General features: G+C 40.7%; 2 protein-coding genes across 5 annotated transcripts; one reads left to right on the top strand and one right to left on the bottom strand.

Moving 5' to 3' along the window:
- Positions 1-4,634: 4,634 nt before the first annotated feature.
- ZC3H12D (zinc finger CCCH-type containing 12D) lies at positions 4,635-17,594 on the top strand. 2 transcript variants are annotated; one of them, XM_090135576.1, is made up of 7 exons: positions 4,635-4,838; positions 7,098-7,201; positions 7,741-8,178; positions 12,528-12,667; positions 13,619-13,853; positions 14,689-14,795; positions 15,263-17,594. In XM_090135576.1, exons 3-7 carry the CDS (start codon positions 7,799-7,801, stop codon positions 16,237-16,239), a joined length of 1,839 nt encoding a protein of 612 aa, XP_089991702.1. In that variant the 5' UTR covers positions 4,635-4,838; positions 7,098-7,201; positions 7,741-7,798; the 3' UTR covers positions 16,240-17,594. The 2 variants fall into 2 exon arrangements, with proteins under 2 accessions (XP_089991702.1, XP_031467996.2); XM_031612136.2 differs by lacking the exon at positions 7,098-7,201.
- Positions 17,595-29,985: 12,391 nt separating this feature from the next.
- Positions 29,986-92,208, bottom strand: TAB2 (TGF-beta activated kinase 1 (MAP3K7) binding protein 2). Of its 3 annotated transcripts, none has more exons than XM_031612144.2 (7): positions 91,716-92,208; positions 51,073-51,262; positions 43,535-45,044; positions 35,629-35,789; positions 34,914-35,007; positions 33,578-33,658; positions 29,986-32,022 (listed from the first exon to the last, which is right to left on the bottom strand). In XM_031612144.2, exons 2-7 carry the CDS (start codon positions 51,172-51,174, stop codon positions 31,877-31,879), a joined length of 2,094 nt encoding a protein of 697 aa, XP_031468004.1. In that variant the 5' UTR covers positions 51,175-51,262; positions 91,716-92,208; the 3' UTR covers positions 29,986-31,876. The 3 variants fall into 3 exon arrangements, with proteins under 3 accessions (XP_031468004.1, XP_089991700.1, XP_089991701.1); XM_090135574.1 differs by lacking the exon at positions 91,716-92,208 and adding an exon at positions 91,336-91,487; XM_090135575.1 differs by lacking the exons at positions 51,073-51,262; positions 91,716-92,208 and adding an exon at positions 45,223-46,908.
- Between the last annotated feature and the right edge of the window lie 17,601 nt (positions 92,209-109,809).

The raw sequence follows: 109,809 nt of genomic DNA, 5'->3' as shown, positions 1-109,809 counted from the left end.
CACTGTGTGCAGAAAGTAGATTTTGAACCAACAAACTCCAATGGGAAGGCTGCTGCTGAAGGAACAAAAGAAATTTACTCCATGGCAGAAGATTCTGACTAAGCTGGCTAGGCCAGATGCCTACAGCATTCAGACCAAACTGACAAGGATACTGAAGGGTATTGTGTACAGAAACAACTGCGTACCCTTTGGTTTGTAAAGATTAAGTGTATTTGGCTTAAGAGGCTGCCTTTGCTAATTCTCTCCTTTCTAACTTCTGGAGCAAGGAACTAGAAATTCATTTTTCATAACTGTGTCTAAGTTACTGGGGGCTTGCATGGAAGCCTGCTCTTGGGACCGTCTCGGGGTCTGGGGCTGAGTGCTGCACACTGTTCTCATCAAGACTTCTGCCTTCAAAAGAAGGTTTCCATAGAACCCCACAAGACCAAGACGTGATGCATTTGGAGTAGTGCTGCTGAGGCAGTAGATTTTCATATGTTCTTCCTGCTTTGTTAAAGAAATGACGTTTGTGCTGGCATGTTGTCCTCTGTTCTTCTTTTTTGGTGGCACATTATTAACATAGAAAACATTGACCTAGGTTGACAGGGAAGTGGAGGCGCTGAACAGTTAGGTTCTTGCTGTTTTGCGGAACTGACAGTCATAGTAAAGAAAGGTTCCACTCTGAGGAAAAAGCTGGATTCTTGCTGGAACCCCAAGAATCCCTTCACAGAAAAGGTGATAAATACGACTCAATGGCATGAAGAGTTTTGGCCGCCCTTCATATGCCTCAGTAGACCCCCCACACACCTGTGGGGTGTAGGAGCATCTTACGGTATGAAAACAAATACCCAATTCCTGGAAAATGTGCTCTCTTCTCAGCAGCACGAATGGCTTCTTCTCTACCAACAGGCAAAAGCTTAAGATCTAGAAGTTTATACAAATAGTGTATGGAAATAAATGGTTACTTCTGCGTTGGTGACCAAGGAGTCTTCAGAAACAAAGCTTAAAAAAAAAAAAAAAAAAAAAAAAGAAGATAAGCACATTCAAAAATCTCTGCTTTTCAAAATGCCATAGATTTTTTAAAAATGTACCTGGCGTCTTCCCTAAGCCTTTCATGACATCTCTGCATTTGTTCTGCTCTGCCTGTGTGCTCTGTCTGCTGTCTGGCGGACTTCTTGCTGGTGACTTCCTGTTCTTTTTCCAAAGCTCACTGATGTGTTCGTGAAACTCAGTGAGCATAAGCTTGGCTTGAGATTTGTGGAGGGGAGGGAGCTGACAACACATCAGCTTTCTTACCCGAATCCCATTTTGTCACATTGACAGTGTGTCACCTTCCTCTGGGATGCAGTGCAGTGCTGCAGTTGTTGTTCTGCACAGCCCTGTCTGTGGTTGGAATAGCATGCCACGTGCTTGGGGCTACTGAGAACCTCTGCAGGTGTAAACCTGGCCTGCTTTGCTCTTGTCCAAGCAAACCTAAAGAACTTAGTTGTTTGAACAAGCATATTTAATTGCATCATTAAAAAGTTATATTCAGGATCTTCAAGAATCTTGTAAGTATTTATGAATTTGTTGGTCTTGCTTTTGTTCACCTCATTCTCCTGTAGTGTGAATGTGCATATAAAACGCAGGTATTACTGACGAGAGCATTATGGTTTTGGCTTGTAGGCTTACTAGATAGGTGCATAATGTCAATCGCCTGTTACATACATAGGAACACGATACAAAATATAAAAATTGTGAAGTTTACGTATGTGTTATGTAAGTTTATGCTACAGGTTAGTATTTCTGTGTCGCTTTGTGTCTGGCTGCTGTGAAGATATGCTTTTTGTCAGTCATCGAGTCAATGGCCTTGTTCAAGGTGGTGTGGATGTTAAAAGCCTTCAGTGAGCCGTATGAGGGTTTAGGTCTACCAAGCATTTGCTAAATCACTAGAACAGAAAGACTGTTCCAGGAGCTTTCTGAAATTGAAATCTTAAGCTAAAGAGTGGTAGGCTTGAACTTGAAACTTGTTTGGGGGTTTCTGGTTTTAAAAGGTACTTTTTATATAAGCTCAGTGGAAAACACTTGACTAATAGCAGGATTTTTTTTATATAAAAGGGAGACAAAAAATAGTTATTTTAGATGGCAAAAACAAGTCGGGTTCCTGCTGTGTCAGATCTTAAGATGGGATTGTAATTTTCCAAGAAGTAAAAGAAGCTGTCCATCGGCTGTACTGTTTGAATAAATGTCTCTGCTCTGTGGTCAGGTGCAGACCTTGCCACTGCTGCCTATTCTGTTGAGGGGAAGGTTTGGAAAGCATATAAAAATCTCTCTCCTAAAGACAGTGGTTGTTTACCAGCCTGAGCACTGGGTTGCCTGTCAACAGCTTCATGCAGAACTGCAACAGGATCTGTTGAGTGAGTGGTGTAAATTTTGGGGGCAAACACCTGTTTCCAACAAGTCAAAATTCCCAGGGTCTCCAGCAGTGAGAGAATTTCATTGGCAGAAAAATGTCTAGACTTTGCCTAGTAGTGCATAAAACCCTGATTTAAAATTGAGAGCACACCTTGTACTGTGTAACAATGAGTTCTTCTTGGTGAGGGTTGACCAAGAACCATGGTTGTGGTAGCATGGAGTGAAGCAGCAGGGAGAAGTCCCTGCCCCAGGCTGATTGTGGTACTCCTGCCCATAGGATCGTATTTAACTGCACGCTTTATCCTGGCTCTGGTCAGGGACTGGAGAATTCTCACATACGTTTGTTTGATTTTCCCAGCAGGTGAACTTTTCCACATGAGGAAGGTGGTAATAATGCTTTTCTGTGTTTCTGATGCAACAAATGAATGTTTCCTTTAACAAAGCAAATAACTCATTGGTGTGTGTAGACAGAGCACCTGTGGCGTTCCCCACTACAGGTTCAAGAGAATGTTTTTCTGTACTCGGCACGACATCTTATCTATTGCCATCAGGAAGGTGGGGCTGCATCCTACTGAGATGGCAGACCTGGTCTCCAGGAGCTGCTGCAGGAAGGCTGTTCTGCTTGGAGGTTGGTATAATCCTTTCCAGTCGCAATCCAGTTGTTTCACGATGCAGCAAGCTCTCAAACTTCAGCTCAGCATAGGAACATCCATGAGTTTGGATTCTTCCCCGAGAAGACCTTGCCCACTGTATCCATTTCCTTAATTACCACAACACCATGGAGAAACAACAAATTGCACTGGGAGTTACTCGGTGTGCTTGTCAGCACAAGGAAGCAGCAGAAAGAGGAAATGTCTATGAAACCACGGCCCTGGGCTGGCAAATGCTTATCTGTGCTGGTGAACAAAAGGGTTTGAGACCATTTTAAAGTTCTGTACAATCATCTGCTTTGTGTGATCTGCTGCCTCACACCAGCAATTGCCTCGGTGTGTTCTTCCCAGCTTTGGCAAGGAAGGTAAGGGTCCTCCTGGATGGCTGCAATTTGAATAATGTTCAAGTCTCATACTCATATCTTGTTCATTAACTTTAGTCATTTTGTTACAAAGGACTATAGGATGAATGTAAGATTCTTTTATCTGACTTCCTTCTAATTGCTTTTTTTAAGCTCAGCTTTAGAATTATGGACTCATTAAGTTTAGAAAAGACCACTAAGATCACCCAGTCCAACCACTAACCCCATCCCTACCATGCCCACTAGTTGTGACCCTCAGTGCCCCATTCACACGGTTCTTGAACACCTCCAGGGACGGTGACTCTACCACCTCCCTGGGCAGCCTGTTCCAGCACCTGACTGCTCTTTTGGAGAAGATATTTTTCTGAAGTCCAACCTGAACCTCCTCTGGTGCAACTTAAAGCCATTCCCTCTCATTCTATCACTATTACTTGGGAGAATAGGCCAACCCCCACCTTGCCACAACCTCCTTTCAGGTAGTTGCAGAGAGCAACAAGGTCTGAACAATCCCAACTCCCCCAGCTGCTCCTCATAAGACTTGTGCTCCAGTCTCCTCACCGGATTTGTTGCTGTTCTATGGATGCTCTCCACAGCCTTGTTCCCATATTAGCAGAGTGTTTTGCTGAGAAGTGGGAATTAAAATGATACTCTGTGATATCTCATGCTCTACTCTATTGCATTCCTTGGTTGTAAGCAGCTTGGCAGCTTTCTTGTTCCTCTCTAGTAGCACTTTGTAGGGGTGCTCTTGTGAGGATGCCCTTGATGCTCTACCTGGCTCCTTCCTGGGGATGTAGGGTCTCAGGCTCTGGATGTTCTGCTGTATTATGGGTATTCTTGGTAGCAGAAAGCTGGCAAGTTGGTGTAGTTGTGACCTTAGGAACTGTTTCCCATGTGGTTGACCTGCTCAGTAAGTGCCACCCAAGTCCCAGAGAGATCTGTGCTGCATGTAGGTAGGTTGCGTGCTGCCCTTCGTTCTGTGCTTTTTAAATTTTAAGTACCTTTTTTTTTTTTTTTAATGTCCCTGAAAGTCAGGGGTTTGCGGATGCAAGGGGGAAAGAATAACTTGGTGAAGTGTTCCTGGTAGGAAGTTGTCCATTCATCGCTGAATTCCTGTACCCAACTCTGACTGCTGGCTGCTGTGGATCCCTGCCCACAAGCGTTTGACTCATCTTTGCCATGACTCAGAGATGTATTGGGAACCCTTTTTTTTTTTTTTTCCCTTTTGAAAAATGAAGTGAAAGTTTATCAACCTGTACAGTTAAATGAAAGACCAGCGAGCCAAATGAGGAAGTAAACCCTTCCTTTAGAATGAGCTCTAACCTGCTCACAGCACTTGTTTGCTCTCTGCTGACTCCAGCCCTGCCTTAAGGCTCTCCATACCAGGCAGCTTCCTTGTGGCTGCCCTGAGCAGCACCCAGCTGCCCACAGTGATGGCACCATGGGGATTGGACAGGTAACATGGGATGAGTGGGGCTGCTGGTGGGCATGGCTTTTGGGGAATGTCACAAAGCATGGGGGAGGAAAGACGCAGATCGCTCTGTAGTCATCTGGTCTTCTTGTTGGGGTTTATGTGCATCCCCCATTTGGGAATCTAAAACACCCTGATTTATTTGAAAGTGCAGCAGCCTATATTCTTTCTGAGAAGAAAAAGCTCCTGGAAGGGCCCAGGAGTGCTGCCTGGTGCAGGTTGAATGAATTGTGGGGTGGTTCTCAGGAACGGGGGAGGAAGGGGAGGCCAAGACTGGGCAGGGGGAATGCTGCCACACTGTGAAGTTGTTGCTGTGCATGTGTGGCCAAATGCATTTTACTTTCCTTATTTCTAGCTAAAACATGAAGATTATTAAAGCATTTAGAAGTGACACTGAAGCTGTTCCTTATAGTTGTGTGGGTGCACAGAAGGGGGCCACAATACCATGGCTTTGTAGGCTGGGCACATTTGCCTGGGGGAAAGATCAGTCCAGGGGCTGAAGGCTGAGTGCTGGTGGAGTGCTGCAAAGCCAGAGCGGCTGCCCAGTGTGTCTGTGAGGGCAAGGGAAGCGGCACGAGGAAATCCAAGTAGTTTGCATATGAAGGTTGTAAAGTTTATAAGTTGGATTTTACAACCTGCTTGTGTCTGATAGCAGAAGGTGGACTCTGTGGTGCACTGCTTCTTTTGTTGTGTTTTCGCACTGATTGTAGCAACCAGCTGACCTGTTGGACTTGGGTATGCTGCTGATTGTTCATCAAAGTATCAACCGGTGACTTATTCCCTGGGTTGGGTCAGCCCAGAGCAGAGGAGCTGAGGGAGCCCTCATGGCGGCTGCAGCTCTTTGTGAGGGGAGCGGAGGGGCAGCGCTGAGCTCTGCTCTCTGTGACAGCGACAGGGAACAGCATGGAGCTGTGTCAGGGGAGGGCAGCTGGGGGTTAGGGAATGGTTCTGCACCAGAGGGTGGTGGGCATGGAACAGGCTGCCCAGGGCAGGGGGCACAGCCACCAGTGCTGGAGTTCACAGAACATCTGGACAACGCTCTCAGACATAGGGTTTGATTTTGGGTGATGTTGTGTGGAGCCAGAGGTTGGACTCAATGATCCCTGTGGGTCCATTCTAACTTGGGATGTTCTTTGATTCTGTGATCACTCTTCCTTTTAAGAGTCACCTCAGTGCTATCTGTGAGCATGCCTTCCATCTCAGAGTTCTACATGTGCTCTTTCTGTGGTAAAAGCCCTGCAGTTGCTGCATTACCCATTGCTAACGTCTGGCCAAACAATAGCAGAGATCCAGTGGATGACTTTGCAGAAAAACAGACCTGGCCAGCAGCTCTGCCAAAAAGCAGCCTTCGTTCAGCAGTGCTGCTGCCAACAGATGTGGCCTCTGTACCCCACAGCTGGGAACCCTCCTGGCAAGGCTGAGCCTGCTTTCAATGGAGCTGAGGACAAACACAATGCAACAGGGTGCTAGTGTGGGTAATCACCCTGAGACAAACAGCACACATCAGGACACGTGGAAAAATGCAGGTCAATAAAATAACACTGAGGGCTACTAAAATAAACTGATGCTGTTCATAACTTTTACTAGAGTTCCAGATTTCCTCTTGAGAAAAACACACTGTCCAAGCCACCATGAAGTGACCTGCCAATGATTGGGCTGCAGTGGTCCCACAGTCCTCTTCTTCCCAGGGAGCTGTGTGCAAGGTGTCTTTTTTATAAGATCTCAAGTCTTATAGGCAAAGAAGCATTGAGATTTAGGTCCGAATGCGTCATTCTAGCAGAGCTCCAGAGTTTGCAGCATCTTCCCTGAGCAGTTTGCATTGTACTCAGGAGTGACCTGCACTTGGTCTCCCATCAGTGAGAGTGATGTAAGATCTACAGGGAAGGGAAGACAGCCAGACTTGTTTCTTACACATGAGTAGGTGATGCAGCCATAGCTCTGATACTGGTGGTATCAATAACTGCAGAGATCTAGTGAGATAAGTGTCTGTGCAAGCATGCCTGAAAAAATGTGGCTTTATTGTTGAGTAGTCACCACATACGTCCTTCTGCTGTCGTGCTTGGTACAGTGAAGCAGTTCTGAAGCTTACACTGCCCATCGTGGTCAGTTACTAGTAGACCAGAAATGTGAATAGTCATGTTATAGAGAAGCTTGAGGTAGCATCCTGCTGCTTCAGCACAGTCATTTCTGAGTTACAGGTGTCTTTTAACAATGAATCTAAGTGAAACTGAAACCGATTTTCAGATTGTTTGCTTCCAACCACTACCCATGACGGCCTTCAAAAAACAAGCTGCTTCTCCGAATACAAAAACAACAGGAAAATATTAACTCAGGCATCACTGGAACAGGTGAGTGGTAGAATTTCATAAGATATGTCTGTACGTACACACACAGGCACGTACTAGGAAGCGCAGTTCTATTAAGAAGAGTTCAGAGTTCACAGCTAAATAACATTTCCCTAAATCACTTGGTGAGATTCGTCGTACATGTTAAGTTGCTATGGCATCTGAGATCATCCAACAGCATTCAACAGATAATCATCTGCGCCTCATTAACCACACTGAGCAAATTGAAAATCCCCGGTTACAACGCCTTTTATATCATTTCCTGTGAGATAAGTCCAAAGAACAAACTTACGCATACAGTGAACCTGGGTAAAGACAGGCTTGCATAGCTCGTGAGGTAGGATGACACCTGTCTGACATAACGCCTGGAGAATGACAAACATCGCCTGGACCAATTGACTGCTTTTAGAAATAAGAGAGGATCAGGAAAACACTTGATTGTTGAGAGAAGACTGGGATAGTGCACGAGGCGACTAACTGAGCTTGCACATTCTGCCTTAACACTTGCATTTTGTTATTTCTAATCTTTCCCCCACCTAAAGCTGATGTCTGCTGGACAAGGACAGGAAGACAGAAGCACCGCATTAGGAAGGAAGGCAGATGCCTGCTAGGATGGCCCTAACCGGTTCATTTTCCAGCAAGCCGGTACCGCCAGGCTCCGAAGGAGTTTCAACAGGGAGAGAAGTTCACCAGAGCAAGCTGGACTTTTTCTGCAAGCTAGGTTATGGTAAGCAGGACATTTGCAAAGTGCTGGAGAACCTGGGCCAGGAGGCCCTGGAGGATGACGTGCTCAAAGAGCTGATTCGGATGGGGAGAAAACCTCAAGCTCTGGAGAGCCAGGCTCAGCCTCCCCCACTAAAACTTGTCGCCCGTGGGTCGAGCGGCACCTCACCAGTGCCGAAGTGGCTCGGAGAAGAGGAAGGTGATTCCTCCAGTCACTTGAGAGCCATTGTGATTGACGGCAGCAATGTAGCAATGAGGTAAGCTTTGCTTTTTAAGACATCTCTCTTTCTCAGTAGTTTTTGAATTTTAAAGATGATGGGTTGAAGTGGGTTTTTCTCCAGGTGAGATGTCTATTTGATGTATGGTAGATGAATCACTGCCGATTCCTGTTATTTGGCTGGGGACCTTTTGTGTCTATGCCCATAAATACACACGCCAAATACAGTCACTGCCTTGCTCTGCATTTGACCTTTTACAAGCTCACAGCAGCTAATGTGCACTGTTTACGGTGGGATGATTCAGCAGCCCTTTCTCTTGTGCTCACCACTGATGTCTCCCTGCCTTTTCACGCAGTTACCTAGGGATCCCAAGTGATCAGGAAAGCCCCGCTGACATAAGAAGGAGAGGGAAAATAAAGACGGGTGGCTGTGGTTCCTAACAAAATCACAGCTGTATTGTCTTGACTTGCAACTAAATTCCACCGAGGTTCTTGGCTTGCATGTTGGTGTTGTTTTTTTTTTTTTTTAGTTTATCTTATATAAACATCAGGAAAATTGGTTGTTGGCTTTTATCTTAAATGTTCTCATTTCTTTATTTATTAATTCTGTTTCTGGGAAACGTTATAGCAACTCATCTTGGCCAATTATACCTCCTAAGTAGTGTCCTGACATTGTAAAAGCACTCTGTGATGTACAGCCTGGCATTCTCATGTGGGTGAGAAATCCAAGAACAGCAGCAGCAGCTTGGCCTCCATTCCTCTGAGCAATGAGAACTGTCAGAGGCCTCGCCAGAGTGCAGGATGCCCTTTGTATCTACCATTTCTCTCTATGACTCCTGCGTTCTTATGCAGGGCCAGGCCCATCCTTGCACTTTGGAATAGAGTGGAAAAGGGTTTCCTCTCTTGGTGTGAGGTGAGGTAAGACTACATCCCCTCTGGTTAGAGGGCGAAAGAGAGTAGTGCATCCAGAGCAGATGATCTTGGAGACTAAGCAAGTTGTGCCATCTTCTGGAAGAAGGAAGAAATTCCACCCAAAAGCAAGGAGATCCTCAGGGAAGCTCACAGCTAGTGAGAAATACACAACAGAGCAGAGCTCTTTAGCCTTAGCCAAGGCATCAGTTGGGTAGCTGGCTGCTAGAGTCTCCTGCACTTCCACCCTAAGCCATCCTCAGGTTGTTCTTCTACTTCTCTGTATGCCTTGCATACAGAGGTTCTTGAGATTCATGTAGATTCTTGAACGGTAGTGTTTTGCTGTGGATTCCTTGTTTTCACCTAAACAGAATTAGAGGAATGTGAAGCAGTTTCCAGCTTCAGAAAGGCAAACGTTTTATAGCTCCACTCAGACATCCCCATCTGCCTTGGTAAGTTAAGGAGTGTTTGGCACAATGACTAGTGATCCTGTCAGGGTATATAGACCCAATGCAGCCTGGAAGGAGCTGCTTTTCTGTCCAGGATGTGTAGCCTAAGTGGTATTGGCTGACATTTGCCCTCTGGATAATGGGATGGAATCCTCATTTTAATTTTTCTGATTTATTTCTGTGAGGTGGAAAAGGGCTCTTTGCAGCATAATCAGGGAATAGAGTTGTTTGTTGGGTTTTATTGCTGGAAAAAAAAAAAAAGTTTAGGAGAAGCAACAATTTAGGGGTAGAACTGTCAAAATTTTGAAGCTTAGAGAGACACTTGTGTGGGGTAAAAACATTTCAAGCATTTGTATTTCTGTCTTGGGACTGGTGTTCTGGAACACTTCACAGTTAGCATCGATGGCTTATTGCATAGTGCAAGGTTTTGAAAAAGATGTATACACCCCAAGTTCATCCAACAAGACTGAATGGCAAATACCCTTGCCTTCAGCCAGTTTCACTAACAAGACACCTCAGTATGCTTTGCATTTCCATTAGATGTAATTAGAAACTTAGCCATCTGCCAGCCTATGGGAGGTACACACAATGGTTTAGCTAGGCCAGTGGGGGAAATCAATCAAGTTTTGGTACTGTGAAAGAGGAACAAGTGTAACCCTGTAACACTGAAGGGACTATCTACTCTAGAGCTTGCACTTTTACATCCAGTTTTTAAGCTGTGACATATACAGAGGCCTTTTCCTGGGCCAGCTGAGCCCTGCTTTGTGTTCTTAAGAATCACAGAATGGCTTGGGTTGGAAGGGACTTCAATGATCATGAAGCTCAAACCCCCTGCCAAAGGCAGGGCCACCACCCTCCAAAAGTAAGTTTCCTTACTTTGGCAATATGCGATTATCATAGGGAATTAGTGTTGGAACTTGATGTTTCCTAGCCAACAAGCCTAAGACATCTATGAAGGTGGAACAATACAACTACAGATAGAGGAAGAAATAATGTAATTACTTATTTTAACAAAATTTGGATATAGCCCAAGTGTCCTCTTAGGCCAGTGTCCTGTAAAGCATTTCTGTTCATGAATAAATGCTCTTGAAGGAGCTGTTTTAACTAAAGTTCATTTCAAAGAGTTTGGAATTGCACAACTGAAAGAGGAACCACTTCCTGCTAATTGTGGAGTAATTGGTGGAACGGTTGCCTTTTCTCTGTGCACTGGTCAGAGGATTCTGTTGGGTTCTGGTTACCTGTAACCAAATGATGCACTGCACTGCTGGCAGGAAGGAGAGAGCAGATACAGAATTGTGACAGATCAGTTAAGGTCCATGGGCATGGGGTGGCTTTAAAAAGTTCTGTTGGTCAAGATTAATTCAATATACAGGACATGAGACATTTTAAAGACCCTGTGGTATTGCATAGCAGGTGTTGGTGTTCAATGACGCTTGACATGGCAGTGCAACATGTGTATATCTACTACTGTGGCTATGCATTCCCCAACTTTGGCTGTAGTGATATGCCAGATAGATTCAGTGATAACACCGAGTATCAATGCCAGGTGCCTATTGCTTGTTCTGTCTGTCCTTTTGATCAAATTGTTTGTGCTTGAAGTGAGTGTCTTACTTCTCACACTGGGCGTATATATACAGAAGTACTTTCCTAAGGCTGTCAGGGCTGTATACGTATAGATTAATAGTCATTGTCAAAGAAAGTGTTTGTTGTAGTGAACTTGATTTGAGAGCCAACATTAAAGAATGGCCTAGCAAATTATACTAGTTTTCATTTGTAGTCAACATTTCAGCTCTACAAATTTTATTAGGTGTAAACTGCGCCTTTTTGGTTTTATGATCAATATAAACATAATCTGGACATGAATTTCTTGGGGTCAGGGATATTTAGGACTGCAGCATTTTCCTCAGCTTGTCAGTCACTGCAAGTAGGTGTAGTAACTGAGAGAGACATTTACATCCCTGTTCTGTGGAATGTGAGTAAAGTTGTGGTGAAATTACCCAACCTCAAAGTACAAGGATGAGGTTTCTGCAGTCACTGTGAGGGTGTTTATCATCTGTTCAGGATCTGTGTGAGGAGTTTTTTTCCTTGTGCAGAGGCAATTAACAAACTACCTTCCTTTGTATATGTGCTGTGCTCTAGTCAAATTTTAGAGAAGAGGAGGGCTAGCAGTAAGAATTTTCAACGGAGAAAAGAAACTTAGAAAGGAGGTTGACTCTGATTGTTTCCTTTGGGGATGTTTTCTGTGTTTTGTTCTAAATACTGATAATTATCCAGAATCCACCTTGCATGCATCTGCTGCAGTGCACATCTTGGGGTTTTCCTATCTCTCTGTGCAGCAAAGACAAAATCCAGCAACCTGGGCAAGACAACGATGAGCCTGGAGCATCTGTGGCTCTCTCCACAGAGGTCTTGTCCCTTTTCTGGGGACCTGGGTTAGATTCTCCATAATTCCCTTCCTTACTCTTGCAGTCTTTTTTCCCCTTTAATTTGACTGCTACATCCAGAAGAGGTCAGCACCAAACTGACCTGCAATTGCACTAACAGTCTTTTCAGACATGAAAATCCACGTCACTGTTAGCACAGAAGAAAATCCCCACATTTTATTTCATACAGGAGAGCCTCATGGGTTTCTGCATGTACTGGAAGAAACTCTCCATCCTCAAATCGTTATCAGAAGGCAAAGGATCTGACACAGCCTAGGGTTTTGCTGGCACTTTAGGATCTGTGTCCAATTAGATATAGATGGAAACAGCACGCTTGGGTAGCAGGCAGATCATGGAAATTGGAGGCAGAATACTTCTGACTTCAGGTATCCAAACTTCTTCAAACAACAGGTGCCTGGTTCTGCCGGAGGAGGTATTTGAATCTATTCAACCAGAGCACCTTGCTCAGGAATGGAGCGTTGTTTTCTTGGAAAGTGATAAATGGCACACAAGTGCTATGTTCTGCCTTTCCATTATGATTCAGTTAGAGACCTCTATATGCTTCCCGAAAACTTTGTCTCAGCTTCCTCTTCTTATTTCTTTCATAGCCATGGAAACAAAGAGGTCTTCTCCTGCTGGGGGATCCGCCTAGCTGTGGACTGGTTCCGAGAAAGGGGGCACACCTACATCAAGGTTTTTGTCCCCCTCTGGAGGAAGGAGCCCCCTCGACAAGACAGTCCCATTGCAGGTACGTCACCGTCCTGGGCATAATTCGGCAGCCATTGGATGCAGATTGCAGGCAGGGGTTTGAAGTGTACAGTACGGTTTTGCCCTGTAAGGTGCAAACTGTATAAGGTCTCTGTTGCTTAAATTGGTCATAAATTCATTGCCACATGCAGGCTAGCAATGAAAACTGCAAACAGGGCTTTATTACCGTGCTTAGAAGTTTCAAAAGCACTAGTTTCTGCCATAATTAAAGAACAACAACTTCGTTAGCTCACTACAGCCTGCAGAGCATTTAAGGCCAGACAGTAAACAGCACTGTTTCTGAGTAGATGTAATGTTTCACACATTTTTTCAAAAGTGTGGGTATCTTTGTGAATAAAGTTTTCACTATTGCACGACTGACATCATTTAGCCTGGTACGTGATGCAGGGGCTATGCAGCTTCCTCTGCCAGGAGAAGGTAGTGTGCTGGCTGAAGTCTGTGGAGGGTGGTGAGATTTGAGTTGTATGGAATGCAGCTGCAGGTAAGAAGGCAATGGATCTGCCCCTCTGTGTGGCAGGAATGGCAAGAAGTCAGAGCCTCCTCGGAGGTGGAGAAATGAATTTATTTATTTTATCTGGCCCATTTCAACTTGCAGTAACACTCATGCCAGGACTGGTCAGAAGCTTTCTAGCATCTACTGCCATAAAAAGGCAACTACATGGTTTTGTCTACCTCTGGTGTAGACCTTTAATGGTTAAGACTTAAAAATCAGAAAAAGGTACCTCCAATTTTATGAGTAGATGAAAAGACCAGTAGAATAAAAGACCATTTTTTTTTTAAATTGTCAAACAATCGCTAGTTGTCAATACATCCAAAAATCATGCCACTTTAAGTTGCCTGAAGTTTCTAGCATAGTGGAGATCAGGTCATCATTAACTGATTCTTTCTTTGCATATTTTTTCCCCTCTATTTCTGCTAACCACCTCTCCAGATCAGCATATTCTTGAAGAGCTTGAAAAGCAATCAATCCTTGTGTATACCCCGTCTCGGAAGGTGAAAGGCAAGAGGGTAGTTTGCTACGATGATCGCTATATTGTGAAGGTTGCTTATGAAAAAGATGGTGTCATTGTTTCCAATGATCATTACCGGGATCTCCAGAATGAAAATCCTGAGTGGAAATGGTTTATAGAGCAGCGACTACTCATGTACTCTTTTGTCAGCAATAGGTAAGAGAACTTGGCTGGTGAACAATGTGTAACTTGAAGTGTATGGGTCAAGACAGCTCAGACATGAGCATACCTCTGGCCACCACAATTATCCCATTTCTATAGTTCCTTCTTATTCAGCTTTGGTCTTAAAACCCCATGCCGTTCCTCAATGAACTTCTCTGTTTGCATGGCAACAGTAGTGACCAGCTTTCCTTCTTACCAGTCCAAACTGGGATGTTTACCCAATACCTAGTACGTATTCTGCAGTGGTGTAACTGAATTAAATCAGTGAGGGGACGGTGGCTGAGTTAATTTTTAATTCCCCTACAAGGCAGAACAGCGCTTTCCCCTGTGCTTTTATTATTGTGACCTTTTAGAAGAAGAGAAAGGAGATGTTGGTCTCTCTGGCCCATTGACTATCCCCTTGAAAAGGCTGGGCCACTTCATTGCACCAGATGCACGATCAGCTGTAGCTCTGAAATAAGCGGTGACTTTAGACCTCATTCCCCTAAAAACAAGAGGAAAGTGAGTTTGGTGTGAAAGGGAGCTGATGAGTGCAGGGCCCACAGAGGTATTTCTTGCTGCTTTGGGGGAAAAAGGAAATGATACTGTGGTAACTGGGGTGCTGGAAGACCAGCCTTAGCCTCTTTCCAGTTGGTTGAAGTTTTTAGAAAAGGAGAAGGACAGCTACGTGATCGTGAAGCACAGTTGGCTTGGTGAGCAGGAGGGATAACGCAGCTTCCAGAGGCCAGGCTGTGAGGGCATCACACACCTGCCCTGCTCTAAGCCTGTGCAGCAAGCTGTGGCAATGCTCAGAGCACTTCTGCTACTCCTGCCACTTCTCCTTTTTCAGGTTTATGCCTCCTGATGATCCACTAGGCCGGCATGGACCCACTCTTAATAATTTCCTCAGCAAAAAGCCAGCACCTCCTGAATCAACATGGCAGCCTTGCCCCTACGGTGGGTTCCTTTCTGTCCCCCCTGAGCCTTGCTGCACAGTCCTCAGCAGCGGGACAGCCCTGGTCCTGCCTGTGCTCCTTCTTCACATTTTGTGTGGTAGAGGATGGGGCCAGGGCTGCTGAACTGTGTGGTGCTCCCACCCCAAAACAGCTTTAATGTAATTTGAACATCTGCCCAGTGTTTGAAAGCTACCCTTTTCAGCAGCAGATTTCCCGGTTCATTGAGCGCTGTAACCACAAGACATGTGAACTTCAGACACTGCCAAAATAGACCTACATCTTTACGCAGAAATTTCCCTCCTCTGTGGCTGCACCCTGCTATTTCAGTCAGCAACATGTAAATGTGGGGTCAAAAATGGTAGGGGGGAAAGCAGTGCTTCCTCTCTGTGCTGTTTGTGCTCACCAGAAGCTCTTGGCTGCATGGTCCTGGGGGATGACATCCTGTTTGATATTTTTTTATTCTTTCAGGTAAAAAATGCACTTATGGTAACAAATGCAAGTTTTACCACCCGGAGAGGCTGCATCAAGCTCAGCTGTCAGTTGCTGATGAGCTCAGGGCCAGAACAAAAGTGCCCATGAACCTGGGGAAGGAGGAGAAGATGTGCAACTGCTCTCCATATCAGACTGGCAGAGAGCCTATGCCTCACAACCCTGTCACAGAAATGCCACAGGCCAGCAGGGGCATGAGGGCCTCTTGCTATGCAGCATGGTCCCCAGGCAGCTACCATACACAGCCAGCTGATGCCTGGGCCATCGGCTCTAACTCTGGCCTGGAACTGGACCGGAAACCACCAGAAGCCCTCAGAGGCCAATCCCTCGTGGGAGACATGGCAGCACTCTCCATCAGTGACAAGGTGTACTCTGGAACGAGACCAGCCTGCACCTCACAGGACAAAGAGGTGTCTGACAGCCCTCATAGCTGTTGTAGCCTGAGGCACAACCCCTTCCTGCTGCACCACCACCACTGCTTGGACTGCACCTGCTTACCAGGGAGCCCCTTCCAGCACTCAGTGATCCCACCTGCTCCAGGCAGGCACCTGGAGCACCGCTGGCCACAGGAGTGCTGGTCTGACGGGGCCCAGCCTGGGCCAGCCCTGGAGGCACAGCAGCAGCAGCACCTCCCTCCATCCTCTGTGATGCCTCTGGCTGAGCCACTGCAAGCGTACAGAGAGCGGCCCCAGTGCTGTTTCCCCAGCCACCTCTTTCTGCTGGATGCCAGCAGCAGGCCTGACTTTTTCCAGAAAGCCTCTGCTCAGCCTAGTGCTGCTTACTGTGATTACTGGCCACCCCACGCTGCAAGACCTCCTGCCCAGCAAACAAGTGTCCACAGGGAGCTGTGCGCTATTTTCCCCTGTGCTGAAGTGAATCGAGTCATGGCACTGTACCCTGAGATCAAGGATATCGCTAGCTTGACATTACTGATTCAAAGACATAGAAACTTGTGACGCCTCCAGGTTAAACCTTTCCCACCAAGTGCAGAGCTGCTATTCTCAGGTTTATCTGAGTGTTATCAAAGGGCTTTATGAGTTCAGTTACAGCTGTTCAAGTAGCATAAATCTGAGCATCAACCAGTTATGATGCATGGGGCATTGAGTCAAAGCAGTTGCTGTGGTTCACAGCAGTAGGATCTTGTCTACTTCACTTGGGAGTGAGTAGGAGGGCTTGGGTTTAATAACTGAGCTGCCAGCTTGTGAACTTCACATGTTTTTAATGTTCTAATCTGCCGTCTAAATACCACCAAGGAGCCATTCTCCATGGGTCCATTAAAGGGATCCTCATAAGACTTATCATGACTAGTCTGCTCAGTTAGCAGAAAAAAAAAAAAAAGTGATTTGGCATATTTCCCCTAACACTGGGCTGTACTTCCTGCTAGAAGATGTCTTTGGGCCCGTGTAATTACCTGATAGCTTTAATTACAAAGCAACCATGTCCTAGACCTTTAAAAGACCCAACTAATGTTTATGAACCAGTGCTGTGAACCCCCAAGATTACTAGTAGAGGTAGCAAAGAAAGATCCCAGAGCACTTGGAAACAACTGCAGGTACGTTTCTCAGGGCTCATGCACAATATAAGTAAAGTGAGCGAAGCCCTCTGTAATATAAGTAAGTCTTATTGCAGACTGAAAGCTCAGGGCTGTTCTTATTTGAGTTAACATAGCAGATAGCAAAGGAAAATAATAATAATAATAATAGTAGCTCTGGACTGCTTCTGTCCTAGTAAACAAGAAAAAACATCGTTGAGTTAACCCTTAATTACCAAACGTGATCCCATAATGCCACTATACAGATTTATGATGACAAATATTCAAACTCTATTCTGCTGGGATACGTTTGATTTTCAGTAAGCTGTAAAGCTATTAATCTTCGTGTTATTCCACTGAATTTTTTTTAAGTTAAAATTCAAGTGTTAAGGTTGATCCTGAATGTTTTTTGGCATTTTACCAAAGTTTAAGTATGTCAGTATGACAGATCTTAAGAATTATTTAGCACGTTATAAAATGAACCCCTAGAACACTCTGCTCTGAATATGTTCTGTTTTTTTTATTCTATTCCTTTTAGCACTGATGGATAATTAGGTCCAACATTCAGGTGGCCTTTACAGAATCTCATATGCATCAGAGAATCTCTAGTGGGTTCTTCTCAGAAGTACAGTCAGGCAATAATTAAACCTAGCTCGCACTGAATGCTCTTGGTTTGGAAAGGAGACCAAGCAAAAGTAATTTACCTTTAGTGTCACTGTCACATGATGCATTTTTGTATTTGTGAGAAGATTCTTCAGGAAATAAACCGAATCAGCTGAATCTCTTTTAGTCATGTGGTGACTGACTGAGAAGGCATTCTAAGAGAATGCGGAAGTGTGACCACAAAAAATGACAGCCTTTTCCATATTTCTTGACTTTCCCACTAATTATAGTCATTGTAAGTTTCTGCATTTTGTTTTTTCATGGATCAAATGTGAATATTGTGCCCACCAAAGGATGGGCTCACTGGATGGACCAACATCTGCACCAGAGTTTCCCCTCGTGCCCGTGCACATCTGCACACTGAAAGTGCCCGATGGAGTGGAAAAGCTCCTTCCCCGTACAAACAGCAAGACAACGTTCAGAAAACACACACAAAGCAGTGGAACAGGCTATAGCCATACACGTCATCATTTAGTAGCTTTATGCCTGGAATGTAGGTTACGTATTTCAATATAGAGAGCATTTAAAACATAGGAAAGTTGGCACAGTGCCCTCTACATAGTGCCCTGGGCTTGCTGACTACATGTGCGTAAGCTTTTTCTCCTTTTTCCTCAAGAACGCACAGGAATTTGGTCCTCATTCAAAACTCTCTCATGTTTAATAACTTTTTTTTGCTTTCATTTCTGCCTTATTTACTGTGAAGTCTCTCAGTAAAACACCCAGAATATGCATTCTGTTAAGAAAGCGTCTGAGAATATAAATCAGACTTTGGTGCTAAACAGAACTTGACTTCTCTTGGCTCATCTGCTCAGAGAGATTTTTCTCATGAAGTTTTTGTTTCAAGGGCAGCACAGCAGCAGCGTTATGTCATTGAGTGCTGTAGAGAAACTCTGCCCTTGGCAAAAGGCCCACGGCAAGCACAAACCATTTTATTATTTCACCACTGAGTAAGCATCTGGGACGAGGGGCCTTCTTCTGCAGCCTTTTATACTCTCCAAGACAGTAGGATTGCTTTCTGGCTTGAGAGTTAAGGGAAGGAACTGCTAACAGGAAGGAATAGGTAGCTCTCACACAGACGTTATGGACAGCTGTTGCCATTTGGTGTCTCTGCTGAGATGCATTCGAGGGCAGCTCTCACTGCCAAGTTGAGAATGAATCCATAAATCCCCAGAGGCTGAGAGCCCCTGAGTCCTTTGCTTTTTGGTTGTCGAGACAAAAAGGAGAGGATTGAAGCAGTGGGAGTGATCCTCCAGGAGATGGGCTGCTTTCCTAAGGAAGATTTACAAAGTTTTAAGACGACTATTAAAAAAAAAACCCAAAACAAGCAAACAAAAAAACTAAACCAACAACATAGAAGGGAAGTCTCTTCCCTTTTTTATGCTCACCCTTTCCCAAAAAGCTGGGAAGCCATAGGCACACTCCTCTGGCCAGAGAAACTGGTTATCAGTGTCCCTCTGAAGAACTGTGGGCATGGCTGCAGTGTGAGATGGGAATGAGGCACCATCCCGCCCAGCACTGCTGCCAGAGCTGCTGTCCCTCCCTCAGCTTCCCCTGTGGACATGTTTTGCTCTCAGTGCACACGGGAGTACTTTAGTGAGTACTATTGGTGACAGGTGGATGGTTGGACTGGATGATCTTGAAGGTCTTTTCCAACCTTGGTGATTCTGTGTGTGATTGTGAGCTTACTAACAAAGTGGTGAGTCAGGTGCCAGAACGATTCCTGCCATAGGAAGGGCTCTGAAGTAGGTAATCTTCTGATATTCTGAAGAGCTTTATAACAATTTTAGCTCCTCAAAAACTGGCACAATTCATAAGCAAACACTGAACAGGTTCATAACACATAAGTAGAAGGTTATATGAGTCATGGCTTCTCTCCTACACTTTATTGCTGGGGAGGAAAGGCCAAGGCCTGAATCTAAGCGAGTGCAACAGATCACCTCTGCAAGCTAGAACAATGAATTCTGGTGAAAGCCTTTGACAAATAGACACCTACCATGGCTGAGCTGTAGAATTAAAAAGGTTGCAAAAGCCCTCTAAGATATCTAGTCCACCTGTCCACCTACCACCACTAGTGCCTGCTAAACCATGTCCCTAAGTGCTACATTACCCTTTTCCTTAAACACCTCTAGAGATGATAACTCTCCCACCTCCCTGGGCAGCCTGTTTCAGTACCTGACCACTCTTTCAGATAATTCTCTTTTCCCCAAAATCCAATCTGAACCTCCCCTGGTTGGAGGTTGTTTCCTCTAGTTCTATCACTAACTATGTGGGGAAACAGGCTGACTCCCACCTCTCCACAACCTCCTTTCAGGCAGCTGCAGAACAATCCCAGCTCCTTCAGCTGCTCTCCTTAACAGTTGTGCTCCATGTGCTTGAGAGCTTCATTGCCCTTCTCTGGACACGTTCCAGGGCCTCAATGTCTTGTAGTGAGGGGCACAAAACTGAGCATAGTACTCAAAGTGCGGCCTCACCAGTGCTGAGTACAGGGCATGATCACCTCCCTGCTCCTGCTGGCAACACTATTTCTGATACAAGCCACGATGCCACTGGCCTTCTTGGCCACCTGGGCACACTGCTGGCTCACGTTCAGCTGATCACTGATCAAGACCCCCAGGTCCTTCTCCTCTGTACAGTCTTCCAGCCACTCTGCTACTCAGTGAGCTGCACCACTGCACTGACTTCTTGGCAAAATCATTCAAAGCCAGAGGGAATGTGCTTAAAAACTGTTCTTTTTGACTGTGAGATGAAGTAGCTTCCTTGTGTGTTTTCTGAGAGGAGAATACACTGCTGACCTACCACAGGTAAAACAAAGCTGTAAACACGGCTGTGCGTGAGAACAGCACATACAGGGCAGGAAGCCACGACCACTCATGCAGGGTCACAGGCTGTTGGACACAACTCGAAGTCAGACAGTGCAGCTCCACCAATGGTACCAGAGTTACTGGTGCCAGATCCCTCTTGCCACACGAAGTCCTTTTCTTCCCAATTTTTCCACATTTTCTACTCCCTTCTTACTGGACTCTGTCAACACCTTCACTGGAAAGTTCCCGAGTCATAAAACAACTCCATGTTCACTCCTGTCCCCCCTGCTGCACAGGTTCCATGCATCCCCCACCTGCTGCCACCTCAGGCCCTGACTTGGTGCTCCTTCCTCCTCCTTCTCCCCCCATTGCAGCCACTCACCATTCCTTACTGCACCACGTGCTCCTCCCTCTCACCTCCTCCTCTCCTTCTCCCCTCCTCCAGGTGTCCTCACCCCTTTTCCTCAGTCTTGGAAATCTCTGCTGTACCTCTTTGCCAAATTCTAATCTTTCTTCTCCTAGCTTATACAGAGTTCAGCAGCGTGGCTTTTTTGTTTTCTTCTTTAAACTTGGCATGGATATCCTCACCCTGGCAGAGGCATGATGTGCTCAAGCTGTTTTCCCATCCTGCCTTAAAACAATCTTATTGGCAAAAACTTTTCGTGCATGGAGACAGAGGTCCCATTCAACCCACATTTGCTTATGCTGACCTTACACAGCTTTCTCTGAGGACAAATGGAGTGGTAGCGAAACCTCAGCCATCCTACATTTAACTACAATAAATTCTAAAACTCACATATCCTTTGCCTGCAGATAGATAAGAATAGCTTAGGAGAACTGAGGACCAACCAACATTTGCTGTATAAGCTTTCAGGAAAAATGCAGGGGAATGCAGAGGCTTTTACCACTTTAAATTGTAAATGGCAAAATACACTTCATAACTAATACCACATTCTGCAACCTCATGGAAACCGAACACATAAATGCCATGATAGCTGGGCAGAAGCTGCAGCCCATCTGACCATTGCTCCAAAAGCAGTGCTAAAGGGATTTTAGCAGGGAAACAAGCTTGAATGTGATTCGTTATTGCCAAAAAATACACAGCCATTGGCAGACAATTATAAATGTTACTCAAAACTATCATTGGAATGAGAAATACTAAGTTCTCCCTACAGGAGGTCCTGTTAGGAAGAGGCTGAAGGGAATACAGAAGCTTGTAAAAATGTTATTTCCAGCAGGGAAACATTCTCGGGTAAGAACTTCAGCATCTGAACATCCCTTTGCTCATCATGACTGGCTCTGTAATACATGACATGTGGTGGGTTTGGAGCCCTGTCTTCATTTAAAAAAGCAGATGGAAGATCTTTAAGCCTTTGGAGCATCTTTCTCAAGTTAGAAGGGGCACGTTTAAGCTTGCTGCGGAGGAAAAAAGTTGTGGTCATCAGTTTAAACTGAAGTCAAAATAATAAAACAGAATAATAATAAAAAAAGGGCAGAGAATCAACATTCTGCATGAGCTCAAATAAAAAAAGGAAGCAGTATGCTGCAGTGATTACGTCTGTTTACCTTTCATGCAACACAGCTGGGGGTGCTATCTGCGAGATGCTATTTAGGGCAGCATCTGCACTTGGATGTTCTGGTGTTCGTATTTGTCCGATGGAACTCATGCAGAACAGAGAGCTGCAACACAAACAGAAGGAGGGTGCATCTAGGAACCGACGTCTGACAGGCATACATCAACCAGCCCGCACTAAAACCGTCTCTGAGAGCACGATGGCCGGCTCCACCACCAGGTGTCGATGTGGAAGCACCAGAAAAGCAGAGGCCGTGATGGAGGGCTGACTGCCAGCAGCTCGCCCCATCCACGCACCCGAATCCCACTGACAGACCCGTTCTTTATCGTCAGCCTCCAATAGGCACGACTGAGTCCAGCGACCCATACTTGCTGCCTTTAGCTCCGGGCAAGCACTAGAAATCGCAGAAGGCTTGCTGCACAAACGTGGAGAGCTAAACTTGGGGTCATTCCAGGAACGGGGCACAGGAATGGGGCACGGCACTCGATCCACCCTTTGCTTTGCTCTGGCGCTGCTGGCTGTCCCGCTGACATCCACCGCGTGGGTTGGGTTTGTCTTGGCGGGCGCCCAGGTGCCGCTGCCAGGCTTCCCTCTTAGGGCAGCGCTGGGAGAGTCACGCCGGGTTAAGTTTAGAGTTCCAGGTTGGCACATTCTTAACGCAAGCCAAAAATAAGTGTGAATGGGGATCAATTTTATGAATTTGCTGAGCTGCCAATTATATTTTAAAGCTGAAATTTGAGACTAGGTTTGCCAATTGGGAAAGTATCACGGCCAACCCCTAGAAATTAATTAGGAAAACACTTTCTATTCGAGTCCAGAGGGCATTACCTTACAAACAGTACCTCCAAATTCTTTCCAGGTGGACATGGGACATTGCTGGTCAGCACGAGCACAGAGAATTTTAACTAATTAGGCTCATCACCTTACATATATGTGAATCAAGAGGTAAGAAGGATTTGACAAGCATTCCAGGTATGCAAATGTAAGGCAGAATTTGAGGGCGTGGGGGGTGGGTAGAGGGGGGTGGACATGGACACACAAAAAACCCTGCTTCTCCAAAGCTGCTCAAAATATCACTATTTTCTATCGCATTCCTTCAATGCGTTCCTTCCATGTATTCAGGAAGCAGGGTTACTCAGCTCCGTGAGTGCACAAGGTAAGCTGGCTGTGCACCCAGGTCTCTGTAAAACTGAAACGTCAGCCCTGGGGCAGCTGGGCTGGGGCACAGTGCAGGCAATATTACAGTTCTGCCTGAACACTGCTGGCCGCATGGGTCTTCAGCTTCTCATATTGGCCACAAGGACTACAGAGGTATTTATTTAATCCTAAACTTCAGATCCAGCAGGGGAGCTTCCACAGCCTCCTGACCGCCCAGGGAGCAAGCAACAAGGGGAAGGAAGGGAAGGAAAAATCTGTTTCCTTTAAACACGAGTGGTAGCTGATGGTTTAGATCTCTCTTTAGAGGATGCTGACTGATGATGGACAGAACAATCAGAACAACGAGCAATCAGATTAACATCACCTACCACTGATTTTTATCTACAGCATCTGCCCTGGTATGTTTTACTTACTGGTTTGCTGTAAGTTTGCAGTTAAATAAATGCCTTTCTTCCATAAAATAAAATAAAATAAAATAAAATAAAATAAAATAAAAACAAGAAAGAAAAAGGATTAGGCTACAGTAGCAACAGCAAAATCCAACTGTGCTGTAAAGTGAACTACATCACTGTTCTGAGATCTGGCTCAACACATACAATCAAAATGCAGAAAATAATATATATGTATTTGTCCTGAATGAATGAAATAGTCAGAAAAATAATTCATGTGATTTTTATGTATTTATGCAACATTTGGCAATAACTTCCTTCTGGTCTCAAAGTTAGAAAGGGGCAGCTGTGACCAAGCAACAGAGCAGCACTAACCTCAGCACTGCTGTGCCATTCCAGTGCCAAAACATAGAATTAATGGCTACAAGGAGAGCAGAAGTATGGTGGAATACAACTCTAAGCTAGTAATAAGGATGCTTCCAGCTGCAGTGATCCAGTCCCTGCTTTGAAACATGAATGGGGCATTGAACCTCTAGGCAGGCGCTGTGGGAGAAAAAACTCACAGTAAGAGCTGAGTAAATCCAAAACCACCCCATGAAGTTGAATGCATACAAGTCTACGGGGTCAGATGAGATGCATCCCAGTGTCCTGAAGGAAGTGGCTGACGTGGTTGCTGAGCCACTCTCAGTTATATATGAAAAACTGTGGCTGTCAAGTGAAGTCCCAGGTGATTGGAGATAGGGAAACATCACTCCCATTTTTAAGAAAGAGAGAAAGGATGACCCAAGGAACTACAGGCCAGTGAACCTTACCTCTGTGCTTGGAAATATCATGGAGCAGATCCTCCTGGAAGAGATGTTATAGCATATGCAAGATGAAGAGGTGATCTGAGACAGCCAGCAGCTTCACCAAGGGCAGATTGTGCCTGACCTATCTGATGGCCTTCTATGATGGAGTGACAACATCAGCAGACAAAGAAAAGGCAACTGATGCCATCTGCCTGTACTGCTGCAAGGCCTTTGATATGGTCCCGACAACAAATCCTCACCTCTAAATTTCAGAGACGAAGATGTGAAGACTGGACACAGAATTGTTGGGACAGTTGCAGTCAGAGGGTTGGGGTCAATGGTTCTATACCCAGGTGGAGTCCAGTCATGAGTGGTGTCCTTCAGGGGTCCATCTTGGGACTGGTGCTCTTCAACGTCTTTATCAATGATGTAGACAGTGGGATTGAATACACCTCAGCAAGTCTGCAGATGACCCCAAGCCGAGCAGGGCAGTTGATACAAGAGAAGGAAGGGAAGCCATCCAGAGGGACCAGGACAGGTTTCAGAAGTGGGCCTACGTGAACCTGATGAGGTTTAACAAGGCCAGTGCTGCACTTGAGTGGGAGCAATCTCAGGTATTTATACAGACTGGGAGAAGAAATCCTCAAGAACATCCCTGTAGAGAAGTACTTGAGGTCCTTGTAGATTAAAAACATGAGCCAGCAGTGTGTGCCTGCAGCCTGGAAAGCCAACGGCCTCCTGGGCTGCATCAACAGAGGGGTGGCAGCAGAGTGAGGGAAATGACTGTCCCCTTCTGCTCTGCCCTTGCAAAGCCCCATATGAAGTAGTCCTATCCAAGCTTGGGACCCCCAGCACAAGAAAGCAGGTCTAGAGGAGGGCCATGAAGATAAGCAGAGGGCTGGAGCACCTCTTCTATGAAGAAAGGTTGATGGAATTGGGCTTGCTTAGCCTGGAGAGGAGAAGCTCCATGGAGGCCTCAGCACAGCATTCCAGTACTTGAGAGAAGTTTACAAATAGGAGGACCAACCTTTTACAGGGATAGACAGTGATAGGACAAGGGGAAATGGCTTTAAACTCTCGGTCCTGGGTAGCTGGCAGCTTTGCTTCACGTAGTCCAAACTCCCATAGCTGAAAGTGGACTTGAAGGGGCAGAACTGGCCATGCCCTGCAGCACTTAGCTTCCTAGGTTCAAACAGCCTAAAGCAATTTGATTTATAAATACCAAGCTCAGTAGGAAAAAAAAAAAAAAAAGTTGGTAATCATTATTAAAGAGGGAAAGCATTTGTCATGTCCTTCATCTCAAAAAAATGCTCAACATGACATCTATGCCAAAGGATTAGGAAATGTTTCTGAAGCCAACTGCTAAGCTGTGGTTTTTATTTTTGTGTTATTAAGCACAGCAGCATCTTAGTTACACTGGCACAGTACAAACCTGGAACACAAAGCCCCATTTCTCACAAACCTTAAAAATTCAGGCACAGGGATGACATCCTTAAAGATCTGATTAACGTGAAGGACAGTGGAAGAGGTATGTGTCCCCAAATGCTTCCCCAGTCACAGGGAAATGACATTTGGAAACTGCAAAAATGAGGAAGGTAATCCTATAGCTGCTGAATGGTCAGACTGAGAGCCGAGGTAGGCAGCTTGGGTAACCTCCCCCAGGCACACTGCTGACTTTGCAGCACAGCCCGGAATTGCATCCAAGCTTCAAGTTCCCACCCCACTCTGTGATAATGGTATCCAACAGCCTCTCTCTACTGTCATGCATAGAGCCTGGCTACCAAAAAATGATTGTTGCAGACAAAGCACTTCACAGGACAATCACTTTGTAATTGTCAAGCATCTGTCAGAAGACAGATTTTCTATCCTCAGGTCTTATTTACTGACTTTTGGCCCCAAAAGATAAAGAGGGAAAACACTCACAGGAGAAAACAGAACATGTATACAAGCTTTAGTTCCAGACTACACTGGGAGCACTGGATAACCACAACAAAACACAGCGTACTTACCGTGGGGTTGTTCGAGTCTCTAATTAAATGGGGAGAAAGGAGAGCTGAGAAGACAGAGGCAAAGATGGGGAAAAGAGAAGAACAAAGCCATCCTGTCAGCAGAGGAGCATCTTCTAGGACCAGTGACTTAACAATATTGCTGAGATAAATGCCTGGCCTCAGATTGCTGTGGTGGCACTGCCACCCCAAGGATCTCCACAATTTTTGTTAAGTATCATCTGTGACTGTTTCACTGTTTCTCCACCTTTTCACTTTGGCAGCAGGTAAAAGCCATTATAACATAAAGACAAATAAGGAAAAAATGAGAAAGCACATTATTTTTAGGATGTCTTCACAGGTTACAGAGGAGGCAGAGACTCTGCAATGGTGTCATAAATCTTTCAGCATGAAGCTCCAGACCTGTTACTGCTTCAGCTGCTCCAAAAGAAGGTTCTTCTCACAGCACTGTTTGCTTCCTCCTCCTTTTCAAGTCCCTTTAGACAAACTGCTTTGGCCAAATGCCTTGTACACAGCTAACAGTGACATCTGCACATCTGTTAGGTAACAGGACAGGAGTTCAGTGTTAAAAAGGTTTTGGGTGCCTCCCAACCAGACCAGGCTTCCCATTGCTTTTCAAGTAAAAATCATAAAAACGCATAGTATTCTGATGCTACTTTTCCTAACCCTACCACTATTCTGCTTATCTTATTCAATACTGCATTGTACGAGTCTGCAAAGAAACAGAAATATTTTATGTTTCTATCAGAAACATATCTGGTCATGCTGCCAAGGAATGTAACACACTGATCAGTTCAATCAACCACCATGGAAACAACAAATTCCCTCTCATGACTGGCTCCAATATGTGATAAAACCACTTACTAATACCAATGGGCTTCTAAGGACACCACTTTCAACCAAGGACACGAAGTCTTCACAATTGCACATATTTTCTGTTATTTACATCCTTTCCAACTCCGAGCTTGTGGATTTATGCTCACCATATCTGCATCTGTGAATTAGCAGGGTGCAACCACCACCTGCTTCTGCATATTAAGAACAAAAGGGATGGCATTTCCCATTACAACTCTTCCACATTGCCACTGCCTCTTTTCTCAACCCTGGATCTGAACAATAAAAGGAACTTGAATTCAAGCAAAGCATATCAGGCACAAGCTGGATGTGCTTACTGAATACTCAATAAGAAAAAAAACCCAACACATTAAAATGCGTCAATTTGTTACCAAGTTGACTACATCACAAATGCACTGGCACTGTACCCCTGTAAACTGTGTGGAAAAATAGCATGACAATTTAAAACCATAACACAATGCACATCCATTAAAAAAATGTAGAATTAGGTTTATACAATCACCCCAAATTGCTCATTTGTGTAGTACAATAAGCATACAAAGTGATACGCTACTTTTCTCCTAAAATTGCACTCGCATTCATTATGACAGTGATTTATTATTTTAAATAAGCTTGCACATGATATGCACTGTGAACAGAACTAGAGATTGGCTGAGGTTGGGGAGAACCTCAGGATCCATCTGGTCCAACCCCTGCTCAAGCAGGGAACCCAGAGCAGGGTGCCCAGGGCTGTGTCCGGGTGGAGTTCGGAGATCTCCAAGAAGACCCCACAGCCTCTCTGGGCAGCATGGCCCAGTGCTCTGTCACCTGCACAGGCATCTGAACTTCCTGTATTCCAGTTTGTGCCCAGTCTCTTGCATTAGCACAGTGCACCACTGAAAAGAGCCTGCCCATGTCTATTAGAATATACACTGCAACAAAATAAAGCTTAGTCCTTAAACTATGTTTACATTAACATTTACATACACAGAAGTATTTCTTAACACCCTTCCTTCCTTCCTTCAAGGTGGTAGTATCCGAGTAACTGCTACAGAAGAAAGCACACCACTGATGCAGAATTACTTGTCACAGAAAGCCAAATAAAAAACATTGAAAATTACATCATTTTTTTTTTTTTTTTTTTTTTAAATCATATCATTCTCCATATTCAGCATCAAGGGTTTCTATACCACCTAAGCTCATCATGGAGTCTCCAGCCCTCAAGCATTTCGTACTAACAACTCCTGTTCTCTCATTCTTTGTAGCTTGCACAAAAATGGACCTCAAGAGATATATTGGACTACAGAAAAATCAAAGACTGTCCCTCAAAACTAGCACTTAAAAATACTCAAGTATGGTCAGGGTTGGAAAAAGGACTGCAATCATTATATTCTAAAAATGAATCAGAACTTTAACACTTGTGCTTTCTGTTCAAGTTACAAGGAAAGGAATTTAAAAAAAAACAATCAACAAAAGATAAAATAAGTCAAACAATTTCCTTGCTATCTGAAGCTAGAACCAAATATTAGTAAGAGTTGCCATGGCACCACAAAAATCACTAAGAATCCAGTTCATTACAGCAAGATTTCTTCTATAATTTTAGCATTTTGGAATTCCAAATCATTTGTATTGAAAAAGATAGATACACACACGTATGCTCCTTCAGTATCTACAATCAACTCCTCCTTTAATTTGTGTCAGGGCTCCAACATACATACAAGGTACAGGAATATGATTCGAGAAATGCAACACTTACAAGGATGCTTCCCTTAACATGGAAAATGAGTTCTCCCTGGGCACCTACAATTTACAGTGAAGGTGTATATTTCAAGATTATAGAACTGGTTTGTAAATTCACATGGATAAAACAGACAGGTGGCAATACTGATCACACAGTTTTAAAACCTCTAGGTGGGACAGAAATTACCAAATCTCACCATTAATCCGAAACATAACCATATTCCTAAGCAACAGGACTCACTGGTGACTGCAGAATCTTCTGACTTACCTAAAAAGCTATAACATGAACTGAAATCCCTTCTGCAGAACTGACACGAGAGCAGCCCAGCTCATCTCAGTTTCACTGCCAGCATTACTGAAGTTATTCCAACATTGAAGTTTGTCCCCAACGATGAATATTTCAGTCATGAAAAATAAATACGAGCATCTCTAGAAGTCAAGAATTGTACTTTTTTCCTTTCCGCTATGAAAGGGCACCCTCTATTTGTATTTAACAATTATAGAGGGCCCTGACAGAGAAATTACAAGAATGTAACATCACCAGTCAGTATCCAAGACAAACTACCGATGCCCAGGAGATGAATTTAACCTTACTGCATTCAGTGTTTTATATTTATCTTCCAAGAAGAAAAGGAGTTCTGCTTCATCTTCAAAAATTTAGTCTTAAAATCCCACCCTTTTATAACATAATAGTGGTACGTTGATATTTTGATATCAATTTGAAGCAAGGCCCAATAGTATACGTGGCACGAAATACAGAAAGAACACAAAAACCCTGAGGTAAAATTCTGTGTCTCAGGAAAGGACAAGTACCATCCAAAGTGTCTCTCTAAACGGAGCAAGTGGAAGAGACGTGTCCAGGAACATTCCATGTCTATTACAATATACACCGCAACAAAATAAAGCTTAGTCTTTAAACTATGTTTACAGTAACAGTGCACAGAAGTATTTCATACATTACCTTGGACAACGTGGTTGCTCATTTTGAATTAGAAAACTATTTTTAAGAGTCATATACCTTTGAAGCGTATTGATGACATCTGCCATTTCCTCTCCTCCCATTACAATGAATGAAGGCAAGGTACAACCCAAAAGTTTATACGAAACCTGTGGTCATAAGAAATCATCTTATTTTTAATACTGTTAATACTTACTGCTCTGCTGAGCATTCTGTTGCTCCACAGCACGGAATAAGTAAACAAATCACAAAAACGAACATTAGAATATAATTTTTTTTTTTAATTTTTATAAATAACTTATCTGTTACAAAGACAGTTTACCCAGCTAAATCACAAAACCATCAACTCAAGATATCCAAATTAGGTTTTATTAATAAACAGGTAAAAACTGATTTGTCAATCTTCACATAGAACTGCAGATGAAGCTGAAAAACAAGGCCTCATTTTATAAACAAAATGCATTGAATGCAAGTGCTTTGGGTCTACTGCCTAATTACCTGGGATTGGCATTTTCTTCCCACATAAAAAAATGCAAAGCCTTCAAAACAAAGGCCTTTGTGTATTCACATAGATCACTTGTAAAATTCCTAATGAAAATGTCCACTGGCAAATGTTTACAGTGGGTGACAGTCTACTTTGTCTCTTGCTACATAGTTAGCACTCCCTCCAGCCTCACTTTAAGTGCTGCTACATAATCGTGTGCTGTCTTTCATACATACTGTAATTCCATTTTCTCAATCAGTTATGTACATTCCCGATCATGTGAATATTTTCCTTAAAAAAATAGATCATCAAAAAAAGAGATGCTTGAGGTTGCTTCAGTGTTCAAGTCTGTTTGATTTCTTTTTTCCAGCCTTTATTTCAGTTGTCCTAAATATTGCTATCCTTGTTTTCTATAAATATGAGACTTCACCACAAGTCAGGTTTAGAAACTGGCTGCCAAAACAGGAAAGCATTTAAAGTTCTTGAACAAAGCTGTATGATGCTGCTGCTGTTGATTTGGCACTGTGTGTACTTCCCCAATGAATCTCTCTTCAGGAGTCTGCAAGATACCCAGCAGATGAAGCAAGCTTAAATCGGAAGCTGATCTGTTGGTGGGTTGAAAGTTTCTTAGTTTATTTCCTCACGCCAGACAAAATGCTACCTTGTGTCACCCACCGTAAAACTCAGTGTACAGAGTGAACTATATGCATAACTCTTCCAACTTTTCCTGCACTTTTACCACGCTGCATCTGCAGGTCTTCACAGATCATCAGCATTTACAAGAGCAATGTACAGAATGAGCAGAGGAAAGCTATTTTGTGCATAGTTTCTTATTAATGCTCTTATTTTAAGGCATTGCTTCTCTCAGATAAAAGCTTAAAAAAAAGGGACATGATCGTGCTTAATCACTTAAAGGGAAAAAAAAAAGAAAGTTAACAAAAGGACTATTACACTATACATACAGAAGTACAAGAAAATAATAAAGGTGAAGAAAAGAAATCACTTAAAGCAGGCTCTAGAGCTATGTACAGTAGGAAAAGCTTTGGGGTATTTCACTGTGTGTATTGTACAGACAACGCATGCAGTTTTTCCTTTTCATCTTTAGATGTGATTGTACTGATTTCTGGCTTCACAGAGATGTTTTCAGGGAAGACAAGGCAAAGAGTACCACTGGTTTGTGAAGTTCCTCCCTTTATCAAAGGCACTATGTGGCAGCAAACAGTTTAAACAGTTAAACCTTGTTCCTTTTAAATTTCCTCTGTGCATGTAGTGTTTCACTGAAAGCTCTGAAAACAAAAATGCGAGCGCTCTATTCCTTTCCCCTGTCAAAATTCAGTAGTGACATCGGGGCAGAGAAGAGGATGGGCAACACCCAAGCACTGAACACGGTGTGTGTTACTGGGATATGGTAATACTGTACATGGTTTAGGCAGCTGGCAACTGAGTCTTTCAGCAGATTACCTTTCAGCCGATGAATTTCAACTGCCTGTGACACAACACTGAGGCATTACTAGCTCTGTGGGCTGACATTTAACATTACAAAACACCACCTCGTCACGCCTTCAATTTTACAAAATCCTACACATAAATGCTTTTTCTGCCCCCAATGACTGGATAGTTCCTTGTACGTTTGCTGTGGTTTTACAGAAGATAACAGGCCTGTTGGCTCAGAAATGCCTGGGCATTTCACACTGTTCACAGCGATTTAAGGCTGGATGATTTAAAAAAGTACAGGCAGTACAACTCCACTGAGCTCCCTCATCTTCATCTGCGTCTGGAACAGTCTTTGGTGTTTTCACAATGGACCTCTGATCTGTGATATGGAAGAGATAAGATAAACAGTTACTGACCAAGAACAGCATGGAAAGAATTTTGAGATGATGATTTCAATAACTGAGAACAATCTTGTTCTTCCAAAAGCTGCAGTTATGACTAGCAACAGAAGCAGCTTTTAATCATCCCCTTGACTACATCATGACTGTAAGTTAGTCAAATGGTACGACGTGAGCTACACAAAGCTTCAAGCAGCCCCCCTTGGGCTCAAAGCTACTGCATGAGATGAAATTTAGAATCACAGGGAACAAAGATCAGCATAGTGAACATGCAAAAGACTAAGTCTGAAGTCTATGGACAATGATCTGAACTAAGTGCTCTGTAGTCTTTTCATGTATTTAATATTCTGCCTCCAGAATGAATGTCAGCAGCTCTTCCCCAAACCAGAAAGGCAGTCAGATACACTAAAGCTCTGCCCAGTTATAAGACACTTATATTTTTGAATTTCAATACAAATGGAAAACTAATTTTCATTTCCTTCTACAGTAGGTTGGTGGGTGGGAAAAAAGCAACAGCATTTAGATTTATTTACTGTAGAGGGAACTACACAGTTGACAGAACTGATATTTTCTGTACTTTCTGACACTCTTCATGGTCCAACTATAAAAACAGCACATCTTAAAGGACTGTGTGTGGATTTATTTTTGCTCCGTTTTTCATCAGCAGCCTAGATAACAGAGCACTAAAAACAAACTTATAAAACACGAAGAGCAGTACCAGTCTGGAAGAGCTGCACACAAAATAAAGGATAAAAGAAAATTAAACTTAACTAGGCTATTCTGAAAGAGAATTCTCTTCAGAAGAGATTCTGTGGTGAAAGTTGCTGTACGCTACAATGACCATTCATACACTCACACACAATATACAGAAAACTTCCTGCACAGAACAACTGCACAGAAACAGTAGTGGATTAATTACTCCATTTGGTGGTCGTTTTAGATCACACTATGATGCTGTTACAAAATTTCATTCTTTGCTTTACGTAACTCATGAGAGCTAGTTATTCTATTTTATGTGATATCCCACTAGGGCAAAAAAAAAAAAAATCACGTGCAAAATTCAAGGGGAAGTATAGTGTCCAAGATTAATAAGTTCCAGAATATTGACAGCGCTATTAGTAACATCCCTCTTTTCTTCATCTACTTAAGACTATTATGTAAATTGTGCAAGCGCAAGGAAATCCTGCAGTCTAAGTAACTGAGTTACTGTAATAAGTAACTTCACCAAGGACAATGACCAAAACCATTCCTCACCAAGGACAATGACAAAGTAATCTGGAGTTTCACTCCTGTATCTTACGTTCATTTCTAAAAGACGGATGTTTCCATTTAACTATCTTGCAACTATTAGCCATCTTTAAGCACATCTCATCTAATACACTTCTCTTTCCTGAATGTATGAATGGCTAAAACTGTATGCTTTTGAAGAAATCATCTATTTCACAGTCAATATTTAATCCAGAATCACAAGAAAAAACTTAGTACTAGATGCAAACCAGACATTAGCATAAAAAACAAATTTTACTAATACAATACCTTTGGGTTTTGGTGGCACCGGACCAAGAAATCCAATATTATCATAAAAATTATGAATAGCACTGGGATTAAAATGTGGTCCTAAAAATAATAAAAAAAGAAGAAAATAATGTGCAACTGTTTTTAAAATACACTTGGGTACAAAAGCAAAATTTCTTTTTTTTTTTTTTCCCAGTAGTTATGATTGAGCTTATCTTTTATATCAAGGTGTCAGTGTGGACCTGCATGAGATATCAGTAGCATCAAGAATACACAAACTTACTAAAATATGCAATATAAGAACGTCAGAAACAAAATTCAGGAGTCCACATTTCTACAGCCTGGTTCTTAGCTAACTGCCCAATCTCTTTAAACTATTACTTTCCCCCATTCTTATAAGATTTTATAACTATTAACTGATAACTATTTAACTGCACTTTATTTGTAAATTTTACCTAATTTTCCTAAATTCTAACCGCACTGAAGAGATGTATGACCTATGTATTATGTCCTGTACAGCTTTTTACTTTCTCCTTATCTGCAGGTACAGGTGTCAAAAGGAGAACTCGCACGGCTCATGACTGAGCTGATCAAACATCCTGCCAGTGCTGAAAGCAGAAAGCACCGGTCCCTTCTCTCTCACTGCCTCATTCCTCCTTTGCAGTCTCCCCCTCACACCAGCTGCAGATGTTTCCAGTAATCCCAATTTCTTTCCTTTCACCCCCCTGGGATAGAGTGCAGTATTAGCTCTGTGAAGGGTCTACAGGTAAAGCACAGTAGTGCTCTACGCACTGACAAGAACGGGGAGCAAGGAGAGACGGAGACATTGTGTTGGCAGCAATTGAACTGTCTCAGTTGTCTCAGTTTCTCCCTCATGACCAAAGGCTGTGTCTCTGTAGACAGAGAAAGTTGAAGGAGGAGAGCACAGTGTTACAAAGGTATTTTGTTTGTTAACTAGAGATGCTGAATACAAGACAGAAATGCAAGACAAAGGACATGTAGGTATGACTACATCATTTAGAAAACTTGTCCCCTTTTCTTTGATATTCAAGTGATCAAAGAGCTTTTTTCCCCCAGTATTTTTTAAACAAATGGCATCACAATTCTCTCTTCGGAGAGAATTAAGAGATAGGAACAACCACAGGATTAGGAAAATCATATAGCTGACAGAACAAAAGGCTTAGAACACAGTTACTTTCATAGTTCCACTTAAATTAACATTATTTTGCAAACAGCGCATATACTGATAACACAGTGCATGTATTTTTAACACAGCCACTTCTGATACATGCAGACAGTGAAAGGAGAAAGTAAAATTAACATTGACACTTGTTGACGTACTAAGAACATACTGTACCTCTTGCTTGAAAAAGATCAATCTCTTTGGTTAGGCAATCTATGTCTATCTGCAGCTGTCTGTTACAACTTCTTAACTGTTGCATTTCTTCCAGCTGAAAAAATAAATCTGCTTGTTAGACTAAGTGCCCCCATCTTATTATCAGTTATCATTCACACATAGGTAGATAGTCATTTTACAAGTGAAGATAAAAGAATTTTCCCTTATTGTTTCATTTGTCCAAGCATAAGCTTTGACAAAGCTTTCAGACCCACTGAACTCTCCTCTCATCAGACTTCAGAGCTGACTGAACAAACTCCAGATTGTGGTTAGAACACAGCCAATGGTCCACCAGATCAATGGCTATCTGGACTGAAAACTGGTGCATTATCAGTTTTCTTTTGAGACTAGTATACACACAAAAATAATACTCTGTGGATAGCCATATGAGCGTTAAGTAATCTAAACCTTTAGGTGACCATTCCTTTAAAAATATCAGGAAGGATCACCAGGTGCAAACCGTTTGTGACTTTGAAAGCAGCAACAACCAGTGAACTGAAAGGTTGATGGCTAAACAATACATGTTTAGTCTCTGCACTACACTGTTCACCTGTTTAATTCTAGGTATGCTACCTACTGCTAGTACATTGTCAATATATGAGCAACTATTCTTTAATTTGCTATAACAGCCCATGCTTGTGGTTTAGGCTCATCGCCTACAGCCGTTTCAACTTACTGATGGAATTTGGGAAACAGAATTCGATCTTTTCAGCCGCCTTCGTGTCAGATTATTCTCCATTTCATTGACCTCTGATTTTAGTTTATCCAACTTTTTCTTTTGAATCTCAAGTTCTCGTTGAAGTCGCTCCATCCTGGCCTTCTGATGTACCAGTAAAGCTGCAATACATAAAGTCCCATTTTATCTACTTTATTATCCCTTCTATGACAACATCAGATAAAGATGAAAGCTAGTATTCCTTTGGGAAAATACAGACAAACATTTCTACAGATTCTTTTTCCATTCTCCTCAAAAGAAAGCCTCTGCCAGAAGAAAAAACACACTGCATTTTGCAAAACACCATAAATCAATCACAGACAAGTAAATACAATGAGAAAGTCATATAACATAACAGAAAATCATGCAAAATGTAGCTGTAATCTGCAAAAGTCTTTTTTTTAATAATCCAGCAAAACTATGAGAATAGCTTTCAGAAGCTAACAAACATTTCCTTGCCTTGTGTTTTGCCTGCTCATGGTAAAAGAGATGGCATGATGTAGACTTCAGAGATAGCTGCATGACAGAGCACTATGGTAGGTAAGAAATGAGATTTTTCATTTTGTTGCTATTTGGATTGGAACACAATCCAGTGTTCTTTTCATAGCAGGAGACATCAAGTGAAACCAAAACAGAAAGTACTACAAGCGATACTGCTGGTAAACATCAGCTATATTTATCATGGAGGCTGGACTGTGAGTTATTTCATCCCTCAACCATTAGCTCAGCTTCTAATTTCTCTTACTGCTTACTATTCATAAATTAAATGGCATACAAAGACTTGATTTAGAGACAACCAAGTTAGCATTTAAACCAAATCTTTTTAAACCCAACGTTGAACAAGCAACTGAATACATACAATTTAAAGAGTTTATTTCATTAAAGATAGGTATACTGCAAAGTATCACCACATGAGCAGACAACGCTGCTCAAAGGAATAGTGCACTTTCAGTACAAGTGAAAGAAGGATTTAATTAAATAAACCTAATCATTTCAACTGCTGCATAGTCATTCATCAAATAAATTATGAAATATAGGTACTTCTATAGCACTTTAGAAATTAATGAGAAATAGCAATAACAAAGTACTAAAAAAGACAGAAATCTTCCTCAGAAACAACCTGTTTAAACAAGACTGGCTGAAATGTGTGGTTTAATGAACCTATATTTCTTAGGTAGCAACAAGGTCAAAGCACTCCTAATTGGTTGGCTAGGTTTCCTGAGCAGTAGCATCATTGAAAAAAAGAGCGTATAAAAAAGATGAAACTTTTCTCATTTTCAGCAGGTAGAACTCCCCTTCACTGCAACTCCTGCCATTTCATTCACACATCATGCTTGGTCTTTCTTCAGAAGGAGGAACTGTGCCAAACTATTTCTGTACAGTTACAGAACCACAAGGCTGCACCCAGACTCAGTCCAGGTTTTTGAGTTACATGTTTAAAAGATAATGAAATGACAGAACTGTAAAGGTTTCTACCTTTTGCTTTTGTTCAATTTAGAATTGTTTATATAAAGACATCTGTTTATTTGTGGTAGCCACTATCCATGCTACAACAGAAGGCGTAGCTATGCTCTTCTGGAGCATAAAAAAACAGTAACCAAAACTCCAAGATGTACATTTTTGTTAAAGACTGGGAATCATCAGGTAAGTCGTCTCAAAAGACAGCCTCCCCAGCTGAACAGCATCTTATGAACAACTGAAGAACTTTTCTTCTATTTATGATCTCCAGGAGCTAGAAAGATAGATGCAATGATAAAGAAAGGAAACTGAAGACTACTTTGCCCCTATTCTTGCAAGGAAACCACAAAGCCTTTTCCAGACTTATTTTTCCACTTTTAGACATCCTCTTCTAATTTCACTGCCTTGATGTTACTGTTGAATCAACTTCTTGAAGGCCAAGTTATTGGTATGTGACCTACAGTAACACAGCTGTGAGCTACCAAGCAGACGTGGAACTCCTCAGATCTATCCAACTACAGATGCAGGCCGTCAGTTAGCAGCAATAATGCTGGATATGGAAGGTGAGAAAGAGCATTATCAGAGTGCCTCCAGGACACACACGCACTCACAAGTATGACCACGAATAAGAGTCACTCTTTGAAGGGCTTTTTTCCCTCTTATAGAGGGAAAGCAAACAACTCATTTCAATATTCTCCAACATCTTTGGTTTAGAAATTCAGCTGTCGTTATGGAATGGCACAGGGTGCAGAAAGAACTGATGGATGCCCACAGCATTTTCATTTTCTCTCCTAGCATCTCTGCAACTATTTTACCATTTTAAGTCCCAATCGACTTTAAACACACTCGTTATAACATTTATATTACTATTAAAGAAAAATAATTATTTGACACTGCAGTGCTAAACATTTTCTATTAAAAATAACTTGGATAAGAAACCGGCAAGACATTGGCTCAAGTGGTGGATGTTATACAGAATTTGGCAATTTTGCATAAATATTAACTTGGCAGCTGTAGAAAAATAATGAGGTGACAAAATCCACCCACCTCCTCAGTACTTACTAATGAAGAGCAGCAAGTAAGCAATCAGCCCCCCCTAGCGTTGATCAGAGAAACTGAAAATGTTAAGAGAAAACTGTAAAGTGTACCTCTGAATTAACTACATAGGGTCATTCCAGCCTAAAGCTTCCTATCAGTAACACTATTTGATAGAGCAAGTTCTCAGCCACAAAACACTTTCTTTCAACAGTAACCACCATTAGCTATGCATTTTAACCAGCAATGAGCAAGAGCTTGCATGCCACGTTTGTAACAATCTGCACACCAGTGGAGGTGACCCACTGCCACTGTCACCAATGTTGAAACCCCACTGTGCTCACACCCACTGTTTGGTTTCCAGAAATGTTCAGGAAGCACTGATGAATGTCAATGGGTGCTATTTTTCCTGTTTGGAGGGATTCAATGAGACATCCTTCGTTTATATATACTTCCATGTCATATGCCAACTTGTCAGACCGCCCCTCTGCTGCCATCCATCACATGGCAACAAAATGCAACGGAATACTGGTGGGAAGGTTCAGTCTCTACTGCCATGCCACCAACATCCACCTCTGGTGTTGTGGGCCAACATAATAGGAGGCATTACTTTCAGAGCAGCCATCACACAGTTCAGGTAATAGCTCTAGTGGAGACGTTTTATGGTCTACTCTTGATAATCCTGTGTTACTTGCAGGAATGAAATTCTACCTGTGCGGACAGCACTGGTACATCACAGTTTACTCTCTATAGGCTAATTGCAATACAAGCCAGAAAGGCTCAGGCTTGCACTTACTTATTCAGACATCGTTAAAAAGAAGCTATTTACTGTAATCACCCTAGTATGAGAAATACAAAGACTTCCTCCTTGTCTCACTGTTAGTGTACCACAATTTGAACAGTTCTGATGACCATTTTTTTCACTGGGTGGAAACAGGATACTTCAGCTTTTTTCAGTTTCTGCATTCTACACTCAGCTGACTGGAAAGAGCAGTTCAGTTCTCTGGCAGATGTGCACTTCAATGTCAAAGGAAACAGTGGCACTTAACCACGAAACAGCTGCAAACCACTGTAATTACAGGAAGCAAGAAACTGTGCAGGACAGGTCACTGCTGAGAGACCAGAGACCCATTCTAACAGGTACCGAATATAACTTGTGTTTGAAGAGGTACATCTGACTGTTTTCTCTAAGCACTTGTGAATTTGAATTTTAAACAAACACCGTTTATGTGTTTCTAACAGAAAAGCTAATCCAGGAACATAGTGATTTCACCCTACTATAGATCTGTGAATTTTCAGACTCAGAATTTCTTGGTCAAATTTGGAGGAAAGTGGAATTCTGGTAATGCAATTACTCTGCATCAATAGATTAGTGAAATTCTTAAGAATGCTGTTTGCGCATATTTTCAAAATCCACATTTGAAACCCTAGGAAATTCCATCATTTACTATGCAATTTCAACAGTTCTGATTTGTTTGTTTCCCCCTTTTCACTTTTTGTTTGTGCTCCACTTAGTGTATATGCCTGATATGCAGAGCCAAATATAAGGCTGTATATTCTCCTATGTCACATGATGCAACTAACTGGAGGCCTTTTGGAGCTGGGGCACAGCTGTATCACTCAAATCTTTTATTTCTGAACATCTGTAAGGCCTGGTTAGGACTTCAAGTTTCTTTCCTGCAGCTTCTGTTTCTTTTGAAAGCTTTAAAAACTTCTAGAAGCAAAAAGGAGAACTGTGCAAAATGTCAAGTTACTAACTAATTTTGCAATCAGTATATTTACATTAAATCACGGTGACAAGATCTGCTAAATAAATGTATATCCACATAAATATCTGTACCTGGTACAAGTCTGTTTACTATGCAACATACCAGCCCCTCTCAAAGTTGAAAGATAAAAATTGCAGAAATGTCAGTCAAAAGCCAAGTAGCAGTGAACTAAGGGACTTAGTTAAAAGGGACTTAAAGTAAACTCACTAGCAGGAAAACATTAAGCTGAAAATTTTATTCCAGGATTAATGTATTTTCTTCATAGCACAGCTGCCTGTCCATTATACAGGCTGGATGCTCTGCAGAGAATAAAGATTTACTAGTAACTGTTTAGCCTCATTATTCAACATAAGACTATGTGCACAGAGAACGTACGTAATACAAAAACACTTCTAAGTACCAAATCTTTAGCGTCTAACCAAATGTCACCTTTTCATCCATAGGGCACTTTACTTAATATATTGAAACGTCAGGTAAGTATATTATTAAAATTATAATTATGCACTAGAATATCTTAACTAATGAGAATTGATACTCCTGTACAGAGAGCTAATATTAAAGTGATTAGCATAAAAATTTGTCTTTGTTTGGCTTTTCAGCATGCTCCTAGTAAGATTTTTTCTAGCATTATTATTACTATAGACTTCACTTGTGGATGGATGCCGTCAGCATTTCCATGAGTAAGTCCACAGGATTTCAAAGTGGAATTCCAAAAAACAAGGAACATACAATTAGCAACTGCTTCTGAAACGTCTGCCGACAGTGACTTTCTTGACATCACCAAGCCAGCTGCAGAGATACAGCTTAGTATTCCAGGCTAACAGAGAATGTCTTAACTACATCAGTTTGATCTGACTATTATCCTACTCCTTTTCACATTGCACAACCTTTAGTTCTGGCAGCAAGTTAAACAAAAATCTGCAGCAGACTTCTACTACCCACAGAGACTTACTGGAGAGAACAGCAGAGGAAACCACAGCAAAAAATCAGAAATGGAATCAAGAAAAAACAGCGGAATGCCTACACACAATATAATTGAAAGAAAGCCCCACAGATAACTTTTGCTCTGAAATGTTTTGATTTCTGGATGTTTGGATTCATGACTTTGTAACTCTGTATGAAAACATAATGATACATCTCGTTTGCATCTTTAAAATCCTCCCTCAACAGAAATCTGGAAAGAAACTTAATCATGGAAAACCAACCTTCCTGTAGGTCATCAATGGGGTTTAGATTTTTCAGATTTACAGAACGAGAACTCGCCACTTTATTCCACGGCGTTAACTGTTACTTACAGATAAACTACCAGGCAGACAAGCCCTGTGCTTCATCAGAGAGCTCCACGGCCAACCACTGCCAGAAGAATAGTACTCTTGACTCCCAATATCTGCCCTCGTTTCTCAATGAGCAGAGAACTCTCTTACAGCTCTATACTGGTTAGACTTGAGCTCTTTATATCCTATGCTACCACTGCCCACCCGAAATCCTTGTCCCAGACTATGCTTCCCTTCTCGAGGATAATTGCTTCATCCTCCCTGTTGACATCAACCTGAAATTCTGATATGTAGGTGTCCTAGTCAAGGACGTATTTTTGTCTGAGAGGAAATCAAAATGATGGAATAATTCTGTCATCATCAAATCCCTCTGCTTTTCAGCAAAGAAGTACAGTGGCAGGCATTACTTGCAGACAGGTCCAACATCTTATGTTCTCTTGTGCTTATGAATCCATTTCACTGGAACAAAGTGAAAGAGATCTCCTTTGACACCAAACCAGCTCTACTTTCCACATTCCTCCTATCCTAAGCCAGGTTCAGTTCTCCCTGCCAAGATACGGAGCATTCTGGGCAGAAATGGAAAAGCTGATGAAAACGCATTTTTTCTCTAATCATAGCCAGAGAAAACGACTCATCCATTTTGGCTAAAATTAAAGTGAGACAAGCACCTAGGTTTCTGCACACTCTTGCTAAGCTAGATGCAGCTCAGAACATGCCCCTCACAATGGAAAGCATCAAGTAATTCAAATCACATTTAGTATGCAAAACAAACAAACAAACAAACAAAAAAACCCCACCCCAAAACACTACCACACCATTAACATAAGAAAAAAACACCTAACCACCTCTAAGTAAAAGATCTAGGTCTAGCAGTACCAAGTAGGTCTTCCAGAAATCAAGGTCACAGCAATAAGTCAAGTCACACACTTCTCAACTTTCAAAAGATTAAATTGTTACCAGAAAATAAAAAATACTGCACGTTGCAGGAGAAATAGAGCAAAATAATGCCAGAATTCCCAAACATTTCTGAATACAGAGAAGTTGGGAAACATGAGTACACTTTATATGAACTACTGAATGAACTACATAAAATGAAGGTATTTCTCCAAAGTCAGCATGGAGACAAAAGCTAAACCAGCCTACATCATGCATCTAATCTAAAAACTATCTGTCTTGGCCTCAGGAACAGCTGGGCTCCACAAAAGCTATGTGCCATCCAAAACTTCTGAATTCTGAGCTTTGCAAGTCTGCCTCAACTTGATAAATTGGATACTGATATCTACCAGCCTGTAGAGACTGTGCAGAAGTCAGGCTCTTACCAACAATACAACTGCATCCAGAAGAAGTGCATAAGCTATAATCACTTTCAATTAACCTTGTTACTAGTGTACCCCAGATGTGCACCATCCTTCCAGTGTCCTAATCAGTGTACTTACACAAAAAGTATAGTCTGAAGAACATTTAGAGTGTTCAAAGAACGAACCAGCTTTTTAATGCTGAATTGTTGCTAAGTCTGAAATGTACCAATAAATGGAAAAGAGAAATAGTTCTTTTTGACAGTCTACCCTGAACACTGCATAAAGATCCTAAGATCCATTCAGCAACTTCATAGAAAAGCCCACAACAGGGTTAATAAGCCATGAGGATGGTAATAAAAGTGAAAAAATATGAAAATGGAAAAAAAAAAAAAGTTTTAAACTGGGTTACCGTATCACATTTAAGTTTTATTCTTCTATTACACTATCGATCCTTTAAAATAACAACCTTTGGTTGTTATTCACATTTTAACAACATAAGAGAAGTATGAAGACTTTCAGCATTTTATTGTCAGGCACCCATTAGGAAACAGAGGCAAACACCTTGTCCCGCTAACTGCTTCAGAAGACTGCTTTTCTTGCTTCTTAAATAACATTCACAAAAAGAAAAAAAATGAAAATTGCATCTAATGGAAACAGTATCTCAACCAATCCAAATGTCTGCCAGTAGACTTTTAACTTTAAATCATTAGGATGAACTCAACAAGCTTAGATGTTTCCTTCAGAACAACATAAAAACGAAGACACTGTGACTCCACTTCATTAAACAGATAACATATCTTCTTAAGACAAATGAGAATTATCTCCAAATATTCAGTGAGATGTCTTTGCCATAAAAAGAAATCTATGACTTGCTTATAAACCTTTTTTTGTTTATTTACGAAATACTCAAGAATGCTAGAGTTGAAGATAACATTAATATCACAAAGGTTTATCAACTGTTTCACGCTCTGTAGTTTACATTCTGAATTGACAATCTGGTTGAAATCTTTACTACTTATATTAAGAATATTACCTTGCGTGTAGGCAGCATCATCAGATCCCATACTCAATTTTCGTGCATCACTGATCCTATCCACATGTGCTAAAACAGGGTCAGTAAGATGCTGGATACCCTCTGGTTCAACATAGTGATCAGGAAGGTTTAGAAGGTTTGTAGGTTCAAAGGTTGGGGAGACTACCCCTGGGGAAACTGCAGGGGGCTTATTTGGAGAAACTGTAATTTTAAAAGTATATTTTGTGTTAGGCTGCGTAACAACCACTCGAGGAGAGGTTGCAGTGGTGCTGTTGCCCACTGCTCGACTCTTGGGTGGATGGTGATGAATAAATGCAGGACCCATGCTTACTTGACCAGACATATTCCTAGAAGTGGCAGATACTCCAGGATTTGTCGATATGAAAAGCGTGGGCTGGTTCCGTACAAGCTGATCATCTCCTGCAGTGGCATTTGCTGAAATGTAGACCTTAGGCTGACCACGTGTGATCACTTCATCAGTATTTGGAGGACTGGCCGATATGTAAACAGTGGGCTGACTTCTACTTAATGTCTGGCTGTTGAGGGAAGAGGGAGTAGTGGAGGTGCGAGGGCCAGTTGAACGCAACTTAGAAGAACTATTTCTCTGTGGTGGTTCAAGTTTGATTTCAATTTGGTTTTTGCGAGGTCCTGTGGATATATTCTGAATGTTGTATTGGCTATGAGCAGAAGATTGTGAGCTACCAGATGAATGAATCATAGGTGCTTGTGGAGTAGTAGGAGAACTGATAGGCATATAGACATGAGAAGTCTGGTGGCCTTGCTGATTTGGCTGCGTTGAGTGTTGCGATGAGGTATGTGGCGTGGTATTGGATGTAGGAAGAGTAGTCCAAGGACTTGGCTGTGAAGGCTGGTAGACTTGCTGAGGATGCATAGGATTAAACTGAGATGCCCAGCCTGCCTGCTGCTGTGTCTGTCGAGCTGTACCACTAGGAGCTGTGATATAAGGCCTAATATAGATAGAATTTCCCTGTGGACTGTTAAGTACAGGAGGAGGTACACCATGTATGTGCAAAGACGTAGGGGTATTGCGGCCAGGCTGAATATTTGGGGCTAAGGTTACCATGATTGGATTGAATCTGGGTGTTTGTTGAGACAAGTTAGATACTCCTTTGCTGCCTAGGTGAAATCCAAGATGTTGCCCTGGATTAGAAGCACTAACTGTATTACCCATTCCAAAGACATTAAATCCTTGCGGAACCTGCGCAGGTGCAGTCTGTGGCTCCTGCTGAAATAGTTCATTGTTGGGCTGCTTGGTTTGAAGGTGTCCATCACTAACGCTGTGAGCTAGAGTCCTACTTCCATTCATTCTTCCATCTCGTCCATGGTGATACACGTTCTGTGACTGCAAATCCAAATTAAGAGATGTCATGTGATTTCGTAGTCCAGGAATCGCAGAATCATCCGAGAAACTTAGGTCTCCTTCACCATAGAGATATTTTGTGCTCTCCTGAGACAGAACTGCACAACAGGCATCCAAATTATTGTTATTCTATAAAAGACAGATGAAAGTTTGACATTACTGATAAAATACTGTTATGGTTAGATAAATACAGGCACAAAACCATCAGTGAAAAGTTAACAACGCAGCATCAAATGGAAAGCTTTAGGTGGTTGGTCAGCATAGCAACTACAAACATACACACAAAGGCCTTGCATGTAAAGCTTACTATTTTGAGAACAGCAACTCAGTCACTGGAATCAAGAACAGAGGTCTGCTGCTGGAGCAATGACAGTGACATCTTGAATCTTGATAAGGCAACTTGGTATAGTATGATACACAGTGATTGAATGCTTTTGCTATTCCCTCTGAATTTAGAACAATCTTCACTAATGACCACATCTCTGCCTCGAGAAGAAAACGACTGAAAGAACAGACTCACAGTACCTTCATGTGTACAGTACTGGTAAACAACTTAAAATCAAATTACTTGTTTACTTAAAAAAAAAAAAACCTTCTGCAAACACTTCAATACCAGCGATGTAGTAATTCCTGCTGAAAATGAAAGCTAAATCGTATGCAGAGAAGAAACATGCAGACCAAAGAAGTTGCACAGGAGCATATGACTTCAGAAGCAATGTAGAAGTTCAGTTTATGCACATACAGCATATGATCACTTTCTTGCAAGTTGAAAATATTAATGCAAACTCAGGGGCCACTTAAACCACTGTTTGAAAAGCTTTTAAATACTTACATTTGTATAAGATTACTTTATAAAACCTGTAATAAAGAAACTTAAAAACCACCACCTAGCTAATTTGCTTTTTTAAGAACATATCAGAAGGAAACTAATTGCTAATCCTAGTTCTATATTTCCACACAATTAATAATACTGTACTCAGATCTCCCTAACTGTTTCCCTACATAAGGGCCTTGCTAAAACAGCCTACATGTGCTGGTGGCATAATTTCAGAACGCTGTGCTCTGCCCGTATTATTTCCTGTACACTCCTCCCTCCAGTCCTCACCTCAATAAATAAGTAAATGCTTTCAGCCAGAAAAGCTCTTGTTAAGGCCCAGATGTTGTAAAAACAAAGTAGGTGTCTAATTCATCCAAACACACCGAACACCAGTTACCAGAAAAAAGAAAAATGATGAAGGAAAATATTGTACATGCCAAGTAGTAATATAGTTAAAGAACATACAAGCAAGAGAAACTGTTCCACGCTACAAGCTTTGCAGCAAGTTATTTTGTTAAACTAGTAGATAGTAGCTCCTTCAGCAAGGTGAGGGCTAAGACAGAGTTGTGCAGACAAAGCAAGACTGTCTCTACCTGAAAAAAATTACTGAAGGAAAAAAAAAGACATAACAGAAGTGGGAGAGGGAGGACAAGCTAAACTCCACCCACAAAACCAAAACTATGTGTTGATACAGGCCAGATGAAGTTCTGAACTCTTAAATAATAACTTAAAAAAAACCAAACAAACAAAAACACACACAAAAACCCCCAAACCAATCCAAACAACAAAAAAGCTTTAAAAAAAATCACAAAATACGGGGTTTCCTAAAGGCCATCTAACTAGCCAGTCACATAAAAGAATTGTTGCAGAAATGTCTTGAGAGAGATGAATGTGGGTCAAATCATTGTACACATAATGGGTGTAGATTGGAATAAGCACAAGAGGACAAAGTAATCAAGTAACGTTAGTAGTGAAGAAAGGAATCAAACTAAGAAAGAACAGTGGGTAAGAAAATACAGTAACAGTAGCCTTGTATTCATTGCAAAGAAGAAAAGGGAGCCAGAAAAGGGACAGGATGCCATAGAAAAACAAGCTAAGAAATCTTAAAGGTTTTGCATGAACTTCAGTGAATGAAAATTATTAACAGAAAGGCCAAAAAATAAAAATAAAAATAAAAAAAATCAAACCAAAAAGGAACAGGCCAGGCTTGCAACGCTCTTACATTCAACTTGAATGCATTTGCTTTGGACATTTTTTTTTTTTTTTTTAAAGACTGCATTCAATCAGTTCCAAAATTACAGTGATGTCAACAAGCAAATTGGAGAATTCAAGGGGGGAAACGGGGGCACATGGAACCCCTGGCATCTTCTGGCTGGCAGAGGCAGAGTTTCAACCGCTTCTAGTTCTTTACAGACCAGAGAACCGGTTGATGGCAGAATTGAGCATATTCCAGCAAAACAATGCCCCTCATCTTAGCTCTGCCCATGTCCCAATTGAGTTTAAAATGTTGGCACCCTGAAAGAGAAAGAAAAAAAAAGAAAGAATAAGAATGTTGGAGGGAAATGAGGAAGCAAGGAGAGGACGCAGACTTGAGGTGCAGGTGGTTATAAAACGCCCCAGACACACAAAAAAAGAACCAAAAGGGACAATGTCCACAGAGAGGGGAAGCTGTGGCAATCCCTTTGAGTGAGAAGGGGAGGCTTGAATGCAGAAAGCTTGCTTTCCAGGAAGAATGGAAGGATGCAAAACTCTTCTGGAATACCCAATGCAGTCAGCCCAAGAAAGCAGTAAGATCGTCAGTGCCCTAGACGATACAGGTTTCCATTTCATGTTAGTTTTTGGTGGTCCTCTGGTTTCAAGATACTAGTATCACTTGGATATTTTAACATTGGGCAAAAGAACAGCACTGGATAGCTTTCCTGCACAATTCATAGTGATCTTAAGAAGCCTAGGTTGTGATAAAAATCTTCTGTCACAATCACTATGAAATGCATAAGTGCTTGAAATCTTTCAGGTTCTCTCCTCTGACATTTTATACTTCCTGTTGTAAAAATAGCTTCACCCTGACATATACTGTGGGGGCAAGGCAAATCACAGCACTTCTTATATAGTACAGTACATTACTACTTATATCTCAGAGCTAAGCTACAGTTATTATATTTACCAGAAATTAATTCCACCATGCTCAGTTGCTACAGGGCACAACTTGGTATGCAGATACTGTTCCAGAAGCACTACAAACACATGTCCAAGTGCTCTCAAATCCCACTGTCCAGTCTTTACCACCAGCTCAAGTACACAATTTCTCAGTTTGAAAAGGTTATATTATTATTATTATTATTTAAAGCATCTTAGAGTAGTGTAGCCAGAAGCTGATTCAGAGAAACCAGAGCTCATGAAATTTCGAACACCAAACTGAGAGGATTTTGTTTTAGAAATCTCAGTTTTGAACAGCCTAGTAACAACACCATCATAAGTAGCTTTAAGGTGTACTGAATTAGTGTAATAATACTGTACATATGGAACATATGCATACATATTTTTTTTTTCTCCTTTAAAAAGGCTTAAAAAAAGCTGACCTAAAAAAAATTCCCTCAAAATCCAACCTCTCATCCCATATCTCTATCAAAGTACAGGATGCACAATATCTTCTCTTCACAGTCTGAAGACTTCTTTTTATGTAAAAAAACAAATCCATTGTATTCAGTAGTATTCAAACACTGCTGAATTTTGAAGAGCCGTGTGCTATCTTTTAAAGAACCAAGAACCAAACATCCGGAAGGTGACAATTCTTGCATTCACTCCTACTTCATCGACCTTACGCAATAAGCAACTCTCTCATTTAAAGAACAAAACTGTATCTCTAGTATAAAAGTTAGATTAGTTCTACAGAGAGCTAATATAAAAAATAGCAGTGAACTATCCTGAGAACAAATACAAGCAGCCTATTGTCTGGTTCAATTTTCCCTACAGCTAAATAATTAAAGAGAAAGGGTTGGGGAAAGCTTGAAATCTCACAAGTCCACTTTCAAATCAAAAACAATTCTCTCAAGAACTGCTGTTTTCACAAATTCTCACTCTATTACAAATGTAGAATTATGATCGAGCCTTGAAAATTCAAACATTAAACTGGCACAATCACACTTCCAAGAGCATAACAGGCATAGCACTACTTGGATGCATGTATGTTGACTATATATATGTCATACGTAAGTATGGACACATGTATTTTACGTATTAAAATACATATAAAAAGAAAACAATCAGCATTCTTTACAGCATAATTCTATCATCAAAGACATGTCATAGCCATAGCCCAGAGGCTACCAGCTTCTGGGAACATACCGTCTATCTTTTCCCCAATCAAATTTTGCATGCTGCTGATCAATGTAAGTATTCACACAATCCTCCATTACCCAGCGTACTCAAAGGCTGAATACTTTAGATAACGATGAAATCCAAACAGCACAGATATTTTGGGATCACAAGAAAATGCAAAGCAAACACACTTAAGCAACACAGTTAAGTAAGCCTAACAGAATTTGTTAGCTGTAGACATTTAGACATTCAGTGCCCTTGCGTCATACTTCCACGAGATTTGGACAGGCAAAATAAACCACCTTCCAAAGTAACTAATGTGATGTTATAGAACAGAAGCAATATAAAATATGGGTGTATGAATGTTCTGACACTGGTAGTAGAGGAAATAGCTGATGCCATGGCAAACTCGTGGAAGGAAGGGATGCCATTCAGAGTGACCTCAACAGACTTGAAAGGTGGGCCCAGGTGAACCTGATGAGGTTCAACACAGCAAAGTGCAAGGTTTTGCACTTGGGCTGGAGGAATCCCAGGCATCCATACAGACTGGAAGGAGCGGTCTTGAAAGCAGCCCTGCAGAGAAGGACCTGGGGGTCTTGATGGATGAAAAGCTTAACATGAGCCAGCAGTGTGCTCTTGCAGCTTGGAAAACAAATGGCATTCTGGGCTCCATCAGAAGAGGGGTGGCCAGCAGGGACAGGGAAGTGATTGTTCCCCTCTACTCTGCTCTTGTGAGACCCTATCTGGAATCCAGGTCTGGAGCCTCCGGTACAAGACAGGGAGCTGTTGGAGAGGGTCCAGAGGAGAGCCACAAAGATGATCAGGGGACTGGAGCACCTCCCCTACGAAGAGAGGCTGAGGGAGCTGGGCTTGTTCAGCCTGGAGAAAAAAAGGCTGTGGGGTGACCTCATTGCAGCCTTTCAGTACCTAAAGGGAGCCTACAAACAGGAGGGAAATCAACTCCTTGAAAGGGTAGACAGCAGGGGGAAATGGTTTTAAGTTGAAGGAGGGAAACTTTAGGTCGGATGTCAGGAGGAAGTTCTTTACAGAGAGAGTGGTGAGGTGCTGGAATAGGCTGCCCCGAAAGGTTGTGGATGCCCCGTCCCTGGAGTGTTTAAGACCAGACTGGATGGGGCCCTGGCCAGCTTGGTCTAGTATTAAATGGGGAGGTTGCATGTGGCAGGGGGGTTGGAGATTCATGATCCTTGTGGTCCCTTCCAACCTGGGCCATTCTGTGATTCTGTGAAACTCCAGACATAGCATTAACAATAGCATCAGACAAATTATTATTTCTGAGATCAAAAGGAATCCACAGATTAGCAGCATGGATTCCAAGGCTACACTAAAACAAACTAAGGCCACCAGGCAGCCAGAGAAGAACTGGGTAGAAACACATCAGCACATCACATCTGTTCAGCTGTCGCACAGCCAACGCCAGGCTGATTGCCTGCTTGATTCTGGTTAATACTAAGAAGACAAAGGACTCAGGTGCATGGGGATTACTACACTCTAAGGCTCCCTGCTGTAGAACATATGTAAGGCCATCAGCACCAGCTCTGCAGGCCAGGTGAGCTGGGACAGAAAAACAGTGGAGCAGGCAAGTGCCCAGTAACGAAATCAAAGTGGAGATCAAGGTGGCAGAATTGCTTCTGTACTTGTGATGCTCGAAGCATACAAAAAAAAATGCGGAGCACTGTCTTAAAAAAGTGCTTGCTGGACTTCGTATCTCTCTTTTGGCCACAATTTATCTTTGGCTCATGAGATGGCCAAAAGGCAACGAATATACTCATTATCAAGACTGCAATCTGCATGCACACTGCTTCACAGGATGGTTTGCTTAGGAGGGGCCAATCCAACACAGCTTCCAATCCAGAATAAACAAATTGGTTGTGTATATTTGTCTCATTCAAAGAAAACAGAAAGAAAAACAACCTGCTTTCAATATAGACACTCACACATGGTTAGTTAACATTTAAAATAAGCATAATCAATTACTCATACAGTTACTAACAGAACACTGACCTGTAACATGCATCTGGATACAACACCTTCAGGTACCTCAGGAAACTTCTGTCGCAGGTCATGTAAAACCTGAATATCAATTTGCTGGCTTCCTTGGGCCATTCGTATATTGCCTGGTCAGGATTGTTTTTCAACAGGCAGTTTTAGGCCTTAGTAAAGGGAGCACTCATCTCTTCTGACCCAGCATTTTCTGAAAGAAGAAGGAAAAATTTATTAAATTTATATTTAAGTTATTTAAATTGATATCTGATTGATTTCTTAAAAAAAAAAAAAAATTAAAAAGATAAATTTATCAAAATATTAAAATTCATTGTTTAGGACCAGCATTTTTATTTCTTTAAAACAAATTCATGCAAAAAAGTTTATAGCATTAGTTCAGCTTTTGAATGTAATTAGCTACATTTTCACAGTTACTGTTTATTACAGAAAATTGGGGCTAGAAGTTCAGTGTTTTGTAAGTTTCAGGATTTAGTAGCAGTAGCCTATTAGTTTCACCTGATGCACTTCAGGAGAAGGGAAGGGAACAACCTTTAACAACTTATTTCCTCAATTAATTTTGTTTCTTTTTTAAAAAAGGAAATTATGAAGAATATACCGTAACCAGTCAGTCACACTTATACAAGATATCTGCCCTGAGCTTACAGCATCCCACATGCTTTTACCAAGAAGAGTTTCCAGCAATTAAGTTTGGAAGAATGAAGAGTTAAGCAAGAGAATGGTATCTCCTGTTTTCTTATAGTCATATTCACTTGTAATATTAGTTTACACATAGCAGTCAACTCCAACATTCATTTAGTTCACAAGTTAACAAACCACCGAAGATGTACATCAATATATTCACTTTTTCCTTCATTTCTCTGCCTGCTTTTCTCTTTTTTTTCCCGTTATGCCTCACATTCAACATGCACCATTTCCCTACTGCTGCCTTAGCCTTCACAGGTGAGCACTACTCCAGTTATCTCCCTACACAACGCGTACGCTGCTACAGGCACCACCTTTTTATGCCTCCATGGGAAATACTCTCACAAATTAAACTGGCTTGGAAACATTTAAATTGTTGCTTCTTCCTTTACACTTTTCGTTAAAAGCATTTCACACAAGGCTAAAGAAATAATTTAAGTCAAATCAAAACAAAGAAGTTCTCACAAAGCAAAGACCATGCTAAAAATCCACAATCCACAAGTAATTTTGCTGTTGATTTCACAAAATTTAGGGTTTGTTTGGTTAGTTTTGGATATATATATATATATTTTTTTTTCAGAATATATAACACTCCTGGGTAATTGACAGACCAGTAACCCCTCCACAGCAGTAGAAGGTCACTTCCAGCCAAAGCCACTTTGTGCTTCTATGATGCTTTCTGCTCACTAACCACTGCCCACAGGTATGTCCTTTCCTGCAGTGCCTCCTTAGTAATTTGCACGACAGATTCTTCTAGGATTTTCTCCCAGTACTACTTTAGACCAATTATTTATCCTGTACTTTGCCCTCATTTGATTCCCACTCTGCTCTTTCTTCACTAGAGAATATTAGGCTAAATTCAAAGACAATGCAAGTTTCTTTTACAGTTAAGATGGGAGCATTTCTTACTTGTCTTTACTTTTAGTCAGTGTCTAGGAACAATAAACGCAATGAGGACCTTCTTCTACTGCAATGCATTCCATGTCTTTATCTTCAGAGACAAAGGCAATTCAATTTGAGATTTAAATACCATAAAATCCACAACAGTCTCCTTATGTATTCACTTATGTCTAGTTTCGTCTACAACAACCTTTGAGCCAAACACTAATATGGGAACTGATTTTTACTAGCTCTTCTGAAGCAGTATCAGAATTTTGAGGTCTTGCTAAGCCCAGAGGAAAAAAAAGCACATTACTTCCAGTTACGAAGAGTAGTAACTATTGAGAAAAATTAAAACATAATACTGTATCCTTAAACATAGCAAACACTCCTTTCTCACTCACATCAGCATTTCCTGTGGAGCTCCCCTTCCTTCTCCCCCTTCATCTGAGCTCATGACTTTCCTCCCTGCCCGCAAGAAACACAAACCCCTATTTAAGCACTCAGAGCACAGCCCTACCAGGCACCTCTACAGGCTCCCTGGATCTTGGCAACGCAAACTCTTGCCAGCAACTCCACCAGCACACTCTCTCTGCAAATGAGTCTACATGCTTGTTTTTCCTGTACCCCTATTCCCTAAAAGGATACTACAGGGGAGTTAGTTAGGAAGCATTAATGCCAGTTCTCTAGTCATTTTTTAGAGCATTAACACTACTTGTGATTCAAGTGTAATCACTGCAGTGCCACAGCTTTTCTTGAGACTGAAAAGATGGGGAAACCTGCAAAGAACTGATGACAAAGCATGAAGCACATGATTCCCAGCATGAATCACAAGACAGGCATAATGCCTTCCAGGACATAAGGCCTGAATCACTCCATTATAGGATTTCTCCAACTCCTGTATTTTTGGTGGTCTGAACTGGTAATATTACCAGTCAATTGGTAATTAGCTCAAACACTTCCAATCGTATCAACAGAATCTAAAATAGCAATGCTTTTCAACAGTCTGCCAGCAATTCAAGATTTTTCTCTGATGAAGAAAAAAATAAAAATCAAAATACATGTTACTTTGATTACTCTGCCCATATATATTATATATACTTATATACGGAATAAAAGCTCATGCTATTATAATAAAATATAAAATAAAAGCTTAGCTAATGAAATAGAGAAGACTAAAGGTCCTAAGAATATTCCATTTAACATCTGCTCATAATTTTAGTCTCATAAATCCCATTCTCTACAGTGGAATTGTAATACATATTTAATTAAAAGTATGGGAAAAAACAGGAATTTTTGTTAGAATGCTTAGAGATGCTTTCATAAAACAAGGACCACAGACCTACCCACAATTTTTAGTGTACATAACGACGTAATATTCTACTATTGAAAACAACATCACAACTTCAAACAGCCTTAGCATACAAGTATCAGCCAGGACTGCTAGAGTTAGAAATTCAGATTATGCAATTCCTCCCCAGAGCACACATTCTGCTTATCTGGCTATTCAAGTTCAGCTTCCCTTCATGCACTTTAATAATGAACACAGAGCAGCTCAGCTCTTTAGGAGCTAGATTTGGTTTCATTCAGATCCATACAACACAAAACCTCATGTGGACAGAGGTGATCAACAAAGATCTGGGAAAAAGTCCCACACATGTAAACCAGAAGCAGCATGCTTCCAATGGCGACAGGCACAGTATGACAAGAGCTCAGCTAAAACAGACATACCTGCACTGATCCAGCAGAAATGTATTCTCTGTACCCCAGGAGTACCATCTCAAAGGGACAGAAATACTTAAGCACACTGCTACAAAAGGTATCCTGTGGCAGATACCCAGCACCCATAACTTAAAGGTAGCATGGATACACCTAAACAAGCTGCTGCCATACCTTAGGCTGTTAGACACATCTAAGGGACCTCAGAAACTAACAACGGGCAATAGAAGATAAAATATTTTGTTTTGAATGACTCCCCCTACACATTCGAAAAGTAACTGTTAAAAAGCAAACTGGGGCAGCAAATTTTGGTTTATACAATTGAGGGAAATCATCCTGGGCAGAAAGAAACATAAATATCTAACCTAAAAATATATATATTTATAATATACATATTTATTTGAATGGCAATAAATGAAGTCAGAAAGCAGTCTTGCTACACTAGTCCAAGTTCTGGAGAGTTCCTTTTCCCTCCCCCTCCTATGTGCAGTGCAGGAAAAGGCACACACAGTGCTCAGTTTGTACACGTGCTGCTAAAATGACACTGAAGCCCATTTGTATTTTGATATGCTTTTCTGCAGCTTTCATCTTATCACATGTGATCTGCATTGAATATTAATTGCTCTAAATAACACTGTGCTGTTTAGCTAACAGTGCTAGAAACATATTTCATCTAATAGTTTATTTTAGGAATGTGTTTGTAAATATTTATTGAGAGTGCTACAAATGCAAGAACAAGAGCACACTTCTTTGAACAAGGGCTGCTCGAAAGCAATGCCTCCTATTCTATTATAATGCCCCAAAATAACATCAGAGGCAGATGCTGGTGTATGACAGCAGAAGTTGAACCTTCCCATCAGTTGTATCTCGCTGCATTTTGTTGCCATGCAACAGATGGCAGCAGAGGGGCAGTCTGACAAAACAGTGCATGACGTGGAAGTGTGTATGAAGCAACAGTGTGCTGTTCAGTGTAGAAAAAGTGGCACCCACTGACATTCATCAACACTTGCTTAACATTTCTGGAGACCAAGCAGTGGACGTGAGCTCAGTGAGGTGATGAGTGGTGCATTTCAGCATCAATGACAGCAACAGTGGGTCACCTCTACTGGTACAATTTTTAATTTTTTTTTTTAACAAGTGTGGCATGCAAGCTCTTGTTCACAGCTGGTGAAAGTGCATAGCTAATGGTGGTGACTGTGTTGAAAGACTGTGCTTTGTGGCTGAGAGTTTTCTCTACCAAATAGTGTCATTGTGCTCTTTGTATCTGTTGCAGTTTCTATGGAAATAAATAGGAAGCATTACTTTCAGAGCAACCATGCAGATTATGTTGCACATAAAATACTGCTCTAACGACAGCAAATGAGATGCAACAAGTCGCAGTTTGAGGCCAGTAGAGGTTGCTAAAGTGCCTGTTGAGACAGCAGCCAAGGGACTCCTGGCATTTCTTTTCATGGATCCAAGAGGTACAAAAAGACTGTAGAAACAAAAGCAGTTACAAAAATGATAATAAAGGAAAAAGAGCCCTCTATACTTCTCTTCAGTTCCTTCACCAATACCAAATAGCACCCCTGAATCCTCCAAACTGGGAGCTGAACAATGAGTATCTCAAAAAAGGAAGTTTTTTTTTCCCCGCCCCCACTATCATGCTTTCTTGAGCTGTACCCATCCCACACATATAACTACTTTTTATCTGAGTGCCAAGTCAAAAACAAATATATTAAAAAAAAACAACAGCTATCCCTTCTTTTCAGCCAGATCCCAAGTCTGACACAATACTCGATGGTTTGACTGCAGGCTAACCAGAGATCATCTTCCAGCAAGGACTTCCTTACACCAAACAGCTTCAATTATCATAGAACAGTTTGGGTTGGAAAGGACCTTTAAGATCACCTGGTTTCAAATCCCCTGCTATAGGCAAAGATGTCTCCCTCTAGACCAGGTTGCTCAAAGCCCCATCCAGTAGCACATGGAGATATCAGTATTATTTCTTTCAGCTTTCTTTCAAGAAAACAGAGATGTCTCTGCTCTACACTTAGAACCAGTAATCACATCAGAAGCGTATCAGTCTCTATCCACAAAACATCCCTAAATGGATTCTCCGGCAGTAATGACCATCACAAGTTAATCACCAGTTTATACTTGCTATGTGTCAGTGCCTCCCCCTAGAAGTAAGCTAGAGGTGTATTTCTGTATTTTCACTGCCTAAAAAAAACCCAAAAAACAAACAACAACAACAAAAAGGAAACAAAAAATTCACAGATAAAGTGCCACATTTGCCTCTTGCAACTTGCCTCTCCAACCTCCTCCATAACAATTCCCACACCTATTTTTCCTTTCTTATTTTTCCTGATCTGCACCTGAAAGTCCTTATCAAATATAAGACTAGAAATTCCTGCTACATATGTTTAGCAAATAGGGGGAAAAAATAACAATTAAAAAAAAAAAAAAGGACATTACTGCACGTAAGGCCAACTCACATTAAAGGAACAGGTTCCCTGCTGTAGCAAAGGCTATACAGTTTTAACTACAAAACTGACAAGTTGCATTGGGATTGATTAGCAAGCAAAAATCTAAATAGAAAAGCACCAAAACTGTACGAATCTTTGAGAAGCTGGAGTACAAAAAAGGTTTAGAAATCTATCTGTATGAAATAGTGAAGTAATGGTCCCCCCCACGTAACCACAATACACTCTTTCTGAATGCCAATACACAGTCCAAAAGTGCAGACATTTTTTTCTTAAACTTAAGAAAAAGTGAGTAGGGAGAAAATTTTGAAACAAAAACATTCCTCCAAAGACTCCATATTCACTCTGCAAAAGGGATTAAGGGAAGCAAAAGAAAACAACAGGAAAACAACAGAGCTTACAATAATATCATTAATACTTTTAAATGTGTATTTTTAAAGAAAGAGTAGAAACCGACTGGTAGAAAACTAGCTTATTCAAGTAAATTTAATTTAAAAAATTAAAAATTTAATTTTTACAACACATTGATCAGCCTTCCTATGGCTATGTTAATGCCATCTCAACAGTGCCTGCAGCATCTCTACTTAAAATAAATAGATAAGTAAATCTTCCTATCAAAAATACAGGTAATCCTCCACTTGTTACCATCCACTTCCTAAATAAAGAACAAAAATATCAGCTTATCTAAAGTACTGTTTATGGCCCTATCCTCTATCTATGAAACAGTGATACTTGTTACTCATTTTTTTTTAAAATCAATCTCTTCAGACAAACAGGAATTAAGAGAAAGGATATAAAAGTGATCTGGTCACATTATGACAAAAAGAAAAATAAGAATTACAAATACAGCATGACTAAGAGCTCATCCCCAAATACAGCACGATTGTATTAGATAAAAAACTTGTACCAAACAATGATAAGCATGGGGAAGATGGAAAAACCTACAACATCTCAAAGAAATAATCTGTTCCTTTAAAAGATCTATTCTCAATGACCGAACTTGGGAGAGTTCTACATTAGAGCATTATTTGTAGTGCAACTGCACTGAGATTTCAGAGATAGAAGCAGAAAACACACTTCTGTGACCAATCTTTACTTTAAAAAATAGTTCAAGAAGACTGAAAGTCTACATGCAAGCAATATTTGTTTAACTAAGCTTGTTTTTCTCTCCAACTTGCTCAACTAGGTTGATTTGATTGATGCAGGAGAAAGAAAAAAATTTAAAAGCTTCCTAAAATGAAGTGATATTTTTAAACAATGAGTTTAAAATGGAACTAGATGCTACAGTCAGTCTCTTAGAGATTCTCTGACCAAAGCACACACTAACACAGTTAGAAATATTCCCATGAGTCAGACAAACGGCCCTTTTAGCCCAGTGCTGTCTCCAACAGCAGCAACAAAAAACAGGAAGGGCACATGAGCCTGAGCCATTCTGTAGTACATTCCTCTCACATTCTTTAAGTATATACAGATGTTTGGTTAAGGAGATTAGAACAGATCCCTGTCTACTGCCCTTACAGACCTGTTGACTTGTATTTATCCAACAGGCTTTTTAACTTGCTGAAATTTCTCTGCCTCCACAATATCTTGTGGCAAAAAATTCCAGATTTTACTACTCGGTGCTTACAAACATTAAAAAACAAACAACAACAACCAAACAAAGGCAAACAAAAGTCTTCTGTCCTACAAGCTTTTAGTGCCAGACTTAGTACTGCATGCAAGGTCTTTGTGAATTTGCAAGCTTCATTCATAAATTCTTTAATGCTCCTTCCCTTCTCCAAACCAGCAAACTGGTCTTTTAAGTCTCCCTTTGCAAGGCAAACGTTGCCTCCTCTTTTTTAAATCTTCTGTCCACCTTCTGCAACACCAGTATATCCTTCCTGAGATTGCCAGATCATAGAACCCAATACTTGAGAGTCTGCAGGCTTTTCTGGCTGCTGCTGAACACTGGGTCTATCATTTCAGATAACCACCATAAATACATGATCTCTATATTGAATTGTAACAGCAGTTCTGAACGTAGTACCTGTGAGCATCACCCAACCTGCTGCATAACACAAGACCACATAATGGAATTAGAGTCACTAATTGATAATCCTCATTCCCATCTACTCTTCCTTCTTCATAACTCTAGGAATAAGAATTGTCAACTTTGTGATGGAAAACCTGTTGTTACTGTGATCATAACCAGCAGGCTACACATAGGGCAACAAGCACCTGAAAATGTTGGTTAGTTTACTTCTATATTCTAGCTTTCATAAATTTTAAATCACTACACATGGAACAACGCTGAAGGGAGCTGGCTCCAGAAGAGTTTGTAACATATTTTTAGTTTTTATGTCTGACTTCAGCCCAAACTAGACCTAAGTCTTCCTTGAACAACTTGTCCCTTAAAACACTGTAGATATTTGGGAAACTTGCCAGTAACCCACTGCTAACAGCTGCAATAAAATGGAAGTGAATGACAAATTCATTCAATAGCTTCAGGAGCCTCTACAATAGTTGACTCTGGGCCAGAAGGCATCACCCTGCAGCCTAAGTACAAAGAAACCCATCTTAAAATCTCACAACTCCAAACACTCTCAATATCACAAAACCACACTCCAGCTGTACCTGGAGCAACACGGTTTACAAGTTTCTGGCTCTATCACCAAAAACTGTAGTCCAGTCCACTGGCTGCATCAAAGCTGTGAACCTCAATGCATCTCGCTAGTCCCAAGTCCCATAGTAGCATCTTACCAGGTCAGATTCAGCTTATACTCACTAAACTCACAATATTTCCTTTAAAATTGTTTTGTTAAATGAAGCAGACATCTGATGAAACAAGACTTGTGCTCTCTAGTAGGCCACAAACCCGGATCTTTCCGAATACTCTTTTTTTCCCCCAGTTTAAAAATGAAACAAGACCAAATACAAACTTAGTTTTGAATCATTTTTTAAGTGACAGAGTCACATGATTACTATCAGGGGAGCCATCAAAGGACATCCCCACGTGGAAGGAAGCACAGAAAACAAGCATAACATTTGTAGCCTTCAATAGCTCTCACACCTGCAAAATCTCAGGCTTCCTCAAAGTAAAGCTCTCTTCAACAGTATACATAAACAGTTTATTTTTAGAAGACATATGATTCATCAGAGAAATAAATATAGATGGAAACAGTTTGAAATCGCTTTTTAAAAAAGCAAAACAATGAGAATCAAATCCACAGTAACATACTCAAATGAAGAATAATTACTGAGTTTCAACTGAGGAGCCAACAGCTTTTGCAAAACTACTTATTTACACCTCAACACATAACCCTTGTAGAGAAAACCCTTGACTACAGCACCACCATAAAGTTTCCCACTAATCGCTTACGTAGTTTGCTCTTAGGATACATCCACTCTCATTCTAAACAAGTACAGCAAGATCTATTATCAATTATGATATACTGTTATTACAGCCTTCTCTCTGCCACAGGCAGAGCTGCCAACCTTCAGATCTGATACTAGACCAGTATCAGTGGTCTAGAGGCCCAGGGCCACATCCTACCCGGCCCTGAACACCTCTCAGGACAGAGCATCCACAGCCTCTCTGAGCAGCCTGTTTCAGCATCTCACCACTCTCTCTGTGAAGAACTTCCCCCTGACATCCAATCTAAACCTACCCTCCTCGAGCTTAAAACCATTCCCCCTTGTCCTATCACTATCTAACTGAGTAAAAAGTTGATTCCCTTCCTGTTTATAATCCCCTTTTTAAATAGTGGAAGGCTGCAACCAGGTCTCTTCATAGCCTTCTCTTCTCCAGGCTGAACAAGCCCAGCTCTCTCAGTCTGTCTTTGTACAGGAGGGGATCCATCCCTCTCATCATCTTCATGGCCTTCCTCTGGACCCTCTCCAACAGCTCCACACGTTTCCTGTATGGGGGGCCCAGGCAATGAAAAAAACTAAAGAACTATCAGTTCTCTTTTCAAAAAACAAAAGAATTAAAAAAACTGAAGTGCTAACATACACGCCTCACTTATAATGCTTTTGCTCTCGTTTGTAGATACCTAGAATTGTTGAATGCAAAATTATCCCACTGTTACATTTCCAGAATTCACTGGGAAGCCTTTGCAAATGAACTTCAACAAGACAAGCACAGCTGTCCTATACTGTCACTGCTTGTGAGGTAATTCAATTTTTTTCTATGTATTTTAGATCATTCAGTTCACAGCCACAATCTCTGGAATGTCTCAGTACCCAGGCAAATATCTAACTGCTGCAATTCAAGACCAAAACCAGCAACACCATCACAGATTGGACAAGCACACTCTTGGCTGGATAAGGAACTGACTGGAAGGCTGGCCCCAGAGTGTACTGAATGGAGCTAAATCCACCTGGTGACCTGTCACGAGTGGTGTTCCCCAGGGGTCGGTGCTGGGGCCTGTCCTCTTCAATATCTTTACTGATGACCTGGATGAGGGCATTGAGTGCACCCTCAGTAAGTTTGCAGATGACACCAAGCTGCCTGGGTGTAGCGAGGCCATACAGAGGGATCTGGACAGGCTTGACAGCTGGGCTGAAGCCAATGGGATGAGTTTCAACAAGGCCAAATGCCAGGTCCTGCACTTTGGCCACAACAATCCCAGGCAATGCTACAGGCTTGGGGCAGAGTGGCTAGAAGACTGTAGAGGAAATGGACCTGGGAGTATTGATTGATGCTCAGCTGAACATGAGCCAGCACTGTGCCCGGGTGGCCAAGAAAGCCAGTGGCATCCTGGCTTGCATCAGGAACGCTGTTGCCAGCACGAACAGGGAAGCGATTGTTCCCTTCTACTCAGCTCTGGTGAGGCTGCACCTCAAGTACTGTGCCCAGCTTTGGGCCCCTCACTGCAAGAAAGACACTGAGGCTCTGGAGCAGGTTCAAAGAAGGACCACAAAGCTGGTGAGGGATCTGGAGCATAGGCCTTATGAGGAGTGGTTGAAGGAGCTGGGATTGTTCATTCTGGAGGAGGCTCAGGGGAGACCTTATTGCTCTCTATAACTATCTGAAGGGAGGCTGTAGAGAGCTGGAGGTTGGCCTCTTCTCTCGTGTAACTGGTGATAGGACTAGAGGAAATGGCTTCAAGCTGCGCCAGGGAAGATTCAGGCTGGATATTAGGAAATACTACTTCTCTGAAAGGGTGGTCAGGCACTGGAATGGGCTGCCCAGGGAGGTGGTGGAATCCCCTTCCTTGGAGGTGTTCAAGGAACGTTTGGATGTTGTGTTGAGGGATATGGTTTGGTGAGAACTATTGGTGATAGGTGGATGGTTGGACATGATCTTGTAGGTCCTTTCCAACCTTGGTGTTTTTGTGATTCCATGATCCCAGACCTCAGAGCTTATGTCTTACAGTGGTTTTGCTTATGACTCAGTTGCTATTTGCAAGGTGTTTGCAAGTTTCACACTACTACTAAAGCAAGCATCCCCAAAAGTGAGGCAAATCAGGTAATCAAGAGACACAACTGCATTTCAGATGCACCATTTCAGAAACAAAGCATGTCTCTCAGTATTTGCCCGCACATAGAGACAAACAAGTTTTATGAATACAAAATGTCAAAATCTTAATGGCTGTATCGTGAGTTTGAAGGAGAGTCTATAGTGTTGGTTTTTTTGTTTTGTTTTTAAGTCTCTCTTCCTAATGAGCAGGCCCAATAAATGCACTGGGTTCCATACTTCATACTTTGAACACTGCTCTTCTTGAAACTAAATGCATTTTTTGTTCTCTCAGTTCTACAAAGTTTTAAGTCATTGAAGGTAAAGAGATAGAAGAGGTAAATGTAGGAGACCAAAAAAAGAGAAAAATGTTTGTAAGAAATATAACAGGTAAGAACTGGCCTCCTAAACAACACTATACACCTACATTAATGTTTTATGCTTGTTTGTACAATCTTACTGAAGGTTTATATTTTGCTAAACGTGTTGGCATTATAAGAAAGTATCAAACAAATACCAGTAACAGTATATCAGTAGCAAAGTAGTTCAGTATGGTGCTTTTAAGAACATTTTCACTGTTTTTACATTTCTACTTACATGACGAATTAAATGATAACTGTATTAAAAAGGATAATCGGACCATAATACTTTTTAGGTGAGCTAGTTCTCAATTAACAATGCAGCCTTTCCTCCAAGACTTAGAGACAAACAAACAAAAACCCACTATGAAAAACAGCAGCAATACCACAGTACTTACATATTCACTGGTCCAAGTTATTTCCCAATTGCACACTGGTGACTTCCAAATCAATTATCTGCAAAACCCTTTTAAACCGCATCAAAAGGCAATACATTGGGTAACAACTTCAGAATTTCTTTTTTCCAACAACTAGACAATACTGCTGCTGAAGTCAGTCTGTATAGCTAGTCATTTGCCTACAGTTATGTTGGGAAAACACTGACAAAGATTCTAGTAGTAACAAGATAGGTCAGCCGTTCTTATTCACAGTAAATGGTGCGTCCTTTCTCACAACATTTTTTTTTTTTTAAATAATCTCTTAAGGAAGATATTTTTCTAAGGACTTGCAAGAAATGACTTGCTTATACATTAATGCCTAAGATGTTGTCATAGAATACAGTCCACTAACAAGATCTTCTGAAACAAAGCTCATTCCAAACATATATATTTTAAATGAAGATGAAGCTTTATTACTGCCTCTTGGAAACCTGAACTCACAGAAGAAAAATCATAAACCATTTGCCTCCGTTAGATACACATCACGTACAGCCTATTTCCAGATTTTATGAGTTTTTCTGACATTTTATTGTTTCTCTGATAAGCCTGGAGAAGATACAAAAAGAGGTCATTAAGTCAGTTTCCCCTTTTCACTTTTTAACTCAAACTTTTTATTTCTACAGTGGTGCAGCTCCAGTCCAGACCATGACTCACTGCAGTACACACTAGTTGCTACAACGTGGCCCAAGCAAGACAGTTGACAAGTACAAGAAACAAAGACCCTAATCAGACAAACTTGTTATCTCTGTTAATATGACTTAGTCTGTGTGAGACTGAGGGGAAGGAGCTACAAAGTCAACACAATATATAAAATGTATTTTCATTGTCCTATAAAATACAGGCTAGGATTTAAACCCTAGTTCCGCATTTTACTGCAGCATGTGCTTTTATTCTTTGAATCCAAATGTTTATATGACAATAAAAAGGAATGAATATGAGAGTTTGTTGTCTAAAGAGAGGCTAAATACTGACAGTTCAATTCTCTAATTGAGGACAAATATAAGGGTACCTATAAAGGTAAAGGGGGAGGTAAAGGATTTAAGGCTAATTCTTGCTGTAAGCAGAAGCTGTAGAAAGCAAAATACTAGCTCTGGAAAACTTATTTGGAGGGAACAACCACCTCTGCTCTATGACTTAGAGGAATCTTTTCTTTGTAATGTTCCCAGAACACAGGAGCCAGATCTCTGCATCCTTCATTTATTTTATTGTTCTAATGGTTGTTCCTCCTACAGCAAAGGTAACACCAACTATCTGTTTTACATTCCAACAAAGGTCAGATTGACAAAATACCTAAATAAGAGGCTTCAAAAAAGCATTTGTAGATCTAAGGGAAATGAAATTTAGCTGCAGGTTTTTTTTGGTATTATTTATAAAAGAAGAATAATAGAATATCTGAAATTGAAGTAAGATTTACTTAAAACAGATGTTACTTTTCAGAGTCTGGCTGTCATGATATGACTGAGCCATCCCTAAACGGGTATCTTAAATTGCTGTGCTGTACTGAACAGCTGATACATCTACTGCAGAACTGTCCATATTCATGGCTACTTAACTCAGTGCAACTCAACACGGTAAAGACTTGAAACAGACACCTGCATAAAATACAAGAGATGCTCCAAAAGTAATGCCACCTTTTTTGTTACGTTGGCCCATAATATCAGAAGGAATGTTGGTGGTCTGACAGTAGAGGCTGAACCCTCCCCACCAATATTGCATTACATGTTGTTGCCATGTGACAGATGGCAGCAGAGGGGCAGTCTGACATGGAAGCACATATGAAGCAAAGGGGTGTCACCGAGTTCCTCCGCGTGGAAAAAAAAATGCACCCACTCGCATGTATCAATGCTTGCTGTATGTTTTTGGAGACCAAACGCTGGATGTAAGCAGCGAGGTGGTGTGTGGTGCATTGCAGAAGCATCAACAGCAATGTGAAAGACAAGGCAAGTTTCAGACAGCCAAGAGATTGTTATGAATGCAGCATGCAGACTCTTGCTCATTGCTGGTGAAAACATACAGCTAACGGTGGTGACCATGCTGAAAAATCGCGTTCTGTAGCTGACAATTTTCTCTATCAAATAGTCTTACTGTGGTCTTAGTAGCTGTTCTAGTTTCTGTGGAAATGAACAGGAGGCATTGCTTTTGAAGCCATCTACACGCAACACTATATTTGCAAATAAATAAATAAATAAATAAATAAATGATAGAAAGGAAAAAAAGAGTAACATTTCAATTTAGCTACATGACCTGTAGTCAGAAACAACTCTTCCAGGTCAGAGATGCATCTCCAGCTCCCCACGTCCTAAGTTGGACAGAGAACAACATTCTGCAAAAAATTAGTAACAACGGCTCTCAAATCTGTTGTGGTCACATCAGTGATGGCACTTTCTAGTTGTGTACAATGTACATAAAAAGACATCCATTCAGCTGCCTCAAGTTACATAGCAACCCACACCTATGTGTTTGGGCTGCCAGTGTATTGCATTAGAAGAGCTAACAAATTAGTTGTTCTAATTCTTCACAACTGTCATCACTGTGTTCTTCCCCAGTATATAAGTGCAGCTTATCCAAAACTTGAGTATTCATAATCAAAAACCCAAATCCTCCCACTCACATCTCAATGCAGATGTAAACAAAGTTTGAACTGCTTGGTTATTATTTGTAACTCAGTACCAGTAATTAACTAGTCAATTAAGAGCACTCTGTAATACAGGAAATGGTAGTATTTCTAGTTTCATTAACAGAGGCTAGTGAACTACATTAAAATCATTTGTGTGTTATTTAAGAACATTTATACCAGACACAGTGGTTGTCATGTTAGGACAAATGCAGTTTAGGACAGCTTAAGGTTCATTTTCTCTCAAGCATTAGATCTTTCCTTCCTATCCTAGACAAGGTAATGCCATTTTGTCCCTTGTGCAAGCACTTGCATGAAGATGTCAAATTGCTTATTCAAAATAATTTTAGTCCACTGAGTTGGTAACCTCATTTTTTTGGGGCTAGGTTAATTTTAATGTGGATCAGTTTCCCAGCCTTGTTCATCACTTTGCTGCTCAAATGCTTATGTCAACAGAAGTAATTGGGACTGGCAGAAGTGGTGCCAGACAAAACAGTTCTCAGAACCATGATGCAAAAATGAAAAAACTATTTCAAAGGATACTAATGCTTGCTTTCTTCCCTGATGTTCCTCTCTAGAGGGGAAAAAAAAAAAAAAAAAAAAAGTACTATTTGACACCAACGAAAAAGCTTTTGGAATAGTTTTTCAAATGTACATCTAGAAAGATAGGTACTTCACAGGTCCAAAACTGCTTCTAAATGACAGAACACAGACATTTCTGTCTCACAGACACCAGACCAAGAGTATTCAAACAGCTACCAAGCACAGCAGCCTATCAGTATCACATCAGATCTTAATGTTTCACTCAAGACCACGTGGTAGACAAAATTTGCAAAATCAAAGCATTTTTTTTCCAAAGGAACTATTTCACCATATTTCAACACAAGTATAGTTTGATAACTTACTGACCAAACAAACACTTCAGCAATTACAGCAAGCACGAATGCTGTCAGTGTCACAAGTAAGACATATTTCTGATTCGGTAGCCCAGAGGAAAAGAATATGTAACCTAATAGAAGAGAAAGCTTTTAGACTTTGGCAGTGTGCTTTTCCCCTATGGACAGAACAAGCTGTCCCCACAAAACTAGTATTTACCAATTGTGGCTCAGCGATCAAATTACACCTTCTCTGGCATTCACCAAGTAGTGAATGCATGTGTCGCAAAAAGCCACAAAGAATCCAAGAAGTTTATAGTAACCCCAAAGTATTTGCTCTACTTTCCACATACTCCTTTCAGAACGCACTCTGAAGTCCTACTGTGCATGCAAAAAGCATGTTGTTTATGCACTCGCATCAAATCTTTTCAATCAGACCAACTAAAATAATCTAAAAATAATCAATGTATATCATCATATAGTAATGTAAATCATCTGCCCAGTATAGTAATGATACTGATTATAACATGTCAAGGAAGGAGGACTACTCTCTTTATTCAGACTGCCAAACAAAGACAATGATTTATGTTAAAAACTAAATGTGTGTAAGTAAAAAAAAAAAACGTTGCTAGAATCAGAATTCTGCTTACTCAGTTTAAAGACTCCATAGGTAACATTATTTTCTAAAGATTCATAGTTTTCTTGTTCTTTGTTAACTGAGTAATGACATTTATCTCAAGGTACTAATGCAAATCAGTATCTCACATTTTACAAAAATAAACTATTAGTAAGGCCTCCCTCCCCAAGAAAATATAAATACAAAATATTTTAGGTAAGATCCGCTGGCACAAATGAAATATGGCTAGTCAAACTCACTTTTCCAATTCTCAGCTCTTGAAAGTAATTTTAGAACGAACAAGTCTAGCCTACTGTGTTTCATGGGAAGAAACACAGAAAATTCTCTGAAGAACATATGCCTCAAATACTCACAAGCCTTTCTAAGCCAAGTACAAAGGACACTCAGGACTGTAGAGACAAACAACAAAGCTCCAATGTTGACATTACTAGGTTTGTCAGCCAACTCCTAAAGAACCACCATCTTGAGGTGATTTTGTTCTTTCCAGCTTCAGCTTGCAGATCACTTACGAGGAATACTTGAGTTCACTATCAGAATTTACTGTGAAGATGAGATCATAAATTGACTTCCCTTATGAGAAGACATGAGATCTCCTATGATATGCAGTATCTGCAGTTATTTATTATTAGTTATTTAATTACCCAGCAGTAATACCCAGCTTTGCATACTCCATTACTAAAGAAGCACTCTGAATCTTAGAGTGAAACTGTATAGAAAAACTGAGAAGACTGAAAGCTTCAGCAAAGAGAACAACTCTTTCTCTATCCATTCTGCTCTGACACTGTGGTTCCACTATCTCTCTTGCTTTCGCCATGATATTTGCTGGCCTTTTCTCTGGACCAACTCACTTACCAATCTGGAACATACACTTCTTTTCCTGGATTATCCCTTATGCATCAGCAGCAATGAACTGTTGCGTGAGCCCAACACATCTTGGGTACATTGCCTTTATTACATCCAGCAGATAGCTGGGCACACTGGAAGATCTGAGCACACAAAATTATGGAAGTGTTAATTGGAAACCAAAAATGTCGCTGCTAACCTGAGAGGAACAGTGAAAAAGGCTGACATAAATCACACCAGCTATCCAAGACTCATTAAGAATTTAAATAAGAGACCTCGTAAGTCTGAATAAACCAAAAGGTAGATCTGAATAGTGAGTTATGAACTGTATAATATATTAACATTGATCCAATTTCAGCTGCTACAACAACATAATGTGAATATTAACTACTTTGGGAATTGCATAATAAACCAATTCTGCAAATAGAACAGATGCGTAAGAGTGAAGATTGACAAAACCAATACTCAACCCCCACAATTCTAAGAAACATATGAAAACATGCGGTAGGAAGCTCCTGACTTGCAGTCTCAAACAGATTATTTGAGACAAAGCAATCTTACATAGTTGCAATCTCCAACAGTACCCCCTGATAATACAGTATTGATCTGAAATATTTTCTAAAAGAAAAAGTTGCATGGAAGGAATTTTTGTCAACTAATCTGAACACCCAGCCAAAGCAAGGTTAATCTAAAAGTTTAAATTAGGTGCTCAGGACTGTGGCTAATCAAATTCTGAAAACTCCCAAAGATGGAGATTTCATTAGCTCTCTGGGAAATCTCCTTTTAGTATCTAATCACTCTCACAGAGGAGTTTATTCCTTGTATGTAACTGGGATTTCCCTTGTTGCTTCTGTACTTATGCTTACCACTTCTGAGAAGGAGATTGCTTCCAATCTCGCCTGTGATTCCCATTAAGTTATCTTAAGACTCTACATAAATCCACCTTGAGCACTTTCTTCAGAAACTGCATTCCCTCAGCCTCTCCTTATATCTCACTAAATGTCTTCACAGCCCTCAACAAAATATGTTCTCGTTTTTTTGGCATCTCTGGCAACTACAGGCTCAAGAGAGTCTTTCAGATGCATCTCACATTGAATAGAGGAGATAATCACATCCTACAACATGCAGGCTCTTTTTATGTACAATCTGTAAAGCACTTTTTGCCTACACTCTGAGAAGACTGACATACTGGGAGGTTCTCTGAAGTCAGTTTAGAATCACAGCTGCTGTTTGAAATATGCCTTTTTATCAGGTTAACTTGAGGCTTTTTTGCATCAGGAACTGTATTCTAGATAAAAGCAGTTACCTAAAAGAACAATAATGATTATAGTAGAGACATACTGTTCTCAACTTTTACATGTGCAATACTTCAACATTTGAACACATTCTGATAATTTTGGGAACACACAAGAAACCTGCAGAATCTGGAGAAGAGCTTTCAGTTTGACAGCTACCTACTTAAGAACTTGGAATAGAAAAAAAACATACAAAGAGAAAAACAAAAGCTGAGGAGCTGAATATGATACGAAAAAACAGGAAAGTTACAGGCCCGGATGCATTTTGTAACACTGTACCAGTTTCCAATCCAAACCTTCATACCAATTATTTATGTACCACTGCTGGATTAAATGTAGAAACTTAATAAGTAACTTATGTGAACCCCAACTATTTTTTTTATTACCAAAGACTTCTAGATGCCTCTCCATTGGCTAGATGGCTTGTTTCACCAGAATTTAGCTCCATTTGAATAGGACCTATTTCTTTCCAGCACAGACAAACGTCCTCTGTAGACACTGGAGAATCCATTTAAATATCTGTAATTCAAATTTAAAAATGCCAAACTTCTTAATGCCAAAAATCAAACCCACTGCTAACAATGTTTTTCAGTGTAGGAAAGTTTTAGATGCCAGTTTAAACAAAATCAACACAACAAAACAGCAACTATCAAGCCCTTTGGTGTGTGACCCACAACGACTCTGATCACAGCAGCTGACTGCTCTTGCCCTGCCTTTGTGAATAAACACATAATAGCCATCTACTGGTTAAGAGATCAGAAAGTCTTGTACACTAAAAAGCATTTAGATACCAAAAGGACTCAGTTGTTATGAAACTAAGAAAAGACAAAACATTTCACACAATTTTTAACCCCTCTTCAAACTGCCCAGAAATGCAGCTTGTTTCCAATAAGGAGTGGAAACTGTTATACTTTTCCCACTAAATAAAAGTTACCACCATGTTGCAAATGAATAGCTACTTATTTTAAATGAGGTGGTACATTAAATTCCTTATGAGGAAAAAAACCCCAACAATTAACCGTTTTAAGCTGCTGTAGTTCCTTTTATCCTACAGACGACTGAAAGCCTGTCAGTTAGTCTTGAAATAGGCAGATAAGCAATCGTTTTTGGTCAGTACATGAAAAATCCTTTGCAAAGGAAAGACAACAGCCAATGAAATCAAGTTGGAAGAGCAGATCTTCTCTGGGCTTTGATAGTTTGCAGCTGAACAGAGCTCTAAGGGTAAGGTAGAAAGTCAGTGATCTATCTACATAAGGAATCAATGGAAATGTCTGCCTGTGTGTGTAATATATCCTAACAGTAACTAATGACTGGGTCCTAGAAGGAATCAAACAGCATCAAACTCCAGGCATCCCTGGAATCTTGCTCAGTTTGCTGATGATCAGAGCTCTCATTATTATGTAATAGCATTAATGACACTGGCCTAGACATCTTAACTATTCCATTGGGAGCCACGTGGGATAGATACAGCAGCACTGGGTTGTTTTTTTGTTTGTTTTTGTAAATCAGCCTGCAATAAGACTCCATAAATAGCAGGAGGCAGAAACTCCTGCACATCAGCTGAGTTAACAGTAAAACAAAATCACATCTGGAGAAATTTCCAAGGCATTGCAGCTGGAATTCTGGCCACACTGCACCTATTTACATTAATGAGAGCTACATAGCTTTTAACACAACTAATTTTACGCCCTAGAAGAGAGGTTAGTGACTGTCTACAGGCAGCATTCAACTAAGAAAATAAAATGCTAAGTAAGTCTCACACAGAATCCACTGAATATATTGTAATGCAACACATTACCACAAATAAAATTAGTAAGCCTGAAGACATGTCATTTCACAATATTAAAATGATCTGAAGTATTTCCACTTGCTTCACTGTTTCAGCTAGAGTGAACTCAACCCTAATTTACCAGCAGAACAAGATTGATTGCTCCAGTCAAGTAAAGAAATAAATACAAATAACATCAACCCAAGAGGCACATCCGCAGACCCACATCTTTCAGAAACAAAACAAATCAGCGCAGTGAAGAACCAGAATCCACCACCTGAACATTTCAATCACATAAATTTTGAATAGAGTTATGAAATGCTTCTAGGTCAGGGTTAATACCAAAACTAATACACAAAACAGTCTGTTTAAATGTATCACATCCACAATGTAATGGTTCCTAGGGAAGACTAATTTAATCATCTATACAGTTAATAATTACTTGAGACCAACTCTGTAACAATAATTGAGACTTGCCTTTTGAGAAACATGCCTTGTTTCTTACTTTATACCAGAAAAGAATCAAAAGCAAGTTCTTCTTCCCATTAACTCTTAAAATTCTATCAAAGATGACACTCTTACACTAGAAGCTAGAAGCATTCTTACAGATTCCAAGGGAAATTACTATTCCAGTGAAAGTAGCTGATCACCCATATGCCTTTTTCCATCTTTTGAAAAAATTACCACTTGAGTTTTCTTTATAGTTTCTGAAATATTGCATAACTTTCTCAAATATCAGTGATTTTAGCAAATTCACTCTTGTGCAGATCAGTAATTTTACCCACATATTAAAATTTTGCTTCAGTGCTTAGGAAAGCTACAAAGAATCAGCAAAAACACTGTCTACAAAGAACAGATTTGTATTTCCTCTCCAAGCCGCAAAATGTAGAAGGTTCAGAGCTGCTTTCTTCCCCATTTTTTTCTTTTTTAAATGAAACCTTAAACTTTGCAGAATTAGAAAAAGCTCCAATAATAAACTCTTAAAGGAATACACACAGATTTCTACTGTAATATCAACTTAAATTTTTCAATTGATTTATAATTGCTCAACTTCAACATGATTATAATCAATGTTTTATAGAACTACTTAGGAAAATATTTTGGTTTAAAACCAAAGATTTCTCACTGTTATTTAAGTAGTACAGAGTCTATTCCAGGCTGATAGTAGGAAGTAAACTTGGGCATAAGGCATTCCAAACACTGCCTACCAACTACGATCAATAAAATTGTGTTTTATAGACATATGAGCTTCAATAGTTAAGGGAATAAATCATAAAATACTCTATTTACAGAACAAAAAATCAATTTTACAATACTAGTCAAATGTGGTTGGAAGAAACCCAAAAATATATAATCTCCTTTGCAAATACACTGACACAAATGTAATTCTTAAGAAAATCCATGTTATCTTCTGCAACCTTAAATGTTTTCAGAAGTTTTAGCTTCTCTTGGCATCTACTCAGGAAGTGACACTTGCATTTCTTGTAAGAATCTCATTTTGTCATCTCGAGGAGTAACAATGTAGTTAAAGATGGAAATCATGAACTCAACATTACACGTACTCCAAGTAGGCAGCAAGTAAGACTGCCTTGGCTTGATACTTCTTTCACCTTCTGAAAATCTACAGTGGTTCAAAATTGTTTATGTAAAGCACGTTGTACAGAATTAACATACACTTTCTGAAGTGATGTATACATATTTTGACAATACCAAAGTGTGCGAGCAACCAGAATACGCTGCACTGATGAAAGCCGCATCTGTACGAGGTGTGTTTTGACAATGCAGTCTAGTCGTACCAGCAAAACACCTACAATACTCAGCCTGAGCCATAGGCTGTAGTTTCACAAGCACTTTTGTTTCACTGCAGCACCAGCTTATGCAGTCCTCATCTCTCAGCTGTGCTGGCACAACTGTTTGTGCAGCTGAGCAGTGAGACCGGTCAGGGAATCGATCCAGGTTAAAAATAATATTTTTCTGATGGTAAATTCCACAATCTGCTTTGCTGCACAGCCACCTGGAACAGTTACACTAGTGCAACTGAGGGGCAAGGCAGGAATAAGCAGTTAAGGTCAGCGTGGCTCATGCCAATGTTGACATGGAAAGAAATGCTCATGAAACTACACCCTTGGTCTTTAAATGTTTTGGTGTTCCCTGAGTAAGTACATTATACAAACAGTGCAGAATAAAAGAGAAGAATACCACCTCACAAACATATTAAAAAAAAAAAAACAGCAGAAGGCTTATACCTATATTTCATAGACTCAGAATCACAGAATGGCCTGGGTTGAAAAGGATCTCAAAGATCATCTAACTTCAACCTCCCTGCTGTGGGCAGGGCTGCCAACCACTGGATCAGGCTGCCCAGGCAATATTTCAGGCGATACTGTGCAAGAGCTATAGGGAATTCTCACAGAATTCTCAGTTTTAAAAAATAGAAGTTCAAAAAAATATAACCAACAAATCACTGTTCCCTGTTACTGTTGAAGAACAAGTGTATTCTATCATTTACTGTCTGTTCACACACAATAATCAGTGCTCAATCTCTGCCCTTCACACAAGCTGGCAACATTCTACTGCATTTGTCCTCTTTAATAAATCTTGAGCAGTGGAAAAAGAGTAGAAAATAAGGTGAAAGCTAAGATCATAACATCTATCTGCAGCACCTTTATATGTGAGAACACTTTTGTGTTATAATAAACTAGATAACTAAGAAAAAACAGCTTATCTAATACTAGGCACCCTGTATATATAAGGGCTGCACATTATCTCCTTGTTAAGGTTTTACCTTCAGCAACAGTAGGACAAGTCTTTCCTTCAGTGATCTTCCTTATTTCTCAGGTTTTACAGTCCAAAGGAGCTCTTGAATAAACAGATTTACAAGGCCACAAAGAAGTATGAATCCTGCATTCTGATGCAGGTGTTTTCAGCTCTGCTGGACAAAAGTTATTGGCATACAACCTCCTAGAGCTCACCATTATATGAAGGAGGCTTCCAGTCAAAAGCAACTAAAGTTGTAACAGCACCTGTGCAAACCACAGAGAGCCCAAGTTAATGTCTATGCTTTGGCCATGATCAAAAGCATCATCTCTGGCACATTATTTTCTTTCTTTTAAAAGGATTGAGGTTAATACTTGAAAGTAAATGCATGTTCTTATTTAGAACAAAAAAAAGTAAAAAATTTTGGGAATTATGCAAGTCAATTAGGTAAGTTCCAATCTTATTTGCACACACATGCTTCATACTTGCCTGAGTTAAAAATTAATAACTCTAGTAGACCTTTTAAACAACATTGATGCATTTTCAATTTAAGCATTTGAACGGCCAAGTCTGACTTTTATCACTTCCTCCGATGAATAATTACTGAGTATTATTAAAATTCTTCAGAATTAATGATTACCAGAAATAGACTGCATTTTTTCTTGTCATTGTTGGGCAGAGGCACTTCCTAGAAATGGATCATGAGCAACGATCTTGTTTGTAATAGATCAGGGAAGAGTCATGAATGTTGACTTCCCCACACACCCAAAGTGAGTATTACCTGCTCATGCACAAAAAACCCAGAACACTGTTTAGAATTGTGTTTCCTCTTGTTTAAATCCTACCACATCATTATGGTTACCTAGATGCACCTACATTTATCTGCCTTCTCAGAAGATCCTACAACAGGTAGTACAGTAAACAACAGCTGACACTCGCAGAGATTTCTTTCTAAATTATTTTACAGAACTGTTTTGGTAAATATCCTCAAATTGAGTGTTGTGCATCTCACAACAGCTTTGACAGGCTGAGTTCTGAGAAAAATCCTTTAACAGGACACTTTTTATTAAAAGCCATGCTGAATGAAATTTCTTAATCTATGTTTATCACATATCTATTCCTACTTTTCCATATCAACCAATTTGACCCTGTACAACAAGTTGGTGCTGCCACCTATAGGAAGATGTCTTGAGGCCTTACTCTTCCTTTTCCTCTACGTTTAACTCTTCTTTGGTTCTCCTGCTTATGGGATTTTCCAACCTTGGTGATTCTATGATTCAGAGAGGCCACTGATTTAACTAGCATAGTAGATACTGGCAGTATTGGGTTGAGAGGTAACGGGGAAAGGTACAGATACTAGCTGCACTGGTGAAAGAGGCTGAATCACTGTGCAGCAAATCTAACTGCCGACAGGAGGGACCTAGGAAGTGCCAATATAAGCATACATGTAAGGGACGAGTACTGGCTGGAAATGCATCTCCTCTGTTAAAAGGAAAGAGTCATTAGATTGGCACTTATTTCCAATTATGTGAACAAGAAGAACGACTGAGCACTAGCAATTACATAATGTGTTGATAGTTATAAACAAGCAATCTTCAAAAAATATCTTACTATATGCAAGATATACATGTTAAAAGAAACTGTGTGGTCCTACTTGAGGAGGGAGATTGGACCACATGACCTCTAGAAGTCCCCTCCAGCCTAAACAATCTTGTGATTCATCATTCCATTAGTATTCCTAAAACCTGAACTAAATCTTCCATAGTAGAACCTAAGATAAAGAGACTAAGATTAAGTTGGCCCAAATGTAAGTTACTCCATGAACACACTCGCAGAACAGGCCTACACCAACATGGAAAAAAATACTATCCAAATAACGAAGCATGAACAAAGCATATCAAGTAACCTGAATTGAAAAGGTTTATGGTACTTTACAAAAAGAAGAGTCTCAAGCATGGTAGCAAAATTCCAATGGTGACACTTTTGCTCAGACTGGTATTTTGCCATTCAGTCATGAAAACACTTCAGAATACTACATTCTCAGCTCGTCTTACTTTACAAGTGTCATTTTACAAAACTTACAGTTAATCCAATGTCATCGCCAGCATGAAACTGACCTGAAGTGTTCACAGTTTCAGTTATGGTGAACCATGAAACTGTTACCAAAAAAACCATCAAGAACAATTACTGTAAAAACCTAAAAATGAGCTCTGAAAAGCTTCAGCTAAGAAAGAGTGAAAAAATTCTTATCAGAGCTATGCTCTTCAATGGAGCAGATAAAACACTAGAGTTTAGTTTGGGAAATTCTGAAATATGAAGCAAGATGCAAGGCTCCACACAACCTCTGTCTGACAATGTAAAAAGACAGTAAAACCACTCAAGAAGCTTAGCACTCTGAGCAGACTTTGTTTCGCATTCAGCAGTAATGTTATTCTACCTGACAATTTTATCAAACAGAAAGGCTTGAAAGGGAATTAACCTCTTTAAGAAAGAAAAGCATTCAACATCTAATGTTTCTTAGGTAAAAGACTGATCTAGGAAACATCCTTTTCATAAACATAAACAAACCAACAAACAACAACTCTCCAAATGTGTAACCCTGAATTATTTCAGCAGACATTATTCTTTAGCCTTGAAGTACATAATCTTCTGCTTTAAGAACATTCCAAAACTGACATGATGATCTGACTTAAGCACTGAGGCTTCAAGAATAGCAAACATCATGGAAATGATTTAAAAAAACACTGGAGTTGGTACTATGTTTTCTTTGCTACTGGCTCCTCTCACTTCTTCACACACATCCTACCGGTAACAAAAAAAAAAAAACCACACTCAGAAATCACAGAATAAATATATTCAGAAACCAGCACTTGAATTACTCTACATCCCTTCTTCCCCCACTCAAGTCATCTGCTAAATAGCAACCACAACCAGAAATTTCACTTTCAGATCATAACAGAATTTCCACTTGCTGCAATCAGCAAAACACCAACAGCAACAGATGTTGTCTGAAACAAAGCTGCCACTATAGGCTAGATGAAAAAGGTTTAAGAACACATATAGAAAGACTAAAATACATATTTTCTTGTGGGATATGCCGGAAAGATCAGAAGAGAGAAGAAAGATCCTCAAGCAGTAAACAGCAAGAGCATTGTAACCTAAAAGTTTTCATAGTGTGTAAGGGGTACACTGTTGCCAGCCCGGGAAAGGTAAAAAATACTAGGTCCCCCACACTGACAGACCAATGTGCCTACACGTCTCACTAATCCAGTTTTTGGAAACTCCTCCGCTTCTGAAAGATAATTTCACTGGCTCCTCTGCTAACACTGCTATCTACTCCAAAACATACGGCTTTAAGACTCAAAGCTCACATTCTCCCCCTTTAACTCCAGCAGTCTGTGACATTTTAAATTTCATTCTCTTGGCCCAGGGAAGTGAGCTGCAAGAAAGAAAAAAAACAGCAAAAAAAAAAAAGTAAACATGATTATAACTCAAAAGCCTCCGAGCCTCAGAACTGACTATCAGAGAAGACTTACCTCAGTTACAAAACCTACGCCCCTACTTGCCACGTGCTTTAATGATGATAAAAGCAAATGTCTGTTCTACTTACACAATGTTAAAAGTACAAACATGTTTGGAACAACCAAACAATTTTATTATGTTACCAACACATCTGTCTAATCATAAAGCAAATAACTGAAAATCATAATCATAATCCCTTAACAGATGCTTAGAGCATCACTATCCCTAACAGCTGGAGGGAAAGTGAAAAAATAAAAAAGAAAAAAATTATTCCTTACAAACACTTCGGGCTTCTTTGAAAAGTAAAACTAAATACTGATGGCAATTAAAGCGTTCCATTACAGACAATAACACTTCTTCACTCCAGAAGAAAAACACCATCAGCCTATTGAAGTGTTTCACATATCTATTAAAATACACCATGCAAAATAATTACATGTTACAGACAGAAGCTGTATCAAACAGAAGAGTGTAAGTCAGAGAAAATTATTTCTTTTTGAAAGGTAAAGGTGGGTTTTTTTGTTTGTTTGTTTGTTTTTTTTGAGAGAGAAAATGCTTGTAAAACTTTAAGAATGACTAGCTAAAGCGATGAGTGTTTCTGAAACAAGCAGTTTCTCTTGTTACAGCAGAGTACAAGCAAAGTACTACTGAGAACAAACATTCTTGGTTATTTTAAGGACTTGGGGGAAATTCTCATGCAAGAGGTTTATTCAAAAACACATTTTGTGAACAGCAAAGATATAATGTAATAATGAAGAGCATGATTAAGAGGCAAATCCAGCAGTCTAAAAACAGAGTGTATCTTCAGTTCTGTGCATTGCTCCTTTACTTTACCCATCCTTTCCTCAGAAAATAACTACAATTACTAAAGGAAAATGCTTGGTTACCTTGCTAGGCTGGCAAGTCTGACTTAGGACTGCTAACCCCTTGTCCTACAGCCTCCAGAGTGGTGCAGTCTCTCTCTGTTAACTCCCTTTCCAGAATAATTTGATCAGCTGAGAGGCGGGGAGGCAGAAAGAGGCTAATGAGCAAGGAACAAAAATCCACCCACTGCTTAGAAGTACATTTTCAAAACACTAGCACCTTTCGCAATCGTCTATTACTACTGAACAGTACAAAGAGTAAAACATATGCCCACTGCAAGACACTTAGGTAGAGAAGAGAGTGTCCTAGGCCCTATTTTCCACAGAAGTAGCTGCAAGCAGAATGAAAGGTCTGAAGTAACTGGATCAGTGGGCATGGAATCAGATAACTAATCAGCTAAGTCTCATCATCTCCAACTTCTCTTCCCTCAGCAACACTTCTCCGACAACACAACTTCTGATTCCTTACCACTGGCTCTGAAGACAAACCTTGAGAATCATCCCAGTTTCTTTCATGAACTTTAAGATTTAATTTCACAGCAACCCTTATTACTTTTCTCTTCTGTTCAAGGACTACAAAGGATTACATAACAGGAGTATTTTTAATTCTGGGATGCTGCAGCTGGTTGAATATTTTCTGTCCCATTTTCTTTTTCCTTCTTTCCCTTTTTACAGAACTCAATTTATGTAGCTGATGAGAAACATTATCACTTGTAAAGCCAGTATGTGGGTAAAAAATTGGGTAAAAAACTGCTAAAAGCCAGACTCTGGCAAATTAATTTCTGCATCTCAGTCAGGGACTCGACCTGTTTACTAATCCTTCATTTACTGGTGACATTTCAATGGTAGCATGGCTAGGTCCTTCAGGCACTTCTTAGAACACAAATTCAATACCGCCACTGTCTTTCCTCCCACTCCCAGTCAGGCACACCCCCTCTCCCTTCTGTGATCTGAGCCAAGGCTGGCATGCATCTGATCCTGCCGCTAGCCTGCTCAGGGAGCAAAACCAGAAACAAAGAAAAAGGAGGGTTAATTTTCTGCTAGATTAGCTTTGAGTCAGACAAATGCCAGTGCCAACACAAGGAAAGGGGCTGAGCCAAGTCAGATTTATAAATCACACTCTTACGTTTTCCTGAGAATAATTTTGGAAGAGGGAAAGAAAGCCCTCTTTTAGCAATGTAGTGTTGTAGAGGAGACTCCTCTAATTTTATGTTTCTTTATCACAAGAATAAGCACTGAGGAAGCAAAACATCTAGTCCAACTACACAAGATAAATTTGGCTGTGTTTTAACAACAGTGTTAAAACTGTCACACAAAGTGAGAGCGAGCTGAGAAGTTTCAGCAAGGTTGGTATGACACCCTTAAGTGGGAAGCTGCAAGTGGTAAGGAAAAAAACTCTTCAGCTATTAAACACAATGCTGTAAAGAAGAATGTGGACTCAGAAGTCCACTTTTCTGTCTCTTCTCCAAGAGAGGAAGCTAGGCCCTTGGATAGGAAGGGTGCTCATTCTAGGAAGCAGCCCGCAGCAATGTTGCAGTAGTTTTAGGTTAACAGAGCTCAGGTTTAATCTTCACCTGGAAAACTGCACTGGCAGAAGGTCCTAGGACAAGAGATGATTTCTTTCACAGAACAGCTGCCAGGGAAAGTGGAAAGAAAGGAAGGAGGCTGGTCATGAAACTTCGCTTTCTCCTCTGTTAGTTCCCAAAGTAACATATACAAAGATAAAACCAGCCTCTGATGCACCACTTGGAAGGAGCCTCATTTCCACTTATTTTTTGTCAATTTCAGAGTAGTTTTTCAAAAATAATAAGAAAACCCACATCGACCTGGGAAAAAACAGCAACAACAAACAATAATGAAAACAACCTTACATGAAGATAAAGTGATAGACAGTAGCAAGGAAGAGTCAAGTAGAAATACATCTGATGTCAACAAAATACCTTATTTTTCCTGCTGTGTTTCTTCAAAAGATACATACATCTCTAAACAGCAGTACCTCTAGCTCCCAGTTATTCTTCCATACTTACCTTCTGTAGAGGAAAAAATACACATTTTCTACCCAGGAATCACGGTATTTTTTTCCCCCCTATACAGTTTCCCACTACAAATTTTCTTCAAAGAAAAGAAAAATGCTAATTTTTCTCTAAGCTTCCATTAAGGAAAGAAAGAAGTGATTATTGTATTTGATGTCATGTAAAGGATTAATACTTTTCTTTTTTTCCTGTACTGCATTCCACATAGGATTTGGGAAGAGGACATTAACATGGGATGGGGAAAACTAGGAAGAACAGAACTGAAGGCTTCTCAATAGGCACTGCTTCCTGCTGTTACAACCTTTAAAAATGGACACCGATCCTTTCACAAATTAAACTATTTGCCACCTTTTTTCATATTTAACAGTATCTCCTTATAAAGGTCTCAACACCAGATACAGACTAACAAGATGACGAGATACTCAAAAGGAAAAAAAAATTAAAAATATCCTGCTCTGAAAAAGGCAGATGAGGAAAGTAATAGTTGGGAGTGAAGAAAGAATAGAGAAGATGCCTCAGTGAAGGGTGAGAAAAAAGCTTCTACCCTTTTAAGGTCCTCCACTTTTTGTCATGCCGCCTGGGAAGAAAATAGACTCCTGCATTAGTGACAAGATTTACATAACACTAAAAAACACCCCCCCTCAAAAAATAACACTCCCTCAAAAAAAAAAAAAAAAAAAAAAAAAAATCAGAGCATTTGCAGCTAAGATTCTGTCCCTGGTTTATTACTATTCCAAGTTCTTTTTGGCAAACTGTGGGCAGAAAAAAAAAAGAAGAAATGACTACTTTAAAAGTAACAAATCAAGTTTACACTACAATCAAGCAGCAAAAATAGAGGAGAGCTGCTTTCTGAAACTGACATACGAAAAAGCTAATAGTTTAACTAATCAGTAAAAGGGCAAACATTAACTTGTAAATAATTCTAAAAATGAATTTCCCACTTTACTATTTATTATTATCCCTTTATTATACCATCCCATGGAGATTGGACATTTATCTGTGTTCTCTAAATATTACATTACCATACAGTCCTTAACTAAGAAATTAGCTCCGTCTCCTTGCAATTGTGGTTAAACACTGAAAATGTCAAAGTACATACAAATAAGAAGAACTGGCACTCTGCTAAGACTCGGTCTTTCAGCTTATTCTTCTAAGCACAAATATAAAAAGTTATCGGGTATTTTCAGGAAGCTAAGCTGAAATCTATTTTATAAAAATATATGAAACAAACACATGTGGAAAAAAAGTAAGGCTGTCAATCTAGATAGCTCTTCAGAATGTACACATATTAATATATTTCTTACATTTGCAATAAAGATATGAGGCCTGGCAATGAAAACAGACTGACTTTTGAAAACTGAGATGAAAAATATACAGATTAAGTGGTAAGGGATTTCTAACTACTACACTTAAATCTGTATTGGAGAAGAATTCAATTTTTCACCCATTCCAATTTTCTGTTTGTCCTGCAAAAACATTAAGCTGTGGTTTACAGGCTGGGATAATTTAAAAACACAGATGTGGACTTTTCATAAGAGCTGGCAAGAACAAAGGTATGAAGAAAACTTCTACTCTTTAATTTTGAGATAAAAGTATGCTTTCCCCATAAATGAATATAAAAATAAGCATTATTTCTCCTAATTACACGTAGCTTCATTCTCACACAAGATTCAGAAACAGTGACGATAAATTCCTAAGTTCAGATGTTGCACTACTGCTAGGCTTCTCTGAAATGTATTTGAAATGTTACCTAGTCAATACATCTACACCAGAAAACAAAACAGCTCAAGACAGAGTTGTTGAACAGCAGTAATAAAATGAGCAATGAGAAAGCACTTTTGGAGTCAGTGAATTTTGACAGCCTGAGAAGTTGTAGGCATTCTGCAACATTCATTGACAGGCCAGCAAAAGGTGATGATTTGCCTTACTGCAGAGGCAGAAGCTTGAAGACACCAGGAAAAAGCTGAAATATTATTTTGTTCTAATATACTCCCCTAAAAGCTCCAAACCAGAAAAAAAAAATAATTAACAAAATCCTATACTAGTACAATGCTGGATATTTTTTTAGCTAAAGTATTTTTTTCAGTATTAACTATATTATGTTGAGTCAAGTTACAGGTCTCAAGATCTCATTTGCGTTGGCAAGAAGCTCCCTGCTCATCGACAGAGAGTGGAAAAAACATTCCGCAGAGTTGCCATTGGCTCTACGTTGCAGAAACACAAGCTACAGTTTGGCCTGGTCTTTTGGCCACTTTCAACAGGAAGGAAGCCTGTAGCTCCATCAACTCTGCTAACACCATTAGGTGGTACTTTGACTTTAGGATACTCTCTGTCACCCGCAATTCACTTGAGACAAAACTCACAAAAAAAAGATTTTATCACAAATAAAATAATAAGACAAAGCTACAACATTTAAAGACTAAAGGCCTCAGAAAAACCTAGCCATTCTTACTGGGAAAGAGGAGAGTGCTAGGGCTCTTACAGATACCATCACTTAAAGTGCGCTAATTAAAATACACGTGTTTAAATGTTTGAGATTCCTAAATTATCTCCAGATAACAACATGACAAAAATCACTGTTAACATCTTTCACTCACACAGATCACTGGTGAAGATCTCATTGCCAGAATCTGTATGTGTGTTCTGTTGGTGAAGTGAGCTCAAGGAGCTCCTGTCCTGCTTCAAGGAATAGCTTCTCACCTCCACCATGTTTCAGTGATTCAGTTGGTAACCCCATGAACAGCTGCACGGCCACAGGCTGGCAGAAGTGGCTTCTTGAACTGGTCTTACTACTTGCTTATTATAACACTACTCTTCGTCTCTCATGAAACTCTAGGTCTTTGATCATCAGCAACACAGGTTTCAAGAACTCTTTATGCCTTTTTATTCCATACGTTGGCTGCGCAGAGAAAAGTATTGGTGGTATTATATTACACACCACATCAGTGAATGAAAGGGAAAGGATGGCAACTGCACATGCTGAAACATCACCTTCAGCATGAAGTTACAGGAGGCTGCTGAACTGATCTAGCAGCTCATTCAATGAGATCACCCAGAAAAGTGAATAGCAATCAGTTTTTCTTTGGTTAGTTTTCTAACTTCCAGTTCACAGACTGACCAGGCTCAAAAACAGGTGAACAATATCAAAGACAAACTGCTTGTGTTGGTGAAATAAATTTCTATCTTTCCATCACAGCAAACTCTCAGACTGGCCCACATGCTCAAAAACATCTGCACTGTCATTTTTTTCTTTAAAGCTGCTAACTCGAGGCTACTTTGTTTTGTACATTCCAGGAGTATTTCCATTTACACAGATATACTGAAAAAGAGGTAAAGCACTTCTCTGGTGGCAGTGAAGGCTAATTTCGCATCAATAAAACTTTCACTTGGGGGAGTAGGTGCCCTTACAGAAAAACCATCATTTTGCACACACAGCTGCATTTACACTGGCAATCCCTGCAGACATACTGCTATATTATGGAAGGATTTCATGCTTTATGCATCAAATACAATGCAAATATGTTGGTACTGTTCACAGCCTTGATAAGACCTATCTTCACCAGAAAAGCAAAGATAATAGATTACAGTATTGGTATTTTTTTCATCTGAAGTGACTATACGAAAGCACTAATGGAAGAACTGATGTTTTCCTTTCAGTGTGGAAACCACAGGGGTTTTCAGCCCTATGCAGAGGAAAAAGGAACAAATAACGGGTCTTTTCTCTGAACCTTGCTGCTCAGCACACTACCTGCTAGTAACATGAGGCTGGAGAAAACAGAAATTTCCCCAATCTGAATAGCAGTTGCTCTCCTGCTGCTTACAATTTATTTTTCTTCTCCTTTACCAGACAGTATGAAAGAGGAATGCCAAAAGTACTGCACTTCTTGAGGGACGGGAAAGAAACACCAAGATGTGCTTCACGTAGAGGATCTGGTATTAATTCTTTACGAACCCCTTTTATGTTAACTCCTAACTCAAATACAAAAATAATGTTTTACTTGTATTCATTTACAAAGAAGTTCTCTCATTCTGACTGAAGCTCTGAGTGTGGCAGCACAAATGTGAGCCACTGCCACAACAGAACTCCCAGCTCTGATACGCCTACCTCTATCCTAAGCAGCTACCAATGAACACAGGCCGGAGAGGTTCTACTTAACTAACTTCATAACTTTTGCATGAATCACTCAGACAGATTTTAAAAGTCATGTGTCAAAACAGCAAAATGAATTACCACTATTAAAGATAATACCGCAGCAAGCAGATTATTTCATTTTTCCCCCCCCCCCTTTAAGATATGCACTGTTTAAACTCACTGAAGAGCTAACAACAGAGTAACAAATGAAAGCTAACACAAATACTTTGCTAAATGTCTTTGTTTAATTCGATATATGTATATTGGTAAACCTATTTAATTTATGGGACTGCAAACTCTTCTGAGGCTGACTTAACAAATGTTTATATAGTGCCTTGTACAATACATCCTAATCCAAGGCAAGCTGTCTAGCCAACACCAAAGCATAAATAAGATATACAATAATCTGGTACTGGCATCTATTTCAGCAGAACAGTTTAAACAACACAGTCCAAGGAAAACAAAAGAAAACAAACCCAACAACAACAAAAGAAACCAAACCCCATACTCTTTTACCAAAATCAGACAAACATACTTTTTTAAGGGAGGAAAAAGACACGAACATTTTAGCTCAAGTAGCTTCTCCATAAGCCAACCAGTACTTATCAAACTAAAATGCCTCTTAAGCACACTTTTGCTGAGTCCATGCAGATTCTCACTGTTATTCACAACTGCTTAAACCTGTTAAAGAAGGCTCTCTAAAAATAAAATAACCTACCATTCCCCTTCAAAAAATGCTTTGTCCAACAAAGGGAAAGTAGCAATTTGAAGCAGATGAATGAATTGAAAGAAATCCAAGTACAGAACTCATGACACTTTATTTTTCTCTCCAGAAAGCCTGACCAGAGCATGGGCAAACCTAGCAACAGATACGCTGAAGAAGAAACAGAACCAAAAAGAAATGACAAGTGCTGAACTATTTTCTTAAGAAGGAAGATGAATTCCCAAAAAGAATGATTGGAACAGGTGAGAAGAAATGCCAAAGAGAAGTACAAACAAGAAGGCACTAATATTTGAATTGTGAAGTATACATCATGTATTTGCTAAGGGAAAGGAAGAGTGAAGAAAGGATACAAACAAACAGATCAACTCTTCTCTAGATCACATACAGTTATGACAGGATGAGAGTAAAATGGTGCTTAGAGGAGGTAAATTCTGCACTCTACAAAATCTGCATAGACAGAGATTTTAAAAAGAAAAAAATAAAGTTGTGAATGCAGTAAAATCAGAGTACTATAAAAAGAGATGCTCAGTACAGCAAGGGTAGAGGAGGTAGAGACTTTCTTAAGGGTTCAAAGACAACATGAATTGACAAAGGATGCAAATAGATGCTGTATTATATAACTTCATTTCTTTGAAGTGTGAGGGGCTTTTTCCCCTGAAGGTGAAACTGTTTATAACTTTTTCCACTTGGGGAAATCACACTTAGGACAAACACGGGAAAAATCTTTCCTGTATTTCTAACCTTCAGTATAAAGTATAAAGCCAATTTTTTTTTTTTTTTTTTTTTTCCTAAATAGCTTCAGGAAAATAGATGATTTCTCTGGATGTACTTGTTACTTGTAGCTTCCGAAGCATCTGATCAAAAACAGGTAGTAATACCTGGAGGAGTGGTTAGGTGCTGAAACCATGCACTGCTGAAAAAGTAAAACATCAACAAACAACAGTGAGTTTTCTTTGTTTTTAAAAAGCAAATACAACTGTAATTTTCCTTTGGGGGGAAAAAAAAAAGAAGCACTAAGTTTGAAAGCCATGAGGAATTTTTCTAATAATCACTTCTTAATCACGTATTTATGCTTGATCTTCACAAAAGCCACCTATGAAAAAGGCAAAGCATCTTCTTACCCAACAGAACACAGGCTGCAGCGAACAGAATTGAAAAGTTTACTGTTAAGTGGGTATTTCATCAGCCTGCCAGTGTGTTCTCACCTATTTCTTCTAGCATTATCTACAAAATACAAGAAAAATACTTGGTTCAAGATTCAATGAGCTATGTAAAATATTCACTTGGAAGTGTAATAAAAAATAGATTACTTTGGGGTTACTAAAATAATTTGATACTACTTCACAGATGCATCTATTACACTTAGGAGTACACTAAATATACCACGGCAGGCAAGAGCCCACACAGGCATGAATGAATGAAACTATTAACATCAAACATCTAAGTCATTTCCACTATAAACTGAGATGTAGCAATGAAACAATGCTTTCAATATAAAGCATGTTGGGAATAACACGTATTCCTTGTGCAGCTTACACAACTACTCCCTCACTGGCACACATTCTTGCCCCATGCTGCTACATGCAGCGTGCCAGGACAGGTGTAAGCGCAGTCAAGCGTTGAGCCAGAGCCATACAAACAGAAAGGCACAGAAGAGGTTTCAAGAGTGGAAGTAACATCACCACCACACACCTAACAGCCACTTCACTCTCAGGGTTTTTTTTTTTTTAAACACTGCAATTAAGAGCGTGCCACTGCTGCAACACAAGATCAGCAGGCCAGCTGTCTGCCTAGCTACCTCACCTATCACTTCCCCCCTCCTTCAGCTTTCATCTTCTTTAGGTATTTAACAAAACACGGTTTTTGTTCAGTAAACCAAAACTGGCAGATGCTGCTATCCCCCTTGTTCAAGGAACTGTCCCACAGACAGCAGGTCACAGCCCCATTTCCCACAGATCTGCAGGCAGCCATGCCGCCATGCTCCCAGTAATCGCATTCCACCTCTATCCCAGATGCCTATTATCTTACCCCCTCTCTTCCATGCACCAGCCACAGTGTACTTAACCTCTCACGTCCTCTAACTAGTGACTGAAAAAAGGAGTACAGTACATCATGTCTAGTTTTTAACCCAAAGACAGCTGTTTGTTGGCCAACTGGCAGGTTAAATATGGGTAAGTGCTAAATCCATGCAAAACTTTCTTCTGAAGAGACCTTCTACTCAATGAAGCCATTAACCTGAACATTCCTGTTAAATATTATTAAAATGTAAAATCCCCAAGACCTTGCCCCATGGTGAAATTAGCTGACAAGCTTAAAATTTACTGAGGCACAGGATTAAAGGAAACATAACTGCTCGAGATTTGTGTCTTTAGAAAAATAAATTAAAGATGGCTTATAATACACTACACAAATATATATTAAGAACATGTCAACAACTTGTCTGGAGCAACACTTCTATTGTTTCTGAGCATTGTCTGAAATTTCTTCCATTCAATTTCTATATAGTCCTCAGCATCACTATACTTCTCCAGTTTATTGCTTCCAATGTAGTCCATGCATCAAAGACAGTGTGAAAACATGTGAAAAATGAAGGTTTGGAGTAAGCGTGCAGAAGCACCTGCACAAAACTCAAGTCCAATCCCGTCAACAGCAACTCCTCTTCTCTGAAAAGTTTTGCAGAAAATAGATGCATCTCAACATCTTCTCAATGTGACATCAGTTGATGCTGAGTTCTCAAGTTGCAAGGATTTTGTTTTCTACTATGTACAACTAAGCAAGTTTTCTTAAAAGAAATTGTTTTTACATGTTCTAGTTGTCCTTTTAATAACAATTTGCATCATTTGACCATTTCAAAGACAATTTAAAGGAGGTGTAAAAATCTCAAAAGATTAAAAAAGGCCTTTACAGGTTTCGTGAGAACTGGAAGCTCTGCAGAGAAAAGAAACTCAAATGAGTGTCTTTGATGAGGGGAGAAAACACGTGGAAATGTGTCTTCCCACTGGCAGCCCCAGCAGCCCAACCAGTAACACGTAACACCACACTGCATTAAATCTGAAAGAAGCTTTAGATAAACATTTGAAGGCAGACTTAAGAACATCATACAAGTACTGAGCATGTATAGCAGCTTTGTTCTTCTTCTTGTCTGTAAATTCTAGCAAACCTAACAATATAATGACTAACGTGTACAGACTTTAATGTTTTAAGAACTACTACATGCAACCTATAACAGAAATGTAAGTTGTTTTTCTCTTGTCTTCAAAATATTGTGTGCATCTAAGTCAACATCTTTCTAAATGCTAAAAGGAATACAAGTTTTACACCCATTCTAAAACACTGATATTTAAATAAAGGAAAAAAACCTAATAGCCACCCATAGTACAAGCAGGATTTGAATGAGCTTTAAACCACTCATCATTAAGCACAGTAAAATTTGATCTTTCTGTTCAGAATAGTAAGGAGTATTTTCCTAATGGCATAATATTTGACTATACACAGCATTTGCTAGAAATATGGTGTTTTGAAAACAATTCTCTTTGCTAAAATTCTACCAGATACTAATTTAAACAGAACTACTTAGCACATTACTATAATGCTCAACTTCTTGTCACCAAAAGATACCTTAAACATTCTAAAAATATTAACTATTTAACTCACCTTAAATGCACCTCTTTAGATCTTTTCATTCTACAACAGACGCGTTCCAAGAATAACCAGATCCCATGTAGACACAACACAGAACTCTCAACTTTAATCAAGTCCAGCTATTTGGATTCATCAGAATCTGACTAATTGAGAAACACCAAAATCCAAAGGCAGCACAACACAAAGCTAAAAGGAACTCTATACATCTGTATACTGTTCAGAAAACTTTGAGCTTGCTGATCAATTCACTAACAATAAGTTAGTCATTCAATCACAACTCTAAAAAAAAGTCTACAAAAATTTTTGTTAGAGACAGCATTAACCTTATCACAGTGATTTTTCTGGTAAGCCTAATTAAGAGAGGGAGAAATTGAAGCAACCATTATAATGAAACCTCCAACTGCAATTATAAGTTTAATCAAAAATTTCATCCAACTGTGAATCCGACAGCTTTCTCACTCACAGTTGAATTTAAGTATGGGGAATCCCATCAGGATTAGTTTGCTAATCAGCATTCAAGATGTTTTGGAGCAGTCACCATTATTTCTCCTGTTTGAACTACAAAGTATATACTTTTCCAGTTGAGATAATCTACTATGCAATTGAAGAGAAAAAAAATGCAAAATCACTGTACACATTAGTGGAAAAAAAGTTAACTTTCGGTTCAATCATTTAAATATTTGAGTTTTGAGTATAGCTTTAAAAAATCCAGTTCTGAATCACTGGAATTTTTGTTCTATTTCCTGTAAAAGCACCAACAGCAACATCATTCAGCATTCCGCCTGCAACAGTTCAGAAAAGATCAGCCTGATCCCTCAAGTCCTAAATTTACAGTCATTTTATAAACTCGAGGTCACATCTGACCAACTTATTTCTTCCAGTGTTTCCAACCAGAGATCACAGTAAGAGGGAGGAACGTGCCATAGGATGAAGAACAATCTAGTTTTATGTTTCAAAGTACTCATTCTCACAAAGAAAGTTTGCCAAAAGCTCTTAAAGCTCCCTAGCAAAAAAAAAAAAAGTATATAAGTTTGCAGAAAATAATCTTTTCAACAGATGACAGGTCTGATTCTACAAGGCTTGAAGAGCGTACTAGTTATTCATGAAACCCTTACGAAACAACACAGCATCTCAGTCTACGAAGCAATGCCATGATAAAAAAAAAAAACCAACACAAAACTACCGCTTTCTTCCATCCTGTCACTGGATGAGAAATTTCTACCAAGACACTACAATAGGAAGAATGTCCATTTTCAAGAAGTCTATTCCTACTAACGTATTTAAGGAAGACAGAAGAACCCATTAACTCCTCTTGGAATGGGAAATGCTTTACATTTCACAAGAGCAAAGGTAGCATATCAAGAAGATGGCACTGCCCACGCAGGTAATGATAGGAAGGATGCTCTATCAAGCATCTCTCAGTCACAACATTGGGATTACGCAAACTCCAAGTACCTCCTCTCCAACAGCTTTTCTCTCCCTCCCCTTCTGCAGGCACTCCCACGAAGCAGCATGAGAAACAATAACCCAGGTCTTCCCAGTTTACGAAAGAAACTGACAACTAGCTCAGCTACAGCACAGGTCAAAGTACTGTCTACCCTGAGTCTCCAAAAGCTTAATATGTGAGTAACTTCAACAGTTACACTGACTAAAGTCTCATTTAAATTGCAGAGCAGAACTTACTGAGGCTGATGACACGTATTTCTCCTAATCTCTCAGTGGAACTCCCCTCTTGCCAAGATCAGAATTTTGAGTTTTGATCGTGCCCAATTACAACAATACAGATAAAGAACAAATTATTGAGATATCGATACAAAATGCAAATGCCTGCTTATTCATTAAATCTTTGGGTAAACTGAAAATTCCCAATTTCACCAAATCATGGCCACGCTGCTGATACAGCAGCTAGCCCTCCCCACTGGATGCACACGCAGCACAACTTCAGCGTCTACAGTTATGATGGAAAACAAGTTCAGAAGTCCCAAAGAACGATTTAGCATTTATCTTTCACATATCTGTACAATGAAATGGTGCAACACCATTTTCAGCTCTCTACAGACGAGCCTCAGCCAGAGCTTTTTTCAACCTTTATCAAACACCCTTAAACTACGGACTGCAAACCAAACCTGAGATCCACCCCTCGCAAGGAAGCGTTTCTGGGGATTATAGGCACGTACTTGCTGTCACCGGCACGGAAACACCTCCGGGCCTCGGGCACGGGGCAGGGTCCGCCGAGCCGCCCAGCACAAAGAACACGAGGCCCTGCCCCGAAGGCCGCCCAGCAGCGAACGGGACGGGGCGCTCAGACCACCGACACAGCCTCTCAATGAATGAGACCGAGCGCTACGCACCTCCCCGCCGCCTTCCTAACTCTCGCGGGGGGACAAAACAAGAGAAAAAGCCAACCGGACTCATCTCTCGTCTTGCAAATCCCTCTTACAAGAATCGTTTCAAGAATTCCTTCCGAACAATTAAACCGAGTTGAATAATGGAAACCGGAGGTGGACTATATAAGGCCTCGGAGCCCGCAGCCCCCGCGGCTCAGCCCCAAATGGCGGAGCGTCGCCCCGCAGCCGCGCACCTGTCACCTGCCGCCCCGCCACGCACGCGGGGCTCCCGCAGACGCGGGGGCGACACGCGGAGCCGATCCCTCCCCACCCGCCAAGGAAGAAGAGTTTCCACCTCCCGCGGCCGCCCCGCGGCTCGCTCGCTCCCTCCCCCCCCTCCGCCGGGAGGCCGTGCTCCCCCCGCCCGCCGGGATGCGGGGTGCCGGCCGCCCCCTCCCCGCACGGAGGCCCGCCCCGGCCTCGCCGCGGGGCACGGGGCCGCCGCGGAGCCTCGGGCCTGCGGGCCGAGCCGCACCGCGCCGCTCCCCGCAGCCCCCGGGGAGGGGAGCGGCCCCGCGGCGGAGCCGGCCCCGGTGAGCCGCCGACAGGCCCGCCTCGGCGGGGTCTGCCTTACCCTTCTGCCGCCTCTCCGCCTCCTCCTCCTCCGCCTCCTCCTCCTCCGCCGCCGCCTCCCCCACCACGGCAGCCGCCGCCACTACCGCCGCCACCGGCGCCGCCGCCTCCCGGCAGGGGGGACCCCGCCGACCCGAGCCGCTCCGCCGCCGCTCCGCAGCCTCCCGCCGCCGCCGTTCCGCCGCGGGGGGGAGGGAGGAGGAGGAGGCGGCCGAGGAGAAGGAGGAGGGGGAAGGGAGGGGGGGTCCGCGCCGTCGCCGCGGGCGGGAGAAGCGGGGAGGCCGGGGGTGGCTGAGTGTCTGCGGCGCCGCTCCCGTCCTCCGCTGGAACCGCTGCGGCTCCGCGTCGCTCCCGGCCCCCCCTCCCCCCGCTCGCTGCGCTCCAAATCAAAATAGTGTCACAATATGGCGGCGGCGGCGACGGGCCAGCATCGCGAGACCGAGCCCCGAGCGCTAACGGGATGCGGCGCGCGCGCGCGAGGGGAGGGGGCGGAACGCGCCGCGCCGATGGGGGCCGGGCCTCCGCCGACACCGCCCCGCCGAGGGGTTGGCCGCGCGGAGCGGACGAGGCTGGGCGGAACGAGCGGCGCGGCGGTTCCCGCCCCGCCCCCCGGCACGCGCGGGGAGCGACGCCCGCCGGCGCCGCCGCCTCAGCGCATCTCGGGGGGCCGCCCGCTGGGAAAGGGGAGCCCAACGTTATGCGAAACGCCGTTTTGAGGGAGCCGAGGGAGGGGAAGAAAGGAATTGGAAAAGGCTGGGTTTGAGAAAAGCCCCCCCTGCGTGCGAAACAGTTGTTCTGAGGGAGGAGAGCCAGGCGCTTTCTATCAGAAATCCTGGTGCCAGCTCTTAAGCGCCTAAATGCTTCGCGCGGAGTACGTGACTCCCGTCGACGCTCTGAGACGCGGCTCAGCGTAACTCTTCCCCGAGTAGCCGGAGCTCGGCAGGACTGCACGCCGGGCGGCCGGGCCTTCTGTCCCGCTCCGCGCCCGCGGGTGGGATCACACCCCTCCCTACGTGCCAAACTCACATCCCTCCTCCAGGGAAACGGCGGCCATCCCTGGGCTCAGTAGGACGCTCGCGTCGTTCCTTGTATTTCATCTTAAGTGAAAAGACAGCTTTCAGATGAGTTTATAACATCATTACAGTTCTCAGGTGTTTTTTTTTTTTTTTTAATTAGAGTGTGATAAGTTACACCATTGACTCCCACTCTTCTCCACTTCCTTTCTTCCCACATCTCTCATTTCCTTTCTCCTTGCCGCCCTTGGCAGGTGCTGACCCGTGGTGTTTAGCAATGGACTGCCTATACATTGATTTTAGGTAATCCTCGTCTGCAAAGTTACAAGTGCTTTAAAAAAAAAATTAAAAAAAGTCAACCTTTATAATTGGTAGCACGGTAGAACTGTCCCTCTGTACCTAGAAGAGAGCCTGGCAGGGAAAAGAACTTTCAGATTTCCCATTACAACAGTAGTACTGTGCAGAAATCAGTACAGTTTTGTTCTAATTCCCAGGGGAGCCAGTGATTTCCAGTGCCTTCCAACATATGAAAGGAACTGTGAAACTGCTTGACTGCCACCATTCTAAACACTTAAAAGTTGCAATAGCCTCTGTAGTGGTGCAATGAGAAAGGGCTCCGATTTCTTCACAGGGCATCAGTTGAGCGATTGGCCAATTGACACTTGTGAAATAAAATGACAGACTAATAGTAATAATAAAAAAATAGGCAGGAACCAGCTTACTTCTGACATGATTTGGTCTGCATCCAGTTCCAAGAAATGAAACTGACTTTGATGTTACAACAATGAATATTTTCCAAATGAAAGCACTAACGTAAAAAACACCCATCTCAACTGCGTTTAGTTAAAATTGCCAGAGAACCCCAGGATAAGAAATAGCAGAGACTATTTTACTTTGATGTAGCAGACAGGGACAGAGAAAACACAACACCAATGCATCCAATAGTGAGATGTTATGTTAGGACGGAAAAAAAAAAAAGAAAAAAAAAAGGAAGACAGTAGTCTCCCCCCCCCCTCTAAAATATAGAAGTACATATACATTTCAGTAAGAATTAATCATTTTCATATGCTGCAACAGAGAATTCTGTACATCAGCAGTATGGCACATGAAACGCATCCAGAGGTGATTACCCATCCTGCCTTGAGTCAAGGTTATACAGGGCTGGGAGTCTGATGGAATATGTTAATGGTAAATAAAAAAAAAATATCTTCCCCAAACCAACCAGAACTGAATGTAGTCTCAATAATGGGCATTGGGGTATCTAGAAAAAAGACACAATGGAAACATCTGATCACAAAGAACCGTACCTAGGTTGATCCACCGTAATTGCACATTTACATCATTCACTTCTTCTGCAACTTGTGCTGTAGACACTCACGATACGCTCAGTCATCTACTCAGGCACACTGCTGTTCAACTCTTCCAGCACAACTGTTTCAAATTGCTAAACAGTACCTGACCTTTCAGACAGATGTGATAATATCCTTAAATGAATAAGTCTTCTGCTTTAGAATTTGAGTTTATTTTGTTAAATACCAAGGTAAATATTTGATCCTTTTTGCCTGCAGTTGCTAAAACAGGGATTTGCCACGGGAAAGTGAAAGCTCATCTCTCACAGCTCCATCAGCACTATTTGCTGCAGTGCTTAAGCACTGGGATGTGTGATTGAGCTGCTCTTTTTTTCCTCTTCTTTCCAGACTCTGTTCACATTACATCTGTATGTTGTCCTGTTCCTGCTCCTCTAGAGAAGAGCTAAAATTGCTCTTCTCTACTGCAGCTAATTTGAAATAATTTTTAACACCTTCCCAAAGGCAAAAAATGATGTATTTAAGAAAATCATTCTATATATTGATATTCAGAAATAACTGTTTTCCTGTATATCTGTAATAAGAAGTAGGAAGACAAATCTAATGTTAAAATCAGGGTGTATCTCCTAGAATGATGCAAATCATGGTTTCAGTCATCACTGAGTGTAGGCAGCTGCCTGCCCAGTAGCACAGTAAATTCAGAGCCTCACCTCTTGCTGTGCATTTTAATTATTACCTATTTTCTTAGGCATTCCAAAGCACAAGTTCATGTTTTCCAAGCTTTTGTCAGACTTTATATTATTCACAGATAGAAACTGAAATTATAAATTGGATTGATAATTACTCTAAATATTTTGTACAGGAAAACTGCTGCTGCAAAATACAGTGAATTTTATGAGCTCAACACAGGTATTTCTGATGTTAAAATCTCCTGAATAGCTTTTACAAGAGGTAAGAGGAAAAAGTGCAGTTAAAAATCAATCCACAACAACTGGCATAATTATGTCTGAAATTGAGTTTAAAAATAGTTTTCTCAATGGAAAACAGTGACACTGACAGCCTTAAAAAAAAAATCACTTTTCACTTAAACAATAACCTCGCAATTTCGTTTCCATTTTTCTAGTCAGAAAGTCTGCCAGTCTTCAGGTTGGTAAAAAATAGAGGTTAGATTCAGTGTCAACAGGAGAGTCCTTGACAGCCCCCAGTCTGAGGCTGCATCTGCAGCTTCCTCTATAAAGACAATTAGATAATACTAAGATGACAAGGAAATACGGAAATTCACCTTATTTCACAAAGCTCATGTGCTGTGCTTTTTCTGTTCTACCTAGACATCATCAGCTGTGTGCCACTGTAAAAGAACTTGCCCAGGCTGATGTACAGAAATGGATACTGCTGGATTTGAAAGGGAATTCAGCCACAGGGCACCAGCACACAGCCAAAGCTGTGGTCAAACACAGCACTGGTTTGCTCAAGTGAAGGTTCTCAGAGTTTGTCTCTCCCATGTACCATCTGAGTGCTCACACTATGTAAAGCTTCAAAAAAAACCAACGAAAACAAAAACCAATAACAACCACCTTTTTTTTTTCAGGTGTTGAATTTGTCCAGTTACCGATGTTTTCTTGGAGAGGTGTATTGGAAACTCCAGTGTCAATACTCTAATGTAGTTCCTTTTCCTTCTGTTATAAACGTCAGAGTAATCCTATCCTAAGCCTTGGGAAAAAAAAAAAAAAAAAGAAAACAAAAAAAAAAACAAAACCCAAATCCAAAACACTTTCTTCTTAAATCAGAAACAGCTCTAGGAGCTCAGAATTTATGAAAAGTCCTAAAATAACAAACAAGTACGATCATTCAAGTAGAAGAAAATGTTTTGATTAAAAAAAAAATGGATTTCAGCTCAAGTTATTCAAAGATTATAATGAAATCTAGATGATTGGGTTGCATCCGTGCGCCTTTGGGAAAAACTGTTGTCCCCTGATGTTCTCCTTGTCGACCCACAGCACACAAACAGCTGGGCTATCACTGTTGAGACTCCCCTGGTTTTCTAGGTTGCTCCCTTCCTTTCTTCAAGATAGCACCAGCTTTTTTGCTTTCTCACAGCTCATCTATTTAGGAGTACAGAGCAGACATGACATTTGAGATAAGGATGTGATTAAGAGGTTCATGAGTTCTAGCAGCCTCACAAGATTTGGATAAGGAAGGCCTCTGCTTAAGGGAAATCTACTGAGAGGCAGTCTACCCTGGCCTTTCAATTTTAAAAGCTTAGTGAGCTGTGGTACGCTGGAGCATGACAGTAAGCTATGTTTTAAACTGAGGTACAACAATACCTTTTTTTGAGAATTGCTAAGAGTTTATTTTCTTTCTTCCCCTCAAGTAATAGTCTGAAAAGGAAGCATTCATTTATATTGATCATGAATGCCTTAGAAGAATATTTACTTTGGAAGGAAAATATCTTGGCCTAGCTAAGAAATTCTGTTTTTTTTTCTTTTTTTCTTTTTTCTTTTTCTTTTTGGTTAAATAGCTGTTTTTGAACTGGGAAAGAGTGCTGTATTAAATCAGTTTTTTTACTAAGATGGAAAAAGAGCATGATTGATAGCATTATCAGTTTGCAGATCTCTCAGCACTCTGAATAAGAGAATATTAAGAGAATATATAAAGTATGAATAAAAAGCCATATTTGTTCACATGACATACAGCTGAGTCACTACTTACAGGTGGGACACATTTGGTATTATTTGATGTTATCATGTGCATCTCTTAGGAAGAAGAAATACCAGTAGTGTTTCTTCCTAAGTCCATGTAGCAACGAGACAGATCAATACAATAGGAAAGGTGTTACAGCAAAGATGCAAAGATGCAATGATGGAAGGCATGATAGAAGGGCACCATAAAGGGAAGAAAATTGCTCACCCGTACCAGAAGATTCCAGGTCCACAGCTTCACCAAGAAGGAACCTCCATAAAGAGATCTTTCCCTAGTGCCATTCAGCCCTTAAATGAAGCCTAAGAGAGGTGCAGCCAGGCTCCATTCCTTCAGGTCACACAGCTGAATTGCCTTCACCTGTGCTCCCAGGGATGACCGGGTCCTTTCCCCAGCTGCTCAACCAGTGTTTCAGGCCATGACTCAACAGTTTCCATGCACTCTACCATTTCCTACTGTTTCTGGGAAGTTCAGTAGAAAATGCTAAAAATACACTTCTGTTTTTCTTAGGATTTGTATAATAGTGGATACTTTTAGGGTCTTAATTCAACAAAACATCTAGTCTCTTGCTAGGGTGCAACCCTATTCAGGATTCCTCTCAACCACTTGCTTGTAGTTTGCACTGTGTTGAAACCTGAGGCAAAGAATGGTCTTCTGAACAGGTGTAACATGCAAGAAACCTACCTTCAAGTCCGAACAATTGACTTTCCTGTTTTAGATTCAAATAAGTTCTGAATATTTGCGTAGTAAAGAAACGTGCAGAATGCCTTACAGCTCTTTCATTTTCCAGCTACTGATTTTAACCTCTTCTGTCTCACTGACTTCAGCCAAATCCCTTTTCTTTACACACTGCAAGAACTAGAGTGTAAACTGCAGTGCCCTTAATCTTATTGTAAATGTTAACACACGAGGTGCAATAATTAAATTGTGTTTAAATTTTCCCAGGAGGAGGTCATCAGTAGGTGGCTAGTATATTTTAAAGAATAACCAACAGTACACTCTAAACCTAAATGGCTCCTGGTATTAGACTTCTTCATCATCTTTTGGCCTTCTGCCTCACTGCTGTAATTACCTTAACTCCTCACCCGATAATAAAACTCTGAACAAATCCTGTGTCTGCTATTAAGTATGTAAAACTAAAGCTTAGCAGAGATTCCCCACATTCTTTCTTCCGTTCAGCTGTGGTGCTTGACAACTTGCATGGTACAAATGGAACACACAAAGCCTTTAAGCCATCCTGCATTAAAAAAAAAAAAAAAAAAAAAAAAAAAAAAAAAGTAACTTGGAGTTTTTTAATGCTAGTATATATTAGAAACAGTTCATTTCAATGTAGAGAAGCACCAGCTTTGCCATTTCTGCAGAAAACTCACCAGTGTAATGAAACAGAATCACTCATGTAAACTTCCATACGCACCACACCAGTTTGTTTCATCCCAGATCTCATGCAGGTCCTTGTAAGGAGAAGGCAGCTCAGATTGCAGGTCCACTCTGTCCTAGGTCTGCCTGACACTGCCAGCAAGAGTGAAAATCACAGTTCACTGTGCAGCCAGCTATCCTCTGTTCTTTACATCAAAATCACCAAATTCCTGTTCGATCTCTGTCTTTCATGTTCCATCTGAGCTATGATTCACTCCTCATCTCCGAAGCTTTTATCTTCCCTAAGAAAAGATCACTTGTATATATCCACAATTAAAAACATTTCAGTATCACCAAGCAAATTATTAAGAAATACTGAACTTCTAACTCTTCACCAGCTCACTAGAAGTAAGGAAGATCACCCCTACTCTTAGCTCAAATAATCTGTTTAGAAGGACCCATGCAAAAAATGAGGCTTTCTCTATGTAAAAGTATCAGGAGGAATTCCTGAGGCAGCTGGCTGGTCATTCATGAAACAATCAGCTCGTGTCTCAGATGTGTTCTGCTACTACAATAACATACAGAGGTTGAAGAGCAGAGTTATGGGAATTTTCATAGGATTGCATAACTTTCATATTTAAAAGAATTCATTGACGTCCAAAAATTTTCAGCATTTTCTTGTTTGTGCATTTCTTTGCAAGATCTTCTGATAAATAACATAATACCTTAAAAAAACACAACAGTCTTTTTTTTCCTTCAGGAGGCTGCCTATTCTAAGAAAAGCACACAATCCTCAAGACCGTAACCCAGAAATTATAGCCCCAGCTAGGCCAAACACAAATCTGTGCTTAAATTTGTGCTGTTGGCTTTACTCACATGCTTAAAATTAAGCATATGTTTTAACACTTTACTGGATTAGGGCCCATGTCAGCAAAATAAATTTCTTGGGAAGAAGTAATAAAAACGTAGCTTGCAGTGGGGGACAGCAGAGCCATTCACAACTACAGGAGTTTTAAACCACTAGCTGGTATTTATATATTTAAAAAAGAAATCAGGCATTAAACAAAACATTTATTTTAGATAGATATCTAATTAGTCTGCTACAGAAGTGCCTTCATTTTTCTTAATTTGATGAAAAAACATTTCTTGCATACTTGCATCCCTAAAAGCAAATTAAACTTCACACCAAGGAAAACAATGTTTTCCAAGCACAGGTGTCAAAAGCAGTTTTCCCAATGCTTTGTGACAGTCTGCCTGATCCAGAGATACGTCTGCATTCCCCAGAGAAAGGGACAGACAGGAGGAGGCCAAGCTTTCCAAGTACTGAGTTTCACTACAGGCTTGCACCTGAATTTGCTCATTCAAGTGATTTACTCAACAAGTAAATCATATAATTGTATATATACAATAAAAGTCAGCTAACTAATTCTCTTGTATGTGCTATGTACCGATGTGTATTTATTTTTAACGTTAAGAACCTCTCTAAATATTTGGTCCCCTGCACCTGGTCTTTAAAGAGAACTTAGATCACTTGCAAAAACATAATGGGTACAATTCTAGATGGTGCCTTTGTTGATTTTATTTTTTCCAGCAAAAACTTTCTGTTGCTAACAACAGTGCAAAGCATGAATCCTAGTGTAGACAGAGCTCCTTTGGTGTGTGGTGCAGTACTACCTGGCCCTGTTCAGAGCAGAGCTGACTTAATGCTACACCACTGCAGCTTACTCTGCAGTAACTTGTCGGCTCTTCCCAGCAGCTGTACCAACAGGCCATCCTCTTACTGCTGCCATTACACAGAAAATGAACCAAAATTGCACAATAACAGCTTCATCCATTGCTCTAGCATTATTTCACATCTTTATCACCAAGCAATGCATGCCCATTGTGTTTTCTGTGTTGTTCCAAAAACATGGCATATCATTTGTTTTCAAGGCAGATTTTTCTCCCATCTTCCCTAGCCCTCTGGTTGCAGCCAGTTTTCCAAAGGGAACGGGACTGTCCGGTGCTCATGCACGCTCATCCATCCTCCTCTGTCACAGCTTCTAAGCCCATTGGATGCTTCCAGTAAGACACATTTAAAGGTGAGTTTTTCAGAAAGTACTTGGTGTGCAAAGAGGCAAACATCACTTCCAGTAAACCACTGTGCTGTTTGGCTGGAAATAATAGTACCTTACCAGCCAAGCCTCTCTTCCAAATTAGGCCTGTTTTCTGCTGATGGCCAAGGAATCAGAGCACAAGCCAAAGTTGCGCTGTACTGCAAGTATTCAGTGCTGCAAAGATGCCTCAATATGCACCTGTACACTGAGCAGGAATGGAAACTTGATTTATTAACGATAGCAACAAGATTAGGGCTGGCTGAAGCTGGCCAGCTCAGCCAATAGACAACCTGTATGTAGAAAGCAGCCTCACATACCAGGAAAGCCAGAAGGACAGGTTGGATTCACCAATAGTTAACTGTATGATGTGCTTTTAAACAGCTGTGGTAATGGGCCCATAAAACTCCCTTCAGGTTGAGGTCTCCATCTTGGGAGCTTTCTCCCAGTGTACTGCATATTTTAAAGCTTAATCATCAGCCCTTCTGCAAGCAGGACTCCTACCTGTTTCAGTTAATCTTTGTCAGAATCAATCCTGGTACTGAGTAACAGGCTGCTTTTAAAGCAGAAAAAGTAAAAACAAGTTTATAGTCACAGAAATGAAGTGCTGAAATAGTCACCCAGAAGTAATGGGGGGTGAAAACTGCTTCAAAATGGAATAAAGAAGTCTTATTGCAGCTTTGTAGAACGATGCTCAATGAACCATAGAGGTCTCATCCAGTTCAGTTTCCCAGCTACTAAAATGCAGGATCTGGCAGTCATCTGAAATCTGTACATGCACTGAACTGTTACCAATTAAAATAACTGTCACCAGTCTTTTCTTACTAAGACCATCACTTTCAGGAACCCAGAAGATTTAAACCACTCTTAGTAACTCTTTTTCTTTTTTTTTTTTAAATAAGCCTATGGTCAGCTTGTAAATATATTTGATGTCCTACAGCATGGACACGCTTCTTTTATTATTATTATTAAGGGAGCTTCATTTTTATTTTTAGAATTGACACTTCCATTGAGAAATCTTATACATCTTCAAAAAACACACCTTGTTCTTTAAAATGAGGTTGACCTTTTTATGTTGTCTTTTAAGAAAATACATTAATATGGGATTTACTTGCATTACAGCCATTCGACAAATCAATGACTACTGTACAGAATCAGTAGTTTGCATTAGATAAGTTAGGGAATACACTCCCAAAGCAATAACTAGAAAGGAGTTCCTGTTTCTTTAGAGTCTTCTACTTTTGGCTGCTGAAGAAATCAGTTTTGTCTACCTGTATAGTCCTAATGCACATGTAATTGCTATAGCACTGTGCAAAATTTCTTCCAAATAATGAAGCTCTATTAAGACAATGCATATGTTAAATTATGGAAACACCTGTGCATTCCCAAGGCAATAAATATTTATGTAGTAAATGTGTTTAAAATATGATTAGTGCTCTTAGGAAATTTTAGGTTTAAATCCGTACTTCTAAACCTAAAGTAGTTTCTACCTATCATATGTCAGTGCCCCCGCTTACATAGGAGGGAGATAAAATACAAAAAATGCACCCAAAAGAACAGGTTTCCTTTCACCTGTGATACTTCATTAATTTGATCTACCCAACTAGCCTAGGAGTGTAGAAACCATTCATTTATCACAATTCATTTGTCACAATTCACTTGTCACAATCCTGTCTACCTTAATGTACTGCTGTTATTTCTCATATCTGTATCGCAAGTGTAGATTTGCTGTTTGCAGGTTCAATAATGCACCATCAAAAAAGAATTGACAGGAACCATATGGCTCTGTAACCAGGCAATGTAACTGTTTCTTTTAGAAGTATGACAACTTGCACAGGCAAATTACATATAAGCATTCACTCTTAAGCAATGTAATGATGAAGAAATATCATCCGGTATCATTTTAATATGGAATCAAACAGAAATGTTGTAAAAGGGAGGGGGAAGATGTTGCAGTACAGTGTGTAATTTTGCACTTAAATGAAAGGATGTGCTCCCGTGGATGATGCAATAAAATAATAGCGTGCATTAAAAAACAGTGCACTGCAACAAAAGAAGTGGGTAGCAGATAGCACACCTATGTTTCTTGTAAAGTTGTTTCACTAAAATCAAGAACCCTTTTATTGTTATTTTTGGGCAAATATTGACTTTTATTCACGTTGCTTTGCAACACTTCCTAGATATTGCTCCAAGCATCTCATAACAGAGAATGTTAAAAAGTAAATAATTTTGGAACAGCAATAATTTGAGATAAATTTTAAGAAAAAGTCTTATACTTTGGGAAATACTTTTAGCAAAACCGTGGCAGTATCACTTCTAGGCACTGAAATTAACCTGAAAATACCTATTGAAATACAGAAGAGTAGCAGTATCAGTATCAGCCTGCCTCTTCTTGAAATAATGCAGTGCCCTGCCTTTAATTATGCAGATGGGTTAATTAGAGTGCTTAAGTATGCATTTCAGATGCTATACTGAGCACAGCTCAGACTAAGAACTGAGCAAGCTGTTCCAACTGGATTTATATCTGAAATAATATTAATAAGGACATATTTTACTGTGATTTTAACTGTTTTTTTTTTTTTTTTTTTTTTTTTTTCCTGTAGGAAAATGCTCACCCGAGAAATTTTTATTTCCTCCTATGTTAAGAAAAAAATCCGTACAAAATATGTGCCATCTACCCATCTCTGGAGAAACTATAAGCGCCTTAATTTAAAGGTGAGCATGCAGGGCAGCACAGCAACAAATAGATTTGTAACCAACAAATCTGTGTGTAGAAAAAGCTTTCCAAAACCCAAAGAGCAGCACAATTACCTGGGCAGAGGATCGGTCCTTCCTGTTAGTGCAGAGCAAGTCCCTAGGCACGTAGTAAGGAAACTCATGCTGAAGGGAGGCATGTGGGGAGCACAGAGTCATTGCTGTTGGACACGCATCGGACACAAAGCAACCTGAAAACACAGAAAAGTCCCACCCTAGAAACCACCACCCTGCCAATAGCAAAAACTGGGAAAGAGGTCAACCAGATTATTTCAAAATCCAGAGACGTTCCAGTACATGAACATTTTTTCTTTTCCATAGTATGATCAACATTTCTATCTTGTATAACATCAAATTCTAGCTATTATTAGAGTTCCTTTGGCTTCCAACATATTTCAAACAAAAGAAGCTAAACTTCCACTGATGTTTACTGGTTCATTTCTTCCAGGGTACTCTCCTTTGGTAAAGATTTACAACTCTTAGATTTAGACTTATTAACAAGCAGCATTCCTTGCTATTTGTGCTTCTGTGTTTCCTTTTAAAACTGGAAACATATGCCTTGTAATTGTGCGGGTTTTTTTTTTTTCCTTATTTGTGGCTTATTAAAAGCATTTCTACTAAAAGCTGACTCTTGGTCATCATTCACACTACTTTGTTTTAGTTCGTTTTTTTTTTTTTTTGAAACCATGTGGCTGACACTTGTTTTCACCTTCACAAGATGACCTTTTTTAAAAACAGGAAGAACTTCCAAGTAAACAATGTCATTTGGAGCTTTATAACCAGACTAAAGTCAGCAAGATGCAGAAATTAATCTTGCACTGCTCAGCACTAGGTTTCACTGGTCAGGGTGGATTTAGGTCAGTTTTACTGAAATCAAGAAAGAGAGATAAGGAAGGATTAGAAGTCAAAGAATGCAACCAGTGAGGAAAACATTGAAAGAACTGGCACTGTTTGATCAAGAGAAAAAAAAAAAGGCTGAAGGCATAAAAAAAACAGTCTTCAAATATGGGACAACTGTTAAAAAAAAAAAAAAAAACTTCAGTTGCTGTGAGGATTGTGGTTAGACCATAAGTGAAGCAGTGAGTGCAGCAAAAGCAGCGCAGCCGCTGGGTAAGTTCACACACGTCTGCCTTTGGAGACATCTACCAACAGGTCAGCATACAAACATCTGTCAGGAATGCTGTAGGGTAGAGTTTGCGAGAAGGGGACTGGGTTACATTACTTCTTTAAGTTCCTCCCCAGGCCTATTTTTATGTTGCACCATTCTGATGATACAGCCCACTCCTCCCCCTCCCCTCACCCCCTTGTTATTAAGGTACAACCATTTTTGCTAGGTTATCACAAAATTTTACAGTTGTGACCAACTCCTTTATCAACTTAAAATGCTATCATTTTAGATACATACAAAAAAAAAAAAAAAAAAGTGTTGGTCAATACAAATGGGAAAAAAAAAGTGTTTTTACAAATTCTTACTGTTCAAAAAGGCTCTACCTCTCTCCTTCACCTCTTCTCTCAGACTAATAAGTGATGAAAGAACAAGTTGCCTTATTCTTGAACACTATTTGAAATAGTCATCTCGTGCATTATCAGCCTGCTCCTCTAGCATTCCAGCTCCTGTATCTCAAATTATATACAAAGTATTAGAGAGGGTCTCCTGGGTCATCAAGACCAGGTCCCTGCTATCAGAGTCAGCCTTGTAGTCTATAATTTATCAAGCTCAAATTTGTTTGCATAGTTCGGTTTCGAAACACTACTTTCATTATACTCACTGGATGCCTGTTCCAGACCACACTCCTCTGATGTTTCAAAACTACTTAAGTTTTCAGTGTAAGTTTAGTTAGGGTGGTTTATGCTACTTTGCTCCTATGCCAGCACTGATTTTTATCTAATATATTTCCTTTCTGCCTCACTGTGACAGTAGTGCTGTGCCCCCAGTTTTTGGGTTAAATTTTTTTGTTTGTTTCTTCATTAGGTGGTCCCCTAGCCACTCTCCATTTTTGTCTACTAATTTTCAGCTTTGTGACACTGATTCTTGTTTTCCCTAGATATGTTTCATTGACATCCAAATGGCTTGGATTCGCTGCTTTCCTCCTCAGCTGCTACAGATCTATCTGTAAAGACAAGTACCTTATAAGCATGGCATAATCTACTCTGAAAGGACACATTGTATTTTATCTTGTTTTTCTCAATGCTGTCAGTTATATTTCCTTCAGTATTTAAAAGCTTTGCATAAGGGTGAGATACGAACAGTAGATTCAACTGCAATCATAGGCACAGAATTTGCTGTTTATGCCCTTTCCTCACAGTCTGACCTCGTTTCAGCTATTTATTCAAAATCTTCAGTTTCGGATTCCATTTCAAGTGCTGAAGTTCCAGTCTTTTCAATATCCTGGTTATTTTAATTTATATTTCCATGCTCAGTCTTTCTTCAAATAATTGTTGGCTCTTATTTAAAGTAGAAGACTCCAGGCAGTGTTCTCAGCAGCAACATTTGCATGGTAGCCTACAGCATTCCCCAGAAGGGAGGCCATTTGGATGTGGAGTCCCCCTTAACTGGAAAAAAATCCAACTCATTCCTTTGCATCTTCTCACCCATTCCCTTGCAGGCAATTCTCTTGTAGGACCATCCTCATCCTACCTGTCAGGCTGTTATGGCATAGCCAGGCACAGAGAGGTGAAAGTTCCCAACGGGATTCACAACCAAACGTTAAGTGAATGGAAAATGCTGCATCTCACTCACATTGTGGTGCTTACTGATGGTGCAGGAGAGAGAAACTACACTGCTGTAGTATGAACTACCATGAATTTGGACGGAGAAGCAGACAAGCAGGTGGGCTGGGCGTTTTGCATACTGTAGTTACGCACCTGAATTCCACTTTAAACCAAACGTGAGCACTTCAGTCCTTACAAAGTTACTTCTTGATTAACTACTTGCTGATAAAACCTTAGTCCAACAGCAGTCAAAGGGAAGCTGCATGCCTCTGGATTACCTGATTTTCCTGACCACTTTCAGGCTCCCCTAACCCCTGCAGCTTTCCCCTCTCTAGAGGAGCAGTAACACCCTACCAGGGTTTATGTAACTGCTACTCAATATTGCTTTAAGCTTCCTCCATCTGACATGTATAACTTCCACCTGCTCAGTCACCCAAGTCCTGACTTGAACTAATGACTCTTTATATATTACAGTGCTATATTTGCTCCCAGCAGGCTGATAACAAAGTATACTGAGGAGTGCCCAACCTAGTTTATGCTATAGCTTGAGACAATAATTGCTTTACACTGCTTCTTATCACAAGGCAGTGGGGTCAGTTTAAGATTGTTGCTGTCGAGAGAACAAGAAAACTGCAAATATGGTGAGAAATTTGTGTGCCACGTTGCCTTAAAATGCCAGAGAACCACTACTCTATCATTAGCTATAATTTTAACCTTTGACGATGCTGTCGATGAGTGTTGGTATTTTGTCATCGCTGTACTATTTGTAAAAAAACTGTTTCTCTCCATTGGCTTTTCCTTTCATCTCTGTGGTTGGCAGCCTTGATATTTGTTTTTCTGCCTAATGGAAATTCTAGAACTACTGGTAGAAAGCGAAGTGTTGCTATGAAAAATGCAAGGTTTCTCTCTCCCCCTTTAAATACTTCTTTCTTTCTCTCTGTTTTAAAAGGAACACTTTACAATGTAAATGAATACTGCTTCCATCCCCTCCCAGTTTGTTCCAAAGACAGCAGGGACTTTTAAAAAGCAGTTTCTCTCTAAACTTACCAGTGAGATAATTCTGAGTCACTCTGAAAAGTTTGTTTCTGTCCACCCCCTTCTCTTTTGCACAGAAGGATTTTCACAAATCTCTTATCAGGCTCTGCTGAGAGCAGAGCAACTGTGGAGTCTCTAAAATACCAGCAAAGATGATCAAGTTTCCAGTGATAAAATGTAGGAATAAACAAAGCATTGTAACATGGTAGAAAGATTCAGCCCTGCTCTTCACTTTAGCGTTTCCTTTGCCTCCTCAATTACACAAAATAAATACAAAAAAAGGCCAGCAAGTACTCCAGTAGTGCAGAGTAAAGCAGCTCACAGGCTTTCAGCTTTAAGCAACTTTGTAGAGTTCTAGTTATCAGTGAAGTTTTCTCATTTTTAATTCGGGCAACTTTTGTTACCCCAATGATCTGCAGCCCCTGACCCCTTAAAGCATGCCCCATTCCTGCCACTGCATGCAGAATGAGTGTTTTGGATGCTCCCCCACAGAGTGCAGCACAGCTCCAGTTCCCGCATGTAAATTGCTGCAAAGATAGAAAAGGCCATGCACCTTTTAGGACACGGCCACCGGTGGCATTTGGTCCCTCTCCACAGTGCTCTGGGAAGCTGATTTAAAGAACCAGCTGAGCATTCACTGTCCCACATTTCTGTGGATAATACTGGTTTTACAGCCACTTTATTTCCCTGTCTCTCTGGTTATATGAGGATGAGGGGATGAGAGTTCAAAAGATTTACATGCAGTGTAGGCAGGGCAGAGATGCTCTAACATACAGGATGGACACGTTCAGAGCTATTGTATTAATGAAGGAAACTTCTTGCATTATTTATTTCCTGGTAGAGGTCAGTTTTAGCACTGTAATGTTGTGGGGGAAGTCTTATTTTGTCTTGCATCTATTGTGGATTATTAGCACGTGATATTCTATAAACTAGAGATGGCTTAGAGTTTTTTTTATTGCTGTTGTAAACACAGATTTATAATGTGTCAAAAACTCTACAGATCCCTTCAATCAGAAGTCAGGAGGGAGGCTTTCAAAGCACTCTGGGTTTTTTTTTATTTGAGCCACCTCATGGCTTTATTTTTGCAGGCATTCCTTCCCAGCAAATTGCACAAGAGCTAGCATGCTGAACAAATAAATATACAAAGGTTGCTGAATGTATAACTCTTTCCTCCTTCTACCTCGCTTGCACACAGTGCAGGCTTAAGTCGCAAACGTAACTTCATTCCCTCTCTCAAAAGAAAAAAATGAAAAGAAAAAAAACCCTGTAAGGATTCAAAGAAAGTCTACTGAGTCATGGCAATTTGTTTTCTACTGAAGATCAAAAATCTCAAAAAATAATTTCTTTTTGAAACAGTTGGTTAGATCTCCACTAAATATTCACCAGCGGCTCCTATGCTTTCCTACTCCTCCACAGAGCAAGACTTGAAGGCTGTTGATGAGACACACTAAGTTCACGTTCTTGTTCATCAAGTTTCTAATAACTGAATCTAACCCTGGTGGCATGTTGTTTAGTGCTATGGCAATGCACGTGGAACGAACATAACTCGGTACAGCAAACACTGCTGTGCAATAAGGTAAATTCTTAATCCTGGCCTGCACATAGGGCAGACTTTGTCTCCTTAGAAGTGAAAAAACAGACAGAGCTCCCACAAAAGAGAAGCTTTGGAAATGCTTTTCACTAGTGTACCTCAGAATTCACTTGCAACTGCACAGAATTGCACTTCTCATTGCCTCAAAAAAATCAGGCTATCCATTACCTAACTAACCAGCTCTGAAGCCAGTAGAAAAGTCAAAGAAATTCAAATCAAATGCCAGTTATTAAAAGCAGGCTGCCTCACCCTAGTCCAAAGCTGACTTTTTTGTGCCATAAGAATGATAAACTTTCAACTTCCCATGGAGAGTAAAACAAGAGAAAGATGTGAATAACCATCACCATCCCCTCTTTCTGCAGAGAGGGCATTAGCATTCCTTGTAACCGTGAGTTTGTATAATGGATGCCAGCAGGGCAGCATGATGGGCAGCAGAAATCGTCTGCTACAGCCAGCATCTTGTGCAAGAGCACTGACCAGCAGTGACACAGTGGCTCTCCAGCGAGTATAGATGTACATACAGAAAACTTTCATGTTTAGGGTTTGTCATTATACCTGGTTCCTATGAAACTGAAAGCAGTCTAAATTGTCAGGAACGTTTGTAAGCTGGCCTTATGATCTAGTAACCTGGAGTGCTTCCCTGGGAGTTGAAAAGTGTTAGTAATGTGTCAGGTGATGCAAGAATATAAATAAAACCTACACTTTCATACATCTCTGTATTCACCTTTATACTGCAAACTGTCAGAAATAGAACTGACAGTGGCATGCCATAGCTGCAGGCATGACCATTTAGGAAGAAGTAGCAGCACTAATTAAGAGCAATTAGAACATAATGTCTAGCCCACTTTCACCTCTTAGTTGGAAGAAAAAGTCTGGGGACATGTCCTTTGCCATGGTAGTGTTGTTCAGTGATCTCTCATATACTTTCTTTAAAAGAAGTTTTCAATTTAATATATCTTCTTGTACACTCCCAAAGCTTCAGATGTTTATTCTCCCTTTAACCAGCTGAAGTGTTCATTTCATTTTCATTTCCCATTCTCTCTCCAATTCTGTTCACAGCCCAGTTTCTCTCCCCCAGCCCTCCCCCTCCGGAGAAAGGCACCACTGCCTGCCAGGGCGGTCTCTTGCTCTGGGAGCCACCGCAGCCTGCTCCCTGCAGCCGGCCCTGGTGTAGCCCGTCACTGCCCAGGGGCCTAGGAATGGTGGAGCTGCGGGGCCCGGCCTGGAGCTTTGCTCTCAGCCTAAATGCTTGGGGCAGGGCTGGATCCGGCTCTCAGCCAGGCATGCAGCACAGTAGTGCCACTAAGTATAGCAACCACTTCATTTACAGTACGGTGACCCAATAATTATGCAAGATAATACTGTATGCAGCTTGCTTGCCTCGCCATTCAGAGCACTTGCCAATAATACACACGCACACTTCGTTACCTCCTTTCCTAGCTGGTGGTTCTTATAAGCAGGCTGTTTTCTCCTGAGATCACTGCAGCTATGTCTAGGTATATTTAACCCCACGGGTCATTCCAGCGCAGCGCTTTAA

Source organism: Phasianus colchicus, chromosome 2, assembly GCF_987193195.1.
Source record: "Phasianus colchicus chromosome 2, bPhaCol1.hap1.1, whole genome shotgun sequence".
In the NCBI taxonomy this organism is placed as follows: Eukaryota; Metazoa; Chordata; class Aves; order Galliformes; family Phasianidae; genus Phasianus; species Phasianus colchicus.
This window is presented reverse-complemented; position numbering and strand designations above follow the sequence as displayed.

Coding starts and splice junctions, on each gene's coding strand:
- ZC3H12D (XM_031612136.2), top strand. CDS start 7,799: ATGCCTGCTAGGATGGCCCTAACCGGTTCATTTTCCAGCAAGCCGGTA. Junction 8,179..12,527: donor GGCAGCAATGTAGCAATGAG/GTAAGCTTTGCT, acceptor TTTCTTTCATAG/CCATGGAAACAAAGAGGTCT. Junction 12,668..13,618: donor ACAAGACAGTCCCATTGCAG/GTACGTCACCGT, acceptor CCACCTCTCCAG/ATCAGCATATTCTTGAAGAG.
- TAB2 (XM_031612144.2), bottom strand. CDS start 51,174: ATGGCCCAAGGAAGCCAGCAAATTGATATTCAGGTTTTACATGACCTG. Junction 35,790..43,534: donor TGATGCTGCCTACACGCAAG/GTAATATTCTTA, acceptor TATGTATTGCAG/CTTTACTGGTACATCAGAAG. Junction 33,659..34,913: donor TGATCTTTTTCAAGCAAGAG/GTACAGTATGTT, acceptor TATTATTTTTAG/GACCACATTTTAATCCCAGT.